General features: G+C 40.3%; 5 protein-coding genes and 1 non-coding gene across 14 annotated transcripts in view; 4 read left to right on the top strand and 2 right to left on the bottom strand.

Annotated features, from left to right (window-relative positions):
- The window catches only part of LOC122781082 (ephrin type-B receptor 1-like), a 97,094-nt gene extending 52,269 nt beyond the window's left edge, over window positions 1–44,825 (top strand). The window contains exons 7-20 of the mRNA XM_044044586.1: window positions 211–473; window positions 1,629–1,704; window positions 3,158–3,282; window positions 12,616–12,781; window positions 14,237–14,342; window positions 14,949–15,010; window positions 15,088–15,285; window positions 22,391–22,638; window positions 25,072–25,139; window positions 25,720–25,867; window positions 27,404–27,553; window positions 35,227–35,423; window positions 35,523–35,681; window positions 39,419–44,825. Coding sequence (XP_043900521.1) covers window positions 211–473; window positions 1,629–1,704; window positions 3,158–3,282; window positions 12,616–12,781; window positions 14,237–14,342; window positions 14,949–15,010; window positions 15,088–15,285; window positions 22,391–22,638; window positions 25,072–25,139; window positions 25,720–25,867; window positions 27,404–27,553; window positions 35,227–35,423; window positions 35,523–35,681; window positions 39,419–39,530 — 2,078 coding nt within the window. The 3' untranslated portion in view covers window positions 39,531–44,825. The remainder of the gene's footprint in view (window positions 1–210; window positions 474–1,628; window positions 1,705–3,157; window positions 3,283–12,615; window positions 12,782–14,236; window positions 14,343–14,948; window positions 15,011–15,087; window positions 15,286–22,390; window positions 22,639–25,071; window positions 25,140–25,719; window positions 25,868–27,403; window positions 27,554–35,226; window positions 35,424–35,522; window positions 35,682–39,418) is intronic.
- Window positions 44,826–89,820: 44,995 nt separating this feature from the next.
- On the top strand, window positions 89,821–96,258 carry si:ch211-262h13.5 (uncharacterized protein LOC571127 homolog). The gene is made up of 7 exons (XM_044044630.1): window positions 89,821–90,080; window positions 91,115–91,225; window positions 91,419–91,506; window positions 92,206–92,372; window positions 92,835–92,942; window positions 93,566–93,652; window positions 95,433–96,258. Exons 1-7 carry the CDS (start codon window positions 89,859–89,861, stop codon window positions 95,901–95,903), a joined length of 1,254 nt encoding a protein of 417 aa, XP_043900565.1. The 5' UTR covers window positions 89,821–89,858; the 3' UTR covers window positions 95,904–96,258.
- Window positions 96,259–97,644: 1,386 nt separating this feature from the next.
- On the top strand, window positions 97,645–116,283 carry LOC122780886 (G-protein-signaling modulator 2-like). Of its 7 annotated transcripts, none has more exons than XM_044044259.1 (16): window positions 97,645–97,981; window positions 98,865–98,915; window positions 106,069–106,290; window positions 106,547–106,682; window positions 106,991–107,130; window positions 108,113–108,236; window positions 108,456–108,571; window positions 109,262–109,417; window positions 110,102–110,210; window positions 110,404–110,569; window positions 110,732–110,829; window positions 112,539–112,718; window positions 113,253–113,415; window positions 113,877–114,062; window positions 114,156–114,256; window positions 115,355–116,283. In XM_044044259.1, exons 3-16 carry the CDS (start codon window positions 106,070–106,072, stop codon window positions 115,559–115,561), a joined length of 2,103 nt encoding a protein of 700 aa, XP_043900194.1. In that variant the 5' UTR covers window positions 97,645–97,981; window positions 98,865–98,915; window position 106,069; the 3' UTR covers window positions 115,562–116,283. The 7 variants fall into 7 exon arrangements, with proteins under 7 accessions (XP_043900194.1, XP_043900193.1, XP_043900195.1 ...); XM_044044258.1 differs by having other exon boundaries at window positions 98,865–98,919; XM_044044260.1 differs by lacking the exon at window positions 98,865–98,915.
- Window positions 116,284–116,292: 9 nt separating this feature from the next.
- On the bottom strand, window positions 116,293–122,679 carry mcoln3b (mucolipin TRP cation channel 3b). Of its 3 annotated transcripts, none has more exons than XM_044044264.1 (14): window positions 122,613–122,679; window positions 121,534–121,760; window positions 121,284–121,451; window positions 120,755–120,908; window positions 120,586–120,661; window positions 120,389–120,485; window positions 119,992–120,091; window positions 119,724–119,836; window positions 117,952–118,101; window positions 117,715–117,816; window positions 117,279–117,401; window positions 116,976–117,182; window positions 116,709–116,830; window positions 116,293–116,543 (listed from the first exon to the last, which is right to left on the bottom strand). In XM_044044264.1, the coding sequence occupies exons 1-14, from the start codon at window positions 122,623–122,625 to the stop codon at window positions 116,504–116,506; spliced, it is 1,692 nt and encodes a 563-aa protein (XP_043900199.1). In that variant the 5' UTR covers window positions 122,626–122,679; the 3' UTR covers window positions 116,293–116,503. The 3 variants fall into 3 exon arrangements, with proteins under 3 accessions (XP_043900199.1, XP_043900200.1, XP_043900197.1); XM_044044265.1 differs by having other exon boundaries at window positions 116,295–116,543; window positions 116,709–116,836; window positions 122,469–122,676; XM_044044262.1 differs by having other exon boundaries at window positions 116,295–116,543; window positions 116,709–116,836; window positions 122,613–122,676.
- A 92-nt stretch (window positions 122,680–122,771) lies between these two features.
- dnai3 (dynein axonemal intermediate chain 3) lies at window positions 122,772–141,324 on the top strand. Its single transcript, XM_044045003.1, has 22 exons — window positions 122,772–122,825; window positions 123,881–123,972; window positions 126,154–126,338; window positions 126,755–126,859; window positions 127,102–127,230; window positions 127,389–127,588; window positions 128,310–128,426; window positions 129,357–129,553; window positions 129,962–130,080; window positions 130,748–130,837; window positions 131,255–131,344; window positions 132,868–132,987; window positions 133,784–133,857; window positions 133,998–134,151; window positions 134,518–134,614; window positions 136,511–136,626; window positions 137,076–137,136; window positions 137,593–137,723; window positions 138,455–138,662; window positions 139,343–139,434; window positions 139,958–140,074; window positions 140,898–141,324. Exons 2-22 carry the CDS (start codon window positions 123,918–123,920, stop codon window positions 141,036–141,038), a joined length of 2,598 nt encoding a protein of 865 aa, XP_043900938.1. The 5' UTR covers window positions 122,772–122,825; window positions 123,881–123,917; the 3' UTR covers window positions 141,039–141,324.
- On the bottom strand, window positions 125,952–126,024 carry trnat-ugu. Its single transcript has one exon. It is a non-coding gene; the product is annotated as a tRNA-Thr (tRNA).
- Window positions 141,325–144,179: the final 2,855 nt, after the last annotated feature.

Genomic DNA, 144,179 nt, shown 5'->3' with positions numbered 1-144,179 from the left:
TCGGCATGTAAGCCATTTTGAGGAGCCCTCGCCGTAATGAAGTCTGATTAAGTCCAGGTGTGCCACACTGATTCACTCTGAGTTTACCTGATTAATTTCTGTGTCGCTCTGGCATGGAGAGTCACAATGTTGTCACAAAGACCCTCTCTCTGGAAAACATGTACTTTCCGTGTCGGTTCCTCATTATCCTCCCGTCGTCTCTCTCCCCAGGTGTCCCCTCAGCTCCCCGCAACGTGGTGTCACTCGTCAACCAGACGTCGCTGCTGCTGGAGTGGCACACGCCACGTGACACGGGACACCGCTTTGACCTGTCCTACAACGTCCTGTGCCGCCGCTGCCACAGCAATGAGCGGCGGGCGTGTCAGCCGTGCGAGGACAGCGTGGTGTTCGCTCCGGGGAAGCGGATGTTAAAGGAAACGAGGGTTGAGATCAGTAAGCTGAGGGCTCACACGTCGTATACCTTCGACATACAGGTTGGTCCCCAGAGAGAGGGCTGCTTTTTGAATCTTAATTTAGTTTTTTTCACCCACATGTTAAAGGAATAGCACAGGAGAAAAGAAATCATTTCAGCAATGAACTTTCACCACTTATAGGGTTGAATGCTGTTTCTAAAAAGTTAGTTACTTGCTCACAGCTGGATTTATGCTTAATTCACACTGGGTACAGAGGACTCCACTGACCCCGAATTACAGATTTGTCTTTAGAACAGAATATAGCTACACACGTAACTGTGGGTTACCACATTTGCCAACATGGCAAAGCTCCATTTAGAAGCACTTTTTCCACTTTCTGAATGATACTTATGTAAGCAATGCACTTCCTGTTTTTATTATGATTATTTTTATTTGTTGTCTCAGTGACAATGCCATCCAGACGCCGATAAATCTGGTTCAATAGTGATCCACTGCTGTGCCGTCGGCCCAGTTTACCATCAGAGCTGGGTTGTCTAAGTCGAGATAACATGCTGTGTAATTGGTGATTTAACTTCAGTCTCCTTATGTAGCGTGTGCAGACTAATGGATCTGTTCAGTGGGTCTATTTATTAAAAATGACATTTTCATTAAACCGTATAGTTTAATGTCAGAGCAGGTATGGTGTGGCCTGGATTTGAGTTGATACATGACTGTTGTTTTCATCATCAGGGCTGGCTGTTATGGGATGAGCAGAATGAAAAATGACTGTTTTTGTACAGTGAGGATTATTATTGATCTTCAAAGTATTAGATGTCATTTTCTTGAAAATGAAGGCCTGTGCTTTTTAACTATGGCATTGAATTTCACTGATGATGTTCATGGTTACGTGTTTTTCCCAAACTCAAATTTGCCGCAATCCAAAGAAATATATATATATATATATATATACATACATATACACATACATATGGAGGAGGTGGGTGTTTGAGAAGTAAGCTCAACAACAAAGGAGCCGACGTTGGGAATGAACCGTCAATCCAGCCTCGACAAATTGCCCGCTTTTGTTTGATGATGTGCTGTGACTGATCAATACATTTATGATGCAACCTCTTGTCTACAGACAGTTGGTGATGGAAAGGTCTGGGTAAGGGGGGAGGACTAACCATTAATGTCTGCGGGGTTAAATAATGGACCATTACACTTTGTGTTCTACAGGCAATCAACGGCGTCTCCAACAAGAGCCCTTACCCCGCCCAGCAGTTGTCAATCAACATTACAACCAATCAGGCTGGTGAGTGCAGAGGCGTTGTAATTGTCCTTTGGTCATATTTAAGTATCTCTGTCCAGTATGTGTGCGTTTATGTGTGTGTAAGTAAGCATGCCCCGAGGTATGCTGGATTAAGTAAGGGAGGGACGGCTCGGGAGATAAAGGAAATTGAGCTTTTAATTCATAAAACATGCCATCTCTCCTTTCCTGTCTCTGTCTTTCCTGCACATTGTCTCCTTTATTTTCATCCACACTCCCTGCCCTCTCTTAATCTCTTGACAGTGCAATTCTTACACTATAAACTGAGTCGCTGCCAAAATGACTACTTTATAGAGACAGACTGGAGCGATATTTCCACGGCCATCCAAATTTAGATTTAAAAGCCACTTTTCTCATCACATCACACAGACACTACCTCTTCCACAGCGTCGTGGGCCAGGTCCTAATCAAAGCATAATACACTGTCATCTCACTGCCGTCCATGCACATTCGTTACAGCAGTCGGACACAGAAAGCTTACTTATCCCTGAAATCTTTTAGGACTCAACAAAATGGATTTATTTTCAGGTTGGCTGCACTCCAGGGTTGGGTTAAATTATGCAATGGGTTTTGTGCATGTTTCACGGTACCTAAGGATATGAAACTCATTCCATTTATGGAGAGTCATGTAACGAGTCAATTATGGCAATATTTAAAAAAAAAAACCCAGCCATTTTCAGGTTACAGCTGGCTTCTGCAGCACTACTTTAAGTGTATTTGGTCCTTTAGGTGAGCATTAACTGAAGATTGAGGCAGTCACAACATTAATGATGACTTGACTTTGTAACATTTGCACCGTCTTCTTACATTTGATGCTTTTACAAATTAGTATCAAGTCAAATATAAATTATATGTTCAAGAAAGCATCGCTTTGTGTTACCCTACAGAATTTGAAATACTTTATCAATCCTCAGGGGGAAAATTGAAATTGACAGCTTATACTAAGATACATACTAAGGTAATATTTAATTACATTAAATAAAAGAGAAACATAAAAAATATGATTTACAGTTAGGGCTGAAACAATTACTCGAATAAATTGGTTAGCACTTTGGATTTGAGTGTTATTTAAAGAATGATTTTTCACTGTCTTAGATTTGAACATTTTCTAGTTTCTTTGCTCCACATAAAGAAATCATTAAAAATGAAATATTTTGGTTTGTGGACATTTGAGAACATCATTTTCCAGGTTTGAAAACCGATAACATGTTTTTTTTTATGGACCAAAACAATTAATCAGGAAAATAATCGACAGATTAATCGATTATGAAAATAATCGTTACTTGCATAAAAACGTAAAATACAATCCAATCCAAAAATACTGTATATCACATACTTCACTATGCACATGACTGAATGCAGAATGCTTGCTAATCTTTTAACTGACTAATTTATTGTTTACTCTGTCTCTCTCTCACTCTCTGTGTTTTTTTAACAGCTCCCTCAGTCGTTCCCATAATGCACCAGGTGAGCTCAACGAGCCGCAGTTTCTCGTTGTCATGGCCACCTCCTGAACAGCCCAATGGAATTATCCTTGACTATGAGATACGCTACTATGACAAGGTAGAGTGGGATGATGAATGAGTTTGTCTTCGTTTGTGTGCCTGCTATTATTTTTATTCTTCTTTTGTCGGTCACGTCCTGTGATCCATTAGAGTTGATAAACCTGGTGAATCAATGTCCACTATGTCCAAGTCATTCATTATCAAGAGTCACAACAGTTCATTAATTACTCACAGATGCTGAATAAATGAGCCGAACAGAGGAGCAGGGAGCAGGGAAAATGGGGGGCTTCAAAATGGGGGCTTCAAACCCCCAACCACTCACTGTGGTGAGATAAAGAGGTTTTTATTTCACTTAAGGCAAAAAAATAAGATGGAAATCCTGACACCATTATCATAAGTTCCTGTGAGTGTGCTATAAGCTATGTTAACCATCAAATGGCTCCAGCAGCATAATAAACATTTCCATTATCCCTTTAACATTGAGCATATCGCAGACGACACATTTGCATAAGCAACAAGTTGCATCACCTTAATTACGCAAAGGTTTGTGCTATGGAAGAACTCCACTTTCTCAAAACCAACGTTTGGTTATTATGGTAATTTCACTCGCGCTGTTGCAGGAAGCCGGCAAATCAGAGTCTTGGTCACCTGAGAAGATAGTTGGAAAAACGCCTGTACATAAGTTTCCATTTTTTTGGCTTGACTCAAACAAATGTTTAGGTGTGTTCTACAGTGTTCTTTATTTTACATTGTTAATGCACTATTTTAACATGCAGTAAATTGCAAATAACTGCCAGATATTGGAAGTTTTTGTGGAAAAATGGGCAAAAACACATGCATTTTCTCGCCCTTATATAGTTAAAATAAGCACAAAAAAAGGTCCAGGCAGACATTTTGGGGCTTAGGTGTTGGAGGGCTAAAAGATTCTGCATTGTTGCAAAAATACATTCTAAACCAGAGCTGTCCAGATTTGATAATGTGAAGAATCCCTGTGACCAATGACCCCTTCAGACAGTTCTTTAAACCGTAAAACATACATACAAATGCACTTTGTTCTAAAAATATTTTATTTTCACTGTTACAATTATCATTTTTAACATACAGTACAAACATTAATATGTACTGGTATATAATCTAACAGTTATAAGCAAACCGCATTTAAAAGGGTAATACTATAAGATATGCAGTTGGTGAATGCATGTGTCTGTCTGTCAAACCCTGGTCTCTGGTTTCAGAGCACAATTCCTTAGACAGTGGGTGTCTCATGTAAATGTTCTGTCTCAGTCCGTCCCTGGCCATAAATAATGCATCATAAAACCGAAGCTGCGGGCCGCATAAAATCTGACCGGGCTTTTGACATAATCTGTTCTGAACGAGCTCGAAGTTGACCGGCTCAGTGGTGGAGTGGGTCATCTTCCAAACTGCAGGGTTGGGGTTCAATCCCCAGCTCTGCACGTCTACAAGACACTTAAAGCCAAATTTGCTGTCCTGGTGGCTGTGTGAGACGGTATGACGGATGCAATATAGAAGCAGCGGTGCATGTACAAATGTGTGTTTGTGAATGGGCAAAAATTGTAGTGCGAAGCATTTTAAATAGTCAAGACAAAAGCACAATATCAATATAGACAATTTACCATTAAAGGCATACCTTACTGATTTGCATTTAGCTTTGTATTACTAGAATAGAGGTAGGATTTTTGAAAATTTGTGCTTCCCAACCTCAGTTTCCCCAGAGTCGAGAAATATCTTCATTCTTTTCTTTGTTACATATGGTCCTGTTATCAAAGATGGCGGACACTGTTTACATTCTGCCAGTGACGTCCCGTCCCCCTACGAGTGGGTCTTAAAAGTGCAGAATTAGCGTTGCAGTTTCAAGGCTCGGACCAAGTGTCACTGGTGGGCACGTGACAAAAAAAAGAATGAAGATATTTCTCGACTCAGGGGAAACTGAGGTTGGGAAGCACAATTTATTAATTAATTAATCGGTGAAGTATTCCTTTAAGTAACAAAACCTGCCAATTTTTTAATAACTGTGTGGAATGCGTCAATATACATCCATTTAAATAGGAAAGGTTAGAGGGAAAGCTTGTACTTTAACAGGACGCCAGCCGAAATGCGCTAAACGTCGGCAGCTGGTGGCAGAAACCTGTCAACATGTTTATTTTATTTTACAGTAATTGATGTATATTCTCTCTCATTAATTATGCTAGATGTCTCTTAAATAATTCAGTTCATGTATCATCTTTTATATGGTGTGGTTTTTTACCCGCTATGTTATAATTTGTGTCATAATTTATGTTGGATGGATATTTCACGTTGCCCGTAGTCATACATCATGACCGTGATGAAGAGCTTATTTTTTTATTAAACTCTTGATGACATACATACAGCAAGAAATGAGCAGCCAGTCATTAAGGAAACTCAAGCAGTAGTTAATTCAAGGCAGTGACTCGTAAAACTTAAATAACACACAAACATCAGAAAGCTGAGGAAACAAATGATGGGGCAAAGTTTTATTTGTCTGCTAATTCTGGGCTTATTTTTCCACTCAGAGCGAAGCAAAACACATCACACTGTTGCTGTCCCGGTTGAATAATATGAGATATTTTTAGCAGGCTGCATACAGTGAAACGACACATTCTGTCGCTGTTTTATAGGAATATAATCACATCAGCAGCCCCATTGATGCCATGACATGGTTCTTCCAGCCCCGATACAGTTATTGACTATATCGTCTGAACATTTTATCGTCTGTGGGGAGAAATGTTAAAGACACCAATATTGCCGCAGGTTCAACTTTACTGCGCCTCACTGTTGGACTTCTAGTCTCTCTGTGGACCTCGGCGTGCGGAAAAGTCAGCACAAAACTAGACTCTGCTTCACAGTTTCCTTTATCTGCGAATGACAAAGGCTTCTCCTCCAGAGAGACAGACTCGAGGAAACATTACATCCATCCAAGGTCTGAATTTTCAGGATGTAGATATATACTAATAAAAAGTAAAAATACATATAGAGAAGTTCAGTTATACTCTAGTCAAACGATGAAAATGTGCGTTATCTTTCACATCTCATACAGCTGTGTTGAATGATACAAAACACTCGCAGGGTATGTCACTTTGCGATACATCGTCCACGATACTAATATCATGATACAACGATTCTGTGATAATCAATGTACTTTAGAACGCCTTAAGTTGTTAATTAAAATATCGATATTTGCCCTGGCGTACTGATTTGTCCTAGCCCTATCCAACACATTTACAAATGGGCAGCAAACAGTACAAGTACATATAACAATGGAACAATGCATAAAACATTTGAGCAAAGAATATACAATAAAAACAAGGAACAAGAGTTACAACATTAGGCTGAGTAAGATAAGGGTGATTGATATATAAACAATATAGACAGCATTACTGAAAACATAAGTTTGTTTTAGTTGGGAAAACAAAATAAAAATAAAATATCTCATCAGTAGCATAAAATATGTCCCAACTTCTCAGAGCTTCTACAGTCTTAAGACTTTTATTCAAAAGGCTCTACTTAAAAACAAGGAGAGTAAATCTGCTTGTGTGTGTTTGGTGTCAAAGCGCCCACCTCTTTTTCTTTTTTTTTTTCTGTGAGGATGTTGGACTGAAGCCTCCAGCTGTTCTGCAGTTGAACAAGGTCTTAAACCTGTACAAACCAGGACACTGAGGCACAAAACACTGCCAGAGCTCAGCGTTCAAAGAACCTTAAACCAGGGGCACAATTTAGAGCTTCTGATTCAGGAGTGAAACCTTGAAAACCTGATTCCTTTCCCATCAAAGGCTGCTGCTGCTGCTGCTGCTGCTGCTGTTGCTGCTGCTTTAGGAGACGAGACCACAACTCAAAGACAGGACAGAATCGTGGCTTTGTGTCTCATCTTCCTTCCTGTAATCCTTGAAGCAATGCCTTTTCTTTTTTCTTCAAGAAGTTAGATTAAAAGCCTCATTTCTTTTCTTTTCTTTTTTTTAAGCAAAGCCAGCAGCTGTAAAAACTGACTTTGACTGCAGTTGGATTAAAGACAAACAGCAAAGCACCTACAAGGGATTGTGTAAGATACACCACAAGTGCAACATGCCTCCTCATCCACAGCCCACATTTGATTCAGTGCCATCCCTTTTTTTTCCTGCACACAGCACTGAAGAAAATAGTTTTTTGTGGATACCACTGCGTTTCTCTGCACCATATCTTCCCTTTTATAATACATACCAACAGTGCATCGGTGCCTCCTTAGCTCAATGAAAGTCACAAAGTACAAGCAGAACAATGAACTTAAAATACTCCTGACCCTTGTCACCTTTCTTTCTTATCTATTCTCTTTGGAGAAAACACTCGGGTACAATGCTGAAGTCCATGAATCCAGAGCGCTCACGCACACTATCCAATTTTCCAGCACGGAAAATAATATATGGCTGTAATATTATTGTGCGGCACAAGAGGCGACGACGTGTGTGTGTGTGTGTGTTCCTGTGTGTTTTGTATTTTTTATTGCTACTCCAAAACCTGTGTGTATGTAAATCCCATGTAAATGTTCGACTCCTACAGTAACGCGAGTAATCATCATTATGCAAGCAAGCCTTCCAACCTTATCTGATGATACTATAGATAGATTGCCTTCAATTTTAACAAAAGTGAGACATAATATATGTACATGCGATCACGAACATTGCAGGAAATAGATTTTTAACGAGGTTATATGACGCCTTGCGTTCTCCCGTACAACTCGCATCCAGAAATGCTAATAAAAAATGTTGAATTTGCAGTATAATGGCAGCTGGATGGGAACGATTCTCATTACTGACTTTGTTTCAAAATAAAGTAATAAAACAACAATGTTTTAATGGCTCATTGAAGGTGATTCGTCTCCAATAAGAGGAGAGGATTTATGGATTTATAAGAAAACCTGAAAGCATTTTCATCATTTTCATCCAAGGAGATGTTTGCAGATTCTGCCGCGCTGAGCTTATTGCAATTACAACACTTTTTTTGATTGTCCTTGCCAGAAAGAAAATGCAATCTCTTTAAGTGCATTAAAAATGGAAAAATATAAAGGCTGGCGTAGTTGACCTGTTGTAACAAACCGTCTGACCGAAACCATCTGCTAAGCTGTACAGTAAAAAAAGGCACAAGATGACATAAATGATAGTGATATAATGAAACAAGAATAGTTCCCTATGAGGTTTGGTTGCTGCATCGGGGGGCGTAGGAGTGTTGCTCAGAAGCCACATTTTCCCAAGGTTTTCATTAACAGCCGAGTTCCACAGAAAGCAGACGAAGAAAGTTAAAGTTGAGACTCTGCCTCTCAGAGAGCAATTAGAGAGTAAGTCGAGGACACAGTGAGACGCGGTGCACTTGCTGCGAGATGCACTGTAGCTGCAGTCTGACAGTCACAGATAAAACTCTTACTTTGCCAAAAATCAGGGCAACAACTTTACTCTTTAGTCATTTTCAGCCGTTTCTTCTGCAGCACTTTATGCAATTATGACCACAACTAAAAGCTGACAGAGTGGTCTTTTCATTGTTTTCTTTCTTATCATTCTTCCTCCTTGATATACATCTTACAGAAGCAAGGTTTTACTATATGTTGCTCCGCAGAAGAGCCAACCACATAAAGTGACTAATTTTAGCTCATAGCTTCAAGCATAGCAGTCCCCGGGGAGCAGTTTGATAAGCCTTACCAGACAGCTGTACTGCACCTCCTTTTCTGGTATTGTCATTTCTCTACCTCCCTTCTCTTTCATTTTCCCCTCCATGCCCTCCCTTACCTCCTCCCACCCTCTTAGCCACTCTATAGATAATGAGGTTTTAATGCAGTAAATTTGATATGGCACAGGGAGGCAAGATTTTCTTTTTCTCCCCCCACTACTTTATCTCTGGCTACCAGACCTTCCCAGATGGGCTGTCCCCTAACCTCTTCTCTGTGACAAGTACAGAGCCAACCCCCCACACACACACCTCTCCAAATCCCACCCCTGACACCGAAACCCCCATTTCTGGGGCCATTTCAAATATAACTCTATTCCATTTTAACCCTATTTTCCTCACAGCTTTTAACACACTCTCCTCCTTATTATCGCAGCAGTATTAGTGGTAATCTTGGGTTTTGACGACATGCAAACTAAATACATTAAAATACACGTGATCTAGTCATTAGAGGAGTCTATTTAGGCAACTGCCACCTTTTGTAGTCATTCACATACTGTGTATAAGAAATGACAGTAACCTTTTGAAAAGTGAATCCCAGAAAGTAGAGCAAAAGCAGTAATTAGCCCGAGAGGTGGTTGCAGATAATCCCCCATGGAAGTCGACGGGAAAATGAGCTTCTGCTTCCGTTTGATTTATAACATCAGTAAACATTCTCCTGAGGAGTCAGTGGGCTCAATTGCAAGGTCTGCATCAACACAACGTGGTGTAAAATGTATACATTTATGTTCCCAATTTGAACATGGATAAATAAAGCATGGCACATATATGAGTGGACGTCAAACCCCAGTCTGTTACTGATCCAGCGCTTATTAAAGTTGCCACATCCACAAGGAACGCACGTCTGCAGCGTTTGAATCATGATTAATATGTCTGTACAGTGTATATAGCACCAGAGACATTTGTTTCTTTTCTAATTAGATAAAGAGTCGTGTTCAAGCTGCACAAACAGGCTAAAAGCCAGGTGACCACCAGCTGAGGGGGTTATGTCCACCACCTGCACATCCAAGACCCTGGAATCTCACCGCAGAAGTCCTGGGGAAAAACGGGCACAAATGTGTCAGTTAATTACCGACATAAATCACATATGTCCACCCACGTGTGTCATTGCACACTGAATTAATGTAAACGACTTGTCGTTATGTCACTTGTAGTCTGGTGACAAAAAAAACCCCCCACTAATCCTTCACCTTAACATATGTGTTATTAATCACTATCATTTTTAACAGTAACAAAAGTTAATATTTTGTTTTTTAGCCTCCTGTATGATCTAATTACAGACATGCACTGCACTGTGAGTCCACACTGATCTCAATCTTGCAAACACCTGGTCCGAGCTGCAAGTGAGATTTGATCACGCGCTACGGCAACGTCCATACTGATAAATGACGATCTTTGCATGGAAACGAGCGTACGCCCACTGTTCTCGTGTAGGCACGTTTGATAAATGAAGGGCCTGTGTGTATGTGTGTCCTGATGTTTTCTTCAAATACCCACGTACGTGCTCAAAATGTTTAAATTGGATTGAATATGTGAAATTTGGAAAGTTCAAAGTTCGCTTTACTTGTTTTTATGAACAAAAAGAAAAGAAAAAACAGTCTATTTTGTGACTTCTGCACAAATATTGCTGCTTCATATCACTACTAAAAATGCGATATTAAAGGAATCATAACTGTGACTCACCAAACACATGAGAAGATGAAAAATAACAAATATTTTAAAGCCTGAATATGTGACCTATAAACACACACCCCCAGGATGTTCATATAAGGAGATGTGTATTATTCCCACGGCAATTTACCATAGGTGCTCTCAGAGTTAAGAATGAAAGAACTTGTCTAGAATAATATTAGTGATAAAACTTGGTCTTCTTTAACCCTTTCAGTTATTTCCATATAGGTTGTATAACATTCCTTCCCCAACCTCCACTCCTCATCACCTTCTTTATCTCTCTTCCTTTTCTCTGAGCTCTGCTTGGTCTCTGCCCCCAACCCCATCTTTCATCCTCCAGATTCACTCCCCCTCATGTGAATACCTTCATCATACCGTATCTGTCGTACTCTCTGGACCTTTTCGCTTTTGCCTTTTTTTTTATCTGAGAGAAACGGGTGACAGGAAGCACAGAGGGAAGGCACAGGGAAGATAGAGGCAAAGGGTTGTAGGCCACGCTTTATAAGATAGACCCTATAGGTCTGCTCCACCTCAGAAGGAATACTGTGGGGAGAGAGAGAGAGAGAGAGCATCAAATGCTCCGGTGGACCTGTCTCTGTGGGTAATGGCTAATTAACTGCGTTGTCACTTAATCAGATTTGCAGAGAAACCGAAAACGGCGAAAAAGGGAGGAGAAATATGAATGTGGTGGTCATGGTGGTGGACAGAGTTAATGATGACTGGGAGGTAGACGAAGGCAGGTAATGAAGTGATAAAGGGTTTGAATGGAAGCCTATTTCAGAGGCTGAAAGATGTACCTCATGTAAAATAAGTCGTGATATTGTCAGTAGAATGTGTGTGTTCTGAGAATGCGGAAGTGTCGTCTACTCTGAGTAAAGCTGAGGAGTATTAGGGTTTTTGCCTCTTGTAACACGGAGTAATGGAACACAAAATTCCAAAGACAAATCTCTCACTCTGGATGAGCAACATAATTTCAGTTTGGACCAGTTTTTCTTACCCACTACCATTTTCTTTTGATTAAAAGGAGTTTAAATTAAACTCCCCAGAGTAAAATGGATGATAGTTCTTCAAAGACTGTTATGGCTCATTAGTTTCTGGATCCCAGACACAGACAACAGTGTGTTTAAAGGGAAAAAAAAGTGGCTTTATTGTAAGATTAAAAGTAATGGACACAAAGGCTGACAGGCTGAGGACAAGCAGGCAGATAAGTGAGGACGCCAGGAGACACAATGGAGAAGAAGGAATCACAGACACTGAAGGCTGCATGAGGAAGAATCTCAAGTGCTGGCGCTCTTGTGTGGTTTCATGTCTCACAAATGTTTTTTGGAACTGAAGAAATGCAGAGTGTTGCCTTCGACTCCCACAAACTATCTTTGACGAGCTGAATCGCGAGCAGAGAACAAACAAACAAACAGCCAAGTGTAATTAGCGAGAGCTGATATGACGCACCGGCGGCAATGTTTATCATCTTAACCTGCTGTAGCGACACTCAGGAGCACTTGAATGTGATAAACTGCAGCGGAATGTTTTTATCTCATCTGTTAATAATTGTAAATGTTGAAGCTCACCAGAGAAAAATCATTTTGACGATGTTTCTTTAGTGCACAAAGCAAAGCTGTGCAGTTTTCTGGCTGACATACAAACCGTCGAAGTGTGTAGCTGTGGGTATCTGACGCGTTCTTTTTGTTTGTTGTTAAAAAAAAAAATGGAAAAAGATAGAGAATGTGATAGAGACTGGCACGGTGTGACAAAGGTCCAAGATTGCATTTAGGCTCCGCGTGTTGCAGAAGCTCAGTCCCGCCTCCTGTGTCTGCGGCGTTTGAAAATGGTAAATGTCTCAATTTGGACTGGAAGTTGAGAAGAATCGATCTCGTCTCGGCTGAAAGAGACAGAACAAAGTACTGACTTCAGTCTGTGAGTGAGAAAGTGTATTTTTGATGTGTGTGTGTTGGATCACGCTGAAATCACTCCCATCTCTCTTCTTTCCTCACAGTCCCAGTCATCAGACCTGAACAGTTCTGTGGTTCAAATAGAGACGCCCAACGTGGTTCTCGAAGGACTAAGGCCCGGCACGGGTTATGTGGTTCAAGTGAGAGCCCGCACTGTGGCGGGCTACGGAGTCTACAGTCGGGAGATGCTCTTCCAAACACTCACCGACGGTAAGTGTGAGTATATGAGTGTTTTTCTGGTTGTGTGCGTCGTACGTGTGTATGTCTGTCGGAGGTTGTGAGGACATTTTGACTGGTCCTCACAACTTCACACAGCGTTCTTACCAGAAAATGACTGTGGTAGAAGTTGAAGTCACTTTTTATCATATTAAAGTATGACATTTACTATACTTAAGTGTCAAAAGTTTTAAATAAGTGAGGAGTTAGTGTTGAGTAGGGCTGCAGCAAACGATTATTTTGATCGATTGGTTGGTTATTTTTTTTAATTATTTGATTGTTAATCGGATAAAAAGGTAAGCAAACACACACTCTCTCTCTCTCTCTCTTCCCCTCTCTCTCTCTCAACGAAAGGAAAATGCAATTAATATATATTTGACCAGATATTGCTTAAGTTCAGAAATGAAGGATTTGCATCAAACTGACTAATTGCATAAAAACTCCACAACGTCAGGTTATGCACTGTTATTCAGTTAATCATTGTCACGTGTTTCTACCTTTTTTGGCAAATTTGTGTCGTTCAGGCCTATTTGAAAACAAACGCAATGGACAGAAATACCCTGTGTTTTCTCCCGTTTTGTTGATGGATAAGTGCTAAATGAACTTAATCTCCTTCACCCATGGCTCCAACATGCTTCCTCTTCAGGTGCTCATGCGGCGATGTTGTGCTGCCGTGCCACGCGAGATCAGCTGTGCACATTTTCCACCTAACTCTGTTCTTTGAAGGCGTTCATGTTAAAGTGCTCCCATACTTCAGTTTTTTCTCTCTGCTAATGTTCTCCGCTGTGTCCGCCAGCGCCCTTTTTTCAAACGGTTCTTCCAGCATCACGTCACGTGAGCTACACAAGGCGTGGCATTGGTTCTCTTCTTCTTTTACGGCGGTCGGCATCCAGCTTAATGGCGCTTACTGCCCCACGTTAGGGGGTAGCAACTGGACGTGTAAGAACGTTTACCCAACTAATAGTTGGCAACTAATTGAATAATCGTTGTTGCAGCCCCAGTGTTGAACGGTGGTGCCTCAGTGGTCGGACGAGTTGTCTTTCAATTGGAAGGTTGTGGGTTCAGTTCCTGGCTCTTCTAGTCTATATGTGCCGTTGAACAAGACACCTCAGAACTCATCAAGACTAGAAAAGCTCCATATAAATAGAGACCATAACCAACTCTTCTTCTTCTGTAAACGTGTGCATGTGTAGGCGTGGATTTAGATTTTTAACGATGTAGACTGAGGGAGGAATAACAGAGTGCATGTCTAAGAGGGAGAATGTGAAAGGTTGAGCAAGAAAGAAAGTCTGGCTGTGGCCTGTAATGATATTTTACATATGTGTGTCACAAACTGCCAGGTGTATATTTTGCCTTCCAGATATTCTCAGCTGTTTGTGTGTGTGCAAGAGCCTTGAGAATATGAAAACAATAACTCATTTCTTTTAATATATGTGTGTGTGTGCGCAGATGAGTATAAGTCAGAGCTGGGACAACAGCTCTCGCTGATCGCAGGCTCTTTAGTTGGTGGGGTCTGTATCGTCTCATTGGTGGCTATCGCCATTATCTGCTCCAGGTAACTAATGCACCCACACACTCACACGCTTTATTCACATGCTGCATACAAATGCATTGTATAGAAATAGCAATATCATTTATGGCAGCGGTGGGATCCTGTATCCATCTTCAACTGCGTAAGAAACTCAATTTTCAGAGGATGAAAAGCCACATTAGAGAACATTCTACACTTAAACTCTACTTACAGGAATACTTTGCATTTAGCTTTGTATTACTAGTAGTAGTAGGTTAGTAGTTTTGAAAAAAACTAACCTCAGTTTCTAGATATTCTAGATATTTCTCAACTCAGGGGAAACTGAGGTTGGAAGCACAGTTTTTCAAAACGACTACCCCTATTCTAGCTCAAGTATTCCTTTAATAGCTTTTCCAGGGCATTCAGCCACATCTCCACTTTAGTTAAGGGACAATTTTCATCAGGCTACTCAAATATTGAACCGTCAGAGATGTGATAAAAGGTTTAACCTTTACTTGTGAGATCATTTAAAGCTCAAGTCATGTCAAATCACATCAAGTCAGTTTTTTTAATGGGTTGGTTGGGGTGATGTTGTGGGTGTATTCTGTTCTCTTCACTTGCCACAGTCTTCATCTCTGGTGTTGTTTGCAGGAGAGGGCAGGTGAAGGAGAGTGTGTACGGTGACAAGCTGCCACAGTACAACACTGGAGGAGGTATGACCAGGACTGACACGTAAAGTTCACCCTCAATCATTTGTGTTTTAACTCTCACTCTTTGTTCCCCTCTTCAGAGGGCACTCTGAGGCCCGACATGTTCAGTGGTCCAGCTCCGACTGTGACCTTTCCCTCCCTGTCTGAGGGCCACAACTCACCGGGGGTCAAGATCTACATTGACCCCTTCACCTACGAGGACCCCAACGAGGCCGTGCGAGAGTTCGCCAAGGAAATTGATCCTTCCTGTGTCAAAATCGAGGAAGTCATCGGCTCAGGTAAAAGATTTCCCTGGACTTTGTGTCCTTTAATCTCTTCAAATGAAAGCCCATGGAAATTTTAACACATCCAAAATGACTTTCACCTCTACTTCTGTACAAGCTGTGACAAGTTGAAAAGTAAGATTTAAAAAAAAAAAAAAAACACATTTTTGCCATAAACTGTTTCAAATGTCAACCTTGGTTTCTGTCATGAGACCAACTGTCACTTGAAACTCGATCCTCTTGCGTAAACATCAATATCTTTCAGTGCCACACTTTTTGTCAATGAGAAAAGATCTGGAAACATGCGATCCCAATTTATTATTTTGCTTTATTTTTCTCCCCCTTTGAAGTCAGTGGAGATGTTTTATTCATGTGGAAAACTTTCACAGGAATAAATTAAAACTGTATTCATACATTCTCTTTGGCTATCTGAGCTCTCACTGTTAAAATGCTGTGTGATGTTTGGCAAACGTTGAGTCTCTGAGCTTCTTCTGGAAAATCTTGGTGGGGTAGTGGTTTTTGCATTTCACCAATTGGATTTGGAAAAAAAAAAAAGCACAGCTCCTAAAATCAGGCAGCTATTATTATTTTATTGCTCAATTCTGAGTAATGAACTGCACTGATCACAAGATACAATACAACACAAAACATCATGTTTGAACTCGTCACACAAGAGTCCCTTTTCCAAAAACATTTCCAGGAACTTATTTACCTGGGGAAAAGAATTCCAGGTAATCTGTGTAGTTTGCGTTTCCACCACACCTCAAAATTCCAGAAAACAACACTTGGTTGTTTCGTGTTGCCAAGTCAAAGTCCCACTGAACCTTTTAGTGAAATTAATACGTTCTTCTTTCTTCTTCATCTTGTTTGATGGTGGTTTTTTGGTATTTGTTTCTACTAATCAGCGTTCTTCAGCACAAAGCCCTGCCCCTCTAATGTTCCTGTTAATCTGATGAAGTCCTAGTCGCGAGTAGGTACTTCCTTCGCTGAAAGTTTGGGGTAGAGGGAAAGATTTTCCCTGGGTTATTTCAGTGGAAACGCGCCAAGGTTTTTTCAAAGTCATGGGTATATGAGAAAAGTTCCTGCAGTGGGAAAGGGGGCTAAATGTCACCAATGGGTTAGTAAATGCAAAATCTAGAATGCATCCATCGGTAATTAACTCAGTTACCAACTGTTGTGCCTTTTGCATAAAAATGCAAACTATGTGCAACAGTGCTCCACAATGACCTCAAAGTGCTTACATAAACATTGCTGTTTTCCACACACCTGTTTGTTCTGTTTGTATTATGCAAAAAAAACCTTCTCGCTCTGAGCGTAATGAACTATTTAAGTAACGTTGACGTGTACATTTTGCCTCAAACATATTTACCAACATGCAGTCCCTTGACAAAAATCTTTGACCTTCCCAAAAAGCTGATGTTTAAACATTGAAGGTGCTATTATGTAAGAATGTATTAAAACATAAAATGATCAGGGAATAAGGAAACAAGGAAGCAAATCGATAAGCTTTATCGCTCTCTCTCTCTTTTCCTTTGTCCATGGGTTTATTGACATATATACATGTTCTACAGTCTGCTGTACATGATCACAGTGTAAGGCCGGGTATAAGAGCAGCATCTTGCTTCTGTATTTCATAAATCTGGCCACCTACACGAATCACACTCTTGCAATGTTTCCAATTGGCATTACAGTTAAACACTAAAGGTCGCCCCTGTTCATATTTTTAATCTAATAGAGTAAACAACATAAGTCGCAGGCTTATTTAAATACCAATAGATTTGACCACTTTAAGGCAGATTTGTTTCTGACAAATATAAATGGCAGCACTCTAACTCAAACATACAGCAAAGATGCACATGGATATGCATTTTTGTGCATAGTCGACACAGAACATACATTTGGCCGATACAAGGCATTTTAATAGGTTTGTTAAACTAAGTTCTCCCGACTTTATTAGCCCTCGCAAATTGAATCGGCAACATCTCCCCTCAGGTTCAACTCGTACCGTTTAATTACCACATTCAGCACACATCACAGTATTAATAATACACATTGTTAAAGCAAACAACACATTTTAAAGACATAGATCAGTCTTGTTATTATACAATACAAGCAATAATGCATCATTTGCCTATTTGAGTTACTTGAACCCACATTAGATAACGAGATGTTTTCCTGATATCCAATGACGTGTTTTCTTTAAAGCAAAATGAGTGAAACCCAAATGACCACAGAGCCCTGGGTGAAGAAGGTCATGAACCTGAGTGAGACCCTCACCACTGCAAGTATTTGCTTAGGACTTTAGGGCTGTTGAGCCACTCTGAGAGGCTTTCCGTAATCCCTCAGTTTTTCCCCTTTATTTTTCCCAGAGTTAAGGTTTCCCACCTCAGCTAAAGGTGGCAGAGGAGGGATAAAAACAAAGCCTGGGGAGGGGAAAATATGAAGCAGGGTGATATGAGATGTGGCCGGACTGTGAACTTGTATAAGCTCAAATCTCTCCTGCAGTAGAAATTGAACATGCTGTCTCTATTCTCATCCCCGTCTGCGGCTTTTCTTACCGACTACTTCCTGACTTTGCCTTTTTGTCTTTCTTTGATTGTCTCTGTGCTATCTCCATCTCTCTCTGAACTCTGGAGTTTCCAGAGTTTGTTTGCTCATCGTAAAATGCTTAAACAAAGAACCAAGGGGTGGCAGAGCAACAGCGTGTGGAGGGAAGATGAAAAGAGGAGAGCACCCCAAAGGAGATGATAAAAATATCTCACCTTATTCTGGCTTCCTTTTCCTCTGTGAAAATACCCTTCTCCTTTCCTGTTTCCTTATTACCCTGATCCCCACTGTGAGAAGTGCCTCATAAAAATCAGTTCTTACCAAAGGTAAATCCTGGAACAACAGGTGCAATAGTAATGTATATACCTTGTGTATAGAATTATGAATATCTCCTTAATTGCCCAACCTTATCCTTGACCACCTCTGTTATGGGAAGAGAGGGAGTTAAATCTCTATTTTCATTTAATTATTTTCATCTCTGCACCCATTCCTTCGTCCTTCCTCTCCTTGTTTTGCTCTGTATCACTCTCCCCTTCCTCTAGTTTACATCACTGACAGTAGATATATTTTAACAAGCACTCAGATGAGGAGCAGAGATCACAGTAAGACAGGATGACGCAGCCTGTCATCCAATTCCCATCACTCATCCATTATTCAAACTGTGATTTTTATCTCTGGGATGAGGAGGTTTTTATTTTGATGTGATATTCAATTTTCGGGTCTCCGAGCAGCATATGGCTGCGTTTATTTGAACAAAAGACACGCGTGTCGCCACAGACGGGACATTTACTGTGCAACGAAGACGTTCATTGAGGTTAAAATGATTCATATCGGAAAGCAATCATGACCATGCGAAAAGAAAGACACATGATCGATATTGTATAGGCATTTTTACCCTTTTTCTGCATCCACAAAACACAAAATTATAAATTTTAGACATTAATTACTTTGCAGGTACAGAAAAGCAACACAAAATCTAATCAAAAGTGTCCTGTCATGTCCTCTTCAACTTCCTTTCCAGGAGCAGCCACTGGTAAATAGGCACAATTAACCCTGATATTTAACTGATCCCCACCTTCGCTGTGACAGTCGGCTTTGTCATCGTGCTTTCTGCAATTTTGTACAAAACTACTTCTGACCGTTCATAATGGCTTAAGATGCTTCAGTCTGGATAATTCTGACAAAACAACAACGGCAGTGTCGTCTATCATAGGCGACACTGCCGTTGTTGTTTTGTGTGGTGGTGGGCGGTCAGGGCCAGCAGGGCCTTCTCTGCTGGCCCTGACAATATCAAAAAAGTATTTTTATTATTATTACTATTTTATTATTTTTTTTAATAATCAAATTAATGTGTGTCTGAATTCAATTACTTTTTCAGTATGTTATGATTATATTTCCAGAAAGAATATGGTTATTTTTTGTGAAGCTGAGCTGGATTTTCCTGGATGTCATTAAACACATCATAGCTCCGTGTACCTGCTCTAGTAGCATTGCTGGCCTTTCGTTGAAGCTGCCATTTCCTATTTGGTTATAACTTTGACTGACGTGTGTCGTCAGCCAATCAAAATGTGGTATCATAGTGACAGAACGCCCCAGGCCCAGCGACATGTCTGGCGCTAGCCCCCGCTGTTGTCATCAACGACGTTTGAACCTTTGGCGGGTTTTGAAGTAAGCTATGATCACTGCATTAACACCACCGATCCAGCATGTTTCTCATCTCCTTCGTGTGCACTTTTCACGGTGATCGTTTGGAGAAAAGAAGGAAATTATTTCAAAAGAAAGACCTACACCGAAGAGGTACATCATTTACCGTAGTTGGAGTGTTAATGATAAATTTATAACATTTTTTAGAATTGGTGAGGACAAAACTGTTGATCATAAATAGTGCCGGGGATGTGTTCCCCGCGTAGCTGACGCCTATGCTTAAGTGGAAGCTTGTTTTTGTGTCATATAGTGGCTTGTGAAATTGCGTTTGCTGAGTGACATAACGCAAGATGTGGTGGTAAAGATGCAGTAGCCTATAGATGCGCAGTGGTGTGCGTGTGCGCTATGGCACATTTTTTTTACTGAAGGCCCTGACTGAAATCCCACGGTACGCTACAGCGTCTATAGTATTCTTTTTAATAGAAAACCTGGGTGATTTTCAGCATCCCAGAATAGTCAGGAGCGGTTGTATGTGAGCATGCAAATATACACAAAAATACCTCCAAACATACACTTCCAGTTCCTTTCCCTGCCAGCTCCCTGGTCAAATATTTAGGATAATGTGAGTGATGAGAGAGAGAGCGCAGCCAGAAAATGTCTGGATGATTCAAAGTGGGTGAGTGGGAGAGTGTTCTGCCTCCTTCATGCTTGACCCAGGTGTCATCCTCCGCTTAGATGTTCTGTCTCCGGCTGTTGCGTCTGCGTCCGTCATATGTAGACTAAAAGTAGTTCCATTATCCAAATGTAGTCCAAGTCATTTTTAGTCTATTACTAATAACGGTGGCAAAAAGACTAGTTTTCTTTTATTCCGTTTCAAAACTTCATGCACTAATAAAACTAAGGAGTAATACTGAATAAGATGAACTTGTACATGCACACCCATAACTGTCTGTTCACATTTTTTTAAATAACAAAAATATTGTCGAAAAGAGAGACATTAGCTAACCCTGACTGAAGTTCCCCGTTTTGTGTCTGTATATTTTAACATTTTATTGTATTTTATTGAACCATTGCTTTGTTTTTTCCTGCTTGTTTACTTTTTAGGTTCTGTATTGATTGGTATTCTTAGACGCCCGCTGCTCTCTGCCCGCTCTGCTGGCATTGGACGCCTAATAGTTGTGTTATTGGGTGGGTGATGGTGGGTGGTGCGACACCAAAACACTGTTTTTTTTTTTTATCGTTTATTGTATTGGCGTTTCGTCCACACGGAAACAGCATCCCAGAGCTGAAAAATCTCGAAACACCACATTTTGGTTTCCTTTTCTTGACAACAAATTCTCTACTTTTGGAAAACTGGCATTCATTTTCTCTATCTTGGTTGTTGTAATTGTTGCAGAACCACATAACTGACCATTTCCTTCTCGGTTAGTAGCGAAGGTTATGCCAGAAAGTCACCCAATATTTGTTGTTAGTCGTCATTTTTGAAGAAAAAACTTAAGCTTCACCGCGGTTCGAAGTTTACAACACTGTTTGGTTGATCACTTTTATTTTCTTTATTTTATTTCCCATCCTTTCCCTTGTCTTAGTTGATTCTGTTTCTGTGTTTGTATACAGTGTTGTAATGCACATAACATCTTCTTTGTTTCTGGTGTAGCAGTGTTACAGCGCCACTTACAGGCCTGGCATACGTACTGCAGTGTTTCCAGTCGTTTTTGAGTTCCGTGTGGATGGAGACTTTTCCAAAACGACAAAGACAAAAAGACTGTTTACGTTTTGTTCCATTTACACGAGGGCAACGCCTAAACCGAAACAGCCTGTAAATGAAAATGAATTTTGTAAATATGCTATCAGTGAAGTCAGTATTTCACTTTAACATTTCCTTAATCTCCGATGACATGTCATGGTCATTGTATGTGTTAATATAATAAATGTCTTACATAAAGCACGTATCAGTACAAAATAATCCAATCGTCATCTAACTGTTTTATTTCTGGATAGAAAATAGAAAAGTAGCAGTGCTTGTTAGGAGTTTACAGTGTCAAACCTCAGCTCAATACAACCAGAGTGCAAATAAAGTGCTTCGGTCTACAAGATGAATTAAACTGCTATGAGCTTTCTGTTTCACTACAGTCTTTTTATCCACAAGGGCAACTTGCTGCCTTTGTTGAGACATGACTGACAGTTTACTTTTGAAAAAGCAAATAAATAATAAAGGCACCACCCCTTTCATCTCACTCTCCACTCCTGCGATGCTGCCATCTCATCACCGAGTGGAGTTGTTGACGGTATTCCATTTTTGTTGCTCTTTCATTCTACAAACAACACTATTAGCATGCCCCGGAGTAAAAAAACTGGGTCTGCAGCAACAGAGCTTCTCAGAAGCCACCGGTGTGAGTGTGAAGTTGCGGAGACCAGCTATCAACACAGAGAGTGTCTTCATTTGTTTAAAGTGCCTCGTCACTCACACAGCTTCTCATATCTTCAGCTACAAAGAACAGCTTTTCCGGGAGACTTTGTGCCTGGACTTTTAGTTTTGATATACACTCGTCTTGTGAACCTTTATGTCTGGTCCTTTTCAGTTGCCTGAGACCCGTGTTTAGCTCGCTGCCTTGGGTGTTTGCTTATTTAATATTATTTTATTATTATTTTCTATTTTCAGCCTATTTTTGTCTGCCTTATGTGCATTTTTGGATTCTTCACTTTACCATCTGGATCTGTTTGCCTAGTTTCAAACTCTTAAGCCCATTGTACTTCATTTACTGTAAGTCGCTCATATTTTGGTCCTGCTCTGTTTTTGCTTTGCCTGCTTGCCCCAGTTGCTACCGATTTGGTAGTTGAGCCATTATCACATGTAGATGATGGATGTGCATTGCAGTTCTGCTCAGAAAGCTGTACTTTATGGCTCTTTTAATGTTTTCTCCCCCTCCAGGTGAGTTTGGGGAGGTATACAAAGGCCGCCTGAAGCCTATTGGGAAAAAAGAAATTCCCGTGGCTATCAAGACCCTGAAGGTGGGCTACTCGGAGAGACAGAGGAGGGACTTCCTGTCCGAGGCGTCAATCATGGGCCAGTTCGACCAACCGAACATCATCAGGCTGGAGGGCGTGGTCACCAAGAGCAGGCCCACAATGATCATCACGGAGTTCATGGAGAATGGGGCTCTCGACTCGTTCCTCAGGGTAAATAACATGTGCAGCTGGAGAATGTGTAGTCCTGCTTCTTTATGTAAAAGAAAGAAATATTTATTTGAATATATTGCAGATTCAGATTCAGTACAAGGATATATGTATTTTTAAGCTACAGTGATGCAAACCTCTTAAAATGATAATTATGATGATAAAAAAGACCTGTAACCAAAGAAGAGGCTGTGTGATAAAGCAATGAATACTGCAGATGTTTCTATTTTTTGGCATAAAGCAAGGATATATGTCCTTGTTGGTAATAGAATTAAAAACTTGAACCTTTATGGTACATTTGGAACAGATAAATAATTGATTAATATGTGATTAACTATAGATAATCTTGCCATTACGCGTGATAAAATATTTAAAGCTATTGACAGTACCAATATTTATGTACACAATGCAAAGGTAAACCGCTCAACACACGATGATTGGGACTCTCTGGAGTCAGGGACACAAAAACAGAAAGAAATTCCTGCTCTTCCTTTTGTCCCCTCTTTCTCTTCTTGGCTGCTTCCTCCTCATCCTGCCAGCCTGTCTGTCCGTACCTTTGATCCTGCCCTCCTTTCGAGGTGCCTCTAAAAACAGAAACGAGAAAACTCTTTGATGTTCTGGTCCCACAGCGTGACCCCTTTTGACTCAGAAATCATCCGATGACTCAGACGCACAAACACACAAACACAGTGATCGATCTCACTGGTTTGGTGCTGTCTTAGCGTGACCGTCTTGCAGGCACAAGACCCAGAGGATCAATGCGGGTATGTGTTTGTGTGCACCATGAAGGTTTTTCCTGCAGAGGATTAGGCTCGAGGAGCATCAAAGACACGGTTTGATGCACAAAGTGAATTAAAAAAGACACACACACACACACACACATACACCTTCGACTGAAAGTGTGTCAGGGGATGTCAGTGATGTTTATGAGACGGTCTGGCCTCAAGGTGAAAGACTGTCTTTGTGTAAAGGTAAATGTTTTGGCTCATAATAACAATAGGCCTTCAACAGCAAAGTATGCGCTTTAATATCCAGGTTGTTTGTAAAAACTGTGATGAAAGCATCATTGGCTGCTAGCCATTTTCAACGCAGTGGCCGAATTGACGTCTATAGCAGCCAATGGCACTCGTCTACTGCTTCATCCTCCACATGAGGGTTGGAGAGTTTCTGGACTGTGAGAGGAAACCAGAGTAACCCCGAGAAAACCCACATGCACACTCTTAGTTAGTCCAAGAGCAGAATAAACCCAGGTATAGTTTGGCCCAGGTCAGAGTATATCCTAGGCCAAACTATACCTGGGTATACCAGAGTATACACCTCTTCTGTAAAGAGATTTGGATTGCATTTACACAGTATATTCACTCACTAATATCTTTAAACAGGAACATGCATTTACCCTGGAATAATCTATATTTCAGCCGAAAATAAAACATGTTCTTGAAATGAGCTTTTTTTCCATCAGCAACCCAACAAAATGTAGGATATAGAAGTCCTCAACTACTTTAGTAAGTTTCATACATTTATCCAAAACAAGTCTTTAATTATTAACAAACTTTTGACATTTCACATTCTTGTGTAAATACAATCAAAACCTCTTTAAACAAGAGGGCTAAAGTCTGGCCAAGGCCAATTTATACTCCGGGTTTAAAGCGGCCTCTGCCATAATATACCGTCTGCTCCTTCTCCGAAGTCTACATATGGATTTGTGGAGGTTGGAGGTGTTATAGCTCACCAATATGAATCACAAATAGTTTTTTTGTTTTTTTATCAAATAGATGCAACTACATAGTTCTTGATTAATCGAGTTGTGGTTTGGTCCATAAAATGTCAGAAAACTTTAAAAAACATTGATCAGTGTTGGTCAAACCTGGAAATGGTGATGTTTTCTAAAGTCTTGTTTTGTTCACAAACTAAAATGATTCAGTTTTAATGATTTCCTTGTTATATGGAGCAAAGAAATGAAGACAATAGTCACATTTAAGAGGCTAAAACAATTAGAAATCTTGTTTTAAGAATGAAAAAAGCTTCAATCAATTAATCGATTATCAAAATAGTTGACTATTAATTTAGTAATCGATTAATTAATTAAGATTGCTGCAAGTACATACAGTACAAAAGTCTTGTTCTAAGCCTATGAAAACCAAGCAATTATGCACTTAAACATAACTCAATTTCTGCCAATTAATTCTCCCAAATGTTACACACTGGACCATTATGTGTAACTTTATTGGCTAATTAATTTCTACAACATTTTACTCTAAAATACCTTTTTAAAGCCTTGTTTTAATATCATTGTTCAACCGACTTCCTTAAAGAAAACATACTCACTATATTATATTATTGTCTGTGTGATGGAGACGTGTCCTTTTATGTACTTGGTTGTTTTTGATAACGGCAACTTAAAATCCTTAATCCGTGCGTTTCTTGGTTTTGCAGCAGAACGATGGTCAGTTCCCAGTGATCCAGCTGGTCGGTATGCTGAGGGGCATTGCGTCTGGAATGAGGTATGTATACAGTACTGTAATAATTTCCCCTAAGGGGGATTAATAAAAATAAATTATAAATTATAAAAATTATATACACAACTCACACACACACACACACACACTCTGACCACGTATAGGCTAGATCCTATCTCTGTTTTATTCCTGTATGCAGCTATAATAACACACAGGTTCATGAGAGGTTCACAAACATTAAATCCAATTTTTATTTTTTGACTGTGGCTGGCAGATGGTGCTTACATGCACATGCACACACAGATTTGTGCTGCTATTCTTTTAAGGACTCGCATTGGCTTCCACTCATTTGGACAGCCTATAGAAAGTGTTATCCCAACTTTATCCATGACCAGTTAATAACTAATTTTTACCTAACCACCAATTTTAATCTTAACCAGTTCCTCAGATATTAAATTCTGCCTCATTTGGACCAGGTTTTGGTCTCCACGTCAGTGTTTATACCAGAAAAGGTCCTAAAGAAGTAGAAAATACAAGAACACACACACACTTAATGCCATTATATCCCATATAACTGGCAGCCGATAACGCACACTGACACAATAAATGCTGTCCATGATAACAGGTACCTGGCGGAGATGAGTTATGTTCACCGGGACCTGGCGGCGCGCAACATCCTGGTCAACAGCAACCTGGTGTGCAAAGTGTCCGACTTTGGCTTGTCTCGCTATCTGGAGGAAGACGCTTCTGACCCCACGTACACCAGCTCGCTGGTAAGAACACGGAGAAACACGCATGGAAGTGGCAAACACAAATAAATGCTGCAGTTTTACTGTGGCCCAAACTATGGCAAACTGTTCATAAACATTAAAAGCCTCATATCCAGGGCCAGCAGCTCTGTGCAACCGTAACATCGACTACTTATTAGAACGACCAATGAAAAATTGATAAGCTTGCAGATGTTCGATTCGTAGAAACAGCATTTCACACTTGGCACCAGTAAAACGTTGAGCGTCACCGCCACCACCTCATGTCCAAAAACGTGCAGGTTTAAGTTCACCGCAGACTATAAACGCTTTACTCTGCTTAATTGCTTATACATTCACTGGCTGTTTTATTAGGTACACAGGACCTAATAAATGTAATTCACGTGGTCTCTGCTGCTGTCGCCCATCTGCTTCAGGGTTTGAAGTGTTCAGAGATGGTCGTCTTCATATCTAATTAAGAAGTGGTTATTTGAATTACTGTCTTTTATGGTTTTTAACCACTCACTCTGGACACTCTGCTCAAACCTGTGGAACTAAAACAGCATTTGGCTCAGAGAACTGCTGCTCACTTGATATGTTCTCTTTTTTTGGACCATTCTCTGTAAACCCACAGAAATGGTTGAGCTTGAACTTCAGCAGGTTGTGTTGAACACGCCTCCATGCCGAAATGTGTTGAGTTGATGCCATGTGATTATATGTTTGCATGAACAAGCAGTTGTTGCCTGTATGTCAAGTTAGGTCAGGGGTCTGTGACCTCTAGTATCAGAACAGCCATTTTTGACCCCTCACCACCTGAATATAATTAATCTGGAGACACACAGCCCCATAAAATGAAGATAACAACACGCATAAAGTTTGATATAGCATATATAGGATATAAAGGATAGCAAAATGCCCAAACTGTACTTCTTCATGTACACAGGCTTTCCATATTTCAAACACAGGTCTGTGTCACCTCTCTGCACGTCTTTGATTCTGGTTCTGTCAGAGATTTCTTTCTTCCTGTTTTTCCCCTCCACTGATGCTTAGTGTTTGCTCATTGTGTGAACTGTTGGGTTTCTCTGCTCTCGATGATGTTGTCTATGTACAACCTTGCCTTGAGATAATGTATATTGTGATTTAGCGCTATACAAATTGAATTGAATTGAATTTTTAAATGTAGACATATTCTTAGTTGACGAAATATGAAAGCACTTTAATTTATTGCCTTGGTCTCTAAATAAGAGGTGTTCACCGTGAAAGACAGACCTTTCAATCATTTTTTTCCCTTTGATGCTGCAGGGAGCCTCTGACCCCTGAGTTAGCTCATACATGGAAACAGCTTTGTATAAAATCAGTTATACAAACGTCTCATCACCATTTCTGCTGAAGATTGTGACAGCCCCCTCTTTGGTATTCATGATATATTATGGTACACGGCAAATATTGGTTGTCTGTTTAACACTGTGTGATGAAGATGTAAAAAACAAAGTGTGGGGCTATAATAATAGGATTTCTGTCCACGTTCACCAACGCCCCTCCCTTTCAAACTCTTCCTGCCAGGGGGGGAAAATCCCAGTGCGGTGGACGGCTCCAGAGGCCATCGCCTACAGGAAGTTCACCTCAGCCTCAGATGTCTGGAGTTATGGCATCGTCACCTGGGAGGTGATGTCATATGGAGAAAGGCCTTACTGGGACATGAGCAACCAAGATGTAAGTCATCACCTGTGTGTGTGTGTGTGTGTGTGTGTGTGTGTGTGTGTGTAAAAGAGAGAGATGAGAGAGAAAAGCCAGCCTGTCTCCTCCTTGTCATTGATGTCTTTTGTTCATCATGGTTGTATGGGAGTGTATAGTTTTTTTGTTTTCTCGTTTCGCTTTAGTCCCACACAGTCTATTTGTGTGTGTGTGTGTGTGTGGTGGGGGAGTGTTGGTGGCTGTGGGGGGATGGTGTGGGTGTGATTGTTTGTTTCCTCTCACAGCGGGGTGTCTGCATGTCAAGGAAAGCACACGGAAAATGAGGACATCAATTTGAAAGTGTCACAGAAAATGTTTGTGTTTCCTATGAACATCCGCCCGAACGACACCAGAGTTTTGTTTCCCAGCAGATCTTTTTCTCCGGGGGAATTTTCTATTTCCCTGAACTTCATACCAATTACCTTCACAGTATGACCAATTTGTTCCCATAACTCTTTATTTTGTTCTGGCATCACCAGGAATACGTACGTGTGGTTAAAATGTACCAGTGCTACTGCTCTCCACAAATCAAAAATGGTTACTTCAACAGTGAAGAAAAGAGTGAAAGAAATCAGGGATCATCATTATAAGGAATTGTTTTCTCATGTGTGCCGTATATAACATAGATTCCTTACAAGGACGCGGGAACAGCAATATTTACAACAAATCAGATACAGGCATTTACTGCATGGTGAGTTCTTGCTGCAGCCCTCAAATCACTAGATCTGTGTCTGCTCTGAGCAATGTGGAACTAAGCTGATTGATTTGTGAATGACAAGTCCAATCGGGGCTCTGGAATTAAATTCACGAACGCACTAATGATGACATTTGGGCTAATGGTTACTCGTGATCATCAACCCGCGTTTCTCTGCTTGTACGTGATGGATACACGCGAGATGAACGCGGTAACGAGCGATGTCGGCATTGACTTGAGGAAAAATGTAACCACGAAATGTCAAAGTAAATATAAATATGTCGTTCGTCTAAAGAGCTGCCTCCTCTGTTTTTGATTGAAGACGGTGAAAACACATCCTGGATGTCCGACTCCTAAAGCAATAATAAATAAATAATACATGTATTATTCTTCTATTCCATTTTTTCCACTACAGATAGCGAAATCAATAACTTTGACATCCATATTATGGTCTTTAATAATTTATACCGGCGACCCACCGAGATCCGGCGCTCATTACTTCATACGTTGACATCAAGATGTTGACAGTGCGTCTCTCTGTACGGCCGATGATGTCATTTTTTTACCATTTTAAATCTCACGTACAATGCAAGAAAAAGGGAGATTCCAAAATGTCTGTATTTTTAACATTTGTATTTTTAGGTTTCTGTGTTTCACAGAAGAGATTAAAGTTAGTTTTGGCACTTGAAAGCACCGAGACTCTAAATCCCTACTCTGCTTCGCGACTCTAATGGCTCTGACACAAAGCGCCCTGGGAATATTTCAAACCTACAGTCTGAGTTTAAACTTTAAAATAATTTCATCTCTGTTTTTGTTGCTGCAGAAATGTTGCCAAAGCACAACTTAATGACTTCAGTTATATTTATCACCTGGAGAAAACATGCTTAAACAAAGCGTCTTCTCGGAGTTGTCTTATTTCTCCAAGCGAGATTATATTTAGAGACGACAGCTACTGCTTTGGACCCGGTGTGAACATCCTTCCTGAGTAATCTGATCATGTGCAGATTGCCCTTAAGTACACGTCCGTGCGCTTCCACTGCGTCCTGAATGCGTCACGAGACGACTGTGACCACATTCCTGAGCTCCATGAACACATTCTGTCCTCCGGGTAGATTAAAGCGCCGCCTCCTCAGCTGACGTAATCTGATCGGTGGCTTTTCACGCACTAATCTGTGCTCATACATTAATGCATTTGCATTCACCACCACAGTATTAACACCAATCATCACATTACACACTTCTTTTTTTTCATATTATAGCAGCTGTAGTAGAGCTTCAATTAACTCTCGTCCCCATTTTTTTTTTCACACTCTCCCCATCACTTGCCTGGGTGTGCACGCATGCATGTGCACACACACACACACACACACACACACACACACACAAGACATTGACGGTGAAAACATCTGCACAGTCTGACTTGTGAAAAAACATAATTTGACATCAATGATGTCAGTGCGTATTTGAATATTTAAGGTAAGGGACGCCCACATTTGATCGTATGTGTGTAACAGGAGACGCACCCAGGATTAAATTTAATGTTGGGTGTGAAGAGTCAATTTAAGGCTGCATGACTCCATGTGATCAGGTCCCTGAAGATGGATGTTTGTTAACCATAATAACACAGAGCATTTAGGCTGCTTTTTTCCCCATTACCACTGCAGAAAATGCCTCTTAAAAACAAGACAATATAACCACTATCAGGGAAAAATTACTTAAACTCTCTGCCAATGCAGCAAGAAAATGGCACTTGTTACGTTTTCTTGAAACAAAAAAAAAATACTTGGATAAGTATCTTCAGTCTTAAAGTAAATAAGTAAAAAAAAATGGTTTGTTTACAAAACATACACTGAATTCAATTCAATTACACTAGTACAGTTTCATTTTTGTAATGTACTTTGTTAAAATGTATATATAGAGGCTGTAAGAATGTGTAGTATATAGTGTCACATATCCTTTTTTATCCCCAGCATAACCTGAGATTATGACAACTATATAAACACACCTGAGAAAAGAAAATACTCAAATGTTTTAAAATTGGATTGAATTTGTTAAATTTTGAATTACATCACAGTTCAAGGTTCACTACTCCTGGTTTTATATCACATAAAAAATTAATCATAACTAAAAAAAAAAACTTTATAAGGCCTGAAGATGTGACCTATAAACAGCCCCCCCCCATGTCCATATAAGGAGTTGTGTATTATTCCACAGCAATTTTACTAGCTGATGCTGTGGAATCGATGAGGAGTGAAATCCCTCAGAGAAACACATTTTCATTAAAACGCAAATCACAAGTCCTTCATTTTCATCAGCAGAGAATCCTCGCCCTGCCTTACGCGCCGACCGTCTTAACCACCTCTTTCCTCGTATTTCACACGTCTCGCCTCCTTCATTCTCTCATGGTTGCTCCACATCCACAGAAGCAGCCTCGTATGCAGCAGTCAGTGTGTGACAGAGATGATGGAGATGCTGTGTGTTACCTCTATAGCTAATGAGGAGCTGTTGGGACATTAACTATGTATGAACCTTACGCCTAAAAAATGTACACCTACTACACACATGTAAATGGCACACATGCAAGTAGACGGGTTAAGGCACACACACACACACACACCACACACACGCATACGTATTTCAAAGCACATGAAATGGTGAAATTGTCAGCGGAGCCGCCACAGGTGCTGTGTTCAACATGAATTAATCATGAAAGAGACCTGTGATGTTTCACTACAGTTGCTGCTTTCTTTGATTGACAGCAGTGCTTAGAGAGAATTTATGTGGCACAAAGCCTGAAAAGTGTGTCGGGGGTCAGGTAGAGTTCACGCGGCGAGCAGACAAAATCCCCAGCGTGGCATTTACAGAAGTGGAAGCGCAGCAATTCCCTCAGCTTTACCGTTAAATAGGCTTTCGCGTGCACTCACTTGGTCGCGGAAGTTTTGAATTTGCAAGACGTGGTCGGAGACTTGCTGAGGTACGTGTCACTTTAAAATGTAAAGAAGTGTCACTTTACCCATGGCACAATCCATCCTTTTAACAAAATCAGAGCGTCGACTGACTTCAAACCTCAAAACACAGGACACTAAAAAGAGAGAACATGATGGGTGGGGCATTAAAATTAATTTTACTTCAGTGACAACACAAGATGGAGGCAAAAACGAATGCCCTTTTCCACTATGGTCCCAGCTCGCCTCGCCACCGCACTGTTTAAGTTGGTTTTCCACTACAAAAATAATACTTACTCAACGTGGGCGGAGTCATCACTGCACGGCTGCTGTCACACAAACAAGTGACTTGTAAAACAGTTGTTTTCAGTGTTACTGAATCATTAGAATCAGCAGTGCTGTCGCTAAATACACCAGACTCAATGTTAAGATTTTAGACATTTCCCTGGTAATTGTTGGAGATTAACCCACGTTTTTTAGGATTGTTAAATCTTTATAGCTGAACTACAGTTCCGCATTGTTCGACTTGATTTCTATGTCGGACGTCTCATCCTGTGACGGCGCTCTGACCAATCAGTGGCCGGCAGTCTGGCGACGTCATGCATAGTATCGCCTAAGCTGGCTTAGAACCTCACCAGAGCAGGTACTAAAAAAAGGACCTGGTACCAGGTACTATGCTAGTAGAAGCACAACTCAACCGTGTCGAGTTGAGTCGAGCCGGTGGAAACACTCCACAAGTAAACTGAGGTCGACATGAAATCAAGACGAATGGCTGGAATGTTTCGGCAGAAAGTCATGATGGGAAATGTGGCAGTGCAGATTAAGTCGAGACGACTCGTGTGTGCAGGTGTAGGAGAAGGTCGCGTGACAAGGGATTGGCAACGTCTTTATGGTATTGGTGGAAAAAAAATGATGCAAATGCTGAAATGATTGCCTTTTAATAGCAGCAAATTATAATCTTTAAAAAATGGCCAACTCATTTTAAAATGTGGGGACTGATTTAAATTGTACTTGGCGCAGTGTGTGCCAGATAGTTTGAGAAATTAGGTCTCGGAAGATTCAAGTGTGGGGGGGGTGAAAAACTGAAAGTTTTATAAATACAAATCATGCCACATCACATTTTAACACTTTAACTCTCAAAACTAGTGTTGGAGACTCTAGAAAAACAAAATCTTCCTTGTAGACAGAACAGAATAATTGCATAATTGATCTTAAAATGTAATTTCTTTGATTATTTTGGTTGGATTACAATCCGGCTTCTTTTTAATGCAAAGGCAAAGTTTTAAACACTGTGATATTTCAGGTTAATTCAATTCTGAACTGCCAAATTTAGCTCCACCTGTCTAGAGTTGTGAAGTTGTTTTATATATAAAGTTTTTAACAGAAAAATCTTTATCCTCAAAGATCTTTATCCTCTAAGAAGCTCCTCTGTTTACAACTACCTGCCTCGACATCGCTGCTGCTGCTGCTTAAAAACGAGCATCCTGAGTGAATATAATGACTTGCTGCATGCTGTGGCAAGGTTGAAGGTTTCAAATGTGGCTCGTGGCTCTTCTTAAGAAAAAAAAAAAAAAAAAAAAGTTAACAGCCGACATCTCAAAGCAACAGAGTCCCATCCATCGTGTACTTGACTCTGACTACAGGAAGTGACAAAAACCTGAGAGGAAAATAGAAATCCCCAAACAGCAGCAAGAGAGCCGGACTCGACATTGGTCATTTTGTGATTGCATGCCTTTAATATCCTGTGTGTCACACAGCAGCACGGCGGTGTGTCAAATCTACTGATGCTCTATCAAAGAATGGAATGTATACATTTTCAAAAGGTGTCTCCCTCCCTCTCCGGTTATTTTTGTCTCCCTTCTCCTATTTTTGTGCTCGTTTAAGAACCCAGGAGCCAGAAGCTTTTGATGTTTTGCAAAAATGTTTGTATTTGTATACGTTGTATATTTGTATACTCATCTTCTTCTTGTAAACCTTGCACCACAAAGCAGCCATGGATTTAAATGTGCATTTGTTTCCTCACTCGTTTTTCTGCCTCCTTATCCAACAACATGGGCGTGTGTGTGTGTGTTTGTGTGCGTGTGAGTGTGGAGGCAAACAGCCCTTTATGTTTGAGTCGAGGCTTTGGTTCAGCTGTGTTTCCCCCAGAGATTCTCTCACTCTCTCTCTCTCACTGAGCGTTTCATCAAATCCCTCTAGAAATGATAGCCCACTTGTAGACGTCTGATCAATTAATACTATGTTCACACACTGGCAGTTAAACATGCCATTTCATTTTGTGGCACCAGAAAAGAAAAAAGTCATTGATTGCTGATGATGAATAATACATTCTATAATTTCAAAGATACTAAAACATTGATATGCTGGCCACTGTATTAATGTAAATGCACTGCAAACTGTTTTTTTTTTAAAGTTAGTTTAATAAGCTGGTATCTCTCCACACTCTTGTAAAATACTCGAAAGCAACTCCCGCAACACTTGCTATGCTCGTGAGAGTTAATGCTTGGTATTTTTTAAAAGAATTATTGTGTTTTTTATTTTGTTTCATCTCCTTTTGCACTCTCTGTGAGAGAACATTTTAATCTTTAGCCAACTTTAACTTTAAGTACGCCCATATTCTTATAACCAGACCTGGTATTCAATATTAGACTTAGACTTGCTTATATTTGTTATTGTCATTGCACAGAAAACACAGCAGTGAAACTGGCAACCGGATAAAACAACAACACAGCATTGAATTTTGAGGTAGTAACTGTAAACTATGATTCAGAAAAAAAAAAAGTGTATATGTATATAAATATATATAAAAAGTAGTAGAAATATACAAAATTTAGATTTACTAAATGCCCGGTTACCAATGTGTGGCAAAAGTATTCATACATCAGATCTTATTTTTTGTTCCTAGTTGTGTTTTAAGGTATGAGTCACGCGCCATGAAAAAATAGATCTATTTGAATGTAATATATTGAATTGTTCCATAGTTAAAAGTATCTTCCTTGAATCGAAATGTTGCAACTGTTGCAAAACATGAAGTTTCTGACTCGTTAAATAATAATCCAAGCAAAAGGCGAGACTGACGTCAGATTGGCATACAAACGTTTATTCCACAAAGCCGTCATTTACAAAAACAAACTGTTAACAAAGAAACTACCACACTCTACTCAAAACTATGAGGGTGACAAGCCACTGTAGTTATGGTTACGGTCAGAAAACTGTTGCTCCTCATCACGTGGGGCCCAACGAGGGAAACCTCGATCCACATTTTCTTTGTCCTGTTTTTGGACATTGAGACAAAGACTCAAACAAATGTTCTTTTAAGTATGTTTTATACTGTTCTAAATTACAAAATCTACAGTCTTCTTAATATGTATACAACGGTTTGTTTTCTGATTTCAACGTTTTCTAAAAGCTGAGAAGTTACATGTCAAAGCCAACATGTGTTTATTCTGGTAATTTCTCTCACGCTGTTGCAGGAAGCCTTTTTGTCCTGACATAAACTCAAACAAATGTTGTTTTAAATATGTGTTGTACTGTTCACATTTCAAATTTAACATGCACAATCTGGTGTTCATGTACAATTACAATGTCTTTCTAAATAAAACTTCATTTTATATTGTTAATACACCATTTTAACATGCAATACATTGTAAATAACTGCCAAATATTGAGTATTAAGTTATATTAAATATTAAGTTATTCTGGAAAAATAGGCAAAAGCACTTACTCACAGGACATTTTCTGGACATTTCCTGGTTAAAATAAGCAAAAAAGTCCACATTTTGAGTCTTAGGTGTTAGAGGGTTAATTGTACTTTATAACAGCAAGACAATTAAAAATATTTTAACGCTAATAAACACAAAGAAATTGTGGTAAACATGACCAAATGCCAGATAATAAGTGAATTGTAGATTACTTTTTATTACTAAACTATTCAAGTAGGCTTAACACCATTTCTATATGGCTCTAACAATGCATATCAAATTGTCTCTTCCCCTCCCCTCACTGTGTCCCAGGTGATAAACGCCATAGAGCAGGATTTCAGGCTGCCGGCTCCCATGGACTGCCCTGTCGTTCTGCACCAGCTGATGCTGGACTGCTGGCAGAAAGACAGGAATTCCCGGCCAAAGTTCCCTGAAATTGTCAGCATGTTGGACAAAATGATACGCAACCCTGTGTCTCTGAAAACTGGCACCAACAACGTGGCTCCCGGGTGAGGAGAGACAGAGACACAGAGATCATGCTGGTTTTTTTTTTTCCTTTTTTTTTTATTTTTTAAAATAATAACTCTTCTGTATCTGCTTGCATCCAGTCCTTCTCATCATCCCTTGTTAGACCGCGGCGGTCCAGATTTGAGCCGGGTGAGCTCAGTGGAAGACTGGCTGGCTGCTCTGAAGATGACCCAGTACCGAGACTCCTTCCTCGGCTCCGGTTTCACATCCTTGCCGCTTGTCACACAAATCACTGCAGAGTGAGTCTACTCATTAAAGTGTCGCGCTTTTTTTGTTTTGTTTGCGAGACTGCGTCTCTCACCTGCCAAGTCGGCATCTTGTTAGTTGGATGAGTGGCAGGACAGCTGGTTGTCTGACTGCTGCTCCATGTGTACGCCTGTCTGTCTCTCTCTCTCTGGTCAATTTCCCCCTGCTTACTTTTTGTAGCCTTTTTCTCTTCTCTTCATGCAATTATGCCGGTGACAGACATGGCAGAAGAAATCATGTGTAAAGATGGACCGTCTAATTCTTCAAATGGTGCGTCAGTAACACCTCAGGAAAATATCCTCAATTTTGGTTTTGAACAGAAAGGGTTGGTGGCCAGAGATTAAGGTCATTCTGGTTTCTGTTTTTGGCTAAAAACCCCTGGTATTAATTGGCTTATCTTAACAACTGTCACACAAATGTGTAACGGGATAAAATGACGACATTGTTGAACTCAAATCATCTATTTTCACCACTGAATAAAATGCTGTGCGCACCACTATCACATAAATAATACAGCATGACCTCTCCACTGTCCTCTATCAGCAGTTCTGGTGTTTCATGTTCCCATGACATCATAAAATCAACATTTAAGTGCTTTAATCTTGTATATGTTGCTTCTTGAAATGTCATATAGCAATATCACATATAACCCAATATTCCGATTAGGTTTATAGAGGTTGCTTTGCCCTCACATCTGCTTTAGGATTTTGATGACTCGTCTTGTACTCGGCAGTATACGAAATTACAGTCAATCAAGAGCTTTATGATTCATTTGATGCCCCCACGTCAACCCACTGTACGTTCAAATCCATCAACTCTATTGATGAGCTTGCGTTTCTCCAGTCTCTCCTTCCTCAGCAGCGCCTGACATCACGTACTGGTTCATACATATTGCAGTATGGCTTCCATCCAGAAATTTCTACATCGTCATCCTTTTTCCTTAGAGACATCACTTGCACCCTCCTTTTTTTGGTTACGACCACAGATGACGGTGGTGAGAAATCTGTTCTTGTATGATGAGCGATGTCATTATGCCGCGTCGTAACTGTTAGCACCTCGTATTCACCGCGCTTGGCTTCTCTAAATGCCGATCAATATGGTGACAAGACCTTTCCCCTCTCCCTCACAGCTCATTTGAACTGAAAATAAGTCGAGCCCATGCCCGTGAGCCATAAAGTGAGTGGTTTTTGTCCTAACAGCCGTCAGTAAATAACATCTGAGAGCAGGAAGGTGTTTTTTTTTTTTGTAGCCCACCGTGACACAATAGCAGCGACCAATCTTTCCTTCAGACTGCGTGGAATAATTCACACCCCGGCCGTGCTCTCGCAGCGCGTGACCGCAGTCTTCACAACAAGGCGTGCTCTGCTGAAGCAAAGACCATAAGTTAGCACGCGTGTCACAGAAAATGGCAGAGAAAGTGCAGCCGAAATTGTCTGCTGCTTCCACTACAGACAACGGCCAAGTTCAGATGAACAGGCTGAAGCGACACATAACGGATTTTTTTTTCTGTTGCTGTGACAATTCCCTTCAGAGCCTGAATCAGGTATACACTCTGGACATGTGTCATGAAGCATGACTGAGATGAGAATCCATGCAGCTCTTGTGTCGTCATTGACCTACACTGCACAAACCTGCTAAAATCACACAACAGTGGAGGGGAGAGTGTTGTCCTCGAGAGCTAAATGTCACTCGCAGGTTCACTGCAGTAGCTTCCATTTCTGAATTTTCTCAATGGGGGCGCTCAATAATGATAGGTTATCCTGCTTCAACATTGTGTAATCTCACAAGTATGACATTTTCTGTTGTTGCATTCAGCCCTATATTAGCTTTACATGGAGAGGTGATGTAAAGTAATTATTACCAGAGTCTCAGTTATTTTAGTCCCATCTGAAAGTCAGTAAAGATTATGGTCATTTTTACCTTGGGTAAACGCCTTCAAAAAAGTGACCCTAGCTAATACTTATCCCTGCAAATAGTCCAGCAGTAAATAGTGGTTAAAAGTAGTTTTCTGCAGATTTTCAAGCATGCAGGAGCTTGAAGAAGAGTCATTCTCTCTCGCACTAGGCGGTCGGACTCAAAGCTCAGGTGTTTTTGGCATACAATGAACACCACATTGAACCAGATTGTCAGAGGCACGGGACAAGTGCCTATAGTTCCTCAAGCAGCTCAATATGTAGCAGGCCTAGGCATTGTGGCTAATAAAATGCCAATAAAATCAACCAGTAGACGAGTCAGTTAATAGTAATTTGACCTAACTGTTGTATGTGTGTTTGCGCTTGTGACATCAGCAAGCAACGTCCTACGCAGATGCTGACAGGAGGTGGCGGCCGTGCGTAAATAGATTGACTGAGATTTCTTATGCTGTCCCGATTGGCCATTTAATATTACACTATTAATGGTAGCACATTAATCTAATACTGTCTGAATAGATGCATGCAAAAGGCTATTAGAGCACATGCATGCGTTTTAAGAGGGCGGTTTGTGTTCTTGTATTTATGAATTTATTGAAGTTGTGAGCCATCAAATATGAACCTGGTAATCTAAATGACTTCCATTGTTTTTGGGGGTGTTGAAGTGATATATGCCGAGATTGACCTACATACCCTAGCTTTTAAATTAGAAACCATAATATGCTTCCTCGTACCTCTTCTTAATATCTGCTACACCTGTGTTTTTAGCTGTGCTTTATTCCCTCTTGTTACTGCTTAAAACATTCATGTTAGGAATGATTATTTTTCTTTTTTTTTTTCTTTTTTTTTTCTAACCAACGCCATCTGTCACTGCGGGAAAATCTGGAAGATTCAGCTTTGTTTACTCCGTAATTAATGCACTGTTAGTTTGTATTCGGCTATTTTAAAATTCAACTCCATTCAAGGGAGGCAATTTCGGTTGGCAGCGTGTGATTGCTGGACACAAATAAGGCTTTAGCCCTGACCTCCCAATCTCTCCAGTCAATAAACGCTCCAGCAGACATTCGCCGCCATTACCTTTGTCAAAGGCACAGCACCAGACTTGGAGCCGGTCCACTGTGACTGCCCACTGCTCCCACACAGTTGGAGTGGGTCAAACACTGAGGATTAATTCTCCACATGGGGATTAATAAAGTCGACTATAACTTATTACCAATGTGGAGACAGCAGATAAGAGGGGTGTGAGCGGGTGAAATTTATTTCAGATGCTTTGCATGCAGCATGCAGCACTGCTTGGAGAGAAAAATGGATTGGAAGCTTACCAGAAATCACTTTTTCTTTTGTTTTTGTTTTCTCTTTGCAACACACGGAAATGCAGGTTCACATGAGATCCAATGAGAAGGGTTAGTGTTTGTATTCTAAGTGATGTATATGGCTTTATATCGGGAGTGTGAAGAGTGACACGTTGTATTCTCTGCTGTCCTTGAAAGCACCTCACCCCCCAGATGCCAGACAAATTAGTTAAATAAAACAAGTAATATACTCTTAAAGCATTCAAATTAGTTGGCACACACTAACGTATTTTATTTGATTTTTTTCTGTCTGAGAATGGTTGGTTTAATATTGGCTACAGCTTAGTCATTATAATTAATACCCTTCCTCACAGATAATAGAATTATACAATATTTAGAGCGCTGGTACCTTTTTTATTCAGTTTCAAGCAATAATTGAAATCCTCCACACATTTAATGAGAGCTGTTTTTGATGTCGTGAATGTGAATGAGCCTCACGTCTGTCATCTCTTCCCTGTGTTTCCTCAGAGATCTTCAGAGGATCGGCGTGTCTCTCGCCGGACACCAGAAGAAAATTCTGACCAGCGTTCAGTCGATGAGGCCCCACTCTGGTGACCAGTCTCCCACTGAATCCGTGTAACCTCGCACGGCAGCAGTCACACCGTATGAAATAGTTTGACCAGTGTACAGTCTTTGAATTTCTACTTTTTTCTTGACATACTTTTGTCCGCCGCTCATGGAGATCTCCGTTTATTGTCCTATGGTTCTCTCAGTCTTTGAACAGAGCTCTCTCTCAGGCCAGCGGCCACTGAAAACAAAACAAAAAAGAAGAATCCGGATCTCTCTGCTCTCACACGTCCCCAAGTCCTTCTCATGAAAGATAACACATTTCAACAACTTTCAACAACATCATTGCTGACGTGGCCTGGTTTTCATTGAAGGAAAACTCAGAGATGCTACTGTGATGTTTTACATGACGGCACACAAACCCTGGACCCAAAGCCTGACAAACAAATCCATGAAGCAACGTTGGATGACGGAGGATCCACAGCTACGACTTTTTAAACTCCATAATGTTTCGCTCAATGTGTTGATGAAAAATTGCTTGTATCTTTGGAATCCGGACCTGAGCCAAAAAAAAAAGGAAAATGGCACATTTTTTAAAATCCATCTTCATATTGAAGAGCCTGTACATATTATAATATGGGATGTTTGTTTCCTATAAAACACCACTTCACCTTTCCCCCTCTGCCAACAGCGCTGGACAACTAATTGTCACTGGAGTGATTCTCTGTGATTATCTTCCTCTGTCTGACTCTTGACAGGCACAAACCTTGAAGTGATGTGGGCTGTGGACACACAAAAAGGAAGGAATGGAAAAAAAGGAAAAATCATTTTGATAGTGCTATCTTTTAAAATGTGTAACTCTGTCCTACGTAAACAGGAAACTCATTATAATATAATGCCAAATCAGTCAGAAAAGTTATAAGTCGGGACATAAATTTTGTGTCATCGAGGCGAAGCAACTTAGCGACAAATGAAGAAAGAGCAGAGGAGGAGGCGCAGGAGGAAGAGACTGGTGGTATTGAGTCATTACCAGCTGCTGAGACGCACCTGTTGTGAATGCACTTAAGTGGCCAGAAAATCTCAAAAGACAGGGATGGGGTGAGAAAAAAAGGCATCGTCAGCCAACGTTCTTGTGATTTGGCTGAAAAAGCCTCCAGCTGACTGCCAATTTAATACCCACAGAAGAACAAACCAGAGAGCCGGTGCTCACGTGCTGTCCACGCATGAAATAAATCTCATGTCTGTTCGGAACTGTACGGGTGCCGTCCAGATGGTAATCATCACTGCAGCAGGCGGCGTTGGGAGTCATTTGTTTTTTTTTTTGTGTGTGTTTTAATAATTATCGGCTCATGCATTTCACGGTCACATTTCCCAACTGACATCGCTGATTAATACTGATGTGTCACTGCACGAAACAGGATGACGACGCGCAACCTTTTCATGTCTTTATCTGTGGCGGGTAACCTTTACAGTGTGTCAGAAAGGAAAAAGCAGTGAAAATCAGCATTATATTCAGTTATTCATTACTCATGAATGCTTACATGTGACATTTTTATTAGAATGTGGTAAAATAAAGGCTCGATCTCGCGATGGAGCGCATGTTGTGGCGACGCACTGGGAGATCTCTCTTTTATCTCGTGGCTTGAGCAGATTACCAGCTGTGAAACAACCGCGGCCTCAATCTGTCTCCAGCCCCCAAAACCTCTGGTCATGCGTGTGCACTGGCGTCCTAAGGATTACCACTCTGTAGCACCAATTGGATGTCATGATTTTTCATCTGCTGCGAGCTGCACTCACAAATGACAAAACACACAACACTGTGTTTGTGCTCGTCTCGCACCACTGGTCTGTGCTGCTGGGATGCCCCAAAGTCTTATATTTATCCAAGTTTTGACTTTGAGAGCTCCGTACGGATCTTGTTTCCACATTTTCCGACAAGACTCCGCTCCATCTGTTGCCTGGCAATGAAAGCTTATTGGACATTTTTATCAAAAAGTATATAAAGCTCAATTGAAACGCCACCTTAAAACATTTCATGCAAAGGAAATGAACGCTATCAACACGGGCAGGTGTCTATCCTTTGCGTCACACTGTGTGTTGTTGTCGTCTTCTGTTTATTAAGGTGAGATGCCACTTTCATGTCACCGTGTCAGTGTTTGTGAAACGACAAATGAAGACAGATGATGTACAGCACATGTTTTGTATTTACACGGCGACCGACGGCCCAAATATTTACAGAGAGAATATCTCAGGAACACAATTGTTGCATCGGTGTATCCTGCAATGCGGAACAGGATTAATCAAAGGTGAAGTGCTTTAAGAGTAAAGGGAGAAAACTTTGATAAGTTAGTGTTTCAAGTACTGATTAAAAGATAAATCCAGCCCCCTTTTAAAGAAAGTTCCCTATTACTATTGCAAGTGGCATTACTCTTCAATGTGGAAACAGAGAGGTGTGCGTGCAGGTTGATGAACAGTAGCCAGAGTTAATGCACTGTCTGATTATATTGATTACAATGCTGCTGAAAATCTAGGCACATCTTTTTCTTCAAGGATAAATTGAGTTTTAAATCCTCTCATTGGAAGGAGAAAGATCCTCCTCCTTTCTGTTGGGTAATGACTTCCTGTTATTTGTCTTGTTTTACTGTACATACAGTTGCGAGCACTATATGAAAAATATTATTTCAGTGAATGTGTGTGACTTTAGATCAAATGTTGCTGTAATCATTCATTCATTTGTAATATAAAAACTGGCTCCCAGGCGCTGTGGAGAGTTTTGAGCACGTTGCATTGATTGAGGGGAGTAGTTATATTCACAAAAGTATCAGCGCTGCTGCGACTGGAGTTGTTTTTGTTTTTTAAAGAATGCTATCACATTCAAAATGGCTATGAATGACCGTGTGTGGCCTTCATACTGATGACCACACCCCCTGCGGTGCTTCCTCATCCCTCCTCCTTTACCCCTCTCATTTACAGCTTCCCTGCCCACTTCTTGGCATTTGCCATAGAGTTGGCCTCAGATGGTGGGGTCCGTTATGCTTTGTTTACATTCAGTGTTTCTCACCAAAACAACAAAGATGTATCCTTTGAGGATTTGAGTCTGTACTTCCTTCCTCGTGTATTCAGCTTTACATTGTTTACATTGCTGTTGACTTAAAAGCAGTTACTACTTCTTCTTCCTCCTCTTCTAATAATAATAATAATAATAATAATAATGATAACAATAATGATATGAGTTAAAATAATACTTTCCAGCAGCACTGCACATAGAAGTTTGAAGTTCTGAATATCATACTCTGTCTACACTGGTATTTAGTTTGAGTCACAATGTAGGTTCAACGCTGACAAAGGCTTTATATATGTTATATAAATGATAGCCATGCAACCTTTAAGGTCCAGTGTGTGAGAATTTGTGACATCTAAAGCCGTGTTTCCATCATGGCACAGTTCGGTTTGGAACGTTTGGCTTTTGTTTCGGCTGAGAACAGTACCTTTACTGGGTAGGCAGGACGTGCACTAGAGATGCGTGGTTGGCGGTTATACCCGTGGATAATCCGTGGGGCAGGTGGATTGCGTGAAAAAAAAATTGTGGGCGCGTGTCACTGTTTAGATAAATAAATAAATTAATTAATATGTTGGTTAACATATTGACTAGATCTGAAATGTGAATTCTCAAAACATTATTTAGAGGATTTGCGCAGCTACTGTGTTCCTTGTTTAGCAGATTTGGTGGATTATTGATGTTAGCAGCGGGTGCAGATGACATTACAGCACCATCTGTAGTGTGCGCTGCGTTCGATGCGTCATCGTGACATTGTACCGGTGCGTTGACGACAAACGACGACACCCAACGCGACACAACAGACCACACCACAATGGAGGATATCCAGCAGCTTGTGGGTTTTTTTCCTGCTCGGTTTGTGGCTGTTCACAAGATCTCAAGCTTTGTATGAAAATAGACCGCAGCCGTTAAAATAGAAACACCAGTCTTTTCTGTCACCTGTCGGTCTAGCTCCACCCGTACCTTACTCTGGTACCCCAAGGGAAGGGTACTGAAAAATGTAATATTTGGGGAGGTTAATTTGGTACTATTCATAATGGAATACTGTACCGAACCGTTAAACTCCTCTGCTCTCCTCTCCCCAATGTCTTTTTTGTCAGTTCAGTCTGCTGTAGAAACAAGGCCTTTACCTAAAGTCCACATAAAAAGAGGTTATTTTTTTACTCCATAAACCTTACACACTGGACCTTTAAATTGTGTTACAATCTCTACATTTTTTGTTCAACAGTAAAGGTGGTGACATTTGATTTTGAATTCCTTTAGTGGCTGATCATAGCTGTGCGCGCTCCCCGCTGCTCACACCGCTCACCTGTATACTTGTCTCGACTCCGCCGACACCAGCGCTCAAACGCGTACTCGCCGTTTCTCGACCTTTGCTGCTTGATTCAGACTGCGCTAGTAGTCGATCGTCACGCTACCTTCAGTGCCTGTTAGCGTTGATAATGGTCTAAGTGCATATTGACAGACTGACTCTGGCAGGTTGCAGTTGAACTTACTTGAAGGTTAACTGCTGAGCTTCCTTATGTGTAACCGCACTAGAAGCAGGAACTTCACCCATGAGTGAAGTGTAGCCTCTCTCTTAAAAACAATCATCACTATCAGTGATAGTGTCAAAGAAAATTCAAAACTCCACAGGGTACCGTACATGGATCTCACTCAGATTCCACCATCATGCTGTTGTTGAAATTTGTGGAATCATTTTTGATATGTGACGTGTGTTAAAATGTACAGTGTTTGACCACAGTCGTCGTCCTCCATTAAAACTCCCCCCTTTTTTTTTCTTGAGCAGCTATTATGTATTATGGTCTGTTCAGGGTCTGTCATTGATGGTGATAAAAATGGTGGTAAAAATGGCAGCTCAGTCTTTGATTGTTAGGCAGGGAGGATGTTTACGATGGACTCCACTCTAACCTGTGCTGGAGACACAGAATATCAACACAATGTTTGGACAATTAAGCACAGAAGAGACCCAGAAATGCTAGGAAGCTCATCCGAGTGCTTTTGGGTGGATTTATGTTTTAATTGAAGCTATTTTCTGCACGCCGGACCAACTCGGCTGCTTTTTCCTTCCCTCCTGTTGCTCTGGTGTAATAGATACCGTAGGGGAGGCTGGAGATGAGAGGAGATGAGTTATGAAGCGAGGGGAAAAAAGTGAAAGGGAATAGGTAATGGAGGGGGCAAGAAGAGATGGGGAATGGAAACAGAACAGAGAAAAGGCAGATGGGGGTGGGGACATGAGAGGCAGAGCTTGACTCTTGTGTTTGAATAAAAATGAGGCTGGGTGTGGAGAGATTACTCTTTCTCTTTTTGTCTCTCTCTCCCAGCTCTACCCGACTGTCCTCTTTCTTCTTCTTCTTCTAATGCCCAAAAACCTCTTTGTACGACTCGCTTTCCCAGTTTCCATTTCCTCCATCGCCTTTGTTGAGTTCAGAAGGCAAGGCAATTCGAGCAACCTTTTCTGTTTTAGATGCACTGTTGTCACAAATATGTTTTAACTTACATCTAATACAAGTATAAAGTGGCAATTTTCACTTTAACACAAAAAGGTTTTCGGGGAGTTTATCCCAAAACAGATGTATTTCCTATTTCCAGTCAGTCAGTCCCAGAATGTTCTCCTAGTTTTCATGAAAACATATGTGCTTACTAATGGTTTATGGTCATTTCCAAGATGTAAGGTGCCATTTATTGTCAACAAAAGAAAAACAGCACAGTCACCAGCAGTGGACGGCCTTTTTTCTGTTTACTGGACTCTCGTAGGTGTCACTGCTCATAGAGTCCAAACATCCCCACTGTAATATATTATAACACTGTAACATATTGTAATTATGCACACTATGTCTGTGTGCGTGCGTGTGTAATATGACGTGTGTGTGTGTGTGTGTGTGCTGTTCAGTACAGTAAAATGTTTGTACATTGTATGTGTGTGTGAGTTTGTAGCTGTTTACTTTCTCAGTATTAACATTTACAATGCACTATTTGTCAATAAAGACGAATCAATCGAATGATCGGCCTTGGCAGTTAATTAAATTCATATATATATTGTCTTCTGCTGTTCAATGGATACTTTCTCTTTCAGACTCTTCTCTTTAAAGCCTAGACTTTGACTGGCTGTGCTTGAAAATCGCTCTAGATCAGCAGTTTCTGAAATGCTCAGACCAGCCCATCGACCACCGACAATCACGTCACGTTCAAAGTCTCTTAGATGGCATTTCTTCTCCATTCTGAAGTCTTCTGCAGGTTGTGAGTTGCTGCGATGTGATTGGCTCATTAGATGATTGTGTTAATAAGCAGTTCCACAGGTGGAGCTGATAGATTGACTGGTGATTGTGTATTGCATATCTTAATCCTTTAACACCTAAGCCTCAAAATGTCTGTCTAAACAAGACACTGTGTTCGTTACTGTCCTTTGTGACAAAAGTAAAGGACTAACCCAGGGCTGTCAAACATAAGGCTCACAGGCCAGAATCGGCCCACCCAACGGTCCGATCCGGCCTGCAGTATGAATTTCATAAAATTTCGCATTACGATTACGGTCTGCTCATAATAGGAAAAACTATATTTTTCAGATTCAGATATCTGTGACTAAACGTTTTGTGCCTTTATAGATTTGCTGTGATCTGTAAGTTATGCACATGTGTAATTGGATGATATTGTTGAAATTGCAGGCTGTTCATAATACTTTTTTATCAAAAAGATACTTCATTCAATTAAACAAAGGGAAACATTTAGAGATATAGTTGTTTTTAGGTTATGATGCTATTATTTTACTGGTCTGGCCCATTTGAGATCAAATTGCGTTGTATGTGGCCCCTGAACTAAAATGAGTTTCACACTCCTGGAAAAACCCCTTCAGCCCATTTCTACATACAGTGAAGAATGATATGATGTCAGAAAAACAAAAAACACGCCATTTCAAATAGAAAAACTTATTATCAACATATATACAGCAGTCGAGAACAGGGTTTGTGGGAACACTAAGAAAACAAATTACATACCATAAAACCTGGCTTTAGATGTTTACACAGCTAGTTAAAAGAGTTTCATATTCTATTTGGGTGTTTACCACTTCATTTCAAATTTTCACCTCATGTAGCCTATACTGTATAATACAGTGTGGAGCACAGGAGGCCTCTGCATTCAGCAATGCATTAAAAAAAGCCTATTAAACTCAATAATGAGTTTCTTTTATGCCAGCGCACTCAACTAATCATTCACGGGAGTGAGAGTCAGTTTTTTTTTTTATGTGTGTTCTTGACTCTGTTCCTTAGTTGAAAAATGGTCACGTTTACAACCTGTGAGAATGACTTTGAATGATACGCCGCCGTTCTCCTCAGAGTATTAGAGGCATTTAAACACAACAGAGGTGACTTCTTTTCTTTTTTTTTCGCGCAAGCTAAAAAAAGCCCACGAGGCAGAGTAAATTAAATCACATAAAGCTAGATTCACTAATAAAGGAAACCCATTACGTGACAGCGGAGTCTGCTGCACTGTGTTATTCACAGCAGCGAGAGCCCCATCAATTACATATGATACAGATTAACAGCACAGGAACTACCGCAAATGAGTTCTGAAGGAGTATAACTGACATAAACCTGTTAGCTGTAACTGATTTTTATTATGGTGAAGTGTAGCCTGTGAATGTAATAAATAGATTCAACACATATTCCCCCTAAAAATGTACAAATTTAAAATTAAGAAGTCCCTAAAGCTGTCGCCTCCTCCATGATACATACACTGTCCTGAAATGACACATACTGTATGACCAATGAAAGATCATCTCTTTTGAGCATGTGCCACCCCCATTATTAAATACATGTGTTTTTTCAGAAAGGCCCAACATGGCCATTTCAGTGATTTTTGTCTATATATTTAAAGGAATACTTCCCCGAAGCTTTGTATTACTAGAATAAGGATGTCCCGTCCCCCTACAATTGGGATTAGCGTTGCAGTTTTAAGCCTCAGACCAAGTGTCACTGGTCAGGGGTTCCACCTGAAGCCGACCAGGAAATAAGATATTTCATAAGATATTGAATAACATTAGGGGCAACTCTGCTGTTTGCAAAAATAACTTGAGTTGAATAAAAGTCCATGGCAAAAGGAACTCATGTTTCACTTGATTTATAATATCGGCAAACCATTTTCTGAGGCATTAATGATGTCAATCACTAGTGACGGGTCTTACACTTTAGTAAATTCTGTTTCCATTTAGAAGACAAAACGCGACACATTTGTGTGGATACAGTTATGATTGACGGCTCATGTTGGGCAATAAGAGCCTGGTTGCAGTGACATCATGTCAGTTAATGTGAAATCTCAATGCTGAAACTATTACTGTATTAATTAAAATTGTAGAAGAAATATCTCTACAGCAGTAACAAATTAAATAGTATTTTACATGCAGCTATAAAATACAAAATCTTATGTATAATATTATTTAACAGTCTCAAAATGTATGGTTCTATTCTGTATTTTGACCATTTAAAGTTTAGAGAAACAAGTCTCTTATAAATGATTCACCACATCTGTTGCCCTGAGCTTTAAAGGGTTAATAGCTTTCAGTTGTTCCAGGCACAAACCTTGCAGTGTGTGTGTGTGTGTGTGTGACTGTGTGTGTGTGTGTGTGTGTGTGTAGTGTTAGTGGGGAGCACAGCACAGTGTGGTGGCATGACTTCATCACTGGCCAAAAGGAGTGACAGAAAGAGGTTAAGGAAAAAAAGTGAAGATGGAGGGAGGAGGAGGAGAAAAATAAAGGTAACTCTCTGTGTGTTTGTGTGTGTGTGTGTGTCACTGACAGTGAGTCATCTTCACACAACCTCACCAGCACAAATCTGTCTTTCCTCTCCTCCCCCAACAACCCGCTTAGATAAATAACTGACTCGCTTTTCTGACACTAGTCCAGTGGCAAGAGACATGTTTTGCTCTGTGGTCTTTCGTTCCTGAATTCCTGATTTGGTCTATGTTTCTCCTCTTTTATTACTGACTTTCTGTGACTGAACTCCCTGCAGGAAAACAATGAATAGTGAGGGGTGTTTTTCTTCTTCTGCTTCTTCTTTAAAGGAATGAACTGTTATCTATTATTGAGCAGCAGTCAGCAGCAGCATATCTACCTACTAAGCTGCTAAAATAAATATGACGCAGTGCTGGGGAGATTTGCACGCGTTTGAACTCTGAGCAGTCAAGGGTAAGACATTCACTGACGAGCCAGTTGTTCAAAGCAACTCGTAAATACAATTCTGTCTTCTTCTTCTTGTTGTTGTGCAGTATTACATCTCACACGGAGAAGAAACTAAACCGTCCTTGCCTCTTTTGTTGGGTGACTGAAAGGGAGAAAGAAAAAAAAATGCCTGTGTTGACAACAAAGTCTTTGTTTTGATGTTTTGGCTTCTCTTTGTTCAGGCTCGAGCATCTGCACCTGCTCCAATTAGTCAATTACCATAGTCAATAATTACACATATGCTGCACTTCCCAGCTAACAATGAGTGTCTTTAAATGGGGAGGGGCGGGGGTGTTTACCGTGTTCGAGTCCATATGAGTGTCTCCCTCTTTTGGCGTTAAAACAGAGAAGAAATGTAAGAAAATGTCTGTTTGCGTTCAAATGTGTGTCAGATGAGTTCACACTGTGGTGATTAAGCCTTTAAATAACTCTCTCTGTGTTTGTCAGTATAGCTGTGTTTAGATCAGATGTCGCCCAGCGACATTTCTGTGCTGCACACATGATTTAACATGAAGTGACTTGTTTCATGTTAAATCAGACAGAGATGTTCGTCGGATGGTCAGTTAATCAAATTTGCATATAAAGTTTACGTTGTGATATTAGGGGTGGGGAAAAACATCTATTCTTAGATGTATATAGATTTGGACCGGGACAATTCTGAATTGATTCACAAATAAAGTCCAAATTCCTATTATTTAAATGTTAAATAATGTAAAATAGACAAACTTTATGGGGAGCACGTAACAAAGAAGCATGGCGCCGAGATACAGCGACGCTATTTAGTGCTCAGCAACGAAACAATACAGAAGGAGTAGGGTAGGATAGGAATTACATGTGATGCTTGGACATCTGTTGCCATTGAATCTTACGTCACTATAACCGCACACTTTATCACTGATGGCGGGAGGCTAATGTCACAGTCAATGACAAGAGCAATGAATGAGAGCCTCACAGATGCTAATGTGGCTGAGCTGTTGGACATAAAAGCACGATTCAGTTGTAAACATTTTTGTCTTAAATATGTGAGTTGTGATTCAAGATGTTACACACCCAGGTTGCTGCCACCTTTGGTTCTTTACAGTGCATTTGTAACTTTACAGTTTGCATGTGTTTCAGTTAGTCTGATAACGATGAATTAAACTCATTACACATGCAGAGTTGTTAAAAATAGCGGTGGGTGAGTGGGTTAGCGATCACACAGTGAGACAAAGACTTTCAAAAGACTGATTGGAAGTCGATAATCTTTTATTAATTGAATTGTAGCCCCTGAATTATAATCTTGAGGTGCCTTAAGATTCCCATCCCTACTTGATCATGACATCTTCCTCCGATCTGATGCTTGAAGCTGGGTTTCAAATCATGGGATAACTGTGAACTACACGATGGAGAGGTGAAGTCAGTTTGAACAGGAGTGTTCATAGACTCCCAGCTACATTTGTTCAAGAAAACATTGCTAAAATGACACAGTATGTGTAAAACCATGCTTAATTTTACTTCCCTCAAAGTCAACCACTGAACTTTTCTTGCAACAATGTTATTCTAGATGTTTTTTTGTTTTGCCTTTGTTTTTGCTTAATTATTCCTCTTACCATTCACCCACACCTGGAGTTGTCACACACTCTGATTGCATGAGAGCTTTCTTTGGACATAATACCACACATTCAGAATAGCATCAAATTTGAGGTGTTTTTATTAGCAGTATGCAGGGCCAAAGTGGAGATGCGTCTATGTAAACATAGTAAGAGACTGTGTTTACGACATGCTAGGTCACAGTCAGTGTTGTAATGTAACAAAGTACATGTACTTTGTTAAGTAGAATTTTCACATATCTGTACTTTACTTTGTTATTTATATTTCTGACAACTTTTTCTCCACTTCATTACCTAAATAAAATGTACTTTTACTCCAGTACATTTGGTTGGTTTGTTTGTTGTCGCTAGTTGTTTTTAGCGGCACCAGCTGTTAGCTGCTCAGCTGTTAGCCGCAGATTTCCAAGTGGACTTAAAACACAGCTGCGGCTCGTTGTTTACCGTGTCCGACACCGAGGCTCTGGTCTCTTGGTTTCTAGTCTTCTGTCCGGGCTAGCGAGCTCACGCAGATAAACCTCACATTTCGTCTCCAAGTTGAATTAAAACACAGTGTGTCTAGAAGCTCCACAAACTCCGCAAAAAAAGACGCTAAAAGTTTCAAAAATACAAGCAGACACAGGCTGAGAGACGGAGCTTGTCACCATTCATGACAGAAGGTTCATTTTAATGTTTGAAGTTGTTTGCCTGTAGCCACAATAAATGTCATCTTCAAAACTGTAATTGCTCAATTTGGTTAAATATTTTTACTGCTAACACTTAAGTACATTTTATATCAGAAAATGACTTTTGATACTTAAGTACAGTAAATGTCAGGTACTTTTACTCAAGTAATATTCTAAAAGGCGACTTTAAACTCTACCAAAGTCATTTCGCTTTCAAGCACTTTATCCAAGACTGGTCACAGTGAGCTCGTTAGGAATCACAGTTGCATTTCCAGGAGGCTGGAAATCTGTTTAGAGTCTTTAAAAAACAACAACTGGAAAGTGTTGATCAAGTGCAGATTGGAGACTTTTGTGTGCAAGCTGCTGTGTGAACTTGGCTTCAGGCGTCAGAGAGTAGCAACAATATTAGCATCAATTTTGCAATTACCTGGCAAAGTAGCCGTACTACTTGAGTCCCACAGTTTGTCTGTGTGTCCACATGCACAATAGGCTGAAGGATCTCCACTCCAGCCCTGTTGCAAACTGCACCACAAATCTTGAATCTGATGCATTTTCTGAACATTACGCCGACATGTGCAAAGAAAGCTCTTAAAACCTGAACAATCTGATTCCAAAGATGAGAATATTACCGTGACGACTGTGTCGTGCGTCTTAGCTGTAGCCCTCCCTCCTCCTTCCCTCAGGTGTGTTTGTTGCCCTTGGCCATTTTAAATTTCCCCGTTAATGTCGGTTGACGGCTGTAAAAGCCTGCTTCACTTCGATGAGGACTCTTTCATTCCTTTGGACTGCTGTGTCTGCTGCTGTGTCCCGATGATTGAGTTGCAGTGTCATAGGACTAAATAAAGATTTTGTGGCGCTGCGTTTACATGAATAGTTAACCACCCACTCCAGAACCACTTGAATGACAATATTGCAGACAGCTTTGTTGCTGCTCCTCAGCCTGACACCATGCCCAACTTCTTATCCCCGGAGAGGTAACATTTTTACTTTGAGGTTTGGCAATTTCCTTTTCCTTTCTTTCGTCTGACCCACGTGTGAACCTGAGCTGCATTGCCCCCAATTAACTCTATAAACCAGAAGCATCACATTAGAAACAAACCGTGTTGAATCATCTGCTGGACTTCTAACAGCAAAGACTCGCGGGTTTAAAGGAGTTCAATGTAAAACGTGTGACGAGGCTTTGTACTGTAGGTGTGAAGAGGTTGAGTGAGTCCAGAGTCACAAACAATCAGAGAGGCAGCCAATCAAAGACATTCAGCCAAGCGCGGAGGTCAACTCGTACTGGACTGGTGTCAATAAACAATCACGCAGGAAGAAGCCGGGACCGGGATAACCGGAAATTCAGCAGCCACAAAATCAGGAATAGACCAAAATATGGACAAATGGCAAGAGGGCTGATGAGACACCAACACCTGCTTGGTAAAAGACAAGTCAGGAGCAGTGACAGTGAGGGACACTGGAGATCCTCAAATGTGGGACGTCACTTTTTTGTGAACTATGAGTTGGAGCCGTTCTCAGGTTAACCCTTTAACACCAAGCGTATCGCAGACAGCACGTTCGCACAAGTGCACTTTGAATTACCGTAACTATGTGATGGTTTTTGCTATCGGAAAAATTGTGACAGTTTCTGAAAGCAGAGAAGTTGCACGTCAAAGCCGACGTGTTGTAACGTTAATTTCACTCACGCTGTTGCAGGATAACAGACGAATCAGCAATTTTTGGGCCTGTTTTTGGACAGTGGGACACAAAACAAAATCTGGTGTTCATGTACAACTACAAGTTATTTTTAAATAAAACGTTTTGTTTTTCTTCATTTAAATTTTTTTTTTTGAAAGTTATTCTGGAAAAATGCTCAAAAGCACTTACTCGGGGGACATTTTCTGGCCCTTTTATGGTTAAAATAAGCAAAAAAGGGTTGTTGTTGTCGGTGTTAAAGGGTTAAGCAGTAGCAACTGAAGCTGAAGACTACAGAGCTCCAGATGTCACGTTTGTTTACACCACCGTGGTGGCAGGAAAATCTTCTGCAAAATGAAAGGTGCCAGCGTTGGTTTCAAGCCATCAGAGTTCACGACACACTATAAACACACAAAAATCAGGCAATATATCACAGAACCTATTTCTGAGCCCTGTGATGCCCCAGGAGTATGTAAAGAGTCAGAGCAGACATTATTCCAGATCTTCAACTTTCTGATAGATTTTTCCTTCTCCAGAGAACGCTTAGACATCACTACAAAAATATGTAAAAAAATATATATATATATATATATATTAAAGTTAATCAGTGTTGGATCCTGAAGTGGTAAACTTCACAAGCTCCCATTGCTCTGTCTTCTCCAACTCTGCCGTCTCCCAGGATCGTTTATGATCCAGTAAATGCTCTAAAGTTTGTTTGTCCCCGACTGTTATGGTGTCCTGGGGCATCACAGTTATCCACCATCCTCGCTCAGTATAATTACAGCCAGAGACGACACGAGTGGCCTGACTGGTCTAGATACACTAGATGCTGCCAGTTTCACATGCAGTATAATTTATGTCTGTGGATTTGAGTTTGCGGGTGTGAACCGGAGCTCAACACTGACGCTGCTGTGACATTTAATCTGGACCCTTCACGAGGATTGATAATGATAAGATTTGCTAAGTGAGAAGCTGCTCACTTCAGTGCACTGACAGAAATGTGCACTGACTGCTGACTGCTGATCTGACATCACATCCACAAACTCTAGGTATACACACACACACACACAGGATACCAGCTGATGAGCAGTGATTAATAATGCACACGCCTGCACATGTTCCACTCAGTCTTGTTTTCACGCTGTATTGACATCAGGAAATCACACACACACACACACACACACACACATAGATTTAAAACGGCAGATGACAAGATATTAAAGTTGAATTCGATTCCACGTTCCTTTCCTATAGTGCATCACCACATTAGGCATGGCGTTGCTTCAGAAATGTGTCCGAGTAAATTATGTTACAGACACACACCTCACACACATATTTCCCCTTCTAGTATGAGTAGGACATTCCAGGAATTACAGGAACAACAGTGTTGTACATTTTCCGGTCAGTGGGGCCGTGGAAAACACCAGCAGGGAGTAAACGTTATTTAAAAAAATAAATAAAAAGTAAAAAATGTTGCAGTTCCTCTGTCTGTCAGCATTGTCAGAGGATGTATATAACAAGTATAGCAATACATGGTTTATGCTGATATTTTATCTTTAATCTTACACCTTGTTCATGCTCTGTTAGTACAGAGTACAAAGCCTTCTGTTCACGACTGAACCACAATCGAGCTCAAAATGTTCGACTGCGCGCAGTAAAGAGACTGTCGTACTGAAGGTTTTGCTGTTTTTGTGTCTCTTCATATAGAAAACACAAACCTTGCTGCTGTTTCTGAACTCCATGTCATTGTCTTTGCTTCCCTAGCATATGCTGGTAACCAAGTACAACAATGGTATATTATTTGCAAGCCTACAGTAGCACTCAATCAATTATTTGACTTATAAGGTCAAGAGTAACTTTGATATCTGGCTCAAAATCCCTGTAAAAGTCCCAGAGATCGATGTAAAGTTAAGGTAAACTTGATTGGATGTCTTCAGCTGGGAGTGATTGTAAGTAAAAGATAATGTAGTGCAGAATTCTTAATCTTAACAGTATTTAACTTATTATATTATGTAAGTTAAGGGTTTCCAAGGTGAAACCACCACCATTAGGCCTCTACTTTGTTTGCATTTTCACACTTTTCCCTCCCTCTTTTCTCCTCAGGTCACCTTTTTCTTTTCTCTTCTTCCTCCCACCACGCGCGCATACATACACACACACAGGTACTCACATACACATGTACCCACCACCCCTCTGCTTCCTGCATCTACTGTTCTTTTCTGCCCTGACGCCGCTGAAGTCTAAATTTAGACGTGAGTCTTCTGGAGGAATCAGTGCTTGTGTTGCTTTCGAGGACGCCCTCGGTGTTTGTAGGAAGTAGTTCAGCGAAATCTCATTTTTTATGGGGGTGAGACTTAGGCTGGGGGGTATTTTTAAAGTTTGCCCAAGAAGAAACACGATACTGCTCCTAAAAGGCACAACTGCACACACCGATGTACTGCAGGAAACTACTGCAGCCCACTGAGGGTTTAAATGTCGACAGGCTGATTAATCGATCAGAAATAATCAGATGATAAGTATTTCTGAATAAGAATTCAGATTTTTTCTTTAATCTCAGAATTCTGACATTTTCATTAATCGCATAATTCCCTTTTTTTCAGAATTCTGACTATAATCTCAAAATTCAGACTTTTTCTTTTAATCTCAGAATTCATGCCGTTTTTTACATGTGGCCCTAACACTCTTCCGTAACTCTTTGTGTTTTTTAAAGTTCTATCATATTAAGTTGATTAAAACAGGAAAATAGTAGAAAGTGTTTGTGTAGAAAATGACTTGTGATTGCAGCAATGGAAAAAATGTGAACACTCCCTCCTGACAAAGTCTGTCCTTAGTATAGTTTACATCTATAATACATGTCTTTGTTATCGCATGCTGTCACAATTTCACCTTTATAAAAGAAAGTCTGCCAGTGTTGGAACTGGAAGGTTTTCAGACAGCAGCAGTGGGACGAGGAAGCCCCGAACATGAGCTCACACTGACTCACTCAGACTCCCTCGCTGTCGCTGCATATGAACAACAACCGCAGCGACAGCGAGGCAGCGTAGAGAGCCAAGATAACAGGTTTCACACACACACACCCTGCAGCCAGTCTGCCTCTGTGTCTAGGACTGCACTTACGTGTTGATTTGATGATTTGACCACAAGAAGGAGACAATTTGGTATCGCCATAGCAACGTGGGACATAGCAATGTGGCAAAATCTGTTTTAATCACTTTTTAAATCAGCTTGGTGTATGTGTGTGAATACGTGGCATAAACACTGACCTTGTCAGGACCAGTAGTCACTCATGGCGGCCAAAGCCTGATCATTTCTGAGTCACTGGTCTGGTTTAGGGCTATAAGATTTGAATTGTGGTTAAGTTATAGATTTTGTTAAGGCTGTCCAAATGAATGGAAGTCAGTGCAGTGTCCTAAGAATAGCGTGGGTGTGTGTGTGTGTGTCTGAGTGTGTGTGAAAGAGAAATAATCAGAGTGAGAATGAGTGTCCACAGTAATTTTGGTCTGCGTCTTTCTCTGTGCCTGCTCCTATCATACACACACACACACACACAGTCTTCTCTTGTCAGTGTATAGATTTTCTATCCACTCTGGCCTTGTCTTCCTCCCTGCACAACGCCACCTTTCAGAATAGCAATCAGTCTGCCTCATTTAGCCTGTGTCTCTTCTTTGCACCAGCGAATACTTCTGCTCTCAAGTCTAAGTCTGCTCGCTCTCTCTCTCTGTCTCTAAAAAAATAATCGTCTGGGTTTCCTTCACCGCATAAATTTGATATTCAAGTTAGATCTTTTGTTGAATTTCACAGAGGGAACAAGCACGGGGGGGAGAGAGAGAGGTTGGATCTACATCCGCCTCACAGTGTGGTGTGAAATGATCAAATAAGGTACTGTCAGTGTAGTGGTCGTGATATCCTTCCATATGTGAGCACCAGATGATGTCGTCCAGGGAGAAGTCAAGATTAAAAACAGAAATAAATGTCATGGCATACACGGGAAAACTTGAAATAGACTGAACCCTAATTAACATCCGTTGTTTCACCGCATATCCTCTTCTCATCTGTGCCCCGTTTGCACCTTTGTTTCTCCCCCTTATCTGTTTTTTCCATTCCCCAGTAAACAAAATGTCAAATAATCTTGCTGCAATACAAATATGAATTCAGTCTTCAGCTGGCGGTTATTGAAAAAAAAGCCCACAGTTTTGCTGATATGAGCATCGCTGCGACTTCTCAAGGGGCCAAAGTTTGTGTTATATCGGGGAGTGAGTCAGTGTCTGCCTCCGGTTTCCTAAAGCACTAATGTGAGGGTAACATGAGCAGTCATTAAAGAAACGTATTAAAAATAGACGAGATGCTTGCTTTTAGCTGCATATTCTGCACATTTATTTTCTCTGTGTGTGTTCCACTTGCAAGACCTTTGCGTCATCGTGTTATTCGATTTAATTGATGAGCTCACACTGACTCATATGTACAGTTGGACTCGGGTGGAAATGATAATCTGTTTTGAATCACAGACTGATTACCTGATTAACACTTCAGTCAGCATTGGAGTCTGTATGAGATAACACCTTTTAGTCAAAGAGGTGTTCATCATTTTTCTTTTGACCACTCCGATGTCAAACTATGCAGTTCAAGGAAAACGTAATCTCCTCTCTTCCTTTCTCTTTCATCCTCCACCTCTTTAGAACAAAGTCTCTTTTTATGCCGCCTCTGTGCAAAGAGGCCATGGCTGCAGCGCCTCTGTACAGTCCCAGGCCTTGTTAATATTTCACGTGGTTAGAAGCCAGCGCAGACGCCTGCTTTTTCTCCTTATTTAACCTCCAGGGCCCAATCTCCATACTAACCAGCTCAGGTTTTGACTGGGAGACTCTCAGATTGTCGCAGTGAACGCTCCTTCTTCTCTCCATGGCCATGACTGTGGCCGTTCCTCGACTGAGTCACAGCCTGCACGTTTTTCAGGTTTCAAAAACATTTATTTTAGTTTTAAGACTCATTACGAATGAGGCACAGGCAGGGAAGGTCTTTCTTATAAGAACTCAAAACACTCTGAAGTAGATGCCAAGGCCACGTTTTCCAAAAAAATCCACGAACATCCATATTCTACCACCTGCGAAAAGTTTTCAAATGCAAAAAAAACAAATAGAAGCATTTTCCGCAGGAATAATAAGAAATAAATGATAGTAAAATACACTTCACGGAACAATTACAATCACTGACCAAAGTGTTCTTCATAAAGCCTGATTTACTATTGTGCATCATCTTTTTTTAAACGTGACAAGTGACAGGAATGGACAGAAATATGACACTTTCCTCTCATGTCGCAATGCGTGTACGACACCATCGTACTGCATGTTGTCCTGCATGACATTCAGGGTGCATTCACACCAGCTCCTTCTAAATCGAATCCTAGTCCGTTTGCTCGTTGGGGAGGCGTGACCGAACTCTGACCCGCACCAAAGAGGCGAACTCTCGTCCGCCTAAAAGCGTAGGTCTCGGTTCGCTTGAAGGGAACCAAATGCAGGAAGCAGATTACAGCGCAGAGCATTGTGGGTAAACACAACCAGAACATATGCACGTGTAGAACGATAGCCGGGAGGAATGTGTCGCATGTTAAAAAAAATAAATAAATAAAAAAAGCGATAGGATTTGATGTAGTTTCACGTTTTGCTCTGATGTGGCAGAAAACAGAAGTTGTTCTGCATTAACCAACAGATGAGCCTGTTTTCTTGTTCATTGTGTGTCTTGTCTTCAGTAATTCTTGATGCAGCGCCGCCTCAGGCGAGGAGGGGAATACGTTATTCACACTATTGGTGCGAAAGTGTGAAAGCAAACTCGCACTGACCACCTCTGTGTCTTGCGCTTCCATTGTCCTCTCAGGAAAAGTTCAATCAAAATCTCGTCCTCCTCAATTATTAATTAAATCGACAACTTCATCAACAAGCTGACTGTACAAATGAGGATGGTAACAACGTACACTGGCGACCTGAAAGAGCTCAGCTGGATTTGTGTGGTCACGTGGAGACGACTGAAGACTTTCACCGACGCACAAATTCAAACATCTTGTGACTCGCTAAGTTCGCGAAGACTATAACGCTTCAACAAAGTCATCGTCCTTGCTTAGATTAAATACATCAAAATCTAAAGACATAATCTGTATCCCCCTGTAAAAACATCCCAATTCAGAAATCAGTCTTCCGTCTTTTTAATCTTCTTCTACTATAAGAATATTATGTTTGAATCCGCTCCAGTAAATAAAAAAAAAATCTGTTGTCTGTCGCCTTTACAGCACAACCAGTCATTTCACTCAGACTGCATGGAACTGCCTGACGTTAAACAAAACCTGCTTACCTGTGCACAATCTGCCCGTGTCTGTGCAGAATGTGACCATGGTCTTCACAACACAGTCTCGAGCGGTGTGTGCACTGCATGCTGAACCAGATGATAACGACAAAACTACAAAAGAATGTCCACAAAACTCCACGACAGACAGACACACTCTGAAATGTTGCATGTTTTATTATCTTTAGTCTGCTTTTACAGATGTGTGGACTATGGCTTTAAATGGGTGATACATATTTAATTGTCTTTCTAAAAATGGAGTAATGCCTTGCTGATGCAAAATGACAAATATTAATAATAATACCTTTTATTATTATGTTGCTGAAAGTTACACATCAAATTCAACATGTGGTTACTACGGTAATATCATTCGCGCTGTTGCAGGAGGCCGGTGAATCAGTGTCTTTGTCACCAGAGAGGAGAGAGTTAGAAAAAACGCCTGCACATAAGTTTCCATTTTCTAGGCCTGTTTTGGGACATTGGGACAAAAACCTCAAACAAATTGTATTTAAAATGTGTTTTATAATGTTCAAATGTCAAATTCAACACGCAATCTGCTGTCCGTGTACAACTGCAGTGTTTTTCTTCATTTTAAATTGTTAAAACACTATTTTTAACATGCAGGAAATTGTAAATAACTGTTAGATTTTGAAAGTTATTCTGGGAAAAATGGGCAAAAGCACTGACACACAGGACATTTTCTGGCCCTTTTATGGTTAAAGTAAGCAAAAGGCTTTGAGGCTTATGTGCTTTACGTTAAAAGGACAAAGAGAAATAAGTTAAAACCATTAAACATTAAAAGCATTCTGAAAGAGGTGAGTTTTGAGGAGTGGTTTGAATGAGGAGAGGTCAGAACAGTCACAGATGGGTCGGGTCCAAAGGTTCTGTCTCCCCAGGTTGAGGGCTGGAGGCTGCAGGCCTGGTTATAGAGGACTTTGAACTGGCTGCGTTGTGGGACGGGAAGCCAGTGCAGGTTCTGGAGGTCAGGGGTGAAGTGAGTAGGCGTGCAGCAGAGTTGTGGACATGTTGAAGTTTATTGAGGAGCTTTGCTGGCGAAACCTTACAGGACGCTGTTGCATGAATCAGGGTTTCAGCAGCAGAGAAGGCGAGTGTGATTTTACATTTGGTCATTGTCATTTGAATGGAATTAAAATAGGACAAATTAGGGCAAACGCAGGCGTTACCAATGACACTAATTAAGGTTCCACTCCCGGTGTACGAGAGACAGAGGCCTGCTGTTGTTCAGTGTAAAAGGAGGCCCCTCTAAATACTCTAAATACTATTTAAAACCTGTAGAAGCAGTTTCTCTTAAATAAATCTGTCATTTCAGTGCTTTAGACACTCTAAATTGACCGTAGGCGTGAGTATGAATAGTTGTTTGTCTCTGACCTCTCAGGATCATGTGCAGCCTGGAGCTGAGCTAACATTTGGTCCTCTGAAGAGAACAGAGGAAACACTCGGCCGCATGCATCCGCTGTGACTGCTGCAACCTAAATGAGAACATGTTTCACGGAGACACTGTCTGCACTTCACCCACGTGGGTCGGAACTGACAAGAGGTTTGCTGAGTTGTCTCGTGGCACAAAACAAGAAGAGACTGATGGGCTTTTGTCACAAACACTTGTTCCCAGAGGCAGATGGAAAAGGGAGAGACACAAACAGATGGAAAATGACTGTCGCTGTTTATCCTCTTCAGTGCAGTTGAGGGGAAAACGTCTGTGTGTGGAGGTAACAGGAACTTTAACTCGCTGTTTTAAAAAAGCTTATTGCTCAATGGGAAACATAGAGACAGCAAGATTCTGATTGTGTCACAGTTACTTTTAAAGTGATTATGTTAAACTGTTAACTTGCTTTATATACATTTTCTGACACTGAATATGGACCGTAATGCTCTGTGTAGCATTTAGAAAAGGTACTCACGCACTATATAGAATGTTATTCTTAACTCCGCTCTTCGAGATTTTAATGAAGCCCTGAGGGAATCGTGGCTTCGGGGGCAAAGTAAGGGTCAAAGGTAAGAGAGGACGAGCAGCTCATCATTATAATCATCTCACTTTACTATTATGATATCAAGGCTGCGGGCAACTGTGACTCAGACATATGTCTCTCTATTTGCACGACCAGCCCATTAGGTGATGACGTTTTACGAATGCTAATACGTTTTATGAGAGTATGAGACATATGAGACAGTTTGGAGAGTGGCACTATTATCATTATTATTATTATTATTATTTTTTATGTGTTTAGTTTCAGTGCATTATGCACATGCATTATTGATGTATGTGCAATGCATGGTCAGAGGAGAAGAGGAAGGTACATAACAGGAGTCACAAGGACATTTAGAAATATGGTTAGAGAAGGATGCAGAAAGCCACTGGGTTGTAAAAGCACAGAAGTTTAGTTTATGAGCGTTTATTTTTTTAAGATTAAGAATCATTTGAGTGTTGAGTGCAAGAACACACAAGCAAACACTTTTGTCTTCCATTGAGCATCACATGAGCACTTGTATTACATTCACACAGTATTACCGTGCTGTTTGAAAGCAGATTCTGTGGATTCCTTTTTTGTTGTTGTTGTTGTTGTTTATTTTTCTCTCCGTTGCCTCTGGCTGGGTGAACTGCCTTATTTCTTCTTATACCTTATATGTTCTCCTGGGCTTCTTTGTCGGCTTCTTTTTGTTCCTCCATGTGTCTGTGTGCTAGTTATTGATCCACCCAGTCCCCTGTGTCACATCTGCATGCCTATATGTTCTGCTTTTTGTTGGACAATTAAGTTTTCAGTCATCTGTTTGTTCTCCGCTCTCTGCTTCGGGGTCTGCACTGTGAAAAACCTAATACTGATCAACATATGCCATCTGACTGTAGGCTTAAACGTTGACGTGCCTTTTTCGCTCTTTTTGAATTTGGTCCACAATCCTAATAAATTTTAGTTTTTACTAGAATCCACTTTTGCAAGTTAAACCTAGACTATGTGAATTTTTGGACTGTGCCAAAGAAAAGCCACATTTACCAAACCCTTCAGTTGAAGAAGGTTATTAAAATAGGACATTTCAGAACAGCAGTTCTAAGAGGTGCTTCACAGAGAAGGACAAGTGGAGATATCTATAAATGTAAGGATTGCTTGTCTGTCTGTCCTTCCATCTGCCTTTTAATCGCATAACTGGGTCGCTTTACAGGTTTCTCACTTGGGCACCAGTGTGTGCACTGCTGAAGAAATGCAAGAGATATCCTCACAGATGTCACAGATATATCACTAAAAGTGTTACCTCTGCACCCTCACACAATGCTGACGGAAATATTTCAATCAAATAAACAAATGTTTTTTGTCATTGTTATTATTATCATCACACCATCGTTTCAATATCTGTATTTATGTGGGATGTAAAAGGAAACAACAGAACTCTAACAGTGATCATTCCAACACACTGAAGGTACAAAAACGACTAACACAAGAATGCTCAACAAACAGGTGCATGTTGAACAGTTCTATATGGTATCTATCTATCTATAAATGCAGGGAACATCTGTGCGTTAATCCCATACCTGTCCAACGTGTGACAAGACCAACTTCAAACTTGGCAGGTGAATTTGGCACCAGACAGTGTTTGGATATTGTTTGGATAAGAAATGCAAGAAAACAAGTATTTGCACCGCACTAGTTCACAAAGTTCAACATTTAAAATCAAACCCAAGTGTAATTGTACAGAATATAGTAATGATCAAGACAATGATCGTGAAAAACACATATTAAACAATAATTTGATAAAATAGCTTTTTAAAAAGTCATTTTCATCTGCATTCTCTAGTATGTATGTAAAGTATGAACTACCTCAGAGATTTGGAGTACTGAAGTATAACTGGCAGAGTCTTATCAGAAGAACTCAAGCTATTAACGGTTCAGCCGAGCAGCTCACCGCGCAACCATGCAGCGCCTTAAGCAACAAACACACGGTTTAATACTAAGCGGTGGAGAAGCTTAAAGGTGCCTCTCCTGAACCTATACGAAGAATCGTCAACCAAATCTGACGCTCAGTTTAAAAAACCTTTGTAGTAAATTTAATCTCACACTCTTGACTCTCCAGCTCAATCCCACTGCTCTGAAAAGGTTATGTCATTTAGCACATGTAATACAGATTTATTCATGGTTTAAAACCATTGAGGACAACAAATGCTAATTATTTGCCAGAACAAGGTTAAAATTAGACTAAAGATTCATAAAAACTGTATTGTCATTGTGCAGTGCAAATGTACTGAAGAGTGTTGGGGCCACATGTTAAAAAGATTTTTTGGAAGAAAGTAAAAAGAATAAAATATGCATGAATTCTGAGATTAAAGTCAGAATTCTGGGAAACAAAGTCGGAATTCTGAGGAAAAAAGTCGGAATTCTGAGGAAAAAAGTCGGAATTCTGAGAATAAAGACAGAATTCTGAGAAAAAAAGTAAAAGATAGTATTCTGAGATTAGTCAGAATTCTGAGATTAAAGATAGTATTCTGAGATTAGTCAGAATTCTGAGATTAAAGTCATTCAGACGTTTTCTCAGAATTCTGACTTTAATCTCATATTTTTTTGTGTGTGGCCCTAATACTCCGTACAAATGGTTTGTATCCATATCGTACTTTTCTAGTCTCTAAGCTGCTTTACTCTCCAGTTGCCATTCACCCATTCACACCCATTCCCTCACACTTTCATACAGTGCATCTATGAGCCTTGCATTATCTATCACTCATCTTTATACTTTCATTCACAGCCATCAGGAGCAACATGGGGTTAAGTGTCTTTGCCCAAGGATGAGCCAGGAATCCAACCCACAACCTTCGAGTTGTCTCTACCGCGATGCAAATCACGTAGGTATTCCCCGAGTCCTCAAACAAAAGAACCCACTTAAAATGGACAATATTATTTAATGCATCCATCCTTTATTTCATTTGAAATGTCCTCTCCTTATATTAACTCCATGAATTCTCACCCAGGACGCAGATCGATCGATTCCATTACGTTACATTGGATTAATTCACTCGTTTTGAACGTGCACATTATCTGCTGCAGAGATGATCAGCTGTAGCCCGGGAAATGTGTGTGGATTTATGGAGGATTTATGGCAGTCGTTTAGAGCGAGGGTTTGCCGTCACTGGAGCTGTGGACGAAAAGCACGGCTGATGAAAAATAGTCTGTCAATCCGTCCACACGCCGGCTACATCTACAGCTATCTCAAGCCAGGAATGTGGAGGTAAGAATGAAATATGACATGGATTGTGAAATATTCCACTCTGTCCTCATTGTCCATCTCTCTTTTGTCTCGCTCTCCACTCTTTGCAGACAGAGACAGAGACAGAGAGGGAAGAGAGAACGCAAGTTTATCCACTTTAGACTTTTTTTTGAAGTAAGATCACTTCACTCCACCGTGATGTAATTGTGAAAACGGCTGTGAAGTTCCACTTACCTCGGAAAAAGTAGAAATGCTAAACGGAATGTCGAAAACTAATCTATTAGTTTAATAGAAAAAGCTCAGTGGTTGCCGCCTTGCTCTTATTAATAAGCAAGTGGTAAACACTGGGACCTGGATTCAACTGGTTTGACTGCAGCTAAATTAAAAGTAGAGGCGTGAAGTCATTAGTGCAGATGCAGACTCAAAAACAGTGGGGGAAAAAAACCCTGTTTCTGACAAGTAAGACTCGGTTCTTCCTTTATTCTTTAAGTCATTATGACTGAGATAAACCCTGCTTTCCTCTAACCTGCAGAAAAAAGTTCTAGATTATGGTGATGTAACTTAGAGACATGCTGCTGCTGCTGCTGCTGCTGCTGTGATCGCACTGAGGACATTAGATTCCATTCATCACTCAGCTCTGAGATTCATCACCGGTGACAACTACAACACTCATCGGTGGTGTTCACACGCACAATTCATAGGGCAGTGGCTCAAGTGGAAACTTAATAAATAATATCAATTGCTATTACAGTGACGTATGTTGTACTTATACATATTGAGTTATTTTAATAACAGTACTCGGTCCAAAAAAACTGCTTTCAATGTCAGTGTATTGATACCTTGTAATCTGTAATGTTTATTTTAGGCACTAGCAGTCTGTTTTAACCCTTAGAACACAGAGCATTTTGGCTGCTTTATTTCATGACTATGTTTAAACATACAGTAAATACAGAGGGTATAACAATGTGCAACACAGAGTGTCTTATATCCTTTTTTCAGCAAACTGATGAGGAAAAAAAAGGTAATTTTCACCAACTATACAAACACGCCTGAGCAAAAAGAATTCAAAATGTTTAAAATCTGATTGTGTTTGTGAAATGTGGAAATATGTCACAGTTCAAAGTTCACTTGGCTCATTTTTATTAACAAAAAGGAAAGAAAAACGGTCTATTTTGTGACTTCTGCACATTATTGCTACTTTATATCACTACTAAAAATGTGTTTCATAAAATGATTCATATCTTGAGGTGGCTTTTAAAGCCTGAATATGTGACCTGTAAACACACACACCCCCAGGATGTCCCTATAAGGAGTTCTGTGTTATTCCCACGGCAAAATTACCATGGGTGCACAGATCCGGGAGCACTAAGGGTTAAATGATACTGTGCTGTTTTAATGATTGTGTTTTTGTCGTCATAGGGCGAAAGGCGGGGTCACACCCCGGACAGATCGGCAGTCCATTTGTTTTTAATATTTATTATTATGTTTTTAAATTCAAGTTAAATACATTTTGTTGGATCTGCAAAGCTCTACTAAATACCAAGTTGTGCAAGTTATTTCACAAACTTAAAAAAGTAGTTTCTATAAAGGTTTCTACAGTGACTTCTTAAATAAGAACTGATTTATTAAAAACATGAAGGGTCTGTTGAGGTCAATCTCATCAGAGCGGCAATAAAAAAAAGTTGCTTCTGGCGTCAATGTGAATTTACTGTGAATTCTATATTTCCTTTGTTTTCAATGTTACGAGGCATCTTAAATGACACGTTTCCAGATGAGTTACAGTCACGCCACTAAACCCATGACGACTGGACTCAAAACATTTTCTCTGGTTAGCTGCTGCTGCTACAGTGGCAGATTATTATTTTCTTTTTTATTTGATTAAGAAAAGAACCCCTCAGTTGCCTGCATGTTGCTGATTTACACCACACCGTTCACACACCAGCCCAAGCTTCGGTGTGCAGATTAGTTTGGCTGCAAAGTCTTCACATTCACTCATTAATCTTCCCCTTTAATGAATCCATTTTGGCTGCTTGTTCAGAAATGAGACAAAGCTCGGTGATCAGGAGTGAAGTCACGGTGCGGCAAGCAGGCCGCTGTCCATGGTGCTGATCTGACTCTGCTGTCTGTGCAGCTGACAGCAATACAAAGACGCTTGGCTGCTCTTATCCAGGTGTGTCACTCACAAAAGCTCTTTTTTTTTTTGCAAGCTTTTTGCTGATGTAATTGATCGTGTCATGTCTTTTTTCTCTCAGGGTGAATCCCATCCTCACTCTCCAATACACGAGACCCACGCCTGCACGCCTGCACGCCTGATAGACAAGTCGTGCCACATACAGACTTGATTCAAAAGCTTGCTCTCGAACAAGATGAAAGATTGTGTTTGTGGACGTGACTTGAACCGATTCCCCTTGACACTGTGACACTTGATGCACCGTCGTGGCTCCTCGGGAGAAAAAAAAATCAGAAGGAAATGAGATTTTCCGCACGAGAAAGTGTTGGAACTTTTGTGAAGAGCACAAAAACACACATAGACACCAATCTACATATGTGCGTATGCGCACACGCGCACACGCACAAGCACATGACACAACACCGACAGAATAGTAAAAATACATCTGCACCCATGCTGAGATGAGTGTGTGCGAGTGCAAAATAATGGCATCTACTGGGAGTCGAGCACCCCGCTAAGTAACACACACTGATTAACACACAGCAGTGAATACTTGCACACACACACCAGTTGATGAATGCACCAGATCCCCTACTCCTCATTATGCATATTAGATTGAAATAGCTATATTTTGCAGCTCAAGTCGCTTCAGTCTCTCCCAGTGTGTGACCCGTGGTACCCGATGTGCTGCCATGGCAGAGCAGAGGTGTTTCCTTGTATTTCCAGCACGGTGTATACAAAACAAATAAATCTGATATAATTGCAGAATGTTATTGCCATCACATACTGGAGGAAAAGCTCTCTTTTGTGTGTGTGTGTCCAGTCTATTTTTTGTTGTTGTTTTGTTTGTTGAGTTTTACAGATGCTTCTCTCCTACACTGTTGCCTCCAAATCACCAAAAATAAAATGTCTCCAACTGCAACATAAAGATAAGGATTTACTGTTCACCATGGGATAATCTTCTGATTCTATGTGTTATAGAGCAGCAGGCAGAGCAGTGCAGGTACTGTAGCATACGGTAACCATTTAAATGTCCCATTTTCTGGCAATGATGCTGTGGGATTTTCTAAATTACTGCACCCCAGTGAAGCAGAGGTTACCAACAAGGGTGCGGTGGGTAAAGCTCTTATTTGAGTCACTGTGCATAAGAGTGGTGAGGATTTATTTATATTTTCGTCTTCACAGGGATTCAAAGGGGGGAAAGTCACTGCTCTTGGGTGAGAGGTAGAATATAAAATGTGGCACATGTTTAAGAACATAAAGATTAAGTGACTTACGTCAAGCTGAGCTCAAGAGTTTATTCTTGACATTGGGGACCGCAGTTGGTCATGTAATAATCTTCATCTCAAGTCAGTGTATTGTTCTAATAATGTATTCCTCTTTTTTTTAGCATTTAAGCGCCAAAGTACAGTTTTATTGAAACAAAGACAAAGGGTTAGTCGTTTAAAATGGCATGATCTATTTAATTGGACATCCTGGTGAGACTGTTTTCTCTGAAACGGAGGCGGTGTTAAAATGTCAAGAATTTAAATGGTCCCTTAGAGACAATATGTATTAATCATGTCAAAAAGGCTGCAAGGTTTTTTTGTTTTTGTCATGTCTATATGTCTGTGTTTTGCTTTTCAGTATTAATCATGATAAAACAGTGGTCAAGATCAAAGCAGAGGCAGAGGGATTGCTATTGTTGTGCATGTTCATGCATAATGCAACCAAAAAGCATGAATTTTATTAGATTATCTCTCCAAATCTGACTGAGTGACCAACTCATCTTTTAATCAAAGCAGTCTGTATTATATACCACCTTTTGGCTTTGTTTAAACCCATTGAGACTTAGAACCTCCTTTTCAATGGAGACCTGGCCAAGACACCATATTGCAAAAAGTGTTCAGGGAGAGAACTCTTTTGTTGTGCAAGTGTTTCTACAGTATTTTGGTAAGTTGTATTTTAATGTACTATAAGTTGTCCTCACCTAGAGTGTATACAGGAAACTTGGAGCTGCATGGTGCAGGAACAGCAGGTATTGACAACTGCAGACACTTGGTCAGGCATCCTAAGGCCCTGGTTTACTTCCGCGCACAGCCCAGATTTTGGAACTGCGCATGCGTGAACTGAATTTCCGCCCCACCGGTAGTGTCCAGACTTGTACCACCACCCGATGGTGAAGTGGGATACAACAGGACCCTGGTCCACGGTTGTGATTGTGATTAAAATATGATCGTTAAGTCCTTGTGAATGTCCAGGTTTCTTTTTTAGTAGAACTTTCCATGGATGCTTCGTGGAATTTTCAGCCATACTTCATACTTTTTCTTACTGCATGTAACCATCTCACTTTACTAGCGCAATGCAGCTGCTGTGCTTCTGCATTGTCTTCATCCATCGTAAAAAAAATGTCAAATGTTGCCAGCAACACAAATACAAAACAGAGAGAGAGAGTCGTGCGTCACCGATCAGGTTTAATCAGCAGCGTGTAAGCTCATCCTAACAAACGGTTTGAATGTAGCAGACATTTGTTTATACTTCAAAGTCACACAATGCAGTTTTAATCATGCCAATAAGTGTTTTCAGGCCTTGTTAATGTCCCGCTGCAGAGTGTGTCTGAGAGTGTTTTGGAGTAGCAGGGTACAGCCTGTGCTCTGAGTCAACAGACAGCCAGTGGAACTGCATGTTAAAATGACTAAATGCTAAATGCCAGCTCAGTAATGAGAAACTGTCTGAAGCTGTCAGCAGCCGCCCGGACCAAATGCTCCAGTTTGATTAAGACACCTATCGTCTGTGTCCCACAAACAGAAAACAGATTGCCCTCCAAAAAGGTCAAGACTTCAAAAAGTGAGAAACATTTGCGCGTTTACCCGGCGCCATCAATGCATTTCACACAGCGTTTTTGAATCGGTCCATCTGTGTCAAAGTGTGTGTGTGTGTGTGTGAGGGATTTCTTCCATTATGCAGAAGAATGTGTTTTTCTGGAAGGAAGTTTCGCCCCCCCATCCCAACTCATCATGTTTTGTGACCCCATGAATTACACTGAAGTGTTACTTTTGGGCCACGACAAGGTGATAATCCTTGAAGGAAAAACAAGTCTTTTTATTTCCGTGCAGTAAAAATAATGTACCAGACTCATGATTACTTCCTGCGCTGACACTAAATTCTACTTTATCTAAAATAATCAGGTACAACTATGTGTTCATGAGCTACGAGGTGAGCACGACTGAAACAAAGCGACGATGAGATGACATCAATGTTATTAGTAATGACCACAGGAATGTCCTACATGGCAAAAGAGGAGACTCTTCCTGCACACTTGAATCATCTTTGTGGTGATTCTGCACAAGAGCAACACAAACACTGAGCGCTAACGTCTACAGAATGGACCTGACTGTACATGCTATGGCTGTCGTGTGTTGTATTGTTAAAGAAACACCTTTAGCTGCTCCACACTGGAACTAAAGTCACCTCATGTTTAGAGTTTATAAGACCATCATTTTGCTTTTTACAATGTGTACTCCGATGTTATCTGTTGTTAATGTGGTTTTCCAAATGCATGAATGATGTTGCTAACTGATCCTTGTCTTTGGCGAGGTCACACACTCTTGTGAAAGAGAGTTTAATCTCAATGTGACTTCCAAATAAAATGTTGAATAAAATTTTAAGACCACAATAAACCAAATACTAAAGGCAAAGGTGTAACATTGTCTTTTAGCATCTCACGAGAACGAGACGCCGCTACATTTCTTGCAAATCTTTTGCAAATTTTTTAAAAAAAGTCAGTTTTGTCGGTTTATTTGTTTTGGTGTGTTAAACACAGTATTCATGTTCATTGCCATACGTACAATGGATTTTGGATTATTAAAATGCACAGAATAATTTTGGCCTCATTTACTCTGGTGCTTAGGCCACCAACAGACACAATAACAAATACAGGACTTATTTTCTGCTTGGTCTCTTAAAAGCTTCAATTTGTAACATTTAATATGATTTATTGGCAAATATTTAACATACTATGCATAAGTATGTTTGTAATACATGTATTATTACTTTATAATATAAATTGTTTTGGGTTTTGTAGACTTAGAAATAAGCTTTCTATATGAACTAGAGGATTTTACAATATGACTTGACACAACAAATTAGACGATCCAGATAATTATTCTGTATACAGCAAGCCTTTACGTGTAATCACATTTAGATGGCCATTTCAAACACTGTAATAATAATAATAATGATAACTAAATTAATATTTTATAATATTTCAGTGCCATTTGACGGAGAGCGGTGTCTCTCCTCTGCAGCTCATGTTCTCATCAATTACATGGAAACCTTACGGCCGGGTGCAGGTGAAAGCTTTGTCTCGCTGTTTCTGCCTCTCTGCACGAACCGAGACCAGGCCACACAATGAGTGTGTGTGAGTCATGCCTTGTGTCATGCAGTGTGTGTGTGTGTGTGTGTGTGTGTGTGTGTCAGTCTGTTTATCTTCCCTCTCTCACTCACCTGGTGGCCTGTTCCAGCACTGGACACGACGTCTGTTCTATAGAGTGTATATGAAAAGGTTGTCAGGAGAGGCGTTTACATTTCAGGTCTTCTTCAAGAAGCACATGATGTCAGTTGTATAAATGATATTATATATTATTATAGTCAAAGCATGGCACATGTGAGCAGACACCAGTGTGATTGACAGTGGGTTCCATTTTGCAAAACCTCAATGTGACACAAATCCTTATCCCTTTAACACTGCCAGAAAATGTCATGTAACTAAATGCTTTTGCCCATTTTTTAGAATAACTTCTAATAACCGGCGTACAAAAACACTAGATTGTGCGTGTTAAATTTGAAATTGAACAGTATAAAACATGTTTAAAATAATATTTGTTTGAGTTTTTGTCTCAGTGTGCAAAAACAGGCCAAAAAATGGAAACTACATTCCAACTCTCCTCTCTGGTGACAAAGACACTGATTCGCCTGCAACAGCATGAGTGAAATTACCGTAATAACCACATGTTTTGGCTTTGACTAGTAACTTCTCAGCCTTCAGAAGCTGTTGCGTAATTACGGTAATGCAAAGTGCACGTGTGGCAACGTGTCATCTGCGATACGCTCAGTGTTAAAGGGTTAAGCTTCAAAACCAGAGTTCAGATTCCTGTCGGTGATGTCACATATCCGTCCACCAGCTATAGCACATATTTATGCTCCATTATTGGCATTCAATTTTACACTAAATGGTGATACAATTTGATTTGGACAACCCTGGAGAGTCCCCTGATAGAAGAAAGGATGTATTTCCCAAAGTTTGATAAACACATATTTCACTGCAGCAAAGAAAGCCGTTGTTGTATTAAAGTTAATTTCCTGCCCTAACGCAAATACACAAAGAGAGTATTTCTCTGAAGCAGCAGCAACAACAATCCTCTCTTACTCACACTCTGCGATTGTTAACATCTCAGCATCCAGCTGCTCTTTTCCCCAGACCCGTCTTCACAGTCTTCACCATCATCATAGAAACAAGTGATACCTTCCTCATCTATTAAAAGGACACACAGAACTACCCCAAGCATCTTAATGTCCTGCAATGTGACAACAACAATCTCTGTCTCGTGTTGTTTCGAGTCATCACAACGATATATTCGTTGTTGCTGTGCACCTTTCAGTCCTTCATGATTAGCGCCATGTGTGTCCACCCACTTTATCAATCAGTTAATAATTCATGCATTGGCATATGCATTTATTAATTTAGTTGTTGTTTTTTTGATTGAAATTGTGCACATGATGTGATGTAAATGTCAAAATGACCAGTTTCATGAAAATCCTCCTGCAGTTGTAGAGCATTAAAGGTTTTCTTAGACAATTTTCATTATATACATTGGTTATTTGTTGAGTTTGCAAAAAATAGGGATTAGGGTAATTAGACAATGTAAATTGACCGTGTCACTGTGTTTGTGTCTGTATGTCGTCCCTGTGATGGACTGATGGCCTGTCAAGGGTGTACCCAGCCCTTTCGCCCAGTGTCAGCAACCCCTCAAGTGGAGGATAAAAGCAGTAGATTAAAATGGATGAATGGACATTGATTATCTGAGGTTTTGCAAGACATCAGCTCTTAACCAAGGAAAGGGATAGTAAGATTATTGTCCTCAGGAGTGCAATATAATAGGCAGCTGGACTTTAGTTTCACCTCTCATCCAAGAGGCCTTTTCACTTCTGAATGAGTGGTGGAAAAATCCAGGTATTTAAGATTATGTAGGATGATCTGTCGTTGTAAAAAAATATAATAATAAAATAAATAAATAAATGCATTTCATTCATTCCTGACACATTTTCCGGTCCTTCGGCAAGTACCATATCCATATCACTCCATTTTTCTTTTATAAGAATGCACACATTGTACTCCAGATAAGCCTGTATTGCACACAACCTCGACATTTTAGAGCCTCCAAAAATAGAGATGTTCAAAAAAAACCCGCTGTGGGCTCTATTTTTGTTTGAAACTCCAGCGGCTGCGTTTTTAAAATGCAGACATTTGGAAAGGACGACACTGTTACCCACTTCCTGAGTGGTTCTTATCAGTCGCGACAGCACAATCAGCTGTGAACGAAAAGGTCCATTTACACTTACTTTAAGTTTCACTTTCACAGTACTCTCTTGTTAGGAGTGCGTTATGAAACGAAGCAAACTGCAGCGGAGAGAATCTGCCAGCATCGGAGTGGTCACGTGACACGTGTTTAAGCGTGTTAGTATGGAAGCAGATTACTTATGAAACCAAACTAAAGTGCTTGTTCTGGACACGGGTAGTTTTTCCCTGAAGTTTTTAACACAGTTTCAGGTTGTTATGTGTATCTAAGTCAAGGTGGTCTGCTGTTGTGTGGGTGTTAGAGTTCCAGCGTGTTGTTCCCGTGGACGTGTGATGATACTTCTTGGAAGAGAACTCGGGACAGCACTGTAGGCGGCTGAAAGTTAGTGATGTAGCTCCAGGTCAACATAGATGGCTTCTTTCAAACCATCTGTCCTCCCCAGACTTCTTTAAAGTACCTTTAATGGGATACTTGAGTAAAAGTACAAGTATCTTACCAGAAAATGACTTTGGTAAAAGTTGAAGTCACTTTTGTATAATATCAGTTCAGTAAAAGTCTTAAAGTACATTGAAATTAAGTATTAAGACATTTTCTGATATAAAATGCACTTAAGTTTTAGAAGTAAAAGTAAAAGTAGGGCGAGTTGTCTTTCAACTGTTCAATTCCTGGCTCTGCTAGTCCATATGTGTCCTTTAGCAAGACACTGAACCCCATGTTGAATGGGTGAAAACTGTAGTGTAAAGCAGCTCATTAAGACTAGAAAAGCTCTATATAAATACAGACCGTGACCAACTCTTCTTCTTCTTCTGATTTTATTTGGTAGTAACGAGTAACAAAGACAGGAACTGTAGAGGAGTAAAAGTCAAAGTTGCTCGAAATAAAAATAGCAAAGTAAAGCACCTGTCCAGATGAGCTGACTCTCCTGTGATGTACCACATCTTTATGCAGTGGTGGTTTAGTTTCCTCCGATGTAGATTTCGGGACAATCCTCATTACACTGCACTCCATAAAACCACATTGATTTGTTTTTGTTTTGGTGGTTTATGAATTTCATCTTAAGATGTTACAGGGCTTTGTTACAGGGACGTGGTGCTTGTTAAAAATAACGCTCCACTTTAAAGTTTCCCAGAGCATCCAGCAATTTATAGAAAAACAACGTTGTTCTGTTTGTGGATATTTTTATTTCTTTTTTGCTTTGTCTGATCTTAAAGGCCCGGTTTTAAGTGCTTTCTGCTCCTTAACCTTTTCCTCTTTCTCGATGACACAGTTTGTGCTCCACTTAACAACACCGTAATCAGAATGAATATCAGTGAATTTGCAAATGCGTCTTTATGATGTAGCGTAACGTGAACAGACACATATTTTGAATGTTTAATGATGGAACATCATTACATGAGAAGGTTACTACATATAGTAATCTTCTCACCCCTGCTGTTGTTTGCACACGTTTTGCATCATGTGATAAATTATTGATTTGTTTGATGTACATGACCTTTTTTTTTCACCGTACATCACGTCCTTTGAGAGTGTGTTTGGAACCCATTAAATAAATGATATATACTTGTATTATGTTCTATTGGGTTCCACTATGTTGTCAAATTTTATTCAGTTTGATAATATTGTGCAGTAGATATATTCCGTTTGATTTCTGCAGCTGGTTCAGTAGTTTTTTTGCACCAATCATGGACAAATTGATGTTTCATTGAGTGATTTAAATGTGGGTAACCCAGCAGCGTGCTCCCACCCTGGTCGGCACCAGCCTCTTTTTCAAAGCCGAGGAAGCTACTTTGATTTAGCAGACAACACAGAGTCTGTAATGACGTTCTCAGTCGAGCGGCCCCTCCAGAGTGATTACGGGCCAGATTTGTTGGTTTTGTTAAGGTGCATCAATCTCACCGCTCTCTGCACTGCATGCCTGCTTGCTGCCGCTGCTCGGCATTCAAATGATCTTCCAGTCAATTAGTCATAAAGTTGAGACGAAAAGTCGATGAAGGAAGTTAGATTCGTCTTCCACAATGACCCAAATCTGTTAGTTCAAAGAAATGATGTGCAGTCTGTGACCAAAAGTCCCTCCAACAGGGAGAGATAAAAACTTTCCCACTGCATCGAGTTAACTTGTGTTATGTTGCAGGACGTTTTTTCTTTTTTTTAAAGAAAATAACTTACTCACACACACACACTCATCCAAGCATCCTCTCACTCCATGACAAGAGTAGAACAACCTCATTAAGATTTGTTTCTTTTAATCACTGTTGCTGCAGCACCATCCTGCCCTCACACACACACACACACACACACACACTGAGACGTTTAAAAATAACTACTCTAATTATTTTTCGTCTCTGTGTATGCACTGTATTTATATCAGTGTTGCCCTGTAACCGGCCCTATATTTACGTCTTAAATGCTGCACAGTAACAGCAACTAGAATGCTTAGAAGAGTGCACACCTCCACCAAGACACAACAGTCCCGTTTAAAGGTATAAGTTTGGTAAAACTGTTGGAGCAGGCTACGTTTTGAAATCAAAAGCCTTTTAGTTATATTGTCCAACCACAGACTGTAGAAAACAAAACAAAGTCACCAAGTCCAGGAAGTGAAGCCAATGTGGAAGTCCCTGAAATCTGCATTCTCACATTTAGGGTAAAAATAAACAATGTAGCAGGTTATGCTTTCAGGCATGAGAATGGACTTATTAAAGAATGTAATAATGTCCTGATTATGTATAATATTTTAATCTGACACTGTTTCTCCAGAATGAGCATTTTCATATCACTTCTTTTCATTCTAATTATTCTAAAATGTTTTTGAAAAGGCATCGAATGCACAATTATTGCTTGTCATAACAAGAAATGTCGATGTTTTTCAAAAAGTGTTTTGTTTTGTTTTGTTCTTTTTTGCCTCTTCTCTTGTCCCTGCAATGCAAGATAAACTGGAGATTAGAACACATCATACTGCACATATGAGTTTTTTGGAGGGAATCACATCAATCTATGCACTCCGAGAGACGGAGGAAAACAATAGTTGTGCTAAGTCCCAAACCTGAAAACAAGACATTCTTGCTGATGTATAGTGACACAAGAAAACAATACATTTTATTGAAACTCTTTGACGATGGCTTAGGCTTGCTTGCACATTGTTTCAAAGTCTATGTTTTATGTGTGTGTGTGTGTGCACTATGTGTGTAAAGCCATTCTTTTTACAATGTGGGTTTTAAGCCCGTTGTCGTTTGTTCGTTAAAGTCTCTGTAACCTGAGATGCATGAATCTGATTGTGCTTCGATCTGAAACTGTCCCTGAACAGCAAAACAACCGTGTGTACGGTCTTTGTACTTGCCAACAAAGGCTCGTCTCCCGCTGTCATTCGCCAACATTGTGGTAGTTTGTGTGCGTGTGTGTTTGCACATTACCTCTTTATGTCCTTTTCTGACCCCGTCAGGACCAGTATAGTCCTCATGGGGACCAAAGCCTGGTTCAAATGAGGAAGAGCCACATTTCTGAAGGCCCTGGTATACCTCAGTGTGCACGGACCCAACGTGCACCATGCGCGGGAGCTGTAGCATCATTCTCTTCCCTATCCCCTGCAATCAGATTGTACTACCACCTGATGGTGAAGTGGGATACTATAGTAACGTGCGAGTATACCAGGTCCAGTATGTAAGAATTGACTACTCTACTTCCCCCCGCTCTCGGTCTTTGTACTTCGTCTCCTGCTCTCATTCGCCAACATTGTGGTAGTGTGTGTGTGTGTGTGTGTGTGTGCGTGTTTTCTTTTTTTCTCTTAATGTCTTTTTCCTGTCAGGACCAGTATTCATCATGGGAACCATAGCCTGGTTCAAATGAGGAAGACCCTCATTTCTAAGGCTCTGCTTTGAGTTAGAATTAAAGGTCCAGTATGTAAGAAATTACACCTCCACTCACCCCTCTTATTCCCAAGAGTGTCAGGGAACTATGGTGGCCTTTGCTATTCAGAAAGCATGTTGTTCTCCTTCCTTGTGACAATGTCCTTGTCTAAAGTACAAGTAAAACACTACGAAAACCGAATGAGTGGTTATATACTTAAGGTTGTATATTACATTTATTACAAGAAACTCTCCTACATGTTATTGGAGTCAATATCTTCATTTGTCGCATGTGTTACAAATACAACACATCCTGTTGTATAAAAATAGAAAAGCAGTCGAGTGTTTCTGTGTTTCTGTGTTTCTGTTCCATCCCTTTTTGCTTTATTATGAATTAGTATGTAGATGGTGCACCTGCCACTTCAAAGCCTCTATCGCCAGATGTGAAAGCACGGGGACCCAAAGTGGGAGGTCCCCATACGGATCAGAAACATTATTCACACATAATTATACATGCAGAAATTTAATGACCACAGCTCATTACAATGCTCTCAAATGTGGCCCCCGAGCCCCAGGTCACCCACCTGTGGTCACTCTTTGATAGTCCAGTGTGCAGCAGCCATTTTGTATTATAGTCCTGTCTCTTTGTCTCTTTGAGTTTTTTTGTTACAAATATGTGTGACAGGTTTGGAAATTAGTTCAACGCGGGGCTCAGTCCAAGCGCCGGCTGAAGAGAAAACGTTCTGTGAAGTCAGATTTTCTTTGTTGCCGGCTGAGATGCAAGTACGCAAAAAAATAATGTCACATTTTCTTTCTGCAGGAGATTAATGGCATCATATTGCACTTGTCTGAGAGAAATTAATGTCAAAAATGGACAACATTTTATCTGATTACATAAAATGTTATTTGATCACAAAAATCAAAAGGACAGATATCCACTTCAACTTCAACGAGTAAATGTTGTGATAAACACCATAAATCTTACATTAGAAACCTCATAATACATAAAAATCATGATTTTGGAGACATACAGTGGAGTAAGAGTAACTATGATGCTATGATTCCATAACGGTGTGATTCGTAATCTTAATTTACTGCTCTCTCAAAAATCAATAAACTATGAGATTATGATATAAAACACAGCTTTTTTGGTCAGAATAATTAAAATCAATGACCATGGCCCAAAGTCATTAACTCCTAATTATCCACAGAGACGGTGTTTGTGCTTCTGTGTTGAGGATATTAGTGAACGGAAGGGTATTTTCAGTAAAACAAGAGCCTCTGGAAATCCCTTCAAAGCTTTTTTGTCTCATTAAGGAGTCGATGCGATGTCAACATGTCTTCACAAACATCTCGTAAACCAGGCTGGTGTGTTGATGAACCCTTCTGAGCGTGGAAAAGTCGACTTCAGTGAGAGTTTTTTTTTTGCCATCTTGTTTCCTCTATGTTATGCAGAAATAATGATATTTCGCACTGATGTCCAGCCATCAGCCTGCCTCCCCACCAAAGGGAGCCTAATTTGTGGACCGGATTCATGCATCTTGGGAGGGTTGATTGTAATTACAGAGACAGAGTTTGTCACATACACCATCTTCTCTCTCTTTTTCTCTCTCTCTCTCTCTCTCTCTTGCTCCTGACCAACATCCAGTCACATTTTCCCTTTTAAAACTATACTGTACAAACCTCTTCCCATTTCAGGGGTTTGATAAAGCTGCAGAACTGTTCCTCTCAAGAGGCACTGAAGTACACGTGTGTGCGTGTGGCTGTTTTTCCTTATCCATTAATGCTTAATTTCATTGACCGGAGACATACCTCGCCATTTCCTCTCCTCAGGCATTAAGTGTTGAAACGCCTATGATTAAAGTGTTGAGAATGACTCAGACGTCGTGCTCTGCCTGACTGAAGGACAACCACTTTAGTGATATCGCGGCGCCCACGCGCCTTAAACTGGATTTCATGTTTAGGTGATAAATTCTATATGCCACAGTCACACCTGAATGCAAGTGTGCTCTATTTTTGAAGTATAAGTGCAGCAACATTTTGTCGAGTACAGCAGAGTTTTGATATTCGTGCTATGCTGTAAAACAGCGTGAGGCTGAGGGTCTTATCCATCAGCTGAAGGAAATCAGACAGGTAGAAAACAAGAGAAGAAATTACATGTATCTCTCTCTCTGTCTCACACACACACACACACACATGTGCAGACACACTTTCCTTGTTCCAGTCATTTTTTTTGGCTGGCATTTCCTGGGGTTGCTCTCTCTCTGCGTGAGCTTTTCACACCTCCTCTCTCCCTGACTGTGAGCAACACTGATCTGATAGGCAGAACGAGAAAGGTACAGAGAGAGAGAGAGAGAGAGAGAGATATACACACACACTCACACACACAGAAGGAGAGAAAGAGTGCAATCAGGCACATAGTTGGTCAGAGGCAGTCAAGCAAAGAGTGGCAGTGAGAGACTGTGTGGGAGTGGTGGTGCCGGGACCTGAATTTTTATTTCACCCTTATTCTAGTGTCTTCATTCCAACATAAAACCAGGATCAAATCCTGCTGAATTGAGGGAAATCGCAATTGTCCACACCTGAAATGAACACACTGACGACGTGTCCCTGCTTGATGTGTCATATATTATGTTACATTTCCCACATTAAGAGATAAACAAGTAAATTAGATGGAGATTTGGATTAGAATAGGTGCAACAAGACCAAGATTAGAGGACCTTCAATTGTTAAGGTTGTAGAAAAGGATGGATGGATAGGAAAAGAAAGAGAGCTCTCCCATGTCCTTCATGTGAAAAGGTTACAATAAGCTGTTTGTGTGAAATGACCACTTGGGTTGGTTGGTTGGCCACTGATTGGTCAGAGTTCCGTCACATGAAGAGGCATGAGCACGATGTCTGAACAATGCCGAATTGTAGTTAAAAAGACTTTATAATCCTAAAAATGTGGGTTAATGTCCAACAATTACCAGGGAAATGTCTAGAAAAAAAAAAAACAGTATGTCACTCATGACACTCATTCAGAATGAAAATAAGGGCGGAATAAATCCAATCCAATCCAACTTTATTTGTTAAGCACTTTAAACAAACCACACTAGACCAAAGTGCTGTACAGAATAAATAAAAGACATAATAAGTAAAAGGTTAAAAGAAAGCATATAGCAGCCATACAATAAAAAAAAACAATAAAATCTATTCAAATTAAGAAAAGTAAAATAAATAAAAGTGAAGTATCAAAGGCTATTTCAATATTTGATCAATATTAAAGTGAGAAAACAAATGGTAAGTGATTTTTCAAAGACTGGGCTGAGACTGAGGAAAGTGTACAGCAGTGAGATTAAAAGATTGTTCTGAGAAAAGTGAAATCGGGAGATAATTGAAATGGCGTGCTGCCAGAGTCTGCGTGAGGCAGACTGAGACTGAGATGATGAGCGGATGCTTGCAAATCAGAAAACTCATGAACTATATACTGTAAGTATAACACCAACAACAGCCACTACTCCCACAACTATCACTTCACAATCTGGAATGTTGTACTTCAGGTTTAGTTGTTCATCATGCTGCCACAAGAAAAACAAACAAACCTGAAATTGCAAAGAATTCGGAGATTAATTTGGACGCACACTTTCTAGTGCAGTGTGATGAAGCAAAAATACATTTTAAATTAGGAAAAATCTTACATCATGAGAAGAGGGAGGTGGAGAAAGAGTCAAGCGATGATGAGCTGGTTCTCGGGTATTTCACTGAATGAAATAAAAAGAAATACCTGGATACAGAAGAGAGTGTTTGGTTCAGGAGCTTAAACTTTAATGGCATGACTCGCCATTGGTTATTTTGCATTTCCACTAACATAGTACCAGGTTCCTGCTCTGGCAAGGTTACTATGCGTGACGTCGCCTGATTGGTCAGAGTGCCGTCACAGCAAGAGGCATGAGAGCGACGTCTGACACAAGAATCAAGCATCAGTTAAAAACGCTTAACAATCCTAAAAATGTGGGTTAATCTCCAACAATTTGCAGGGAAATGTCTAAAATCTCAATATTTAACAGAGGAGTCTGGTGTATTTAGCGACACTACTGCTAATCTGTGCTCATGGAGGAAGTGCTGAACAAATAGTTTTAATGAACTGATTCTAATGATTCAGTTACGCTGAAAACAACTGCTTTACAAGTCACTGGTCCCTTATAGTGGAAAACCAACCTAAACCGTGCTGTGCCGAGGCAAGACAAGGCAAGCTGGGACCACATCAGGACAGATTTTAGGATGTCAGGACAGTCCCATCAACAAAAACAAACATTCTGCACTGGTTAGAGGAAAATCATTCCGAAGCAAAACCTTTAAAAGAATCAATCTTGGTTGTATATAAATAAAAGCCACAATATCACTTAAATCCTGCCTCTAATGTGAAAGCTCACATTGACTGAAGGAAGGCTAAAAAAAATATTATTCCCATGGACAAAAAAGGAAATTTTGTGTCGTATTCATAAAACTAGGGTAGCCTAGAAGATAGACAGTTGGTTGTTAGTGGTGATTATTCTACAGTGCTGCAGTAATGCCTTCCTTCTACCTTCTTGATTCCTCTCTTCTTCCCTCAGATGCGCCCAAAAGGGATGAGACATTTCAACTCTGGAGATTTTAAAAGTTAAAAAATAATTTGTTATGAACCTGAACATGGATGATGAGCTTACACACACACACACACACACGTACATGCACACACACACTCAGACTGTCTGAGACATCCCGAGCAGCTTCAGTGTGCCAGGCTCTTCCTCCTCCAGGGTGAGTTAGTGGTGCTTTTAAGCGCAGACATCAAAGAAGCCTGTATGGGTGTATAAATAAGCTTAAAGGCTGAAAAAGTTTTACTTGTCATGAGTTTCACATGCAGTCGGTTAGACAAGGTCATGCATTGACTCAGTGACTTCTTCCTAACCCCCCTCGCTCCATCATCACACACACACACACACAGGAGAGTTCATGGATACACATGCATCTACCTGCATTGGAATACTGCAGTCAATAAGCACTAAATTTAAGCTGCATGGTACTTTTTTATGTTGCTCGAAATGTCACCCACACACCTGCATACAGCCTAATGATATCAAAATCCCATTTTCCAATTTTTTTGGGGGGGGGTTTAGTGTTTGCTACATGCCCTCAGATGTGCTTTGGCATTTTTGTTGACTCAGCATTGGCTGGGGGGGTGTGCCTTATGCTATGTTGCATTTGATGCTTTTGATGCCCCGCCCCACCCCATGTACCATCCAGTCTCTCCTCTTTCTCAGTCCAAACATGTATGGATTCACTCCAGATATCCGCTCATCATCATCCTCTTATCTACATCCATCCATTACCGCCACAGATATAAGAAATAGTCTTCCATGTTGAGCTACGTCACCATGCTGTGTCGCTATTGGCCAATCCAAACGCCAATCAATGTGGCGACAGCTCATTTTAACTGGAAAGAAATAACTCTGCGGAAACTACAAGCCCTGCGAGAACCGTGACATGAGGACTTAATCCAGCAGAGTTTAAAACGGCAATTATATCGCTGCCAAATAATAATATTTCTTTGTTAGCAGACCTGGTGCTGATGTCCAGCAGGGTAGTGGGTAGCAGGTGACTGATCATGATACATCTGAGAGTTGGCAGACGAGGGAAAATGAGGAGTGGGGGGGATGCATCACGAGAGCCAGAGTTTGGAGTAGCACACACATGGTACTTCAATCACATCCAGTGATTGAGCTAGTCTTTCATACTGTGCATCATCATCCGAGCTCTGGATTTCTATATTACATCCTGACATCTGCCCCGTATTTTCTCGCCGGGACTCGGTGCGGTACAGTCCGCTTGTAGCATCATTTATGACGCAGCAGCTCGCCCCGTGTCTGCTGTTGTCTTTAAATCAGCAATGCCTCGCTTTCTCTCTCACTGTGTTTATTCCAAGTGTCACAGAAAACCCTGAAACATAAGTCAGCCATTATTGGAACAGTGATTAAAATGAAATAGCTACATGCGGTGTAACACAAGGTCACGGAGACTTATTATCGGCTCTCCACTCTGGAGCCTTTTTTGGCTTCTTCCCACCCCCATGTTTTGGTTGTACAGTATATCAGTGTATTGTGAAGTGGAGACTGAGCCTATCTGCAGCTGCAGCAGGCAAACGGGTTCAGCATCAATCTGTGACAAAGTCATCGGAAGAGATAATGTCTGCATGCGCCTCGTAAACCTTGAGGAAAGTGTCCACCTGAACAAGACTTGTGATGTGTGATACTCCGGCTGTGTTGATGCACAAAAAGGAAACTTCCAAATAAATTTGTCTGTGAAGGTTCTCAGTCATCCAGTAAAGTTAAAGCTGCAGTGTGTAACTTTTAAACAAAAGGTTAGGGTTAGTTCAAACTTTGTCGAATGAGTTTACCTAATGCTAACGATGTGTCTGTGTTTCTCAATGTGGTTGTGTCGCACACAGGAAGTGATTTGTTTTATATCGAGACAGAGGCAACAACAACTTTGCTGAAAACACAAAGAAACATCCGCACACAAACGTTTTAGCAGTGAATTCTGTGGCTTGAAAATACCAGTTATTTGGAATTAAATAACTGGTCCCCACCCTCCCCACCCCCCCGGCGCTGCCACTGCATACACACAAACGCTCCCTCAGTCCGGTACTCTATGACAGGATTGCTTGCAGATCATACAAATGATGCAGCATATACATAATGTTGCATCATCTCTGTTCACAGAGACCGAGCATAGGCAGAATAACAAAAATCGACATCAAAAAATCACCAAAGACTGTGCACTGCAGCTTTAAAATAAAATCATGAAGTGCAGAGAGTGAAGCTGAATCATTATGTGATGTGTGGACAATAAGAATCTAACTCATGGATTTGTTACCACTGCAGGAGGAGAATAACAATCAGCTTGGGTGGACGGTGGATTAGTGGTAGAGCAAGTTTTCTTGTAGGTTTGATTCCCGGAGTCTACATGCTGATGTGTCCTTGGGCACTGCCGTCATAGCCATCAGTGTCTGAATGGGTGTGAAACTGTAGTGTACAGCAGCTTTGAGTGGTCATGAAGACTAAAATAAAGTGATCTATAGATACAGACCATATAATATTCACTGGAGAAAACGTTGCTTACATGACCAGTTTCAGTGATATAGCGTCAGTGTCTATGTCTTGGACACAACAACCTCGCGTTGAACCCATCTAAACTTGCGGGATTATACCTCTTCTGTCTCTATTTTGTCTTCTCCCCTCTGTACAGACTGTGACCAATGAGATCATAAAGAATATCCAACAGCAAATAAACACCCGCATACCGCTTCTGTGGGTGTGAAAGAAAAGCATGAGAAATGGACATAAAGAACAGGATTGTCTAAAAGATAACGACGGGCTACCAACATGTAATTATATTCTATTCAACATATGAGAGATGGACATTGTAATGATAACAAGCAAAATGTAAATACCGCAGATCCCACGGTAGACTGTGATTATAAAGAGAAAAGGAGGTAAAATAGCGTTGGCTATTGCTTTCACCTTAACGTTCAGTTCAGAGAAGACAGCAACGTCTCTTTGTCTGGTGACAGGAGATGTGACACAGGACGAGATCTCTGTCAGTATTTCCCCAAGAAATGAGGAGGAGAGGTCTGTGAAAACTGTGACAACTGAAATTCTCCACCGTAAACAACAACTAATTAACTTTCCTGAAAGAAACCGTGTCAGAGTCACACTTTTCACACAGCACACTACGAGTGACTGTGGTGAAAATTGCCTCTCTTCTCTTCTCTTCTCTTCTCTTCTCTTCTCTTCTCTTCTCTTACCTGAGGTCCATCCCTGTGCAGTGTGAGTAAAAGGAAACCCCAGTGGCAGCAGTTATCTGCTATCTGGGCCTGGGCATCGCTACATTGTGAGTGAGCAGAGTTGGAGATTACTCTGTACTCGCTTGCATCAAAGGAGGTTTGTCTAACTTGTGTCTGGTGATGTGCTGGCGGAGCGAGTCCTTGGAGCAGCCTTGTCGTTCTTATCTCTCCCCAGCAGACTCTGTTTTCTGCGGCAACACAACCCGACTGCTGGTTACACTGACGCATGCACGTGTGGCTCTGTGCGGTCAAATGTGCACACGCTCGCGCACAAACTCACACAGTCCTTCGATAAAATGCACAAAATTGAGGCAGCTACTTTTTTTTCCTCTTCTTCTTTGGCTGATATTAGCAGAATTTGTTCTGCTATGTGAATCTCTGTCTCTTCCTCCTGCAACCTCTGCTCAGAGCTCAACTTGGTTCAGTGAATATTTGAAATGGATTAAATGTCTATTCCTCGATATACTTAGAAAAAAAGTAACCATTTAAAAAATTTGACCAGACACTCAACGCACCACAGAAGTGAATATATCATTCACATCATATGTATTAATGGCAAAGTGATCGGAAGCTTCAGCAAAGCAGCAATTTAGGGTTAAAAGTCGAGAGTTAGTAGGTAAGAAGATCATAATGTGTGTAACAGTTGCACATTTGGAATGAAAAGGAACAGTTATATCTAATATATTACTGAATTTTGATATATTATTAGGTGTTAACGTTACAATTTGTTTTTGAAACACAGAAACACATTGAGTGTCTGCTTTTGAGGCCTTGTGTACAAACCTGGCAACCGAGCGACACCAATCACCATTACTACTAAATTCGATATGACATTTCAAATCCCACAAAGTAAGGTAAGACAGGAAGTCAGCTGGTTGCTATTTTAATCTAACGCAAGTTAACGACCTGGTGGGTCAAACGCTGGTTATGATAAGTGCGCAAAACGTCACATTCTAAAATTAATTTCCACAGTTTAATGTCAGTATTCTTTACATTTTAGGCTCTGGAGGTTTATTTATCCTTATTATATTGATGTTAACAATTCAGTGTTTCTGTATGAAATCTAAATTCTTACCATATTTAAATGTGAACAATTTTTTTGGAATCCTCTGTATCTATTCTATTTACATACAGCTTGACTTGCTTGATTCTTGCAAGAATGACGTTGGACTTGCTTGACACTTGAAGGTTAAAGCTTTGTGACTTGCAAATGTGTGATTTACTCCCATCTCTGCAAATTATTTAGATCCAGTTTCATTTTGACTGGAAACGGCCGGCTCTGTCCAAGGAACACGTGTCCAGGTTTCCAATTAAAATGTTATTGTCTTTTGTTTAATCCATGCAAAATACAAAGTGAACAAATGCGATATTTCAGGGGATTATACATTGCAGTTGCCATAGGAGACGCTGAAGTAAATGACCCCAGTCAACAAATAAGTCTGACGCATAATCCTCTTGTAAAGCAGGGAATCGGTTTTTACACTTTAGATTTGTTTTGGATTAGAAAAATACTGTGCATCATATTAGTAATTGAGCTTTAAAGCTGCTGGAGTTTTTACCCTCAGACTGAACCACAGGAAAAAAATTGCTCTCCCCTGTTTCCGCCATTTGAAGCCTATCATTTCCTAAATGTAATCTACATCAAATCATTTATGTGCGTGCTTTTTCTGTATTAAAACTATTTAAGATCATAGTAAACATGACTTGAAGGTGATTTATGTCAAATATGTACAACAGCAACCTTTTAAAATGGATGAATTAGTTGCTGCAATTCCAGCTGAAAACATTGCATGAGTGTGGTTGCAAGATTCCCCAAAAACACACAAATAAGAGCCTGTGTTCATGCACAGACATAACTGTCTCACTGTCTGTTTTATTCACTGCATCAACACTGAACCTACTTGGTTCATTTCTATGTCAGCATAGAAAGTGCGTCTGCTCCAAGCAGCACCAGAGAATTTTGACGTTATGTAAAGAGGAGATGACAAGGCGACAATTGCAGACCTTGAAAACGTTAGATATGAGTATGCACTGACAAAGTGGAAGAGAACGAGAGGGGGAGACTAAGTAACTAACTTGACTGGGAGAAAATGTATCCACACTGGCATGTCTGTCCTTTCCACTTTCAGCTGTCAACATTTTAATGCATCTTCTCCGCAAACCCTGCTTTTTCCTTCTCCTCAGGTCAAGACTTTTGAGAAAGCGGGTGGGAGGCTTTTTAGGTCGGGTATCGTCGAATATTTCTGAGCTCCTCTCTGCTCTCTCTGCTGGTGTCCTGTGTGTTGAAGTGGTGCGAGCTACATCACTAGGTGGGGAGCAGTGGGTGTCACAGTAGACCACAAATGAAAATGTATTCTATTTTGTGTAGCCTATGTAACAGGTAGCAGCATCGTGATCAGGGAAGCCAGTATATGAGTTTAACACGTCTCGTCAATCTCTGGTGGCAGCAGCAGCATCATATTCAAATACATTTCTTACTCACATCACCTTTAATGTCCTTGTATTTAGATCCAGATGTGTTACAGCGCCTTTCGTATCACGTGGCCCTGCTTTCTAGGTGAGCAAAAGTTAAGGAACAGATGGTCTTCGTCGTAAATGAAAGTAAATAACATGTTAAACTTTAAATAGCTGCACCGAGCACAGCGGAATCATCAAACTGTTATTGAGTGTGATGCTTTTCCAGTTTTATATCACAGCCTGTTCTGGCTCTTGTTTGTTTGAGTGCTTTCTGTCCTCGGTGTCTTCTTCAGGTGACGGTAACATGCTGCTTTACTGGGTTCAGGTCCAGGGATTTTCTTTTTGGCCAGTCTAAAACCATGCGCCTCTCCCTCTGATGAATGTGGTGTTGGCAGAGAGCTCTGGGTTATTGTCCTCCTGCATGATGGAAGTTCCTAATGATTAGTTTGGAGGCATTTCTCTGTAGGCTGGCAGTCAAAGTATCTCTGCAGATCTCTGAACTCATTCCCGCTGATGCTGTCATTAGTAATATCACGGATGCCGATAAGCAGCCATGACACTATGCACCTCTGCTAAATCATGAGCACCGTGATTTGACAAAGAAGAGTTCACCTGCGACTATGAGCCTGATGGTATTTCGGTGTGATGGTATCATACGTTTTGTCCGCTAGTGCCAATTTTCCTCTAAATGAAAACATAAGTTACAAAATTGAGATTATGTACGGCTGAGGAAGAACTGAAACTAGCGTACGGCCGTTAACCTGTCAGGAAAATGTTTAATGACATTACAAATCAAATGAGAATGAGACTTTCATTCAAAACGGAGCTCGTTTTGCAACCAGCAGAGTCAGGGATGGAACTTTCTTCCACACTTTTCTTTGTGAGCATAGGCTACAACAAGTGGACTTAGTCTTACAGTTCCAAAATGAACTCCCCATGTGAGATTTGCGATTTGACAGGTGCGAAGTTGACATTTTGCAAAGAGAGGTTCAGGGTGGTATTTTTGTATGATGACATCATATGTTCTGTGCTTTATTGCCAATTTTCCTCTGAATGAAAGTTACAAAATCAAGATAATGAACGACTGAAGAAGACCTGAAAGTAGCGAACAGGACCGTTAACCTGTCAGGAAAATGTTTAATGGCGTTACAAATCAAATGAGAATTCGCCTCATTGTCCAATAGACTTTCATTCAAATAGAGCTCGTTTTGCAACCAGCAGAGTTGAAGATTACTGTGACGGAACTTTCTTCCACACTTTTATCTTTTTTTTTGAATACTGTAGTGTATTGTGACTATAGACTAAATGTCTATATGTCTATAGTCTTGTCTATGAGCAAACTCCCAATGTGAAGCCTTGAGATTTGCAATTTGATAGTATCATAGGCTACGGTATGTCCTTTATTGCCAATTTTCCGACAGGTTACAACAATGAGATTATGTAAGACTGAAGAAGACCTGAAACTAGCAAACAGAGCCATTATTAACTCATCAGGAAAATGGGAAAACTGACATTACAAATCAAATGAGACTGAGACTTTGGTTCAAACAGAGCTTGTTTTGCTGGCAGCAGAGTTGCTCCACCTACCTCTGTCCTACTTCTCGGCTGCACTTTTCAAACTGGAAGGCTACGTCCATTTTTGTATGCAGTCTATGATTGTGACACCTTCACCTCTGCCTGATAGAGGGCGGTGATGTCACTGAGTGAATATCCTACTGTTTCCGTCATCAGCGGCTGCCGTCGTCCTTGGCTGACCTGTTTGATGTCTGTTGCTCAGTACACCAGCCTCTAGGTATTGATTTCCCCCCTTCCTGCTCTGCTTCAAAATGACTCGCTGTCTTTGGGCATCTCCCCAGCTCTCTTGTTTTCACGTTTGGTTTATCCTTTTTTTAAACAACAAACACAGTCTCTGTGGGTCTATCTTAAACCAAGAATAGTTTCAACAATCAATAAAAAAATGTGCCTTTAGACAAGAAACACTAGTCAGTCATGTTTCAGCATTTCCCTCAAATGTGTTAACTAAATGTGCTATGTTTAACGGGATATAAAATCTGAAATTCGGAACTGGTTCATCTCATTGATGTGGAAATAAATATGAAATAGTTCATCATTAATGTCCTCATTTTCTATAATTATGTAAATTCTGTGATATTCAGGGCTGTGGAGTTTTCAGTACATATTAAGCAGAAAAAAAACAAAACAAGCCAACACAAACATCAGAGTTAATATGTTCTAAAACAACAGCAAGTGTAATGCTAAAGGTAGTTAAGTTGATATCAGTGAATCATTAACCCAGTTGTGCCTGGTGCATGCACATTAACAGATTTTCCTTCTGTACAGCACACCAGACTCACAGTGACCCCTAGTGGTAAGGGCTTGATTTTACAGCCACAATAAATGACCTACATATTCATTTAAGTCACACAAGTCTCTATCTACAGTTAGTCTGTAGTCTGTGTTATTGTAAAAGAAAATCACAGATGTCATGAATCCAGCTCCTGCTCTGGGAATAAAAACAGCCTTAAATATCATGACTGCAGCTTCAAACATGTGTTATTATTGAAATACCTGCCAGTGAATGTGTGTACTCCACTTGAAATGGACATCCATTCACAAATATTAGCAAACTGCCATAAAATAAACTTTGTCCTTGGCTTCTCTCCAACACTTTCTGCCCTGTTGTGATTCCAAAAGTCACTCCCTCCACTGAACGCAAACACAACAGAACAAACTTGACTTTAAACCGGCGCTGTCTTCTAGTTTTTTGAACCTCTGCGACCATGGCCACATCCATCTGCACATTGCTCCTGCTGTCGCCCCTGCTGTCCAGCGTGTACGTTGAGGGTTTTTCTCGAGGGCCCGTTGAACTCGCTCCTGTCCCCTGTAACGACAAAGCAGTGGAGAAGCTGTCTCGCCTCGGTGTCACTTACATCAATGAAGACCGCAGCGATGGCTACAAGTTTGCCCTTAACCGCATTGCAAATGTCCACTTGCATGCTCAGGTTAGTGCAAAGACAAAATCTCAGTGGGAGCAGCAGCCTGGGGTTGTTTTACATATTTCTGTCAGTGGGTGACCGGTACATGTTCAACAAAGGAAGTGGAGTGTAAAGGTTATTTTCCCCTCTGTCGTTGTTTTAGTACCCAAACACACTTGTGTGACAGATTTAACCAGCTGTGGCCAATCTTCATGTCAGTGGGAATCCATTTGATAAGATTTATGTTTTGTTAGAAATGACTGTGCACAGTCAAATACTAATCAAACATCCTCTCACATTGTCACAATTTGCCCACTCTCACTCTTGGGAAATTACGATAAAATTAAACTCTGTTTCTCACGAACTCATTTTAGCTGCCATACTCCAGTTTGGGGACCACTGGACTGCATCAATGACGTGAAGAAGGGAAGAAAAAAAAAAAGTAGCTGCGATTACATGAGAGTGCAAGCACTAAATACTAAAAACAACAATAAATATTTGTTGTCTGCATTTTGCTTTGACTGTCACTTCCAGTAAAAGCAGAGTCTAAAGCGGGAAGTACACAATGTCATGTCATGAAATAAGAAGCCATCCTCTGTCATGCCTCATAAAAAAAGGCCTTTACCGAAGTGACTGTTAATAAAGTCCAGGTCATTTCAGTGCAAGATCGCCGGGACAAACCTTGCACAACAGGCTTTATGAACTTCATGCTGTCAGGCTGCTGAAGGCTGTTGGATAGATCAGGTTTTTAAGAGGCTCAGTTCAACTTCATGACCTGAGAAGGCCGGCCACTATTACACCTGCTCAAAGTGTTAACATTTGTTTTTAGCACTGCGCGGCTCAAATCAATATTGAACAAAGTGTTAGAGTGTGAATCACGCAGAGAAACTCATAAACGCTTTCCTAAAGATGTAAGTGAACAAATGATGGTATGTGACAGATGACTTAAAGTTGAGCCGCGGATAAACGCTTCTATTATGTTTTACGACGGAAAATTCAAACTGCACAACATCATTTGTATCTTCTCTCTCGCTAACCCGTGATTGCATCGTCTGTGCCAGGGCCCAGCAGGCAATGTGTATTACCTGGACCTGGATGTCCTGGAGACCAAGTGTCACACAGGGAGCCCAAAACCATGGAAGCGATGTGATGTCAGACCATTCATGGAGACAGTAGGCCACAGACATACACACACAATTTACTTTTCAAGTTTCAAGCCTTGAATATCTGAGGTGTCATGGCTTAAAAAATACTGCTATGGAATATTTTTGCTTGTTTTTTAACATTTTAACATTAAATTACATGTTATTTCACAGATTGTCCTGTAGATGGTGGCTATAAAGTAAAAACTGTTTTTGTTAAAAGCAAATCTCTGGAAACTGCAACACCACCGTTCTGCACACACCAGACGGCTACTCCTACCTGTACAGCTATGACTGCACCCTCGTGCCAGGTAAGTGGTCATCGTACATCCGCTTTATACAGATTTCACTGTATTCAAAAACTCTAACAAATCTCCCTGAATGAATCCGATTTTCCTTCATTGTTATGTTATCTTCACTGCTACTATTTGATATAATACTTAATAGCAAATTGTGAATCTTGCAATTACTGTTGTTGGATTGAATTCCTTAACAAACAGCTTTAAAGGTCCAGTTTGTACAAAGTAGTGACATCTAGTGGTGAAACTGTAGACTGTAACAAACTCTTCCTTTCCCAAGTGCATCAGGGACATGTATTAATTTGTGTAGTAAGCTGCTTAAAAATATAAAATGGAGACTGATTTGTCTGTAAAAACATGGCAGCACAAAATGGTGGCCTTTGCAAATCAAACCCAATAAACACACCTAAATGTTACATACTGGACCTTTAAAGACAAAACTGAAATGTTACACAATATAATATCTTCAGTTTGCAAAAGAAAAAGAGAAAACAGACATTTCTCACTACAGACAATAATATTAATAGACTGTGTTATTTAACAACTCAAAATGTTGTATCTTTTGGTTTAATTCAAATCTCATCCTGTGATTTACAGTAATTATTAATTACATAAATGTGACTTCATCTTCACTCGTACTAGTTCTGTTTTTTATTCTAAATTGATGCGTTTCTCACCAACACCATCTGAACTCCTGTGTGGTCCATGCAGATCCCCCAGAGAAGCTCCAGCAGATCTGTCCGACCTGCCCCCTCCTGCTCCCCACAGACAGCCCACAGGCAGTGGCCACAGCTCAGGTCACTCTCGCCTCCTATAAGAGACAGTCCAGACTCAGTGCTGGACTTGGAGTGAAGAAGATCACCAGAGCCGCAGCTCGGGTATGAACTGGAAACACTCTAACCGGAGACCAACATGCTCCTGGGTCGATTTTATGACACGACAATGTGTTAAACCTTGTGTTTATTGGAAAATTACACTTAAGAATAATCTGCGGGTGTAACATGGGCAGACGGTAGACTTAGTGCTCCGTCTGTGTGCCAGATGAGAACCATTACTGCTCCACAAAAACTGTAATGATGCAAGAGTCTGAAAAAGGTTGGAGAGGATTACTGCAGGCACTTTAGATGCCACTGTCTGGCCAGGCATTTGTTAGGTGAGCAAATGAGAAACAGAACAGTTCACTTGGGGACGCGCTTGCTTCTCTTTGAATATATAATGTGAATAGCTTCGGTAAGTAGCTTTTGTGGTTTTAAAAAAGAGCAGATTGCTAGGACGTGACTTTGCAAATCCACATTCCATCATTTGCCCTTTTCTTATACCATATTGTTTTTATATTTCAGGTGGTGCCAATGAAAGCCAGTTTTGTGGAGTACACAGTCCAACAGTGTCCAGAGGGAGTGACAGAGAGGGGGGACTGTCAGGGACCATCACTCCACACTGACACAGAGGTAATCCAGAGAGTCATTACACTCAAAATTAAACATACACGGTACTTTATAATGACTGTTGTATATGCAAATGTTTGTGTGGAGTTAAGAAAAACAGCTCGGCTTTCAGCTTTGTGACATTGCATTTTTCTCAAAGCTAAATCAAAGGGTCTATTCATGAAAAATGTAAATACAGCTGCATACAATTTCAGTTTTGATTTTCATCCACAAGAGACAGGCGTGACAAAGACATAAAGGCAAAAACCAAAATCAGTGACATGATGGATCAACATTGTCTGAAGGTGCTTCATTAATTTTTAAAATCATTGATTACTACCGTGACAGTGTGACACTGTTATGACACTAATTAATGCTCTACAATCCTAAATAATCATTGATCTGCCAGCATCTTGTTTGGTATCACTACAGCAGCTCCTGAAAGTGCTTCTTGATGGCATGACAGACTAATTATACTTTAGAAACTAACGTCTCTATAAAGGCTAGAGTAATTGATCCTTGCGTTAAAGAAGGTTGACAGACCTTGTCCGTTTTTTAATCATCTTTCTTTTGACCCTTCCTTCCTCGCGGCATCTTTTTGTGCCACTATAGTGAAAAGTAAACACAATTACCTTGTCTTCTGTCAGGCTGCAGGTTTCTGTGCAGGGTCCGTGCATGGGGACATGAACACTTACCCTGATGTCCAGGTGTCCTGTGAGATGTACAAGTTACAGGTACAGAAAAAACACATATATGGAAACATGACAACTTTTGGCTTCCTGTCTGTTGCTGCTGTTTGCATTTCCCCACCTCCTTCCTAGCCTGGGACACACCGATGATGATGCATAGCCCCTGTTGTGGCAGTGTTGGCCCGGCCTTGCCAGTGTCGACAGGAGCCCATAATACTGCATCTTTACTTCCAATTCAGCTTGTTGAATCAGTGTTGCTCTCCATGTCATTGTGATTGGCTGTTTAGCTCCAACCAGAAGACAAGAAAAGATACAGAAATGATTTAAATCTTTATTTAATTACGACATTTGTACATGAAAACTTCTTCGACATAACCATGAGTTTCAAGAAAGTCAAACTGCAGTTTATACACTCGACCACTCAATAGGGCTTCCAGTTTTGCATTTTCAGTGACAAATACAGACTACTGCCCCCTGCTGGGGAGGAAAGTGCTTTGCTTTCATGAACTTGCATGCTGGTTGCTCGCTGGCTGTATGTGTGTGTGAGTGCAACATATTTTCCCCAACCCGTAACAACTACAGCTGGGGACACACTACACAACTTTCACAGTCGGTACATTCGTTACAGTTGACTGTTTTTTTTACAAAGACTGGGGATCACTGCGCGAGTTTCTACTTCCTGTCATCTTTGTCTTCTGACGCTATTTCCTTTGTCCAACCTTCTCTTTTTCATTGGTTGTTGGCAACATGTGTTTGGAGTTAGGTCGGTAATCAGTGCACACTACTCGACTGTGTCCAACGTGTTTGATTGACCATCCCAAGGTCGGGTTTCTGTGCCAACTAGCCATGCTCATTGTGAATTGTGGGTTAAATCGGGCTAAAGAAATCTCATAGTGTGTCCCCACCTTGAGACAACACTGTGGTTGGTTGGTTGTTCTTTAATGTTTGTTCACCGTCAGGACGATGTGTCCTGGACTTAAGTTATGTTTGGAAAAGGGAGGATATTCATTCACAGTAAAATAACCTTTCTGGAGTTCAACATTGCTCTTAGCTGTTATAGCTCTTAGGGTATATTTTTAACACTTACTGACAGAAGCTTTAATGAACTTTAAGATTTGTTTAAGAATAGTTTTCCCATACTGTATACATTCTGGAAACTGTCTATAATGTACTATTCCATTTTAACTTTTTATAGTCTTATTATTATTATATTAATATCTGTCTATATTGTACTTTCTTGGAAATGCATGTTTATTATGTATTATCTTTATCTTTACTGCTGTGACAATGTAAAGGACTATCTTGTCTTATCTTAAGTCAAAGTGCCAGCAAGCATTTATTGAATTTGCCAAAAAAAAAGGTGAAGGCAGACATCCTTAATCACTTTTATCTATTTGGAATGGAAGATGGAAGGAAGAAATCTCTCCTTAACAAATGTCAAGGTCAGTGAACCATGACAGTACACTTACCAACAGCAGCAGTGAGCCTCACCACTCATGGGATGAAAAATGTTAGAATTCAACATTCAAGCAAAATAAAAGACAATACCTCTGAGTGAAACGGTGAGTGTGGACTCACCGTATGCTTGCATGTTAATAACCCACTGCATGACCTACATTTGATGAATGCCTCATGCTGTGTCTGAAAAGTGTTTAAATATGAGTGAGATTTAAATGTGTGCTGTAATTATGCTGTCTCCTCACTTTTTCCTGATGGTATCTATTATAGTATTGTATGACTGATATTCATTTCACAGTGAAGACAGATCAGTAGCATGTCCGTTTGTTGTGATCTTGTTTGTGTGTGTGTGTGTGTGTGGGTGCAGAATGTGGACACCCTCAGACCGGTGCAGCCACAGGGCCACGACCTCCCTCTAGGCCCCGTGAAGCCAGTCTTCCCTCCTCTGACCGATGACTCAGGAAATAATCCACAGCCTGTTCCCTCTGACCCAACATCGCTCCCTGCTGTTCAACCACCGCCTTTTAACCCCTCACCTGTTGACCTTGTTCCCTCTGACCCTTTCACCTCATCATCCAGTGAGTCCACTGAAGGGCCAGGCTACCATCAACAGCAGCCACCAAATGCTCGGCCATTTGCTTCCTCCTCAGAGGAGATTGGAGGGCCTGTGGCACTGCGGCCGCCCTTTAACTTCCGCTACCAGAGGCATAACCGCGAGAGGCGGCAGGCTTTGATGGGGACTTCAACCTCTCACACCCCAGTCTTCCTGTCTGATTTCCCCAGTGGCCTCTCTCCTTTCCGCTCCTGTCCTGGTCCCGCTCGGTACACCACTGTTTAACTGACGCTGCTCAGGAAAACATTTGTTCTTCTTTAATTTTATCCACTGAGACAGAGACAGTGGAGCAGCGCCGCTCCACGGTCCCTGTCACAAGAGGCTTATAATAATTGTGTGCAAATGAGAGGAGCACTTTCTTTTGTTTTTTTTTTGCTTGGCCCTGAAATGACCTCCCTGCAAGTGCTCACAAAGCAGCCATGATTTTAGAATATTCATTTGACAATGGTGTTAAATACGAGAAGAAGAAAAAAATATGAACGTCCTGGTTTTAATCAACTATTTGAAAAGCACATGTAACCTAATAGTCCAACAACATTATGGAATACATCAAATATAGATTTTCTTCTGCTACAATAAATCCAGCTTCAAAATTTGTAAAAAATCTTTCTCCTTTTTGTATTTTATATATTTTTAATTTGAACATCTTTGGCCTGTAGCACCCTTGCCTTTTGTACTGTTCACATGAAACAGGATTGTACTGAGGGATCAGAGAGTAAAAACAGCAGTCTGAATTCATAGAAAATGTATCTTCGTAAGCTTAAATTAACTCTAAGAAACTCTGCTTCTCTCTAGTGTATGTGAAATGTTTTTTCAAGGTAAGAAAATCTGAAAAGGGACAGTTTTATTTCCATATCCACAGCAATTTAATTGCTAAAACTTTGATCAAAGGACAACATTTGGGCCATTCCACAGAGATAAATATGATGACTGCACAGAGTCATTACAGAGAGAAATAACATGACACATTTAGTCCGGTAAAGAAGAAGGTTTGTGAAGGTTAGAAGAAGTCTAGGTTTGTTATGAAACAAAATCAAGGCTACGGGGAAAGCAAAGACATCTTGGCCTTTCAGTGGTTGCAGCAAAGCAAGTGGAGCAATTAACAAGAGCAGGGGAGATGTGAAAAGCCATCCCTTATATGACTGAAGTGTCACCCAGGAGGGCTCCACCAATAAACAAAGCCTCACACCAGAAGCATGTCCTTTTAACAAGCGCTCACCAAAGAGCTGTAAAGTAACGGCTACTCAGAGGTTGGTGTCGGGATGTGAAACATGTAAGACAGAGTGCAGTCACTGATCGAGACGCAGCAGTCGGTCTTCATTTGAAAGATTACACTTTTTTAGGAAAGATCATTTTTATATGTGGATTAAAATTCGCCATGTTTAAGCAAAGACAGTGGGGGGCAGTGTTTTTTTTTTTGTCAGGAAAAGGGTGTACTATTTGATCTGACAGAATCTCTCCACCTCAAGAACAAAATTGAAACAAACATTTGAAATTGTATTTTGACAAAGACTCCTGGTCGTAGAACATATATATTTTTTTACTTTTGTAAGAATTGCTGACTTTTATTAATGAGACTGCAGATTTTCATAGGCTACGGTGGCCCTCACATACCAGAAAGGTGGAAAAGTATTACTTATGGGTATATTACATTTCAGATCAATATACAGATAGTTATTGGAAATGGCTGGTTTACTTTCTTGGATACTTGGATGTATTATACATTCACCATTTTTGAAAAGTTGCTCCATAATTAAAAGCAGTCTACAGCTTTTCCTTCTTCTTTTTTTTTTAAACCCACCTCACATGTGTTTCTGTTTACGAAGGTTGCACAGAGCCTATTTGAGCGCTAGGAGGCGGTAGAGACATTGAAACACGTCTGACACGTCAAGACTCTTGTCTACTACTGAATTGCTTAATTCAGATTATTCACCACTTGTTGCTGTTGTGTGTCATGGTCTTTAAATCTGCCCTCTCCCGCCCCCTTAAACGTCACGCATAAACTACGTTTACCACATCGACTGGTCGATCAGATAAGAAAGCGTGTTTCTGTGCGACAGCGTCAACATTTCCGACGACACGTGAAGGCAGCAGCAGTTAGCTTCTAATTGGAGTCAGATTTTTCAGGGCGAGGAGTGGCGTTTCCCACACGAGACAATGGAATCATCCTCCTCCACGGATCGAGGGGGGATTAGTAAGTGAGCTGGAAAGTACTCAGCGAAGACAGTTGGTCGAGACTCAGTTGACGATAGTTCCCGGAGCTAAAGACATGTCCGTGGTGTATTCGCGTACTTCACTTTGAGGTAGGTGAACTAACAACCGCACTTCACCGTCACTTACTAACTTTGGCTGTGTTGTTGTTGTTGTTGTTTTTTTAACTCACTTTCTGTGAAAACCACTTAGTTTTTAAGCTATTTCACATGTGTCGTGACTGACTTTCCCTTTAGACTAACTGTAAACATACCCTTCCGTCTGCGTTATCAGTTTTCCAGTCAGACAGCAAACGTGTGATGACATGTTCATACCAAACTGACTCATTTGCAGCTTTCTCATCATCACTGGGTCTGTGTTAGGAAGAGCTGCTGCTGCAAACAGCTGAGCTGAACTCAAAACACAACTACTGCAACTTCCCTTTTCTATTGAAATAACCCTAACTACAGGATCTTGCACGTTTAATACACTGCAGCTTATTTGTGCAATGACAAGGGGATTTCATTGTGCGTTTGGAATGGTTTGGAGAAAACCTCAAAATACATTATCAGCAAACAGAGTTGGGCCAGTTTTTTAAGTTTTGTGGGAGTGTACCTTCCAGCAGAGTGTGTGCTCTCTGGAGAAAATCAACCACTGCAAACTTTTTTTTTACATGGCAAAGTACTTTTTAAAGTTGACCAACAACCACAACCAAATTTCCAACATAAATAGTGACTTTAACAAATATGTGCCATATATAACTGTTCTGACTACAGTAGTGCTGCCATTTCTATAATGCCTAAAATTAGATAAACCAAATGTTTCCTCGATGAATTTGTTTGCATGGTATTAAAACACACTGTGAATACTGTATAAATAAGATGAAATGAGTACAGAGTAAACAGGATATGTGATTGCTTATATAGACATTGTGCATTCAAATTTTGCTTTCACTGTACTACGATTTCAACTTAAAAATTTAACTTTCTCCTCTAGACAAAGAAGAAGGAGTTTACAGCGGGATAGTCTGTTCAATACGTAGAATTTGTGAGTAAGTTCTGCACTTTTAACTTTTCACAGATGTTTTGTTTTCTTCAGCTCAGACAGATATCGCGATGTATCGCTATATGATTGTCTTGCAATATATTGATTATCACAAAATCATTGTATCGTGATGTCATTGGTATCATTGAACATGTATTGTGTATCGTATCGCAGGCACCCCGTGATTCCCATATATGTCAGTTGTATATATGGGTATTCTTATTTCTTTCGCATTAAATCTGTCATACACATTTTGTCTGATTTCTCAACTAAGTCATAAATCCTTACTGTGCTAAAACGTATAGGCTCCCTCATGTGGCTCGGAGGTTTTCTGCAGATATACTCCCGAATATAACTCTGGAAAGAGGTCTGAGCATTTGATTGTAACCGTAAAGAGAAAATAATCTGGCAGCGACCCGTCTGTGGGCTCTGATCCAGACTCCACAATTGACTGTCTTTAATGACCTGAGAGATCAAGACGGTTCATTCAGAGCAGAATTGACCTAAACAACCTTGTGACCCTGGTAGCTAATATTCAGACCTCAGATCGGCTCTTATTTGAATAAGTAGACTTGTTTCTGTCAGCGCTTTTCCCATGGAGGGTTGGAGGGAAGTCTTTAATGATGGTTTCTCATAAACTTTATTCAAAGGAAAAGTTGGTTGTCACTTTAGACAGTGTCACTTAATATGAGGGACTGGTTGGGCGTATTCATATTTCAGTGCTCATGGTTTAGGATGCCACATCAGTACTTTTTTATCATGACATTATGCAGAGTGCATCCAAAGAGCAGTCTTATACTGATCTGCTGGAACAGACGCATGATCTGCCTCAGCTTTTACTTATAAATAAATTAAGTAACATTATGCGCCACTGTACTCTGCACAGAGATTATAAGAATGCAGCAAATGCATCACCAACTGTTTTTGTTGCAGGGAAAACTAAGCTTTCTTCCAAGTGTTAGACTTTGTGGTTTAGACCTACAGAAATTCAAATCATACGTAATTACTGCTATTTTCTTCACAGAATCCACACATGCTGTTCCTCCCAGAAATGTAAAATGGCTACATTAGGACACGTTGAAACAGATCATATATTCAATTCACATATAGATAATTTTAAGGGACTGATTGCAAGTTTTCTTATACGTGTTCACAGTTGTTGTTGAATAATCAGAATACGCCCAGTGTTGTGTTTTGATATTTATTGGATAATGTAACGTTATGTGGATGCAATGTGTGTAGCTTTCAATCTGTGTTCTGGCAAAAACAAAAGTAAAACATGCCACAGAAAAGCACTGGTGTACCACCAGTTTCTTCTTCTCTGCTGTAATAGCTACCACCCAAGTGTCAAACACCACAAGGGGGGAAACCAAATCATGTAAAACATCCACACGGGTCAAAAACAGAAGTTTCCATTTGACAGATATCACAGAGAGCCACTCTCAGGATTTAAGTATATTTGAACATGGGGCAATTGTTCCCAGACTTTGTGGTCTCTGCATCAGAAATCGCTGCACCCTTCTTCTTTTGCTCTCCACCGTCTGGAGCTCACAGAGTATGATGTAGTCGACAAAAAATCATGCAGTCAGCTGGAGGGGTTTTGCCAAAAAGCACTTAGTCAGTGAGTGAGATCACAGGAGGATTACAGACCTACAGTGTGAGTGACCGAATGAGCCATTCAAGCAATCAGGGAGGCAATGAAGTCCACTACAGCTCAGTGCAATGGTATGTGCAGGAGAAGTTGAAACCAAAAATTAGAGATATGGATCAAATGTTTGACTGGCTGTGGATTCTTGAGGTTGTGTTTTGACATGGATTGTGAGAATGTGGGCAATAGTAGCTGGTAGTTTTCCTCTGTGCTGCCGTAGCAGGTGAACATCAATAGAACGCAAAGGTGGAAAGTTTATTTGAGAGAAAATTTGCCAAAATAAGTGTAACATTTGTCACATTAGAACAATTGTTCTACAAAAAGAACATTTTTGGATATGGTATCAGCTTTATGGAGCTTATCGTTCCTGTCTTATTACAACAACATTCTCTGCTGTAGAGCACTGATTGCTCGCTTCTAGAGTATTTCCATCTGCACCCTCCTTGAACTACTTGAGTGTTTGTTGTTTTTGGTGCATAAGGAAATCCTGAGCACATGACACACGAGTGTCCGTGGTAACTCTGGTTCTTCAGCTCTGGTTTCAAGAGAGAGTGAGAGAGAGGTGGGACAGAGAAAGTGTATCAGCTGAAGTCTCACATTGTTCCACCGGTTCCGGTCATTCAGATGTCTCTGACACATGTAACCGTCGCTTCTCCTAATTTGTTTAGCTTCTTCTTTCATTTTGCTTTTCCTGATGTCTGCACGTTGATAGGGATCCGTCATGCTTGTCCTTTGGCTCTGTTGGTTAGGAGTGACTTGCTGACTGTCATGTCTTGCAGCTTCTCTATGCTGTGTGCACAGGACAGGGAACATTTTCTTCGTGTCCGCCAGAGGTAGGCTGTATATTACAGTGTCTCTGTGTCGGGTGAACCACTCTAATCTTTGTAATCATCAAATTACTGTAATTTAATTGTTTTGTTTGGCATTGTGAATTCTGAAGCATGAAATAAATCAGTTGGTGTTACGCAATTAAGATTTGGGAGGTTTTTTTTCCACTAAAATGTCCAAGTCTTGGTGTTAAAGCTTTTCCCATGTGAACGGCTGCTGGTTGTTGTCGTCTCCTGTGATAGTTGACTGATAGAAAATCAGCAGCAGATTAACAAGGATAATACAAATTGTCATTCCCTACTTGCATTTATCCATTACTGCCAGTGTTAACGTAACATAAACTAACAGTGGTTTCATTTAGTTGTTTTGCGGCAGTAATGTGACACCCTGTTGACCAACACATGAATGAACATGTGAGTAGACCACAGGAGGTCGTCGCTAACCCTAGTGTAAATATTTCATAGCACGATTGAAACAGTTGTCAGAATAAGCACCCGACAATCACCGTCAACCCCTGATGTGATCATTTCCTTTCCTTTTATAGAGGTATTTGAAATCATATCTGTGCCGGTAAAGGTTTCTGTGAAAATTAACAGATTACGTTGTTAGGCATTCCTGATTGTTTTGGTAGAACTGTTGACATAATTATGCCAGTTATATATTTGCAGAAAGCCCTGTGAGATAGAATGGAAGTGTTGACACATTGCAACACTGTGTAGTAATTTTAGGTGTTACACGCGCAAGCCCCGTCAAGTCTGTGTTTACCACTGGCATATTTCCCACAGGATAATATACTCTGCATTAAGGAAAGAGTAACGAACTTGCCTTCAGGTTACTGCAACAATCGGATGCCTAAATACCTGCTGGTCAAGTTTTAAGCTCTAACAATAACATCGTCTTCCAGAGTTCACTTCAACTGCATTTTAAATCTGTGAGCAGTGCTTGAGGAGATGGTGGTAGAATCGATGAGTAGTTTAAAACTCTTTCAAGGTTTGGTTGCTCCTAACATTTGTCCCGGTTATATAACAGCTGATCTGGCTTTTGGTCAATTGAGGTGACAGCTTTAATGTCACATGTGTCAGTTCGGAGGCAACATATTGTTTCCTCCCCCACATTGACCACACTTAGTTAAAAAATGATTCACACAAGTGGATTTCTCTGCATTGGCTGCAGCTGAGTAACTCTTGGCTTTGGCTAAAGGACTGCGCAGTAGTTTGAATTTATTTCTGGGTTTCATTTTCTATTGCAGCGTTATAATGAATTACTTATCAGAATCAGAATATTTAATAATGCCCGGGTGGAAATTGTTTTATCCCATATAGATTAAGTGTATTGTGCAGGTTAATTGATTTTGAGGAAAAATCCTTTCGACATGTTAAGTTTCTACCATGGAAGCCGCCTGCCACTTTGGTTATGATTATTTCATGGAGTGGTGAGCAAATAGCCTTAGAGTTCTTCGGAGCCACTTAAAGTGGCTATAATTACCACTGAGGTCTGGCCTAATTGAAAGTGACACACACCATCAGGTGGCCTCAAGAATGGAGGCTGAGTATCTAAGTGATAGAGAAATGCAACAACTAACCTAGAGTAACCTAGATGGCTGCACTCTCTAAGCTTTTTTTTCCTGCATGGTAGCACCCTGGTGTTAATCTGTCTTCACCTAAACAAAAGGTCTTTCACGCCAGACGACTGACCGCTAAGGTTGAAGGGAGTGCTGAGAGGATTAAGTCCTTTATTTTGCTGTTAACACGAGTTAGCAGAGTGCTCTAGAGGAGGCAGTGGATCCATGGGAGCCGCGGTTTCTTTATTCCTCTGAGACTGGGACACCGTGATTGTGTGCGGCATGTGTATCCACACACAGGTAGAGAGGCTAAAGGATTTTGTGCTAACGGGGCCGTGTTTGCTCCAGACTGATAAGCTTGAAATGTCCGTCGCCGTGTCAAACTGCCTTGAGTGCGTCAGAATGGGGAGAGGCCACAGGTACGTGAACCTGAGCATTAGTGTGTCACTTGGACTGGAGGTTTTAGAGTGTCTAGAACGTCTCATCTGTTAAAAAGCTGAAGGGCCATGGCACATTCAGGCCCCTTTCAGAGTCAGACATGGTATTATAATCATCCTGAGAGATACAATCACAGGTGGACAGTACCACTGCAAACACAGGGCATTACAATGTGTCTCCTGTGACTGTGTGATAGAATCTCACTTCCCTGCTCTGTGTTGGAATGCACAAGGATGCATTGTCGCTGTGTTTTTGTGCACGTGTGTCTGTGTAGAATCAGGATGAGCTCAGTGAATCAAAGCACTAGAAGATTTTAACCATTAGAAAAAAGGCATTTTGTGCTGATCGGTATTTATATTGTGTCCGTGGCTACTAAGAAATTAAAGTACGGGCCCTGAGAAGTGCAAAACTCCTGTGAAACTGCAGCAGGTCAAAGGACTTTAGCCGAGGAGGCGGACTCTACTGTGTCCAAACCATTTACGATATACTAAAGCCATGGTTCTCAAACTGTGGTACCACGTGGTACCATACCACTGTGTACCATCATTGGTATAAGATCTTCCTCTGGTGGTCCAAAATACTATTCTGCTACTGTGTAGACAGTATACCAGGGTATGGGATCGGAGTGGAGCTGAGGAATTTTGACTGGAGTGCATAGAAAATGAAGCAAAAATTAATAATAATCTCAGTCACTTTATCTCTCGTTTAATCTAATTTCTAGAGCTGCAACTAACGATTATTTTCACAGTCTGTGGATTATTTTCTCGATTAATCGAGTGATCGTTTGGTCCATAAAATGTTGACAAAATGATGATGTCTTCTTTTTGTCCATAAACTAAAATGATGCAGTTTTAATGCTTTCTTTTTTACGTGGAGCAAAGAAACCAGAAAATAGTCAAATTTAAGCAGAAACAGTCTTGTTTAAATAACGAAAAAAAGCTTCAAACTGATTAATAATGATCAAAATAGATGATGATTAATTTAGCCATCGGTTAATTAACGATTAGTCGAGTAATCTGCTCTGTTTCTGCTCTGCTAATTTCACTGTGACAGTGTGTGAAGTATATGTGATCTTATGGGAAATAAATCTGCCTCCTGTGAAAAGTCTGTATCTGAATTTGCGCGGCCTTTTTACACCACTGTATTTAACGCTGGCGATAATGCTGTTACTTCAAGAGCTCAATATTTGAGAGCCCCAGTGCTCAATAAAGTGCATCCCCAATCACAAAAATGTGGTCCTTGTGTGATCAGATCTGAAAATAAAATCAGGACACACTGTTTATTTATTTAGTCATCTTGTGGGAGTGTCAGACTTTAACCCAGCCTTGTCCAAAGCACGCGCTGAGTTGCAGGAGACAGACATGATGACTGTCAGGGGAAAGATCTCATCTCTGGGGGTGGAATCCAAATTTAAGGAAAGTCTGAGAAGACGTAGCATGAGACATACTCACACAACCAGTCACATGCTACATGTCACCTCCTACTTTTGATAGTTAACGTTTTCATGTGATTTGAACTTGAGTCATCACTTCTTTCTAAGTCTGACCACAGAGGAGTACATCATACTATGGGGATTTAGTTTAAACTGTACCTTTTTTAGCCTGATGCCTTCTGGTGAAGTTGGTGATAATTATCATCCCTCACAGTTGTGTAGAAGTGAAGCCATATGTCTGGATTTGTTTTACAACCTAATGATGTAATCTCGTGAAGCTGTTCCTCAAGTTTGTTTTTTTTCATTACTGCTGCTGGTTTGAAGCAGACAAATCTTATTCTTTAGGAAGGGTGTGGAGGTCATTAAATGCTGGTCCACACTACAGATGCATGCGAGTTTACTCTGTTTTAGTGGTCAAATGTAAAACAGTACTTTTCATTCCAGGGTAAATTTGGAGTTTTTAGCCCCAGCACTCATGACACAGGAAACACTCCACTCCTTTTGGATTTATAGACTTGTCTCTGCTTTCGCTGGCTGTATTTGACATTTGATATTTCTCTTGTGTGTGTGTGGGTTGGTGCTAGAAAGGGCATTTCTGTGAGTAACTGTAAAGAATTACACAAAGACATAACTTTCCTTTAATTTTTTTCTATGAAGTTTATGTTTTTCAGTTCAGACAAAAAAGTTGGAAAACAATCTTTTTTTAAGTTTATTTTTTGTGATGGGACTGTCACTACTTCTCTATAAGTATCTCAGTAGTTCTTTAAATGTATTTAATGTTTTGAATGATTGAGAAAATATGTTTATTTTCTTGTTTCCTTTATCCTTTATGATTGTAAAGTCACAATGTTTGTGTTTATTAGACCGATACTTTCCCACTCGGTGAAAAATTAGACATTAATCAGTAAATGATCAATAAAATAATCGATAATGAAACTAATCACTGGTGGTAGCATTAGTTTCGGCAGTGCAGAGGCCAAATGTGAAATGTGTGAAATATGAATTGCGACTTATTTTGACATTGTAGCTTTGTATGTGAATCTAAATCCTCTGGCTCTCCTTTTGTGTCAGTGTGCTGTTGGCTTATCAAGTCCAGTGAGCTTGTCCTCTGGTTATCATTTGCTGAAACTTAATTTCTTAAAATTACATTTTAAAAGTAACAAAGAAGAAGTATTTTAGGGATGTCATGCAGTCATTAGGTTCATTAAGTTCTCTGTCACTTCTCACATGGATCCCACTTTTCCTGCAGGATGGAGTCGTCATGTCTGGACCTGGCTTTGGAAGGCGAACGCCTCTGTAAGACCGGTGACTATCGTGCCGGTGTGTCTTTCTTTGAGTCTGCCATCCAGGTCGGAACGGAGGACCTTCAGATCCTGAGCGCCATCTACAGTCAGCTGGGAAATGCCTATTTTCACCTACAGGAGTATAACAAAGCCCTGGAGTACCATCGGCATGACCTCACACTTACCAGGTTAAAAGTCATACAGTTTAATGTTCGTTTGTGGGTCCAACGTGAATTACTTATGATTAAACTTATGATTCCTTTTTTTTTTTATGATGATGATTTCCCCACCATTATTAAATTGCTTGACTCAATTTTACTATATGAGTGCCAGCAGTTGTAAATGACTTTCTTGCCTCTTGTGTTTTCACTTCACTCCAGTAATCAACTACTATTCTACTCTAATTATGTCCTAATGTTTTTTTCCCCTTCTTTGCAATCCCAGAACGATTGGAGATGAACTTGGTGAAGCCAAAGCCAGTGGTAACCTTGGGAACACATTAAAGCTTTTAGGACGGTATGATGAAGCGGTGGTTTGTTGCCAAAGACATTTGGAAATCACAAGAGCCATATATGATAAGGTGGGGTCATGTTTTAATTGTATTGTTGATTGAGAATAAATCATTTTTAGTGTTCAGTCAGGGACTGAAGGGACCGTGTACGTTGATTAGAGTGAATGGAACAGAATTTGTTTTGAAGGCCTACCTCACATCATACGCTTGTCCACACACTGTGGCCACAGAGGAGTTTAGTTATGCGCGATGAACGCAGCGAACCAACATCTAGAATAGTTTGCCAGCACTCATGCAAACAAGCAGGTGTGGTGTCAGTGTATTTTAAGTATGTAATTACAACAGTGGTCACAGTGGTTTCCATCTGCGTGCTGTAGGTTGGGCAGGCTCGGGCGCTGTATAATTTCGGGAACGTTTACCACGCCAAGGGCAAGAGCATCTGCTGGACTGGAGCAGAGCCAGGAGAGTTTCCAGAGGAGGCCAGGATCGCTCTGAGGAAAGCTGCGCAGTACTATGAGTGAGTCGATAACATTGTTTACCTTCGAAATATTGACTTTTATCTTGAAAGCTCTGATGAACGATGGCTCGGTGTGAGGTTCATTCATTAACATGTGGCCACAGTGTCAGTATTCAGCAGCACCAGCAGAATGGGCATTTGATAGAAAAAAAACAAAAAAGGCTGAGTCCATGCTGTTGAAGCCAAATTCTGATTCTGACCAACTGACCAGTTTTCATCAGGCTCACCGGTTTTAGTGAACATGTGGTCCCTGCATTTGTGGCAACTGGAGAATCCCAAGAGATCAGCACTTTCAGAAATACTAAAACCAGCCTGTGCTCTTACTTGCTTTTCCGAAACTTTAAAACTCCTATTACAGTCTTTTTGGCTGTAGTTGACCAGATGCCATCACATAATCAGAGTATTTGTGTTAGCATGTGGTGGTAGGCCCTAGGATAAGTAATCTTTTTTTCGTAGTGTTTTTTTCTGATTTTTCAGCTTCTTAAATGTGAATATGTTCTGGTTTCTTTGCTCCATTTAACAAAGAAATCATTAAAACCGAATCATTTTGATTTGTGGACAAAACAAGACATTTAGAAATATTATCATATCCAGGTTTGGGAAACACTGATCAACATAAGCAGCTCTAGTAGGCCTGTATGAGAGGAGATTACAACTCATATTGTCTTTGGCATTGAATGTGCATCACCTCTTCTGTCTTTCTGATTATTGTAATATGACTGTGTTTGTCCTACTTGATGCTGTGACAGTTTAATCAGTTTAATTTTAAGCGATATATGAACAAACCTCATGCCCTTACTGGATTATCATTAGGTAGCATCAACAATGCAATAATCCCATGTAGCTCAGTTAATACAACAAATGGGAACAAAAGGCAAGCGTTGGTGTTTTGGGCTCTGGCACAGGCTGGAAATTCACCCTGAAAGCGTTACTTAATTGACCACAATATGTTGTACTTGAGGATTCCTTTTGTCGTTGTCAGAGCAAACTTGTGCCTGGTGAAGGAGTTGGGTGATCGGGCAGCCCAGGGTCGTACTTACGGGAACCTCGGTAATACCTACTATCTGCTGGGTGACTTTGAAAATGCAGTGGGTGCACATGAAAAGGTAAGTGGCAAACAAACTGAGTGACGGGCAAGAATACTGTGTTTTCTTTGGGGTCTTAAATACAGCGCTGGCTTCACATTGACTTGGCACAGCCACAGAACTGCAGTATTTCTTGTCTCCTAACTGTGAATGTTCTGTTGATCTGATGATGTTCTGTGTCCCTCTCTCTTCTCCTGTTGATGAAAATAATACAAGTTTACTCTGTTTCCTGTTTGACAGCGGTTGCTCATTGCTAAAGAGTTTGGGGATAGGTCGGCCGAGAGGAGAGCCCATTGTAACCTTGGCAATGCTCACATTTTCCTCAGCCAGTTTGAAGTAGCAGCTGGTCATTACAAGTGAGTCTCTTGTACCTCATATTCATTACCTGCCGGAAGCAATTTGAAATCATAAAGCAAGCAGGCAGACGATGTTGGTTTTCCTCATTCTATTTTGTTATTTTAATCGAAATTTTAATATTGATAATGACTTGGCATCAATCACTCACAACAATGAAACTGGTAGATGTAATGCTGTCGCAGCCTGATGTTATTACAAAGATTGTTTTGAATGTCAGGCAGGCCATTGTTTATTTCATGGCGAACCAGTTTTCATGTCGCCTCTGATCGCTGTACTGTATGTCTTTCCTGGATTTGTACGAGGCTTTGATGAGACAATCAAAAGCTTTTAGTTCCACGTGTGGATATGCAACCATAAATGAATGAGTGAAATCAGATTAAATCAATTTGCATCAACACAGCTGAGGTTTTGGTGGGAACTGTTTACCTGAAAGCACCTATAAGCACACAATTAGTTTTACAACAATCATTCATATCATAGTGTGTTAAAACGATGCGGTATTTAATCGATGTTACCATTTTAATCATACCAATAAACGCAAGAAGCAAAGCTTTGAATGGTCCTCTGTAACAGCCACAGACTTTGTTCAGCAGTGGTGAGTGATTAGGTTCAGACAGATAACTATCATTCTTCCACACCCACCCTACACATTCTTTGACCTTGTTCCTCCTCTTGTGTTCCGCCCTCAGGAGAACTCTGCAGCTGGCCAGGCTTTTGAAGGACAGAGCAGTGGAGGCGCAGGCCTGTTACAGTCTGGGCAACACCTACACTCTACTGCAGGACTATGAGAGAGCCATTGATTACCACCTCAAACATCTGGTCATTGCGCAGGACCTCAGCGATAGGTATCAGTCGTACGAGCTGTTTTCACGTTTCAATATGCTGTGCGTGGACCATGAACGTATCATTTGCTAAAACATGGCTTTTAGACTGCAGACTAAAAGGAACAGTAATTTGTAAATTCACAGTCATGCACATGTGGAACTATCCATGTCCAAACTACATTTTCCTTTTTACGTACAGTGCATTAAAAAATGGCTTTATAAAAACTAAAACGGTCAGTTGGCTCCACCTTTGATCAATTCCAACATTGAGAGGCTGCTTACGACAAGATGATAGTTCTGTTCGCGTCCATTAACTGAAGTGAAATACAAGATTTAAAAGTACAAGCGTTTCCTTTTTACTACAGCTCTGCTGACAAAGCAATGATCTAATTTCTATCGTAGGTGTATTTCTCTTTTTATAGTCTTTTTTTTTTGGGAAAAGCAGGCAGGATTTTATGGACTTGCACGGCCTTAATATAGTCATTTACTCTATACTATGTGTATGTAAATGTTAAATAATACCACACATAACAATAATAATAAAAATAATTATAATAATAATAATAATAATAATAATAATAACAACATGGCATGGCATACTTCATTCTATTATGTCTAGGAAGGTTTTCTCCTCTGTTGCATAATCCTAGCTGAAGCTGCTTTTCCTGAGTGTGTGTGTGTGTGTGTGTGTGTGTGTCACTGCAGAGTTGGTGAAGGAAGAGCTTACTGGAGTCTAGGAAATGCCCACACTGCCCTGGGGAATCATGAGCAGGCCATGTACTTTGCTGAGAAACATCTGGAAATTGCCAAAGAGGTCACTGCTTTCCATTTCACCTCCTTTTCTCAGAGTCCAATCAGTGGCTGTCATTGGGCCACAGCTCCATCTACTGGCTTTATAGTGAACAGCAGTGAATTAAGCTTCTTGAGTTGCAAAGCCTGTGTCACTCTTGTTTTTGGCTCTGCACATTTCTGTTGATATTAACTTTTCAGTTTTGTCGATGATGCAGACTGGAGACAAAAGCAGTGAGGTCACAGCCAGGATGAACCTGTCAGACCTGCGGCTGGTCGTAGGCCTCAAGTCCAACACCAACATCCATCCCAACATCTTCCGCAACATAAATAGCAATAGCTCCGTTCTGCCAGTGAGCTACCAGGGTTACACAAACCTCCAAGGTACATTTACACTCCTGAGAATGACACTGGGACATTAAATGTATTTTTAGGAGCTTGTTGTTTGCCATGACAAAGATGGAAGATCTTCTTTCTTTCTTTTTGATAAATCACTGTTTCTGTTTCAAAATTAAACATGTGCTCACACTGATGACTCCGTCACAGGGGTGATGACTCCACCGAGGAGGAGAGCCACGACGGAGAGCCTGAGACTGAGTCCCAGTCCCGACAAAGATCAGAGCGGAGATTCGCCAGAACATCCAGTATGTGTTGTGAATGATTCATTCTCAAGTGTTTCTCAAGTTTCAATTCAATTCAATTTTATTTGTATAGCGCCAAATCATAACATACATTATCTCAAGGCACTGTACATAGACAACATCAAAGAGAGCAGAGAACCCCAACAGTTCACACTAGGCATCAGTGGAGAGAAAAAACTCCCTCTTAACAGGAAGAAATCTCTGACAGGACCAGGCTCAGAGATGTGCGGTCACCTGCCTCGACCGGTTGGGGTGAAAGGAAAAATGGGGGACAGTGGAGAGGTGGGGGACAGAAAATGGGGGGAGAGAAAGGACAAGAGGGAGATGAGGTAGAGACAGAAGAGAGAGAGGGAGACCAGCAGCAGATACACAACAACTGTATCAGGTTACAAGTTTATACAGTTACTGATATCGACTTTTTAATTATAACATAATAATAATGGTGATGATAAGTGTAGCCTTGAAAACTGGATCTTGATCCTGCAACCTGCATGATGAGAATACAGAGAGAGAGGGGGAAGGAAGGAAAGACACAAACTATGGAGAGAAAGAGACAAGGTTAATGACATATAAAAAGTCATAATCATATCCTGAGTGTGAGAGAGTGAATGTGCGTGTACCACAGGAAAATCCCCCAGCAGTCTAGGTCTATAGCAGCATAACTAAGAGATGGTCCAGGTTTCCCTGAACCAGCTCTAACTATAAGCTTTATCAAAAAGGAAAGTTTTAAGTCTAACTTTAAATACAGAGAGAGGCTCCGCCTCCCGAACTGTCATTGGAAGCTGGTTCCACAGGAGAGGAGCCTGGTAACTAAAGGCTCTGCCTCCCATTCTACTCTTACAGACTCTGGGAACCACAAGTAAACCTGTATTTTGTGACCTAAGTGGTCTATTAGGGTGATAAGGTAAGACTAGGTCTTTCAGGTATGAAGGGGCCTGACCATTAAGTGCTTTGTACGTGAGGAGGAGGATTTTAAATTGAATTCTAAACTGTACGGGGAGCCAGTGTAGAGAAGCTAACACTGGAGTTATATGGTCTCTCTTTCTAGTTCCTGTCAGAACTCGTGCTGCAGCATTTTGAATTAACTGAAGGATTCTAACAGACTTGTTGGACCATCCTGATAATAAGGAGTTACAGTAATCTAATCTACATGTAACAAAAGCATGAACTGGTTTTTCAGCATCCTGTAAAGACAGAATGTTTCTAATTTTCATAATGTTCCGCAGGTGGAAGAAGGCTGTTCTGGAAATTAGTTTTATGTGTGAATCGAATGACATTTCCTGGTCAAAAGTAACTCCAAGGTTCCTCACAGTGGAACTGGAAGCCAGGGTGATGTCATCTAAAGTGACAATGTGATCAGAAAGTTTTTCTCTGAGGTGTTTAGGGCCGAGTATAATGACCTCAGGTTTTTCTGAGTTTAAAAGTAGAAAGTTACAGGTCATCCAGGACTTAATGTCTCTGAGACATTCCTGGAGTTGAACAACCTGATTTATTTCATCCGGCCTCATTGATAAATATAGCTTAACTATAAAAACTGTAAAAAAAACTGTAAAATCATTAAAATAAGTCATTTTCTGTGTCTTGAGGAACAAGTTGACCAAAATCAGCGGATACTTGGAGACATTTAGAACTTCTTGTTATGTAAAATAATGTGTTTTGCTTCATTGTCATTTATTAATGCATTTAAACCTTGATTATAACCGGGCTGGCAGGAGGATTCGTTCCCTGGCTCTTCAAAAAACAACACAATCAAGGCTTCCTCGATGCTCTTCCTCTTCCACCGGCTGACGAGCAAGAAGCACAAGAACACAAGCAAATCGTCTCCTCGAGACCAACATGAAAACTGCAGCGAGCACACGGCCTCCGACGTGGACACGCCGTTGACTATCAAGGTATTTCTAAATACTTTGCCCCTCCCACTCTGAGGGGAAGCTAGCTGATGATTCACTCTCAAGCAAAAGTTGAATCAATACAATAATACAATACATGACAGTGAGAGGGAAATATTGTGTAAATATGTGGATCATCACCTCTGACTCATGTATTCCACAAAAAATATTTTTGGGAAGGTTTGATAACCAAAGCTCAAGGGGTTTAGTCTTTAGTTTGTTCATTGTGGACCATTGTAAAAATGTTGGTGTCCAAAATGGCTGCCTTGTTAAAGCTGACCCAGCGACTCATATAAACATAATAAAAGGCTTATTCTGGGGAAGTAAAAAACAATATACTTTCTACTAAATTAAACTAATTTCTTCTATATTTTACACAGAGGACCTTAAAGTTGAGGTGAAAATGGTTTGACTCCTTTTCATACTGTTAAGAATCTGTGTTTTGATTACTTGTCCAAAGCCTTTTCTAGCATTAAGTCTGTTTCACTGGGGAAATATTTTTCCTTTTTTTTTTTTTTTTATTATTTAATACTAAAGCCAGGAACGCAGGACACTATTGGAGAGGACAACTTTTTCGACCTCCTCTCTCGTTTCCAGGGCAACAGAATGGATGACCAAAGGTGCTCTCTACTGGATGGCCAGAGCCATTTCCCTGCCCATCCCTCTCCCTCCTCCACCCCACCTGTAGCTGAAAGGAAATGTGAGTCCGGTCCCCTTGTGTTTTCACCTGTCTTCACACCATATTCTCATAATTGTGCCATTTTCTAAGAGGAAAGATGTCAAATAACCCTTTTACTTACTTTACTTCATGGTGTGAGTGCAGCTTGACCACAAGTGTGTCCTTTACTGTTCACATGCTGTAAAAATGACTTAATAGATACTCTGCGCAATATAATTCCCCATTTCTTGTCGTTTTATCCTCCACTGGGCACAACACCTCCCGGGGACATACTTTGTGTCATTTAATTTGAATTTAATCATCTCAAAAAGTTTGTTTGTGCTTTATGAAGGAGAAAACCACAATAACAATTTTACTGTTATTTAGCTTCTGTAAAAGATTCTGATTAGAGGAGTATAAGGCACAACTCTGTGTTTCTAGCACAATCCTCCCATTTCCATTTGATACAAATCACCCATAGTTAATAATTACTTTGTTTGCAGCTATTTCGTCCAGCGAAACACCCTCCCAGGATCCTGGTCATTTCCTGGAACTGCTGGCCAGCTCACAGAGCCGTCGTCTGGACGACCAACGAGTCAGCCTGGGCCATTTTCCTGGCTTACGTCTCAACGCCTCCAACCTGCCTTGTACACCCCCCATCTCCAGCACAGATCACATCCCCACACAAGGTGATGAAATAATGAGCCATCCTCGCGCTCCCTCCCTCCAGCCCTCATCGCTGCTTGCATTGTGACTCATGCTCGTGATTTTTTCCTCCCCAGTGTCCAGCACTCTCACACCCTCCCTGCAAAGTCGACTCGAGGCGAGCTCTGAGCAGCCTGAGGGGGACGAGGTCTTCTTCGACATGCTTGTTAAGTGCCAGGTGAGGAAAAAAAACAAATCTTAGTTACTTGTTGTCCAGTTTCTTTGTCCTTAATGGTTAATATTTCCCACATAACACACTAATGACCTTTGCTTTTAGGAACAAAGCAAAATATATATTTTTTTAGTTTTAGAAATCTTATTATGCGTGATTTGCTTTTCTGTGACAGTCTTTGTTTCCGTGCTTATATTTATTCTTGTACTAAAAGTTAATTTAAAGTGTGAAAGTAGAATGCCGCTTCTGTTTTTCCCCTAGGGCAATTAGTGAGGATAGCATTTGGAAATTGGAGTTTTAAGATTTGGGGAAAATATCTAATTGGGATTCTTCTGCTAGATATTTCATAGAAAGCGATTTGTGATATAATTTCATGTACAAGTAAGGTTCAGCCTAGAAATCTTGGGTTAGTCATTTAAGTAACACTGTCCTGATTCATTTTAGGGAAATCACTTCAAAAAAACAAAAAACCACACACAACTTGAAAACATCCAATGCATCAGTAGAATATTCTGAACAGAGCTGTCCAGTTCCAGATTTAGGCAGCTTGTCACTGGCGATCAGCGTCTGGCTCAGTATAATGCCTGACCTGCTGTGGTGTCGCATCAACACCGGCAGTGATAATCTTATGAGATCAAGTGGCTGCAGTGTGCAGAGCCAGGTGCCGCAGCTGCTCCCGACTCTCTTCAGAAGCTCAGTGCATGATGGGAAACAATTGGCTTTACCCTGAGCCAATACTCATGCTCCCAGGTTTGATAACAAGATTGTGTTTCACATGTACGCCGTGTCTCCGTTTTGTGCACCGTTACAGACATTGGTTTTATTTAAACAGAATTATTTCATGTTATAACCAAATAGTCAAAAGCTTAGTCTAAACATCAGAAATACTTAAAATGTAGAAGTAATGGCTGAATTTACAATGTTGCACATTATTTTCAGTCTTAATGTAGATGTTAAATTTCTATTTTATGTTGCTTTTCAAAATGTTTTTGTGCAAACAATGTAGAACCCAAAAGAATCAGTCTGCAGTGATTCTATGGCTGTGTCTCCCTGCCTCAGCAGTATCAGATAATGATAAAGTGTTGTTTCTCAACAACGTTCTAGGGGTCCAGACTTGATGACCAGAGGTGTGCTGCTCCACCTTCTCCTGCTTCACCTCCTCCCACTCAATCCTCTACAACTAAAGGACCAACTGTTCCCGACGAGGATTTTTTCAGTCTTATCCTGCGTTCCCAGTCAAACAGGATGGAGGAGCAGCGAGTCCAGCCGCCCCCGGGCATTAACCAGTCCAAAATGGAATCTCTTGAGTGATTCTCATGTTATTTCAGGATCTCCAATGAAGTAACCAAACTTTATTGTTATTATTATTAAGAATCAAAAAGCCACATGGACCATGTTTCCTGCCTTTTTGGGATCGTCCTTACAACATTCTTGTGTGAGACTGCCAAGAATATCAGTGATGTTACAGGGAATTATGGGCTCACTTAACACAAAACTGGTCAACGTGACTGAAACCCTGGGAAAATGTAGTTTTGAGACCATTGGACGTGTTTTAAGTTAACCAATGGAATCTACCTGTGTTTGAGGACTTATTTTATCAGAGCTCTTGGTAGATGTTTGTCTGCTCTGAAGGCTTGCCTGAAATTGCTCATACCAGCTATGGCTGAAGTTATTCACTTCAGGGACAGACACCAAACTGAAGGAACTCCTACTTTAGAGAAGAGGACATCCTGGGACATCTCTGGGACATCCTGGACCATCTCTGGGACATCCTGGACCCAGAGGGTCTCACCCATTTTCTTCTGGTACATTGACTATTTGGAGCCACTAATGGAAGCTTTTTATGGATTTTGATTATAAGAAACTATCACAAATAGAGCATCACTGCCGTAAAGTGAAATGGGATTTTTCTTCTTTGTAACAAGATTTTATAGGTGACCATGTAGTAGGAGAAACAAGAAATATTATTTTAGTGTTTATATTGATACCTTCTCCTGACAATGGAGAAATAAAAACACAATTTGTATCACAAATTATTTATTTATCTTGATTGAATATCTACAGTAACATATAGAGTGCTTTTGAAGATTTAGATTTCAATATTATTTACAGGTACAATCACAGTTTATCAATACAAGTTGGTAAAGGAGAAGATATTTTCAATCCTTGTTTAAAACAGTAAAGTGCATATTAATCATTTGGTTATTCTTTATACAATTCATTTATACAATGTTCTTCATTATTGAGGCCCGTCTATGCTTCTGAGGTCAGCCTGTCCTGATGCCTCCTGCATCTAAAAGAAGAAAGATGCTCAACTTAGATTACATTCAAGATGATGTGTCTATAGTGACAACTTTCACCACCTGTTTAATGTATGACGAACAAAGATGGTTCATACATATTAGTACCAAACATTCTTACTTTCTCAGAAGTAGCCAGGGCCGGACAATGTTCTTACCTGTTGAGGCAGCAGTCCAAGAAGCTGCTGGTCTCGTTGAGTCTGTACACACCAGAGTTTGGCAGGTCTTTACATAAAGACAGGAATTTGTGCAGCTCTGATGTTGGGGTTTCACTTTGCTGCTGTTGCTAAATGAAGTCAGAAATTGACAGTTATAATCAAAACATATTTTAGAAATGGGTTAAAACTTAAATATGTTTGTTTGTTCTGAAAAACAACAAAAAAGCATTTTAACAAGACCATCAATACTGGCTGAGTGTGATTAACCTTGATGGTGTCGTAGGTATCGGTGATGATTGTGATGAAAAGGCTGAGGATCATGTAGATGAATAGTGAGACAAACGTGTACAGGTAGACTCTGCTGAAAACCCAGACCAGGCTGCTCTTGTGCTTCATGTTCATGAAGGTGGGAAACATGTCGTCTCCGTTGATCAGGGAGAACAGACACTCGGACACTGTGTTTAAGGTCCGGAACTAAAATGGCACAAAACTTGAGTTTAAGAAGGTTTTCAGGTCTGGATTAATTTAAAATCATACAAACTTTATTTTCTGTATTATATAAATCCTTGCCTTCTCGTGATACGGGCCAAGGACAATCCAACCGCAAAAACAGTAACTCAGGTAAATGATTCCAGCACAGCAGAGGAAACGGATAACATTTGGGAAAGCTGCCCTGAGGGTCAGGATGAGAATCTGAAAATAGCAAAAGAACACATGGTAGGAACAGTTTCTGGAAACCAGAGTAATCTTTGAGAATTCATTCAAGTTAAAACAGTTCATATTTTCCAGTAACTTAGGGGCTATTATCATAAATTAGCTACTGTGAAACCAAAGTATAAGAGAAGAAAATATTAAACACTTTATATGCTGTTACATTGAAAACATGTGCCATTATGAGAGAATGTGCGTACATTTAGCAGAACTACTAATTGCTTGCTTAATGTGGGATCTGTGTTGTAAGCAGTGCGCTTGTTAACGCCCCATCTGATAAATAATCTGCTCTTACATTATACTTTCTAAAGTAGCCCATGTAGCGGAGCGCTCCAATCCAGACGAACATGGTGCCCGTGCCGAGGAAGATGCTGCATACGTCGTAGCTCGTGAGAACCTGGAGGAAATTGTGGACAAAGACAAGATCTGAGGTGAATGACTACATTACCGTGTGCACAACAGACCGCAGCTAATATTCTAGTAGTTGGGATTAAAGTCATGAAGGGAGTCACGGTGATTGAATCCATGTTACCTTAGTCTGGATCTCCATCTTCAGAATGGAGCCGATGATGGTCAGTGTGTCACTGGCAATAATGAGGATATACCAACCGTTCACAAACTCCAACTTGTCTGACAGCGGGACTTTCTTACTGCAGTGGTCTCTGCAGTAGATTGAGTACTCCTGAGGTAAAAACAGAGGTATCGTTGTCCTATTAATCTTTTGAAGAACGTTACCAGTATTGATTTGTGTGTTTGCAAATGTATTTCTGTGGCTGTGAGGTCAAAACCATTGACATTTAGTGCTTCAAAGGGGTATTCTTGTGGGATAGGATGTGTTTCAGGGTCGTGTTTTCAATTAAAATTCGTAGGAGACAGAAAATTAACTTGTATTTGTACATACCTGTGACAGAATATTTGCTACATGTTGAAAAATATTCTTTCCTTTTGAAGTGTAGTGATCCAACGAAACTGCTTATTTACAACTAATTGTGTGTGTGTGTGTGTGTGTGTGTGTGTGTGTGTGTGTGTGTGTGTGTGTGTGTGTGTGTGTGTGTGTGTGTGTGTGTGTGTGTGTGTGTGTGTGTGTGTGTGTGTGTGTGTGTGTGTGTGTGCACATTTAAAATCTTACTGAAAATATATGAATATATGTATGAACATAAAGTCAAATAGCCCCAGCTTAAAAGTGTGCATGACCTTGAATCTATGACCTCACAGCATACACACTGTCCAGGGCAAGTTTTCCACACCTGTGAGATGTTTGTTTGTGCCTCTGGGGTTATTGGGGTTAAATATTCATTGTATTTCTTAGTACTTGAGAGACCACTGCATATGCATACTGAGCCACAGAGAAAGCAAAAACTGCTTACCCCGACCGTCCCGAGTCAAAAAAAAGGATTTGTTGATAACAAGACCTCATGAGGTCGACCCAAGAAAGAATTCAGCTATAACAGAAAGTCAGGAAAACTTGAATTCCTGATTCTTTCTTGACTTCAAGATAAAGTGTGGTTATTCTTAAACAAAATTTGGCTGCACGGTTGTGTTGCCAGAAAAAAACATTAATAGTCAGACATTTGAAGTGTCAAGACCAAAGTTGATCTTTATATTCACAACCCATAAACACTATGTTTGCAGATTAAGCTTTTTGTGAAGCCTGAAGCTACATGTCTATCATTTTTTGTTGTTGAAAGCTTACACAAGCCCAAATCGTCAGTGTGATGAATTCAACTCGTTATCAGAAACTATTGGACACTATTCAACTTTCCAACATGACAATGATCCAAATTGCAAGGCTGCGTTGAGCAATCAGTGGTCACAGCAGAAAATGCATAAGGTTCTGCAGAGGCCATTACTGAGCCACTTTAGGAGAATCTTAAATGTGCAGCTCATTTAAAACAAAACGGGCAGCTGAAACAAATAAAGAACCTTGTACATAACAATCACATAAGACAGAAAGCTGTTCAAGATTAACAGAGGAAACACAACCATGCAAACTTTTGAACAGAAACAGTATTTTCTTTATTATTAAGAAATAAGAGCAGTATTAACTACAATCTCAGTAGCCGTAATAATAGAAGAAGTACTACTAGTGGTTACATCCCTGCCAGAGGTGTAAGTCCAGTTAAAAGTGCTTATTGTTGCCACTGACATGTTCAAAAAGTCATCCCAACTGTAATGTTTTGCTTCCTCCAATTTAGTGTAAATTATAAGGCTTCACTTCATTAATACCAGAATGTATCTCATGTAAATAAGACAATGGCACCACCTCTAGGATCTGTGCAAAACAAAAATCCTCAGTTTACTTACTGACTGAAGCAGAATCCCGCTGATCACCGAGCGCGTGCAGAGGGTGAGGGAGGTGATGCATGTTATAATGATGAGGCAGTCAAACAGCACCGTTAGGAAAATGCTTTTAGCAGCTGAGGGAACAGATGTTAATATTAGTCAATATGAACAGAAATAACCTATTCAAACAGATATTATGCCCTGTCTTTAGCTTTTATAACACAATGAAGTCCAACTAAACTGACAAACGATCACTTTGTATGTGCCAAATTCATGAAAGTAAACTTACCTGCTCCAGTTACTTTCCAGTCTCTGCATTCATTGATGTCTACATCATTTTCCAGGTCAACCGTAATCCTGCCGCTGTGAACTTGGTTATCGAAAGTAATCTGTGAAACAGACAGCCTGCATTTACATGGGATAACAAAAAGGTTTGCAACATTTCGCAAACCAAACTGGTGCAACATTTACTATGTTAATAATAGCAAATAGTTGTATAAAAACATTCATAAGTTTTACACTAACCCTATTCAACGCACACACATTCACTCGTGCCATTCAAGCATACTCGTGTTGTCTGTGTACTGGTACATAATTCAACACCTTTAATTAAAGGAGTAATAAAAAAAAAAACAATCCCATATCCCTGCAAAAAATACAGTCCGAAGACACATTAAGCAACATACAATCACAGTGAAGTCGTAGCAGTCGGGCAGCTCTCGATGTCTCACTGTTTGCAAATTTATGGCCTTGAGAACAAACGTGATCCTGACGGAGAGCATCCTGGAAGAGACAGGTTACATGAAGTGACAGTGGCTCTTGTCATATTCAAAGCAAAAATAATTAGCATTAAGGAAAATACAGTTAAATGTTATGTACAAACCTTTTAAAATGCAATTCATACTTGGGCAGTACTTCCCACTGGGACAGGTTTTTCTTTGGATAAACTTCCACGCAATCTGTGTCGATACAAGCCACAACAAGAATTATGCAAACTTATCTGAATCACCTATTAAAACCTCCCCACACACACACAACTCAATCACGCATACCAGTTTGCACTTGGGCATCGATTTCGAAAGTCTCATTTCCAGGGTAGATGGTACCGTTCCTGTAATACTCCTGACACAGTGACAGTGGAGTGTAGGCAGCACCAATTTTCTCATATTCATGATTTCCTGTTGTGATGTTGTGTAGAAGTTCATACTAAAATTGACCAATTAAAATCCAAGTTATAGTACAGACAAGTGTGTTGACAGTTTGACAAGAATTATGCCTGACTTTAAAATCACTTTCTGAAAAGCTGAGAGGCAGCAGACAGACGGGGGTTGTTAATCTCAAACGTTTTATGCATGCATAACTAACATGATGAAGTAACAATCCAAATGACATGAACAAAGTTCAGCGACAACAACAAATTAAAGCATTATGGGCTCTTTCTACCATATAAGTATGTCTAAAAATAACAATAATTTACAACAAAACATAAATTATTTTAATCTAAAATATATATATATATTTGGTGTTTGTTTCTTGCTATAGAGAGGGAAATATAAAAGGCAAACGTTTAAATTAATTTACCTGTTCAATGACGTAATCAATGTGATCATATACGTCTTTCCGTGTGTAGATGGCATACGTTTCCATGCCTCTATGAGCATAATCCTTCAAGAAAAGATGCCTGAAAGTCATGAGGTTTTCCTCCTTGAATGTGACAACCATCTGGTTACTGAGCCCAAAAGACATCAACTGTCATGGGGAAGGACATGTGTTATCAGACTGGTGCAACAACTCGAGTAGCATTGGTTAAGATCATGTCGAAGAATACAACCTGAATGGTAATAATAGCAATTTTGACAATCTGCAGTAAGAGTTTCCATGGTTTTCGTCCACGAGCGTGATATTTCTCACACGGGTTCATGAAGTAATATTTGATCTTCCTTCTGAGAGACTCCACATTGTCCAGCTCCTCCACACTATGATGCTGGTGTTCTGCCCAGGAAGGTGTGGCATCTGTGTCATACTCATTGTACTCATTGTCACTGGACTCCTGCATATCTGTAACAACAGTTAAAATGTTTCATTAGAATTAGCATGACAATATTGTACTCGACTGTCGCCACAGTATGAGAATAGATACCAAACAAACCAGTGAGTCACTCTGCTTCACAAGCAAGTGGATTATGAAAGGAATGTGCATGTTTAAAATTAGAAGAAGCTGATACTGTGCTAATGTGTGATAGCAGTGGTTCTCAAACATTACCACTGTAGTACCACTGTAGAAAATATTGAGAAATTGGACTAAGATGTAGCGATTATTATTTCATTTCTCAGCTCCATATACCGTGGTATGTACAGAAGAACATCATTTCTGATTTTCCTCTAAGTACCACCAAAGGAATCTCGCGTACCACTGTACCACACATAACTACAGTTTGAGAACCATGGGAATAAAGCATTACTTTGGTAGCAAACACTTTTTAATTACAGCTCGGAGTTATTGGTCTAATTTCTGTATAAACCGGTTTACTCGTACAGTCACATGGGGCAGGTGACTGTAGAGGCAAAAGGAGGGGAAGGTATACCGAGGAGCACTGTTGAATAATACAACGCAGCTCACGCTCTGGAGTTACACCAGCCTTCACCATTATGGCAAACGATCAAATATTCATTATGTGCCGTGTCACACTTTAAAATCGTGTCCTCTACACTCCGGACAACCTGAAATTCGATGTAGAATAGAGCCAACACAGGCCGCTTACATACCTGATATCCCACTGTTATTAACGTTTAATTGGGTGCACCTGCGGTCCGAGTCCAACCGTCAGTTCGTCTTCTTTAAAAGCAAATTTAAAAAAACACAGCTTCTCAGCTGTCAGTGGAGGAAATTACTGACACATGCACACTAACCTGTGACTGTCATGACGGAAGCCTAGTCGACTTTTATGAATTCACACTGGGAATGTCCCAAACAGGTTGACATTCTACAACGCCGTTACGTCTTTCACATCTGGAGATCTGATTGGCTCTCAGAACTGTCAATCACCGTTTTGCTCGGCTGTTGCCCCTGGCAACCACAACAAGTGTCGCGCGGAGTTCCGGGGGAGAAAGTTCAAGCTACCGGTAAAGATTATTTATCTATTCGTTCATAAACTGTACTTTTCAAGTGTAACATAATCTTATGTTAATTCTATAAGACTTAGGATTGAATTAACCTCACCTCAAGTTAAAATATGCCAGTGCTGTTAACAGAGCTCTTTCGCCAGCATTAAACAGCTAATTAATGCTGCTAGCTAGATTAACAGTAGTTTAGGTGTCGAGTGCAAAAACCGGATGGATTTTATATATCTCTTTACGATGACAGTTCTTCGTTACACCAACATTATACATTAGGGGCAAACGGTAAACGTATTTTATCGGTGTTCTTTTCTATTTATTGCTCATAAACAAGCATAGAACATAATTTAATGTAAGTACATTTAAGTTCTAGTATTGCACTTTTCTGCAATAACCTACTCTCAACTGAAAGGTTTGGATTTTATTGCGCACTATTGTGTCAAACTGCGTTCTATAAAAGTTTATTACTAGCAGTAATAACACCATATTAACCAGATACAATATTAAAACGCAGCACACACTTGAATACACAGTTATTACAACAGATAATGTAGAATACATGTTGAAAGAGCAAGTACGTTTTGTCACAAGAGCAGACATCAGAAAAATGACAATTAGGTTTTAATAATTTCACTAATTTTGCTGATATCCAAGCAAACATTTGAGTGTGAATGTATTGTACCACAACATTGAGACATACATTTTGCTAACTGTAATAAATTCAAAGATTGTTGATACTTTTAGGTGTCATGGAATAGTTTTAGGATATGACCCTTTTAGTCATCATTCCATATGAATATATCCTCAGTTATAACATTTAAGCATACTTTATAAATATGCACAGCAGCCTTAGGGTTTTGTTGATGATAAACTCCCTGCAGGGTAACAGGAAATGGAAAAAGAAAATGTCAGGGCAATTCACTTATCCTCCACAAGATGTCACTATGTGTATAGAAAATGGCATTGTGTGAAATCTGTATGAGTCATTCTATTAAACATAGAAATGTACTGATATGAATGTGCAGTTTGATGCATTGCATGACACTGTATGTTGCTTTCAGAGAGTTGACCATCAGTGAATTTGTCTGATGAGCAAAGATGCCAGAGAAGAGTCCAAAAAGTGCAGCAAGCAGTGCAGGCAGTAGAAGGAGAGGTGAGTGTTGGGGAAACAATACTGCACACATCAGCGTAAACACAGTAAATAAAATGGTGAGCTGCATTTTATTGTGATGACCCATTCTTCCGTAGGCAGAACAACTTTTTATATATTATTCTGTAACCCTTAAATTATGCTGTATGACAGTCACATTCACACTAGCATCTTAAAAATTATGAACCATTTTTAGTAAATCTAGTGATGTGAAACCAAATCCGTTTTTAAGAGATCCTACGTATTAGATACAGTGAAGTGCACTGCACTGTCACACAGCACTGCCTTAAATTTAATACCCTACATTTGTAGTAAACTAATTGAAGGTTGATAATTTGTTGATACTTTAAGTCGCTTGGATTTCATTGTTTATGTAAGTGTAGGATACTTCAACCTTGAGCTGTCTTGACAAGAGATGATGTAACATGCAACTAATAGTCATGTGCCTTGAGGTGTCAGTCAGAAAACCTATGTGCATTATTGTGATGTGTTCATAAGTGTACTGTTGCATAGCCTTTGGACATGCTTTTGGTCTAATGTAGATCATCAGTGTATCTTTTTTACTGGGGATGAGGTCATTGGGATCTGGGGGAAGTTGAAAGTCATGGTCATAACATTCTATAGATTCAGATTGACAAGTTCATTTCTTCTCACTTAAATGAATGTTCCTTTAGATCGGTTTTCCTATTTGATTTAAATGCATTGCTGTGGATTCACCCCAACCTTAATATAACACTATCATAAGTTTTAACCATGAAAGTTAATGGCTTAACTGATGGAGATCAGCTTATTGTCCCCAGTTAGGCTGTTAATCCTTATCATGTGACAGTGATGACATGCTGGCTTACTGACACAAATACAAATGCAGGTTGTCTTCACTTCTCCCCATAGCTTTCTAAACACAGATAATATGCAGTAACTGTCAGCAGAGATGAAAGTTACAGCGTAGTCTGATATAAATAACTGTTTGCTGTCAACAAATCCTAGGCTTGTGTGAGTTACGCAAGGTCTCAGACAAATTTAAAGTATCTCTTTAACACAACCTACAGATGTTCTATGGGGCAATGGAACATGCACAGCACATCACAGTCTTTTTGTCTTCCAAGCAAATACTTCCCATGAATACATATGCCAAATTTGACACATAACTCTGTGAAATGAGGGGTGTGAGTTTCTACTACAATGATTTGGTGTGAGGCGTGAGTGGTGTGAGTGGAAAGGGTTGACACACCCAGCTGGGAAGTGGTTACTTAAGCTGTACTTGTGCATTCCCGACGTCCCCCTCAGCAACCTTGTGGAGAGACTTTGAAGAGTGAGACCACAAGCAGGATGAAAACTATCATTACACAGAGCTCTGTTTACTGTAGCGTGCCCTGGATGGAGCCTGGACTTAGATAGGAGTATAGGAGTATGCATGAATTGTTTATTGAGAAAAACCTTATTGTAGTAGTGGCGCAGTGCTGCAGTTTTACATCATAAAAGTATTTGTACAGGGTGTACTGCAAATGAGAAGTTTATATCTTGAATGTATGCATTATTGATCTGCTTTGCACTTGCGAGAGTAGCAATAAAACAATATCCCCCCTACAAGCATTAAGATGTTGTGGCCTGTGTTCTTTCACCTGCCCATTATACAAGGGCAGGTGAAAGATCAGAGTGGTTTTTGTGCATTTGATCAGAGAAGCACGAGGAAGAATCACAGTCCTCTGGCTATGGTAAATAAAGATGTTAAAAAGTCATTTATTATTGTCATCATTTCTGCATTCTCACTGATTGTTCTTTGTTTCCGTCACTGTTAATGTCCATGATCTCTATGGTACATATTTTTGGAACAACCTGTCATCATTTTTATTTGATTCTTACACATTAGATTTAAGGAGCGATTGTGATGCACAAATGATGACCAAGACCAGCCAAAGACAGAACTTTTACAAGGGAATTGATTCTTAAACTGTGCACATAAATGAGACAAATATATGACCAGGCCTCAGTGAGATTCGAACTCACGACCCCTGGTTTACAAGACCAGTGCTCTAACCCCTGAGCTATGAAGCCATGTGTATTCTGTGTATTTGTAGTAGTTTGGTTCTTCTTCTGAAAACATGACTAACTAACAAATAATGATCTTCATTCTTTTATACCCACCCTCTGTCCTCCACATTGATTTGTATCTATTTCACCAAGATCACCCTGAGGACGTTTTCCCCTTGGTCCTGACATCAGCGACCCAGGAGCTCTTTGGTTGCTGTGCGGATGAGGATGTCACAGGGGAGAGTCCTTACAAGCTGCTGAAAAAAGACGACATCATACAGGACATTAAGAGAAGAGCTGCAGTGTCCGATTTCAGCCCTGTGAAGCAGATAGTGCTGGTGAGGCTGACCCATTGTTATGTAGATCTCCCAGTCAATACCTCTAAGACACTGTGATGATACACAGACCCCCAGTCAAGAGCTGTGGGAACAGAGTAACTAGTTTAACCTACTTTCACCTTGTTTTGTGATCTAGATTAAACACACGTAACCACCACTGTTACTCTAAGCATGAATCTCATTTCTACTACACTGAGAGACAATAGAGAGCTCCCCTAGAGACTAATTTGTTTCAAGTTCAAAGTACTGTGTGTGTGTGTGCGTGCTAGTCCACGCTTTACCTCATAATTTACAATTCTGATTTATTGTTTTTGCCAAAATAAATTCAAATCTTTTAGTTTGCCCCATTAAAGAATGAGACTAGTAGAAAGATAGGAACTACAAACTGCTTCACGGCACATCTCTGTTGTTGATAGGACTACCCAGATGATGAGATCTTGTTGGTGTTTGACAGAGACTTCACTTATGGTCAGAGTTTCTACCTGGTTCTGACACCAGAAGCTAAGGACAGAATCCTCAATGTAAGCGGTTATGAAACTATCACACGTGTTTGTCCATTGTTGTTGTTCTTTATATATCTTTCTTACCCCTTCTGTATGTGTAATATATCATTATGATATTAAATAAATAAGCTATGAGGATAAATTAAATAAACTAATAGCTACTTTAAACATTTTGTGACTGTTTGAAAAGTTGAATTATCGTTTTATGTTCTTGTTTTGCATTTTCTCCATTTTACTGTAATTCTGTCTGTGCTGTGAAGCCCCCAGAGGCTGAGATACCAGAAGTGGTTGAATGTGAAGTCAATAAAACCCCAGAACCAAAGCAATGGATATCACTTGGCAGTGAGCTGGAAATCGATGAAGAATCTTTTAAAGAGACCAGAGAAAAGGTAATTCAGCATACACTATACGATTATATATGCATCTTCTTCTTTTGGCTTTTCACTTTAGGGTTTGCCACAGCAAAATGATCTGCCTGATGAGATATATGCACATTAAATCTTATTTGTTTAACATCTGTGTAATCTGTGTCCTTTTTCCCCATCAGCTGTGGTACAAGTTCTCTCGAATGCGTAGGAAGTTTGGGGCACCTGTCTGTTTTTTCGATCGCAACACTGCAGATGTTAGGGACGGCTACCTGGAGTGTGCTTCCTATCAAGACAGCAGATTCAGCATCAAGCAGATGCGAAGGGACTGCGGGATGCAGGCTGTTCCCACACTGCAGAGCAGCAGTGCTCAGACGCAGTGGTATGCCAGCACATCAGTACAGTTGGATTTGCTCTACAAGCAGAAAAAAAACAACGACAATAATATGTTTCTGCCAGCAACCACTCATCTAGGGAAATTTCACATGTTTGAGTGCAATAAGTAATTAAGATATTTACAGTGAGATTCATACATAATTATTCTGTAGGTTTTGTCCACATACATTAAATTTGAAGATGAAAATAACATACAACATTTCTCCATAAAAATATAAAACTAATAACAAGATTAATGTTATATATTGTGTAACATTGTGTGTAACTCACTTTAAATCCATGGAAATCTGTATTTTTATTCAAGGTAATGGGTCATTTCATTTAAATAATGTCATCTGCTTTACCTGTCTCCCCTATAGAATATCAAAGTGAGGAAAGCAATCTTTAGTACTACTAGTTAGTCAGTGTGTAGACATTTTTTCGTTTAACTCTATTTGTCGCTAATGGATCATGACTTTTCACTTCACTCATTCTGCTGCCATAGCTCTCCATAAAGTGCAAGCACACAGGTGAACCAAATCAGATAACATGACAACAATCCCTATGATCCCACCCTGCTTCCTGATGTCCTCAAACTAGAACTTTTGTTTTTGTTTTGATTTGGTGATATGACATGCGGTGTGTTCATTATTGACTATGTACCATATTTTCTCTCATAATTGTAGCTTAATAGTAACTGTGTGAAACACCTCATGTCTATTTTACAGGAGACATCAGAGGAATATGTTCACGCAGTACAAGCCAAGAGAATTAATTGAAGAAGATATTGAAAACGTCCTCCAGAGTGAGAGTCTGAAGAATTTTTGCAACTCAGTGACTTTCAGGTAAATCCCACCACACAAGGAATATGATATTGTATCTTCTGTTATACATGATATTGATAATGAATATCATCAGCCTTGCTAAAACATCATCACTCACTTCCCCCAGTCCATTGTTACATGATTACTGTGACTGGACAGAGCCTAGTTTCTGGTCCCTCTTCAAAAACGGAATAATACTTAATAATCTCAATGTCTGTCTCATGATTGTCCTGTGTGTCCAGATAAGACATAAGAGAACATCATAAGCAGATTGTGGTCTCAGCACTCTGCACTGTAGCTGTAGCTCAGGAGAAACATGATTTAAAATCATAGTAGATAGGATTTAATTGGTGTTATTGATCAATAATTCCATATGAACCTTTTAGCACCCACTCAGTCAATAAACTCTCTCAATAAGCCAATGTTTTAAACTGGCAATATGCACTCACTGACCCGATAATAAATTAGGCAGGGTTTTTTTTTACTGATCAATAATAACCTTTAAAACTGGTATAAATATTAAGTGATCTGAATGAGAGAACAACCCCTATGTACCTCCTCTGTGCTCTGTTTACAGCCAGTTAACTAAATGTGTTGCTTCACGGGAGACTTTGACCATTCACAAGATAGCTAAGAGAGAGAAAGAGGTCTGGTGCTGCAATACCCCCCGAAAAAAGCTAAAAAAAGGAAGTCTCACAGTAAACCCAGTAAAATGCGTGTCAGTGTAGGCAAAGTTTCAGAGAGGGATAATGTGCCGCAAGTCATCTGTTGCGTATTAAATTATTCTGTCTGTGCTCATGTGATCTCAGGACAGAGACATGTGAATCCAAAAACAATTCATATTAATAACATGGATTAAACTTATCAATTATTTATTTTTGCAGTGATCCCATCCTGCCCACTGCAGCGCAAATAAATGTTTTCCCACCTAAAATGTTGATTGTTTTTCAGTGTTCTACAAGCTCTTCAGCAGGAAGAGATCATGAATGTGTTCTTTGACGACTGGAAGGCCCTGGAGGCGTCTCCTGAAGCTGACAACTGGTCAGGGAAGGTTTCTGAAGGAATGATGCTTTATCAGGCCTTCACAGACCAGACGTATACTAAGGACAGAAGAATCAGCTGCATTAACTGGCACCCGACTATCTACGGTAAATTACCAAATCTCAATCAGGGTAGAGTAGAAATTGTGATTTTAACAGTGGATATTTTTACCTTATCACCTTATTAGAGAAAATCTGGTAAATATTAATCGATTATATTGTTATATTTTGGTTCGAGAGAAGAAAGAAAGTCTTATATTACAATCTCAAATGATCTCCTATTGGAAAAGCATTATTGTTGATACTGTTGTAAAGCTGTCATCACCCAGGCTTCAAGTAAGCACCAGATTGTTATATTAGTATTATTAATATTAGTACAGAAACCTCAGTTCAATCAGTTCAATTTAAAACATGAGGTGAGCCAGTAGATTCTCAACTAGAAGGTTTCAGACATTTTTTCAACACATCTCTCGTCTGTGTAATTAATACATTGTGTGATGTGTTTTGGTGTGGTAGGTGTGATAGCTGTGGCTTTGACAGAGAAAAAAGAGGAGTGGTTTAATGAGTCGACTACATTTGATGCCAGACCGTCCCTCATTGTCTTCTTTTGCTTCTCTGATCCCTTTAATCCTCAGGTATGAAAAACACTCATCTGAATGAAAGTGTTGAGCGTACCAGTTAAGATAGATTTATCTCCCCCCTCACTAATAGCTTACAAGCACATTCTTTCCATTTTCACTTCATACTCACTTTCAAGGATTTGCTTTGTGCTGTGTTTCAAGACCATTTATTTGCTTTAGAAAAATTTGAGAGGCTCCATTGATTTGACCCAGGCTCTGAATCAATAAAACTGATCTGCTAAATCACTCAAAAGTAATACGAGTTGTGCATGACGTATGCCTTCAGTGGTGCATGTGTCATGCTCTAGTTTCACTGTCAGCTGGGGCAATGCTCAGCGATGCAGATGATACTGTGTAGAGGAAAATAGAGACATCATAATGTTAAAATAGAATAAAATGCTGTCGCCCAGTCACATCATTAATTTTACTTCAAGCTGATTTTAAGAGGCTAAAAAATGACTTCTCTGTAATACAATCATATCTCCTGGGTCTTTTTTCCCTTATGCCTGCTGAAATGGAATCCCCTGTATGTGCTTGGTTTTGTGGATTAAAAGCTTAACTTAGTATGACGAGGCTAGAATAAATAAATACTCAAATGGCAAGCACCCAATATGTGGAAATTTGTACTTTGAAATCCTATATGTTTGCCCTTTGTATGTGGGTTTTCTGTGTTTTCTTGCAGTTGCTGCTGGAGTGCCCAGATGACATTTTTGCCTTTGAGTTCTGCCCGTCAGATCCAAATATTATCGTTGGCGGCTGCATGAATGGCCAGGTGCAGACTTTGACTCTGATCTCTTGCAGCTCTCTTGCCTTTTTTTTCTGCCTTGTAGTTGTTTTTGTACTTTATAGCTGTCTTATTAATCTGTTTCCTTTTTTTTGTTATATGAGAATGATAAGAAAGTCTTTGATTCATCAAATCTTCATCTAATTAATATTGCACGTACATACAGTTAGATTTATGTTGTATTATTCTACCTCTGTTTGGCCTGAGTGAACAGGAACAATGTGACATTATCTGCATGCTGCATCTTTCATCTGAGAACAGGCTCTGTCAAGCAGTACTATTAGACCTGACTATTATTATTATTTTGTTTCATTACATTTTACATTATTTACTTTTTGTTTTTTGTGTTCCATCTGAATTTATCACACCAGACTCATAATATGTTGAACTTTTCTGTTGTCTCAGGTTGTGTTGTGGGACATTTCTGCTCACATTATGCTCTTACAGGGGACACAGACAAGTGTTAAAAAGGTGTCTGTTGACACTGAGACATTCGTAAGTACCCTTATGCTGTCTTTAATGTGCAGAATGTTGATACAATAACACTCGGTGTCCTCTATCAGTGTAGGTCTATCACATGTGGTATCCGTTACACTGTAATTCGTCAGTAGGTGATGATGTCAGCTGGTTTATTCAAGCGTGGGTCCTTTTTGAATCAAAGCATGCATCATATTTGCTGTAAAGACAGGCTGCACTCTTCGGTGGGACTGTATGACAGACGGAGATGATGATACGTTGACTTTTTAAGTTCTCTCCTCATCCTCACCCTTTCATTAGTTGGGAATGCCGTGGCTTAATGGTCCTTTTTAAGCCAGCCTCAGCTGTCAAAACTAGTTTAACAAACATACAAATGCCAAGAAAACATATCAAAGCATGGTTTTTAATTATTACATGACCTCAATGCCCGGATAAAAACAGCCTATGTATTTGCATACAAACACCACAGCCAGACACATGCAAAAAGTGGTTATAGTGTATTAATATGTTCATGATTGACTGCTTTTTAAGCCATGCATATGCATCAGACACAACATATTAAACAACATTTGCCCTGTAAAGCCTGACTTCCACTGGCATCTTCCACCTGACTGCCATTTTTAAATAGACACATATGTCCCTATCATCCTGCCCTCATTTGCTTTGTGTGTTTTTATTGCGGCTACAGTGGGAACAGCTGTCTCCAGCCCTCTCCTCACTACTTCCTTCTCTTCTATTTTCCACTCCTCCACCCACCATTCCTCACTCCATTCTCTTTGTCCGTGTTTGCTCTTCATTCCCCAGTGTCAACAGCATCGGCACAAGCTCACATACTCCAGCTGCTACACAGGCCCTCCATCCACCGCTATAGGTTGCCCCCATAGCAGATAATACACAAGTAAATCAGATCACTGCCCTCCCCTGTGTTTGCAGTGTCAACAATGGCAGTTGTATCAGCTAAAGGGCCTTTGAGTGCTGTGAAAGCTGTGCTACATCAGCACCTGTTTCTAGCTTATCAGATAAAACACATAGATATTACACAATGAATCCAATCACAGCCAGTGTTTGTACATTCATCTAACATGAGTAGATGTTATGACTTTAATTCATGTGAGCTGACAAGTTCACCTTGATTTGCCATGAAGTTTTTATATGATTATTATCATTAGTGTTCTGTTTTATTTTTATTCCAAATAGAACAAGCACTCTCATGATACAGCTGCCAGAATAATCAGTAATGTTTTCCTTTGTGTTTCCTTTATTTATCAACTGATTTATTGGAAATGTTTTCTCTCGTTTCTTAAAAATTGGGCAGTACTGTTTCAAAATGTAAACACTTGATAGAATCTGCTCAATGTTTTTGTTTTGTTTTAATGATAGTTGCTTTATTACAGATGCCAGTATTCAGACCTTTGATCTATCTGTTCATGACCTATTTAAGTCCCTTTCAGGATGATGTCAGTGAGAATGAAAGTCTCTGTGATTAGATTGAACTGAACGTACAATACATGCTGTGCCTCTTGTGTCTGATCTTCCACCAGGACCTGGGCGACAACAAAGGGAATAAGACTCCTGTCGTGCGCTACTGTGCAGTGTCTGCTGTAGACAGCAGCCACAAAGCACGAATAACTGATGTCCAGTGGCTGCCACCAACGTTTGAGGTACACAGAGCTGTAGGTCAGCGGGGGTGGCAGGAATCATCAACTGCATGTCCAACATCAAACAGTTATCCCATCAGGTGTACAGCGGGCAGGAGTTGAGAGGTTTCCACGTGGTTAGTCAATGTGTCATTTAGTTTTTCTGAATTAATTAATGTGTAACTACACAGCGTGACTTTCAGAAAACCATTCTTGAAAGGTTTCCTGATCTTAAGTCTCTGTTATCACATCTAATGTAAACACATACTTCCCGACCTAATGGAGACCGAGTAGATTTTAATAGCTGTCACTGAACATTACAATTATATTCTCAGATCTTTTGCCATGATAATTATTTATATCAAGAGCTTTTATCTGGCTTATCAGTCACAGGGAAGCCAAAATCACAGCAGAGAAAGACGAGAACATGCGTGCAGTGGGAAGGTGGGTTACAGCACAAAACAGAACTAAATGTGTCTGTAAAGCTACCAGCTGTAGAAATGCTTATTTCTATGGCTGATGGTAAAAAATGACCAATTAGCCCACAGAATCCATGTGTTTCTTCTTCATACCTCATTGGATACATTATGGCCTCAGTGTGTCCCTGTCCCTTGTCTCTTAAGTGAACCATAATAAATCATGACAACCACTGCCACTCCACTCATCTGGATAAGTAAAGTAAGGCAATCATCAGAGTGGCCCCAGGGGGACATTAACCTCCCACATATCTTCACAGGAACCTCATTCCCTTCTATGATCTCTGGACTTTACAGTGCATGACATGGTTCCCTGTTGATTTTTTCTCTCTTCATGGGAGTAGGTGACCAGGATGGGCAATCCAGTGGAGAACAAGTACAACACTTCTGTTCAGGTCGTAACCTGCTCTCCTGACTGGTAGGTTTTACATAGAACATATTCAGTTTAAATATTAAATGAATATTCTGAACAATGGAATATGAACACGGAACAAATAATTATAGGTTACATTTAACTTCATCTGTTTGTCTCTCTGTCTCCGTCTCTCCCTCTAAAAGTGCTATACTGTTCTGGGATGTACGATTGCCAAGACTGCTGAGTCAGTACTCCTCTGACGGAAAGGCTATTGTAGATCAGAAGACCCAGATGACACCCTACAGTGTACCTGACACTTTCAAACACCTGGACCGCACATGGAAACCGCTATTCAGGGTATTGCTGACTCAGGGGTGCAATAGAAAACTAACTAGGGCTGCAGGCAGTACTGAATGGCTCCTCACTTCCCTTTATGTGTGTCAGGGTTTTGAGCGACTTTGACACAGGCACCGGCCAACCTAATTATCCTGATATAAAAGTATGCCAAATTTCAATGTGTGTAGGTGAAACTAGCTGTGGGGGCTTTACATTTCCACCAGGGCTGGCGTGTGCAAAATGTAGTGAGTTTTGTTTAGGCCTCGAAAATGTGATTTTCATGAAAGAAGAATAATAACGCCCTCCCTTTTGTTTCATTTTTTGATGAACATGTTGTGGCCAGTTCTGATGTGGAATAACATCTTCTTCTTTTTTGTCTTGTCTCAGGTTTCACTACCAAAGATCAATACCAGTGGAGAATATGCTCCTCTGAGGTTCAACTTTGAATACTACTCTGATAATGGTGACACAGAGAGGAAAGCAGGTGAGGGATTCTACCATTGAGGCTGTCTCGGTTTATTTGTTTATGTGTTGCTTGCACCACCTCCACGAGTATTTCTCAATTATAATTATGTACAATAAATACAAAGTACAGCATGTGGCTCAGAATTCACTCACACACTTTTAGAAAGCAGTGGATTGTGCGAAAGAGAAGTCTGAAGTTAAATATTCTTATAAAAGCAAGAAATGTGGTCAAATATTGCTACCACTCGATAATAAATATTAAAAGTTTTAATATCAGTTGTCTGATAGTTAGACGTGTGTGCATGACTACGGAGCATTTTCTTCATGGTTCTGGGATTCTTAAATTCTGTTTTGGATGGTTGAGCGCAGTGATCAGTGGAGCACGGTTGACTTGGCCCTCAGGTATTCCCTTTCTCTCTTTGCCTCCCTCTTCTCTCCTCCAGTTTCATAGCACTTTATTAAGTGATACCTCCAAAACAAGGCCCTCACAGTTGCAGCATTAGCCTTGCTGACTGTCAGCTCTTTGCAATATGCTGCTCAACCTCTTTGGGAGCCAGAAGATGATCGTGTGTGTCCTGGCTGGTCAAGAAGAGACCTGTCTTTGTCTGGCTGAAGTTCTGTCTCCGTAAACAAAGCTTTGGTGGCTGGTGGTTACAAAATGAATGTGCTCTCTAACCGGGCCAATAAATCTGCTGGGGTTTGTTCAGCAGCCCTCGGGCAGTATGTTATTAAGCTTTAAATGAATCTCTCTGTGATTGATACTGTGGTGCTTCTTAACATATTTGACTTATATTGATTGATAATACACTGTCTGATTCTGAGGTCTATATTAAGTGTTTTGTTCTGGGCGTCTTGCCACTTTTGATAGTGGAGTCACTTGCACTTGCAGTAATAACCTCTGTAGAGAAAAGTTTCCCCTGTGCCCTGTGCCACATGACTTTCCAAGTTTGACCAAGTTTGTGCAAGCAATCCCTTGTGGAGATGACGCAACTGTCAAGTTGCTGTTAAAGGCGGTAAAACGGAGACACATCTACATATGTTGTTGTGCTGTATCCTCTGACTCATATATTTGAACACATCTGAAGTAGTAATGAGCAAATTTAGAAATTGTGCAACTGGGTAATCTGATCTAATCTAACACCGTGAGGCTGAGACTTGAGTGGGAGTTGTCTGTTGATAAGAGAGTGTGTGAACAGACAGTTCTGTACTGTCCCTGACACAGAGTTGGGCTTTTGTGATGGAAAAAACCTCTTCCATCACTACAAGCTCTGCCAATCTCACCCCCTCCCACCCTTCTCCTTTACGGTCCCCTTTCTTGACACAACTCTTAAGACCCACCTCCACCTTTTCTCCCTTTCTTTCCCTGTAACTTCCTATCTTCTTACCATCTCACTCACCTCAGCTGTGCCCCTTCAAACACCGCACGTTTTGTCCTTCTGTTGGCTACTTCACAAACACGGATTACAGAACAGGTTGCACTAATGTCTCTGTTTTTTTGTTTTTTTCCTCTTTTTTTCTCCTCTAGGATAAGTCATTAGTGTTGTGTCGGTAGTGTTAAACGCATACTTACAGCATCTTTCTTTACTGTCAAGACCCTGTCTTCACTTAAAATGATCCACTATGCTGCCCTCCCACCTCTTCTGGGGGTGATTGTTGCATCACTAAACCCTGTTTGCATAATAAGCCTAACTGTTTGGGGCTATGAAAGCATGGATTATGCTTCCTGTTATTCTGAAAACATGCACTGATTTTTACTCAAGTAGTGAAAAATACTCCATCTTGTCAGCATTCATTTTACAAATTGAATCTGTTTTAAAATGTTAACATTTTATACTACATCTTCCACTGTGTGCCTGCATGTATGCGTGCATGCGTGTGTTACTCTGTGACTCTCTCCCTTGCTGTTCCCCATCAGATGAAAATGACGATCATTCAGAGATCATCCCGGGCTACAGCCAGCTCAGAATACCCTCAGCCAAGACACACAGAGCTCTGGAAGATGTCAATACCAAGCTTTATATTGGAACCGAGGTAAACACCACTGCCGTTTAAATAAATTACATTCTTCTTGGAGTGAAGGAGCTGGGGATACGAGGACGCGATTCATGAAAAAGGTTGATGAAATCCAGAAGGAGGCAATAATTAAACAGTAAAGTTGCCAAGGGCTGTAAAACACCAAAGAAGGAGAAGAAAAAGAAGAAAAGCTTGGGTATAACATGCAGTTATTTAAAGCACAAAACATTGTTTTGTACAAAAAATGAGTTTTCTGAAGCCAATACAAGGCTTCAGGAATTCAAATTAATTAAAGTGAATATTTATCATCATTACAAATAATATGAGGCAGACACATAATAAGCTAAGTGGTGAAGCGTGAAGTTCATATTAGGTGCTGTTGTTTTACTTGAGCAGTATATCTGTAGCTGTTTATTCCACATTCCGTATAGAATTAGCTCCTTATTTGTTTGTTTTTTTATTGCCAGGACGGGGAGATTGTTTACACTGACTGGAAACTGGACAAGGACAATTCAGGACGGGTGCACAGTGAGTGTATCGGCATTAATGAAGAGAGTTTAAATGAACTAACTTTTTCATAAATTCAAAACAAACCAGGGAAAGTGATTGTTGCAGGTACACAGAAGACAGGCGGTCAATTTCCTTTTGGTGTCTCTTTTATTTAAAGGTCCAATGCTTAAGAATTAGTAACATATAATAGTGATACTACAGATTGTAACAAATTACAGTCCCTCCCTTACCCAAACACGCCAGGCTGGCCTTCACATACCAGAAAGGATGTTATTGTTCTTCACTTGTGTAGTAAGCCTCTGCTTACTGCAAAACTTACACACTCTGGTTGGTCTGTCCAGGCTACAAAAACTAAACAGTCTTTATTAAAAACAAGATTATGCACTTGCACTATCCAAACTAAATCTCTCTTACACACTGGACTTTTAAAACAACACATCGCACCCTCTTCTGTATGTTGTCTCTCTCTCACAGGTGCCAAGCCGCTTCACTGTTACAGTGTCCATCACTGGTCGGTAAATACGGTACAACGATCGCCCTTCTACAAAGACATTATTTTGACCACAGGCGGCTGGAATTTTGCAATCTGGAAGGAGGGAGTCATGGTAACCACAACTTCACTGACAAACTATTAAAATCTTATCCATATATTTGATTACATTAAAGTAAATCTAAGCACAACAGATCAAAGTTATCCTGTTCATTCAGTCCATCATAACATAACAAACTCATCAGGATTTAATTATTGGTTTAGTTAAACGCACATTGATTAATCCCTGGGCAAATGTAACAGTGTCACTTTAAAAACAGGACACAGATCATTTAACGTAATTCAAGTTATAAAACAGTCACAGACACAATGAAACACAATGAAACACAATGAAAGTCATGCATGCAGGTAAATGAATGCAGACTGGCATGAGTAAGACGGTGACAGGTAAATGGTTTGTATTTATTTCGTGATTTTCTTGATGACCGCTCTAAGTTGGTTAACACATTCACATTCACCCATTCACAGAGGGGCACACTGGCACACATTCAGCACCATTTTTTTAAGTGAGATTTAAATAAATTCTATGTGTCCAGTTCTCTTATATTCTCTGAATTCACTTTTTTCCCAGTGGCACCACTGACGTGATGTCACGCCATGAATATCTGCATGCTTAATCATGTTTTCACAACTTCACAGATACTGGTTATTTGATAAAATAGGTGACGAAAGTGTAGCAGTTTCTTGTCACAGAGACTGTAATGGATATCGTGATATTTACCTTTGAGTCTGAACTATTGGATCTCTGTGAACTCTGTCTGACCTACTGTAAACCTCCACACCCAGGATGGCCCCATCATCCTGTCACCAAGCTCTGAGCAGGTTTGCACAGTGGGATGTTGGTCCCTGTCCCGACCTGCTGTCTTTTTCATCGGGAAAGATGATGGCCGTATTGATGTGTGGGATCTGCTGGAAAAGACCAGTGAACCTGCACGGGTCCACGCCCACATCACCAACGCCAAGATTACTTCTATTAAACCCTGGAGCGCCTCGCGTGAGTTCACGGTATCTCTGGTGTACAGCATGATTCTTTTGATCCCAGAATTATCTTTTTATATCTGGAGCTGATGCTAACTAAATGGTACATAGGTTCTCCAACACATTTAGAATGGAAGGGTGAGGTGAGCGAACACAAAACTTCACCAATAATTGTTGCTAAATTGTACACTGTGTGCCTTTTAAGAAGAAATTACTTTACAATATATGTAGTGACCCTATAGGTAAGAATACAGGCAAAATGGTTGATTTGCTTCCCTCAAACATGGACCTTAGATGGCATTACTTCTCTCTTGCCTGTCATAGACAATATTACTATTAACTATACTATTACTATTACCACTAAGTATATACATATAACTTTTAGTTGCTGGATCAACAAATCATTCTGGATGTAATTTTACACTTGCTTGCTGTCTTTTAACTTAGTTCTGAAACTTGAAAATACAAAGTATTTACTACGAAGTCTTGAAATCTATATTTGTTACGCTGCAGGAAGACTGTACCTAAGTGCAGGGGTTCGCCCAGGTAGAAAACATAATTCTCTGCCTCTCCTATACAGCCTCTCTCCCTGTTTGTTTATTTATACTTTCCCAACCTTGGTGATAATGTCCTTGCTGGGCTTATGTTGTTTTTTATTTGTTTTTGCTCATTTGCTGGATTTATTTGTTCCCTCAGCAAAGCAGCACTTTCTGGCTGTGACCGACGACCTGGGGATGGTTCGGGTTTTTGAAATCCCAAAGACGCTCTACATGCCCTCCAGGAATGAGGTGAGACCAGTGTCATTTTACTGCTTTATTGCATCTGTGTTAAGTCCACATTTAAAGACTTTAGATTTAGATGTGTGTGTCACAGTGAAACACTGCAGACGTAACTGGAGGAGGACTGTCCTCCTTTTTGATAAAATTCAGAAAAGCCTGATACTGTAATTGTCAGTTTTGACCAAGGAAACGTGAGTAATAAAGTAGCTAGAGCTGTCAACTGTTTGGCAACCCATTGGCAGAATATCTTTTTTGGTAGTACATAATTGCAACTTGATAAACAAACATCACAGAGAAAGAAGGAATCTATTCTATTATTGGCACTGTTTTTTATTATTATTTATATTCTAAGAACATTTACTAATTTCGTTTTCTGAACCTATTTCTTGTGCTTCTTTTCATACTAAGCAAAGGTTTATCTGTTAGTGTGTGAATCCACCGAATCTCAAAAAAAGACGGCTGCTGGAGCAATAAACAACTTACAATACATTAGAGCTGCTAATTGTTCTCTTTCTCTCGTGTCTGTGTGCAGAGTGCAAGTGTGAAGAAATACTTTGAACTGGAGGAAAACAGGTTGAGTGATTACTTGAAGAGGGATGAACTGTGGGCAAGACAGAAAAAGGAGGCTGACGATCTCAACAGGAAAATGGTGAGTTGTGCATTTTAATAAATAATGAGAATTGGTCACTAGTAGTAACACAGATAATTTTCACCTGACTGGAAGTTAAAACTCTTTACTTTTAACTTTAATGATCTAAAGACACGTTTCATTGCTTTGAAACCATTTCCATTACATTCACCTAAACTGCACTCTCTAACCTGACTCACAGCTTCTGTCACTGTACAATGGGACTCACAAATGTCTTATAATAGTGTGCACTGTTTCAAAGTTGACATTGCAAAGGTTGCATTTGTCTGTCACCCCTTTCTACTCTACTCTACTCTACATCTGACGCTCTATCTGATGTGCGTATTCTTTCTCTCCTAATGATTAATTCATTTAGATCATTATTTGATCCTTGACAGTGTAGTTACTGACAGTCAGAGCCTGACAGTCTGTCTGCCAACTACAGAGACTAAATGTGTCAGGTGGATGACAGTAATTAATGCAGAGGAGGTTTTGTTTTGCTGCAGTAATCTCACCTTTGTTTCTTTGTAGACGGTGTCTCTTTTTACTTCAAGCAAACCTACTTCCCACATATTTATTCTGTATCTTTATGTGACTTTTTGTGTAATCTTTTCGATAATTATTAGTAAGTATAGGCCTATTGTTTGTTCATTGCTATGATTGTATTGTTTTTATTGTTCCGTACATACAGAGTCCTTTTACTTTACTTTATATTCTGAGGCAAGACTATACTGACATTCTGGTATGTTTGGCTCTGAGATGGTAGACATGACATTGTGATGAGTGCCCTCTATCTATTGCTACACATATTTTATGATTTTTTTTAACCTCTGGTTTTCCCCAGGAGCCCAACAAACCAGTGAAATCCCTGCAGGAGACTGAAGACATTAACATGAATGAGTACAGTGATTTTCTGAAACTGGAGGAAAACATCCTGAAGGGCATCAGCCTGTGGACAGCTACTGCAGACACACAGTATCCCTGATATCACACACAAACACACACACAAATGCATGTATATTATTTATCATGTTTTATAAAATTTGAATGGCTTAAAATAGTCCATAGTTCGTCTTTTTTTTGCAGAATTTACATAAAAACAAACCATTAAATATGGTTATTGAAATATTTTCATGTAAAATATGAGAACTACAAACATTTTAGTCATAAACATTCAGGTAGCTTTTGAATTTATACTTTTTATACCATCTGTTGTCTTCAATAGCCCATCTGAGATTTACAGTAATTGCTGGGTAATGCCATAAATTAATGCCGTGTTCATCACAATTGTTTTGTGTTTTTAAGAAATCCTGAATGTGCATCTGACACAAAAGCCTATTTTCCCTCGGCTATAAACCACATCCACAAAAAAATGCATCAAAATCTGTCCTTGGCCAAATACATGGATGTACATAAACTCTTTCCTTTAATGCTGCACATTTGTAAGTATGTCAGTTTTGTGTGCACACCTTGCTGTGTATAAATGTCCAAACATTTAAAGGTATCTGTCTGATGGGTTACAGTAGGTCATAAACACAGTAACACCACCTGCCAATACCCATATTATTATCTGCTACTGAGCTACAGTCTCATCAATGTGTCCTCAAATGTGTGGCCTTGAAACTTTGTTAGAAGGATTTCAAATAGCTGGTGTCAACAGGGAGCAATGGTGCAATGAGCACTGCTCAGCTAATAGCTCTCTGACTAAAAGCAAGATTTCCTCATTAATTCCCATTATGGTCTTTCACCACAGAGAAAAACTTTCTTGAACAAAACTTTTACCCTTTGCCATGCAGCATTTATGAGGATACCATTTCCCCTGCAGTGTGTTGCAACGAGCAGCCTTCAACTCTTTGGACTTCATTCATTTTGCTGCTTCGTGAAGAGAAAACAAGGACGCCTCAGTGTGCTGGGCCCATCTCAGGTCAAGAGCAGTCCAGAAAACCTACAGTCAAAACTGACAGCCAGTATACTGCCAGAAAAAAGGCCAAAGGACAGAAGGATGGGGGGTTGCTGCTTAATAGAGGAGCAGCTGGTCACTGGCAGGTTTTCACACTGTGTCCAAGAAGGATAGAGAGAACAGATTCACAGCAGTGGGTGATGACAATGAGAGAGGAGAAAGAAAAACAAGACCGTATTAGGTAGTTAATAGAAGTGAGCTGTGGTCGACTTCAATCTCGCCATAACTCTTTCTCGTGGACGGTCCTGTCATGTCGTGAAGAAAAGGTTCTGACGTGAGGGCGCACAGAGGCAGGAGTCCATGTGGCCCCTGAGGCACCAAGACGCCCGGGTGACAAAAAGGGGCCCTCTGCTTTCCAGGCGTTCGTCCTTCAAACAGTTGTGTTTTGCAGTCCCTCTCTCCTCTGTGGTGCCTCTCACTTTCTCCCAAGCCAGCTTAGGAATGCGCTTCCTGCAAATCAACACATTCACACACACACACACCCACACACACACTCACTCACTCAGGAGTGTCTTCATTCTTACTGGTGAGTAATAATTGTAATGACGGCTGCAAAGGACGTTGTGCAATCTTGTTCACTCATGTGCAACGTAAACCTTGGTGGTTAAAGTCGCAGCAACGATTGCAGGTTAAAGCTGCAGTGTGTAACTTCTGTTGATGTTCTTATTCTGCCTCTGTTGATGTAACAGTACTTGTATGTTATGCCCTTTATCTGAAAACAGGCTCTGTCTAGCAATACTACCAGACCTGACTGAGGGAGCGTTTGTGTGTATACACCAGCCATGCAAGGGCGGACGAGGGTAAGAGTCATGGATCCCTTCAAACTGCTGAAAGACCGGGATTTCACTTTTGAAACTTTTATTGGGAGCTTATTTTTTATTTTCAGTCTCAAATTACTAGCACAATGTTTCTGTTGCCTCTGTCTTTTCTGACATCTGTCTTTATGTTGAACGCACTCCCACCGGACCTCAGGAACTTGGACTCTCTCACACTCTTCAAAACAAGACTAAAAACTCACCTATTCCGAACTGCCTACCCCACTTAACTATCTACATTGTCGTTTCTTATTTTTACTTTTATATATATATATTTTTATTTAATTTTATTTTATTTATTTATTTATTTATTTTTCTCGCTTAGTGTTTTTATTTATTTATTTATTGTACGGTGTCCTCGAGTGCCCAGAGAGGCGCCTCCAAATAAAATGTATTATTATTATTATGTTGCACACACACCTACACGTCACTTTAACGCTTGATGGTGGACATCTCTGATGCTTGGTGGTTATCAGAGTATTTTACATACTTACATTACATTGCCCACTGTGTAGCAAGAGTTGCTTATATTACCAAAATGATAGTGATAGGATAGTGTTGGGTGCAACTTACGCGACAAAAAAACAAGCAAGAGGGGAAGTTTTAAGATTTGCTGCTAATATTTATCTTGTAGGTAGAGGACAATAGCATGGCTATAAAAAAAGTGACCCCCTACTGTCATGAAGGGTATTCATGATGTGCGATTATCCTCAGTTGATTTCTTCATTCAAGTCCAAGAGATTTCACAAACATCAAAAAACGAAAATCTTTGATTTAAGGGCCAGGATGGTTTGCCTGCGGCCCTTTTTTTTTATCACCACTTCTTCAAAGTTTTAAAACCAAATCCTGGGCAACAATGTGAGCAGGTGCTGGGCAGGAGGGGCTGTAAATCTGGCTTGGCGAATTAAGCCATCGCCTCTGCATTGTTGTGGCTGGCCTCTTAGCTGATCCTGCTGGGGAGGGTGTAAGGTCGGGTTGGGTGGAGTGAGGGCCCACTGCGTCAATCTCCCTACATGGGGGCGTCGTCCACTCTGTACACAAACATGCAGCGTCACAAATCATGTGCAAGACTGATATTTAAGAGAGAGACGACAGCACAAGAGGGAAATAGAGAGTTTGGTTTGTTTGTTCAGACGTCTCCTCTTTACTTCAGAACAACACATTGGCGTCTACAGTGTAGGATATTATAAAGCGGAGGAGGCCACACTGAACATTTCCTTTTTCCCAGGAAAGTATTAACACCAGCATCCTTTACACTCTGTGTAAGCAGCTGTGACGCTAAATATTTCCGCCAGTTAAATCGTCAGGCTACATTTCTTCACAAACCACCAACAGGCTGGTGGTTGGTGGT

The sequence above is a fragment of the Solea senegalensis genome, linkage group LG14, assembly GCF_019176455.1.
Source record: "Solea senegalensis isolate Sse05_10M linkage group LG14, IFAPA_SoseM_1, whole genome shotgun sequence".
NCBI classification, from domain to species: Eukaryota; Metazoa; Chordata; class Actinopteri; order Pleuronectiformes; family Soleidae; genus Solea; species Solea senegalensis.
The sequence above is the reverse complement of the archived record's forward strand: the minus strand, read 5'-3'. Positions and strand labels throughout refer to the sequence as shown.

Bases quoted from the DNA above. Each gene is read 5' to 3' on its own strand.
- mcoln3b (XM_044044262.1), bottom strand. The intron at 118,102-119,723 runs GTAAGTAAACTG...TTTTTACCTCAG, and splicing joins GCGGGATTCTGCTTCAGTCA to GAGTACTCAATCTACTGCAG. The intron at 116,544-116,708 runs GTAAGAACATTG...TTCTTCTTTTAG, and splicing joins TTGGACTGCTGCCTCAACAG to ATGCAGGAGGCATCAGGACA.
- LOC122780886 (XM_044044255.1), top strand. From the start codon at position 103,232: ATGTGTATCCACACACAGGTAGAGAGGCTAAAGGATTTTGTGCTAACG. The intron at 106,291-106,546 runs GTTAAAAGTCAT...TTGCAATCCCAG, and splicing joins CATGACCTCACACTTACCAG to AACGATTGGAGATGAACTTG. The intron at 108,237-108,455 runs GTAAGTGGCAAA...CCTGTTTGACAG, and splicing joins CAGTGGGTGCACATGAAAAG to CGGTTGCTCATTGCTAAAGA.
- dnai3 (XM_044045003.1), top strand. From the start codon at position 123,918: ATGCCAGAGAAGAGTCCAAAAAGTGCAGCAAGCAGTGCAGGCAGTAGA. The intron at 126,339-126,754 runs GTGAGGCTGACC...TGTTGTTGATAG, and splicing joins CTGTGAAGCAGATAGTGCTG to GACTACCCAGATGATGAGAT. The intron at 140,075-140,897 runs GTGAGTTGTGCA...GGTTTTCCCCAG, and splicing joins ACGATCTCAACAGGAAAATG to GAGCCCAACAAACCAGTGAA.
- si:ch211-262h13.5 (XM_044044630.1), top strand. From the start codon at position 89,859: ATGGCCACATCCATCTGCACATTGCTCCTGCTGTCGCCCCTGCTGTCC. The intron at 91,507-92,205 runs GTAAGTGGTCAT...TGGTCCATGCAG, and splicing joins TGACTGCACCCTCGTGCCAG to ATCCCCCAGAGAAGCTCCAG. The intron at 93,653-95,432 runs GTACAGAAAAAA...GTGTGGGTGCAG, and splicing joins GTGAGATGTACAAGTTACAG to AATGTGGACACCCTCAGACC.